Source organism: Centruroides sculpturatus, unplaced genomic scaffold (genome assembly GCF_000671375.1).
Source record: "Centruroides sculpturatus isolate CEXI.00-Female unplaced genomic scaffold, Cexi_2.0 scaffold800, whole genome shotgun sequence".
NCBI lineage: Eukaryota > Metazoa > Arthropoda > Arachnida > Scorpiones > Buthidae > Centruroides > Centruroides sculpturatus.
Genome location: NW_019385047.1, coordinates 115,956 through 260,134, shown reverse-complemented (window position 1 = coordinate 260,134; position 144,179 = coordinate 115,956). Strand labels below are relative to the sequence as shown.

At 29.3% G+C, this 144,179-nt stretch overlaps 5 protein-coding genes across 11 annotated transcripts in view; 3 read left to right on the top strand and 2 right to left on the bottom strand.

Moving 5' to 3' along the window:
* The window catches only part of LOC111633883 (suppressor APC domain-containing protein 2-like), a 24,942-nt gene extending 9,306 nt beyond the window's left edge, over positions 1–15,636 (top strand). The window contains exons 3-6 of the mRNA XM_023378526.1: positions 7,560–7,706; positions 10,407–10,508; positions 12,702–12,821; positions 15,148–15,636. Coding sequence (XP_023234294.1) covers positions 7,560–7,706; positions 10,407–10,508; positions 12,702–12,821; positions 15,148–15,270 — 492 coding nt within the window. The 3' untranslated portion in view covers positions 15,271–15,636. The remainder of the gene's footprint in view (positions 1–7,559; positions 7,707–10,406; positions 10,509–12,701; positions 12,822–15,147) is intronic.
* Positions 15,637–49,842: 34,206 nt separating this feature from the next.
* Positions 49,843–51,210, bottom strand: LOC111633878. Its single transcript, XM_023378518.1, has one exon. It carries the CDS (start codon positions 50,950–50,952, stop codon positions 49,924–49,926), a length of 1,029 nt encoding a protein of 342 aa, XP_023234286.1. The 5' UTR covers positions 50,953–51,210; the 3' UTR covers positions 49,843–49,923.
* Positions 51,211–58,313: 7,103 nt separating this feature from the next.
* LOC111633877 (neuroglian-like) lies at positions 58,314–132,972 on the top strand. 5 transcript variants are annotated; one of them, XM_023378517.1, is made up of 23 exons: positions 58,314–58,450; positions 82,884–83,092; positions 87,167–87,354; positions 94,383–94,536; positions 96,233–96,393; positions 97,569–97,674; positions 97,738–97,925; positions 99,099–99,230; positions 102,466–102,609; positions 103,014–103,165; positions 103,350–103,470; positions 104,518–104,799; positions 105,240–105,427; positions 107,053–107,232; positions 111,733–111,970; positions 113,166–113,284; positions 115,275–115,461; positions 118,631–118,753; positions 119,840–120,028; positions 122,049–122,180; positions 129,423–129,581; positions 129,656–129,869; positions 129,987–132,972. In XM_023378517.1, the coding sequence occupies exons 2-23, from the start codon at positions 82,890–82,892 to the stop codon at positions 130,192–130,194; spliced, it is 3,768 nt and encodes a 1,255-aa protein (XP_023234285.1). In that variant the 5' UTR covers positions 58,314–58,450; positions 82,884–82,889; the 3' UTR covers positions 130,195–132,972. The 5 variants fall into 5 exon arrangements, with proteins under 5 accessions (XP_023234285.1, XP_023234282.1, XP_023234283.1 ...); XM_023378514.1 differs by having other exon boundaries at positions 58,315–58,450; positions 129,984–132,972; XM_023378515.1 differs by lacking the exon at positions 58,314–58,450 and adding an exon at positions 58,592–58,798 and having other exon boundaries at positions 129,984–132,972.
* Positions 132,973–135,875: 2,903 nt separating this feature from the next.
* On the bottom strand, positions 135,876–138,230 carry LOC111633879 (calmodulin-alpha-like). 3 transcript variants are annotated; one of them, XM_023378519.1, is made up of 2 exons: positions 138,129–138,230; positions 135,876–136,425 (listed from the first exon to the last, which is right to left on the bottom strand). In XM_023378519.1, exons 1-2 carry the CDS (start codon positions 138,206–138,208, stop codon positions 135,960–135,962), a joined length of 546 nt encoding a protein of 181 aa, XP_023234287.1. In that variant the 5' UTR covers positions 138,209–138,230; the 3' UTR covers positions 135,876–135,959. The 3 variants fall into 3 exon arrangements, with proteins under 3 accessions (XP_023234287.1, XP_023234289.1, XP_023234290.1); XM_023378521.1 differs by having other exon boundaries at positions 135,876–136,429; positions 138,129–138,201; XM_023378522.1 differs by lacking the exon at positions 138,129–138,230 and adding an exon at positions 136,497–136,706.
* Positions 138,231–141,232: 3,002 nt separating this feature from the next.
* The window catches only part of LOC111633881, a 5,056-nt gene continuing 2,109 nt past the window's right edge, over positions 141,233–144,179 (top strand). Inside the window, exons 1-7 of the mRNA XM_023378523.1 lie at positions 141,233–141,258; positions 142,183–142,202; positions 142,343–142,411; positions 143,353–143,418; positions 143,779–143,836; positions 143,918–144,051; positions 144,126–144,179. The exon at positions 144,126–144,179 is cut by the window's right edge and continues 19 nt beyond it. Coding sequence (XP_023234291.1) covers positions 141,233–141,258; positions 142,183–142,202; positions 142,343–142,411; positions 143,353–143,418; positions 143,779–143,836; positions 143,918–144,051; positions 144,126–144,179 — 427 coding nt within the window. The remainder of the gene's footprint in view (positions 141,259–142,182; positions 142,203–142,342; positions 142,412–143,352; positions 143,419–143,778; positions 143,837–143,917; positions 144,052–144,125) is intronic.

Here is a 144,179-nt window from a genome sequence, read left to right as displayed (position 1 = left end):
GCAAGAAATACAAAAGAAATTGGGGGTTTTTTCTGAATGTATCGATGTTAGTGTGTATGGGAAAGACATGATTTTGTTCACCCACTTTGAAGCTTAATAACTCCTGTGTTTTTGTTGAAAATTTTGTAAATTTTGCTGGGAGGTTTGTATATTTAGGGTACTGATGCTGTTAAATTTTGGGTGGTTAATGTTTGAGGGAGTGGGGAGATAGGGAGTCACATGTTATATATCAAGTAGGTGAGACTTAGAGTTTACTTGTTATTAGCATTTATAATTTTTTATAAAACTCATCTCTACTCTTAAAATTAAGCTTTTTGCCATTTTATAATAATTATATAAAAAGTTGTTAAATAAAATATCATAACAGATGGTGCCACATGCAGTTTTAAATGTTGCTGGGAAAGTTACACAACTCTTTTCTGGATTTTTATAAAATTAAACACAATGCAGAATATGGTTATTATTATCTAAAAAAATTTATACTTTTGTTTCTTTAGGAGACAATATATGGAAGAATTAACTAATGATTTTACAGATTGCTATTTTTACTTAAGATTTCTGTGTATTTTTTGGAAAAATGTTAATCTGTTTATATATCATAACCTTTTTTCTTAGAGTTTAATCAAAAGATGGCACCAACACCTCTAGTGCCAAATTACTTAGCATTTAATTAATAATAGTAGTAGTAATATAGTCCAATATAATTCAGAATTATTTGGCTTTAATATATAACTATTGGTTTGGATGTTTATATTAGAGTATAATCAATGCAAACAAAATATATTGGGAAAGTGTGAATGAAAAAAACATATAAAAATTTCTTCACTGTAGAAAACTTTTATTTAAGGTGACTAACTGAAAGATCTTGAAATTATATGTATGTGACAGTTGCACACTAATACAAACCAATCAATCGTACAGGGCATCCAAAAACTCTGGAAACTTAGGCAAATAAACATAAGTGGTTTATTGATATTACAGTCGACCTCCTATAACACTGTTGATACTGTAATTCCATTTTATATGACTTCCATGTTGTGTGAGTCACTTAGCTTTTACAAATATGTGTGCCGGACTGTGAACGGCTTGCATATTTGTAAAATCTAAGTGACTCGTACAACATGGAATTTATATAAAACGGAATTATCAACAGTGTTATAGGGGGGGTCGACTGTACTGTACATTACATGTGATTGATGTGTTGCGCCTCATTAACAATGCAAGAAATGTATGATGTGCTATGCTGTACTTTAATACCACAATTTCATTAATCAAGACTATATTTCTAGACTTTTATGGTTATCCTGTTTTATTGATAGATAATAACATAAATAGTAATATACTCATATATTGAAATAGTACTCTGTAAGAATATTAAATGTAATTTTAAGTATTATTTAATGGGTACTGTTAATTTGTGTAATTCATAGAGCTCAATAATTTTTTCAGAGTATAAATTATTATAACAATAACTCTTCAGTTCCAGAACTGGACAATTAGATAAGGAAACATCTTTTTGATTTCCAACAGGTATTAAACCTACTAATGGAAATCAAAAATGTGTATTTCCTTATCTAATTGTCTTACATCCAATTTGACTTAAGAATATTTGAATTGGACAATAAAACACAGATATTAATATATCAACAAATCTTATTCTAAGGGCTCTTTTTAAGAACAAGAGAATTCTAAAACAGAATGCTTTACGAATCATGAATTACGCACTTTAAAACTTGATTGTGTCAAATTCAAAATTTAAAAGCATTTACATTGTCAGAAGTACAAATGCTTATTGAATGCTTGTTGCCTAACAGAGAAGCATCACAACGGGCTTGCCATTCCCTGAAAACTTTTTTATTTGTAATTGATATAGTTACCCTTCAAAGTCACCTTAAAAATTTCTAGGTCATCTATATCTATAATATGTTATGATCCTATGGCTCCCATTAAACATGTGGAGAAAACCCAGAAAACTCCACACAGCCAACCTGTTGGTCAGGTGTGAAAATAACCAACTGCATATTGTTGTTTGATACTTTTCTCCCTCCATTGGGTGCAGTGAAAGAAGAAAAGTATCAAACAACAATATGCAGTAAAATTTTATGTGAAATTGAGAAAAAGTGTAACTGAAACTTATAAAAGAACATCATACACAGTTTTTAATGTGTCATATGCTCAGGTTTGTTTTTTCCATAAATGTTTTAGAAGGGTGAGAATTGGTAAAGTATGGATTGCCATTCTTTAAGATTGAAGAATGACAATTAAATTGATATGTGATGTTAATTTATCATATTTATGGAAAGGAAAATTTTGAGTGAAAATCTCAACATGAAGAAGCTATGCATAAAAATGATGCTGAAAAATTTGATTGATGAACATGAAGTAGCAACAGAAATGCTAGAATGCCTTGGTATTGAACCAGATTTCCTGAAGAGAGTGATAACTGATGATTAAAACTGGTTCTTTGAGTATAACTCTGATATGAAATGCCAAAGTGAAGAATGACACACACCGAATTCAGTGAGGCAGAAGGTGGCTTAAATGATCAAATCAAAAACAATGGTTGTTATTTTTTTTATGCCCGTGGAATTGTTTATAAATAATTTGTACCTGAAAAAACTGTGTATCAAACTTTTCATAAATAAGTTCTAAAATAGCTTTGAAAATAAGTGTTAAGAGTGTGTCACAAAAAATGGTAGAATATCTACACCGGAGTACTGTAAAAAATGCACTTATCTATTAGCCTTTTACCGGAATGCATTTCATTACACTATACAACAAAGTTACAAACGTTTTTGAACTGTTACGGTTCTTCTTCAGGTAACGATTCCCTAATAGAATGCACTTTGATTCAAAGTTGTTAAGAAATACGATCTGGAACGTTGTCTCGACCTGATGACGTCAATATGGACCTGTGTGCTATGCATACTGTGTTCTATCTTAGAGTTTTATCTAGCAGGGCCTGCCAGGCCGTCAATAGAGCAATTTCCTCCTTGTAGTTAATGCAATTACTCTTTTTATTGTGTTTAGGCATATGTAGATCGCCTCCAGCCATCTTAGATGGTTCATGCAGTGGGTGGTGTGAATGACCTTTGCTTGAGAGAATATGGGTTCTGTGTCTGGGTCCGAAGAGTATACAGCCAGAGCTGTTGGTTCTTTTATGGTTAATATCTGCTTTATGTTCTTTGAGGGGACATTTGGTTGATCCTATGTAGACCATGCCTCTATCACACCCGTCATCAATGATAGGGATGATGTAGATGCTGGGAAGTTTATTTTCATCTGGGGTATCTTTTCCATTTCATAACAAATCAAAAATCGTAGTGCGTCTTCTAAAAGTAATACGGATATTCTTTTTCCTAGCAATCTCAGTGTATATGGATTTTAGTACCAGATTATATGATAGGGATGTTGTTACTAGGAGTATCATTGGTGAGTTGGTTACAATTTGCTTTCTGCTGTTGTATTTTTTTGTTCAGTTTACTTATGAGTCTGTGGTAACTGTGTTGTTTGGCTATATCTTCTATGTGTTTAATTTTGGACTGGATTGCTGTTTGGGAAGAGGAGTGTGTATATGCTCTCCTAATCAAGGCCTTGAAAGCTGCAACTTTGTATTGTGGAGGGTCACATGATCCTGCTGGTATGTATAAACAATCTGAACTTGGTTTGTGATAAACTGCTGTGTGGACGATTGTTTGCTCAATCTTAATGTTAAAGTCCAGGAAGTGAGCCTCTGTAGGGTGTGCCTGGTCTATTTCTATAGTTAAGCCATAAGGGTTGTCATTGATATCATCAGCTAGTGCAGAAATGTTCGGCTTGTCTTTCCATAGGATTAGAATATCATCAATATACTGCTTATATAATAGGATGTTGGGGAGATATTTTGGGATAAATTCCGATTCCAGTTTCCTCACTACTATTTCACACAGGTCTCCTGTGATGGGGCTGCCCCTTGGGACTCCTCTTTGTTGCTCATACGTTATTCCTTTGAACCAGAAGAAGGAGTTGTGACAAAGCAGATGTGCCATTTCAAGGATGTGTTGGTGCAATGCATTATCTTTTACGATGTTAAACAGGATATCCCTGATTGTGCAAAATACTGGTGAAAGTTTAATAGATGGGTATAATGATTTAAAGTCTAAGACCGTGATGAAACTAGGCGACATAGGTAATTCTTTAATCATAGAAATAAGGTCTACCGGAGTGGTGAGGGAGTATGGGTATCCTTCTAGGAGGGGTGTCAGCATCCTGTGTGTGGCTTTCTCCGGTTTAATAGTAGGTGCCCTGGCTTTATCAACCACTGGTCTTAGTTCGCATTCCTGTTTGTGGGTTTTAGGAGTGTCTGGTGCATCAGTAAAAATATTTTTTAGCTCCAGCCGTTTCACTAGTTTCATATTGGTGAAGCATTTAACTCTCGTTTGTAAATTGGGTCTGTATTGACGTCATCAGGTTGGGACAATATTCCGGATTGTATTTCTTAACAACTTTGAATTGAAGTGCATTCTGTTAGGTTAGGGGATCATTACCTGAAGAAGAACCATGACAGTTCGAAAACGTTTGTAACTTTGTTGTATAGTATGATGAAACGCGCACCAGTAAAAGGCTTATAGTATGTCACAAATTTCCAAAATTCTGCACCACTATAAAACTCCATCACATTCCTTGCTATTGATTCATCAATTTTTAGCCTCCAGATTGATTTCTATACTTTCCCAACTTCCATATTCTTCCCAGTGACTTTTTCTTATTCTCTAATGTAAAATCCAAAGTCAAAAGTCATCATTTTGAAACCATTTAGAAAATCCAAAAGCCTGTAATCAATGTTGTGTAATAACTCAATTAAAATGACTTCCAAGGATCCTATGAGGTATAAAAAAAGACTGAATAAGTTTATTACATCAGGAGAAACTTACTTAAAAGAGTATTAGCATTAAAATGTGAGAATTTTGAATAATTGATATGTAATAAAAATTAGTGTCATTACTTTTCAATCAGATCTCATATGTGCTGTATTAAAATCTCTTTTTAATAAACAATATTTTGTCATTGTTACTAATTAGAGAAATTTAAAATAATGTAAATCTAAATGAACTGGAACTGAACCACACCTTTAAAGATTTTTCCAGCAGAGATTTTTCTTTTGACAAATGATTTTTGGCTTACTTGATGAACCTGAGGCATGCTTATCAAGTGAGCCGAAAACATTTGTCAAAAGAGAAAACTCTGCTGGTTATTCAACAAATCAATTTTCCGAATAATTCCAGTTTTTAATTGATTTGGATAATCGACACACTACTGTATATGCAATGAAATTGAGGTCCATGCAAATAATAATCAGTCTCGTGAACTATATGATAAAGTTAGATATCTATCAAGAGAGTTCAAACCACGCACACAAATAATTAAAAATGATAAAGATGAAATCATAACTGATGCGGAAGGGATTGTGGATGTCTTGAGGAAGTATTGTGAGAAATTTTATAAAGACACTGTTCAATGAACAGAAAATGTACTCAGCAAATTAATAATCAAAACAATCAACACCTAATCTGTTGCCGAGGGAGTTTATTTAAAATATGAACATTTTCTATCTACTCCATATATCATCTTCAAGTTGAAAAAATGATCAACTTGAAGATGATCTATGGAGTAGATCGAAAACATTCGTATTTTAAATAAACTCCCTCGGCAACAGATTAAGTGTTGATTATTTTGACACTGGATAAACAAATGATAATAATCAACTTCAGAATAGATGGACAGGGGAAGTTGATCCATTTATTCTTAAATCAGAGGTAGAAAAAGCCATAAATACATTAAGAAATCACAAAGCTTCGGAATCTGACAACAAAACCTCTGAAATTTTAAAAAGCAATGGGAGAACTGGGTGTTGATATATTTCATAAAATTTGCTCCTTAATTTGGAAATCTGAGAGATGGCCAGAGGAATGGTGTAAATCAATATTTATTCCAATTTATAAAAAAAGGTGCACCAACAGATTGTAGTAACTACAGAACTATCAGCCTAATTAACCATGCCAGTAATGTAATGCTTCAAATAATTAATAACTCTTTGAAACCCTTCCTACTATCTTAAATAGCTGAAGAACAGTCGGGATTTATCCCTAATAAAGGAACTCTCGTGAACAAATCTTGAACGCTCGACAAATCATTGAAAAAGCCTGTGAATTTTATGTCAAAGCTTACCTTTGTTTCATAGACTACACCAAAACCTTTGATTGTGTAAAATGGCACAAATTGTGGCCTGCTCTCCAGAACATGGGAGTCCCGCACCATCTTATTTTGATGATCAGAAATTTATATGAGAACAACTGTGCAAGAGTAAGAGTTAGCAAAACTATGTCTAATACATGTACATCTGAAGCTGGTGTAAGACAGGGATGTCTTCTTTCCCCTTTACTCTTTAATGCTTATTCTGAAATAATTATGAGAAGGGTATTAGATAACTGAGATGGGGCCATAAAGTTAACAACCTGAGATACGCTGACAATACACTTATTATAGCATCCAGTGAATCAGAACTTGAATATGTTATGAAAATACTTGAAACTGAGAGCAGAGAATATGGATTGCTAATTATTGGAAGTAAAATAAAAGTTATGATAATTGACCATTCCTTAACACAGACTAAGGAAATTGCAGACTATAAGGTGGTGAATGAATTTCCTTGGATCACTTCTTACAAATAAAGGAGGATGCAATAATGAAATTAAATGCAGAATTTGCCTTGCTCACAATACAACCTCTAAATTATTTAGAATTTGGAAAGATTCTGCAATCACTATTTTTAATAAACTAAAGCTCATAAGAATGCTTATTTTTCCAATTGCCACTTATGCCTTGGAAACCTGGACCATAAATGCCACTTCTCGGAAGAAACTTGATTCCTTTGAAATATGGACATATAGAAGAATGCTGAGAATGTCTTGGATGGAGCACCGAACAAATTGCTCCATCCTAAATCAACTAAAATCACAACACGCCTTACCACTAAAATATACCAATCCTACCTTCGCTTCTTGGGACATATTTCCAGACACCATAAAAGTGGATTTGAGAAACAAATTCTAGAAAGCAAGATTAATGGTAAACGCCCTACAGGCAGATGTCGGATTAGGTGGGTAGACCAAGTAATGATGATTACAGGACATACAATGTATGAAGCCATCCAAATGGCACAACACCATGAGCAGTGGAAAGATACAATTAAAGCCATCAATTCGTAATATCACCAAGCCCTCTGAAGGGCATAGAACTAAGAAGTAGTAGTAACATACTTCTTGAATCTAATAAATTATCATACAGATCTTTAATTACTGCAAAAAACTGGATGTAATGCTTACAATTAACTCAAAACACACTTAAATCCAGTAACAAAATAATTGCTTGCACATGGTTGAATATATAAATTGGTTAATATTTAACATAAAATTAATGTTTGTAAATCTTATATAATAATATTTTTAATAGAAAGATGATAAAAATATTTAAAAATTCTCTCCTGTAAATATATTTAATTTATAATTTTGGTATTTTAGCTAAAAAGAATGAAACAGTTGGAACAAGAAAGAGATGTTTTGCTTCAAGGCTTAGAAGCTGTGGAAAGAGCTAGAGATTGGTATCTTCACCAAATTAGTGTTGTGAAAGATAAAATGCAATATATAGGAAAAAGTGGACTTCATTCGGTAATAATCTTAACTGCTGCTATTACTATTAATATAAGAAGAAAACAATTTTTTAAAATTTAATTAATGTTAGAATTGTTTATTAAATTTAAATTATATTTTCAAATTATCAAACATCTGAATGTGGAAGTGAAAGGAAAGGTAAATGGGATCTTTACAGAATGTTTGATTGCTGTATGTTTGCTGTATTTATGCAGTTATGTAATTAACTACATAAACAACTTTATTACTTTTTAATATACAGTATATAATTTATGTACTAAAACTAGGACACTAAACTAAATGCTTAATAATATATTATTATTACAGTAATATGTAATTGACACTCTAGAATCTAAAGGAGGTTAATGTATAGGGTGATTCAAAAGGTCTCAGGCAAACTGTAAAGGTAGGTCAGGAATACAAAATCAAACCATTTTTATCTAGGAACATATAGCCTGGATATGCAAGGAGTTTCTCCACAGCACCTTTCCTACATGATGGATCAGTCAGGGTGAACCCATTGCTTGACCACTCAGATTGTCCAACTTGTTCTCTGTTGATTTCTTTCTCTCGGGTTACCTCAAAGGCCTTGTCTAAGAGACTCCTCTAGCCTTTGATGTTGACCTTGTCACAAGGGAATTATGGTAGCTGCATGTGTCCACAAAAGGGGTTTTATTTTTTAACACATTCACTAATCCATGTACTGACACTACAAGGCATGTATTGCTGCTAGTGGAAAGAACTTTGAGCACCTCTTCTGAACTTGTAAACATATTGTATGTCTAATAAACATGTTTTACACCTTACTGTATATTCCTTTCTTCATGATTCTATCTGAACATCTAGTACCTCCAGGTGGCATTTGTGGCTATATATTTTTAGATAAAAATGGTTTGTTTTTGTATTCCTGACCTACTTTTAAAGTTTGTCTAAGAGCTTACAAATCACCCTGTTATTAAAGGTCCAAAAACCTTCAATAACTATTTTTCAAATAATTTTTATGTAGTGTTTTAATGTTGTTTGCTAAAATGAGTATACTAATATATACATTTAATTGATCTTGATAAGTTTTAGGGAGTCTGGATTTATTTATGATTAAATATTTTTAGAGATATTTTATCTCATTTCAGACTATCATTAATATAAGTAATAAGAAGACTGTTTTTCTGAAAAAATTGTTGTTTATTACAGTTGGTGATCGGTTAACGAACATAATCTGTTCCAAGACTTTGTTCACTATCCGAATTGTTTGTTAACTGATTATTGATTTACCATAAGTTTTTATGGGAATTTGATTAATTTATTCTGGAGACCTCCAAAAATAAATATATATACTTTCTTACTATATTTATTTATATGTAATAATAAAAATACATATATACACAGACTAATTTTTATTAGTCACGTTTTTTCCATTTGTAGGGGTTAAAGAATCTGTGTAATGTTGATTGCTTTTCTCTCTTCAGGATTTTTCAGAAGTAATTAATAGCAATATAATTGTAGAGATCCCAAAACCTATTAACCTCAACCTGGTTTGGATGCAATTCTAAGACCGTTGATCTGACATCCTCCCACTTCAAAAGATCTTTAATAGCAGATATCAGCATTAATCCTCTTTTTCAGAAGAAAACATATCTCATAAGTTTCTTGGTGTTCTTCATTCAAGAGTTCTTGGCATTCTTCTATCATCAGGTTCCATTATGAGCTCTTCAATGTTCCTTATTTCTCAGATATGATTTTTGTTACTTCTTTAGCTTCTTGAGTTTACTTGATTATACAGTATCTTTCTTAGATAAAATTAAACTGCGGCCTACTGTAGACCTGTTTAAGCCATACTGTTCAGCAACATCAGACATCTTGTTGCTGGACAATATGCCCACTCTCTACCTTTGCTATTATACTCTCACCTTTCAAAAATAAAAACCAACACAAAACTTAACGAGTGCCTGCCTGACAGTCTTGTGAATACTATAAAAGAATTGTTTCTGTCAGAAAAATAAAAGGCTGGAATTACAAGGGAGAGTTTCAAAGTTTGGAGGAATAATATCCGATCAGTATATACTGGGTTGAGCGTCGATGTTGACATCTCTTGCATTCCGGAAAGTTTTGAATTGTTGCCTGAAGACAAGAGGAGACCAATCGTTATTTATTATTTTACGTTGCTTCTTGTGTTTGTTCTGTGAGGTGTTCATTATCTGAGCATAAAAATCTTTCGCAAAAGTGTTCGTTGTCCAATTTGTTTGTTAATTGATCACCCACTGTACTTTAAATAGCAACCTTCGAATGTGTTATTAAAAACTGCATTAGCCCAAGTTGCTGTTTAACTAATTTTTTTAACTTGAACTATATATAAGAGAATTTTGTGTTTAAATATTTTACATAAATTACATTTTGCAATAAAAAGACTTCATTGTTCAATATCATTTTTTATTAGTTTTGTATTACTTTTGCCATTAAGTTTTATAAATATAAAACTAATTACCTTGTTTTTTCCTTTTTAAAAATAAGATTTCATTATAAGTATCTGATTAAAATATGATTAATCATTAAAAAAATATAAAGATTTGTCTAAAATCACTAATCTTCTACCAATTTCATTAAAGATGACTGAAGCTGACAAAATATTCCTTAGTGTTGTCAGAATCAAGTAGTTTAGTGTGTATTCATTCGTTTTTGAGTAATGTTATTACATACCAATAGTTTTTTCAAAAATTTTAGGAATATTCAAGTGATATGCACCAAGAACGATTAAATTTTCAAGCTGCTAGAGTGTATGAAGTCAATCAACATCTCGCTGCCTTGATGGATAGTTCAGAAAAGGTATATTTTTTTACTTTTATGAAATTTTTATAACAATCAGTTTTTAATTTTATTACCATTTTACTTACATTTACATTATATTGTAATGTTAATAAAGTAACTTTTAATGTAAATTAAATAATAAAAAAAATTTCTAATATTTGTTATTATATTATAACACATATTAGAAATTTTATGTTTTTAGAAAACAAAACATACACATTAAACAAAATAATAAGATAATAAAACTGAGCAAAAATAACTGGATTAATTTTTTATGCAGAAGTTAAAAAATGTTATTAAAATTATTTAAAATAACTATTTGCATAAATTTATAACTTATATGAAAGTAATAGCAGACCTATGTAGAATCTTTGATTAAAAAAGTAAATAAAAATAGAAGACTTAACCAGAGATTAAAACATTTTGCATCAAGCCACTTAAACAAGAATAATAGAATCAAACATCACCAAACAATCACCTAAATAATCAAACTATAATTCCACTAATTTTAAATAGTTAATACAAAGTAATTTGCTACTAGAGGTAGACATTTGTCACCATACTCTTAATTAATTACTTTGTATTATTTATTTAAAATTAGTCCTATTATTTAGGCGATTGTTTGGTGATGTTTCTGTATACTTGTTGGGTTTTGCAATGTTTGTTATACTAATAGAATCAAAGACCTTATGATACTTTTAGTAATTTATTTTCCTTTTAAAGATTGCTATGATTTTGTACAAAATTTGGGGTTACTCTTCAATATTTTGGTTTACATTAATCTAATTAATACTTGTATTTTAAATAATCTGGTAATGAATAATTTACAATAATAACTAAATGTACAATTGTAATATAAAATAGTAAAATGAAGAGAAAACTATTCAGGAAGTTTCTAACATTTTCAAATCAATTGAAAACTTTCTTAGTTTTGAACAGTAATTTTATAAACAACTAGCTGCAAGGACCCGCTTCGCTTGGTTTTTATTTGTACGTAATATAGTTTTTTTTATATATATAAAAGACTGTTTTTCTGAGTAATCTAGAATCTAGCTGCAAGGACCTGCTTCGCTGGGCAAAAAGTAACGATAGTGAAGATTAAGATAATTACATTATAGGTAATCTTACCCATTTTCACAGAATGCAAGAATTAGGTCCCCCGTTTCCAGAGTAATTAGAGAATTTTTACGTTTAGTCAAACAAACTATTTTCAACGTTTCTGGAACNATAGTGATGTATACTGTACAATAATGACAGTATGAATGATTAGTTGTGTAAGAGAAGCCAAAAATCAAAAATATAAGTACAGTACATATTTGACATTATTATTATTAACAGTACATACAAAAGATATGAAAATCAGTTGCAGAATGCATAGCTTGAAATTTTCATTTTCAGTGTTCAACTAAATTTGATTTTACAATTAAACATTTAGGTTGTAGGAAAAATTCAACCATTAATCATATTAACACAGTTAATTGACGGCTCTATTTTATATGCATTATTTTATATTCAATAATATTTATGTAGATCAATATGCATTCTTTCATGATATTTTGACTTTTGATAATTAAATATTTACTTAGTATACTTAAAATACTTATAAATTTTTATAGTTGTAACAGATCGGTAAATACTGCATAAAATTAATATAAAATTAATTTGATATGGATTTCTTGTCAAAATAGTTATTTATGTTAATCAATTTATATAAATACTAAATGCTATACCTCAATGCTTAAAATGCTTAAAATGATATTTAAAATAATGAAGTGCAAATTAAAAATAGGCAGGTGACACTTAAAAAATTATACGTTGTGGTGTTTTATGAGACATTGAGAAATAATTTTGATGTGTCATAGGGCGTAAAGTACTTTATAAAAGTATATAAAAATATATCTTAACAAATACCAAATAGAACAATAAGGTATTGAACACATTTAAATATAAAATTTGAATCATGCACATATGCATTGGTATGATGTTTGTTACCAATGTTAAATGTGTTTGATTGCTTAACATTGTTCTGTTTGGTATTTGTTAAGATATATCTGATAATACTCATTAGAAACAGGCAAAAACATTTGTATCATTAAATAATTTTATTCCTTTTACTGGTTTTGGGTATATGTGTGTGTGTTTTTATTACTCAATACATACAATCAATTTTTGAAGAAGTAAATAATATTNTGAAATTTTAATATTTTTTAGGGTTTTCTTCTTCATATGAATCTTGCTGTTAGACCTCCTGTAATGTATAATAAATTGCAGCAAGATTCAGCGCAAACAATTATTCAACGTCTTCGAGAGCAAAATCAAATGCTAACAGAAGTAAGTTTTAGTTATAAATTTCATTCTTGTCATTATCTATATTTATTTTTAAATAGTTTAAAAGTAAGAAAAATGTAGTAACTCTAAAACTTTGTATGAATTTTTTTTTCCTATTATATTATATTCATAATAATTCTGTTTATAAAGTAATACATTATCAAGATTTGATCAAATTTGTTGTTTAATATCAGAAATTTGTAAGATAAAAATAGTAAATAACTAATTATTTTTATTCAAGTGATACTGCATGAGTTGTATTAGCTGATTTAATTAACATTTATGTTAATTAAATCAGCTAATACAACTCATGAAGTATCACTTGAAATCCAAAATTATTAAAGAAAGTTCAAAAGAAGTTTACTTAAATTCAAAAAGAAAAATTTGGTTTTAATACAGTATAGTGTATATATTTAGATGTTCTACTGTATGTATAAACATAAAAGTAATAGTTAGGAGAATTAGCTATTATCACATTTGAGAAATATGGTGATATATTAATTTTGAATGATCTAATTTTATATGAAATAATTGCAGTAATTATGGGGAAATAAGGACTTTTTTATTAATTATTAACTCAACACTATCTCAGATACATAATTATTATTTTGTTGTAGTATGTTACATTAAATAATTAGTATATTCTATTTAATTAATAATAATAGCAGTATAAATATACAAAAATAATAGAGCTAAAACTTGCCTAAAAGTAATATTTATTTCATAATCAATGTTAAACATAAAAATTACTTGAATTGTTTGTAATATTATTTATCTAAATCAATCCACATAAATAATTTTACTAATTTATTGAAAGTGTTTTAAAGGCATGTTTAAATTTTATTACAGTACTAGTACAGTAGAGCATCGATTATCCGACTCAATTGGGGACTGGGGTTGGTCGGATAACTGAAAAACATGAAAAAATACATTATTAGTATAGTATATTAGTATATCTCATGTAATTAGTATATAAGTATATCGCTATTAACCTACTTTACATTGAATTTTCATCAATGTTAAGCCTAACAAAAATTTTTTAAAAATAATAATTGTCGCTATTGTATCATTAAAAATTAGAAAATTAAGCCTCATTTAAATACTGGCTCCTTTTCATGGTCGAGCTAGTGTTCCCAGCTAAAACACGTAAAAGTACTATTAAAGTAGCCAAGACATAGCCAAATATTGTAGCACCACATCACTAGCGGACATATGAATTTGCCGACTAGAACGGTTGGTTAACTGATGTGACGGTTAATCGATGCTCTACTGTATTTTATTTTGTATTAGGACTTTTGAATGATTAAACATTAATCATGATCAATCTTATAATTAAAAAATTAATCTTGAGTCAGTCTTGTTTTTAATCTTAAATTTCAATTTACAAATAATCCTGGTATACAAAGAAAACTAAGCACTAAATAGAAATTTCATTAGAAACTTTAAACGTACTTTTTATCAAGCACAAATCCAATGAGATAGACAGTCTTTCACATGACACAATACTTGTGGAAATTTTTTTAACATAAGCCATTCAACAGTTGGATGAAATATGCCATCTGTGAATTTAGTGAATAAGCTTGCTGCTCAACATTAGGCTCAGATTTATAATATTCAGTTGCAATTTGCACATTAAATTCTGCTGCTTCAAGCTTATTAAATGAAAATCAAAAATAAATTTGATTTTTTTTTTCTTAGAATATCATTATGTATAAGGTAACTATTTGAATTTGAGCAGGTTAAATGCTTAAGTTTATTTTCAATAGTTGACTGCATATTTCTCTTGATTTTGTAACCATTTTTCTTGTTGTTATTCATGACAGTTTAAAATATAAAGAATAAAAAAAATATAATAAAAATGATCTCTTCATATTTATGTTGTGTTTCAAGTTAAAATATCAATCACTTTTTGATAGTGATGTATACTGTACAATAATGACAGTATGAATGATTAGTTGTGTAAGAGAAGCCAAAAATCAAAAATATAAGTACAGTACATATTTGACATTATTATTATTAACAGTACATACAAAAGATATGAAAATCAGTTGCAGAATGCATAGCTTGAAATTTTCATTTTCAGTGTTCAACTAAATTTGATTTTACAATTAAACATTTAGGTTGTAGGAAAAATTCAACCATTAATCATATTAACACAGTTAATTGACGGCTCTATTTTATATGCATTATTTTATATTCAATAATATTTATGTAGATCAATATGCATTCTTTCATGATATTTTGACTTTTGATAATTAAATATTTACTTATAATGATAGTGGATTCTCTAAAATATTAAATTATATACCTGTTTTTATTTTATTATTAGGAAGTTGGAAAGAAAAGTGAGTTGATAACACAATTAGAAAGAGAAAAATGTTTGTTAATTCGGGAATTGTTTCAAGCACGTTCGCAATATCACAGAGATCCTGAAGATATCACATTGATGTAGTAAATAATAAGTATTAACATCCATTTTATAGTAGCTAAATTGATGTATTGATAAGAAAAATTAATCATAATTGTTAAATTTATATTTATTAAGTTATTTTTACAATGATGATAGTGATACATTAAAAATGTATATAATTTGATACAATGTAATGAAAGTTTTAATTACTTTATATTTTTATAATGAAAATAGTTAATATTTTTAGCAAAAATATCAATCGTTATCCAATCACTTTGAATAACCTTTAAAAATGGTTAATGTTACTGATATAGGGACTTAAAATAGTGTAATATAAGCATTAACTCCCACTTTAAAGAATTTTTAATATGTATTTTGATAGTTTTTTGTAAATTATCCAACTTCTGATTTAACAATAAACATTTTCTAACTGCATCTATTGTTTAAAATAATATAAATATTATATAATATATGTTTAGATGTACAGTAGAGTCCTGATTGTCCATCCTTTCATGTTATATAGTTACAAATAATTATTTTTATTTTTTGTTAAGAATGTTTTTCAAATATAAAAAATTTTAAAGTAATTTTTTTTAATAAAATAATTGAACGTGCATTAATTGATCATAAGTCTAAATTGTTAGATTTTCAGGCTATATTCAAATTCAGGCTTAATTAAATTATAGAATTTGGTCTAACCACCTATCTTTAGGCTAAATTCTATAATTTAATTAAAATAGGCATAAATATAGTCCAAATATTCAGTAATTTTGATTTACAGGTTAGCAAATATTTTAAGAATTAACTGTATTTAAAATTAGTTTCTTTATTATAAATCTTTAACTTTTTAAAAATTTAATAACTAATTTAATTCTATATTGCCTTAGGCTTTATTTTAAAAACATTGAGATAAAAAAATACTATCTAAAGCTGAAAGTGAATGAATGAAAGCCTTTATTTCATTATTTGAGTCCAAATAAAGCTTACATATTACATAGAATGTATATTGCCCAGATTTTTTTTTATCTGGTCCACTACTGTTCCCATTTTGACCAGATAATCAAGATTCTACTATATTATAATAAAAACGTTTTATGCATTTTAATATAACAAGTTTTACTAGAATATAGCATAGTGGAAGCATTGCTGTTTATATAGAATAGAGGAATGTTTGCAATACAGTGAATAAATTAAGCATTTAAATTTTATTGATCAAATTATGGTGCATGCTCACTAATCCAAACTAATTATTGTATATCAGTTGTCCAGATTATTGAAATTTTCAGGTTTGTTGGGTTAAATATATAAAGGAAAAAGTAAAAAATGAAACAAAAAGTAACAAAATATACTGTTTAAAGGTAAAACATGTTTTAATTTTCAACTTATAAGTGTTGTGTTGAGATATTAGTCTCAACAGAGCATTTACGTTTACCATTAGGAAATGGTTTTTATTTTTTTAAAATCTATTGTTTCATTAATTAAAAACTATAAATCTAATAAAAACATAAGTATAATTTTTTTTAAGAAATTTCTATTATTCTACTTAACATATGATACTGCATATTTTACTGTTATTAATTTACTCATAATTAAACATAATTCAGAATGATAAATGATTTACCATTAGCTTGGTACATATACTAAAAATAAGCAAACAAAATTGGTTCAGATGAAGTAGAAATCAGTTTGCACAGTTTGTATTAGAGAAAGTGCATTATGCTTATAGAATAGAATATAGAAAATAAAATGTATAAAAATTTATTTTGTCAATATATATGATAGTAAAGAATACTGAAGTTATCAGATTATTAATTTAAAAAAAGTGAAATCAGAAGTTGGAGAATCCTATCAACAATGTGTAACAAAATTTACTTAAAATTAATTCATATTTAGTGCCAAATTCATCAAATTTTGCAATGAAGTAAAAAGTTCTTGTTGTTTCCTAATTCCATGAAATGTTTTGAAAAATTAACAGTGTAAATAATCTGTTTATATATATAAACTGATAAATTAATATTACCTGAATATTTTTAAAATGTGTATGAGATTTAATGTTTTTATCAGATATTTTTAGAATGAAATATAGAAAATAGTATTATAAATTTAAAATTATTTGATATTAAACCCTTGTGATTATGTTGTTAATATTTACTAGTATTTTACTGACAATTTCATAATAAAATGGATATTTATTATTATATAAAACTTTCCAAAAATTATCTTACTGTAGAGTGATGAAAAAATGCTCAGTGATATACCTAATATGTAATAAACAACGAATTTTAAAATTTTATTAAGCAGTGAATTTACAGATTGGTTTTCAAATAATAAGATTTTATATGTGATTATTATGCTTGCTTTCAATAACAACTGTGATTTTAAATTGACCAATAATAAATTTAACTTTTTTATAAACTTTATATACACTATATATAAGAAAACACTAGACACATCTTACACACTTTTCTAGCATCAAAATTGAATCAAAACCAATGTTTTCAGTTTGATAAGTGTACAGAATGGAATTTAAATAGAGATTTTATTTTGGAATAAAATATTCTTTGATGCAATTATGTCTTTTGAAATCCTAACAGGTTTTGTTTTCCAAAGTTATAACATAAAAAATACAATTAAAATTAAAAATAAATAAAATGTAATTACAAATGAAAATAAAATATCCCTATTGGTTATGTAGATGCTGTTGTTTTTACAACGTGTTTTGTCGATGTTGTCCCTTTGCATGGTTGTGAAATAAAGATTGCCACACAAAGGACATCATCACAAGTCTCTATTTTTAATGCTGTTAATGCATTGTTTTTTAAATGCAGATTTTAATTAGAGATTAAAATCTCTAATCCTTTGCCATACATAATTTGATTTATGTATATAAAGCTAAATAAAAAATTTTTTTTTCATACAAAATTATTCTGGTATAGAAAATTTGTATAACGTGTATTGATCAAGAAACATCACATTAAAAGAAATAAGTTTTTCAGCTACTTTCTTTACAATTACTTTTATAGGTGTTTTCTGTAACTTACTCTGTTACAAAGAATTTTGTTAATAATAAGGGATTAAAAATTTAAAGTTAATTAAGATATTGGCATTAATAATTACTTGAAATTATTCAAATCTCACAAATGATAACTATTAAATTATTTGTAGCCAGTTAGAAGGCAACTATATGAAAATATGGTGATAACACCAACTGATCACATATGAGGAGTAAAGAGCAGTAGACATAGGACCCATGATTAAGGGTTACTGCTGTTGAGTGAGTGAAAACAATAGTGTTTTCAAGAAGCTTGGCTGTAATTGAGCTTATCAAAAGAATGCACATACAGAACAACACCACAGACATAATGATTCTACAACAAGTGTGTTTTGGCCATTTGAACCCAAACATAAGAGTTGCTGATTATTTTGTAATAGACTGATTTCTAATAAATTTCTTCGAGTACAATTTGAATAAGTGTAAAAATGTTTTATCTTTTCTCATTAATTTTTTAGTTATTAATTTAATTAATTCATGGTGTAAAAAATAACTTAGAGATGACTACATTAATAAGCAAAATAATAATCAAAGAAAATAGTGAAAAAAGATAAAATAATTTTACATTTGTTGACATAGTATTTAATAAAAAATTAAAAAAAAATAATAAGAAATTACTTTATGACAGCAGTCAACAGTTAACTTCTCTGTTCATGATCAATTGGTTAACATTTTTTGGTAGGTATAATTATGGCCACAAATTTTTAACTTTATTCTTTTTGCTAATACTTTTCACTTTTTTATTTTAGGTATTTTTAAATCTTTTATATGATGCTTTTGTTTTCTTTTAATGCTTATTTGTTTAGACATTTTAATGATTAAAGACAAAACACTTTCTTCATAAGTCAGAAAGTATTTTGTCTGTGATCAAAGTTCAAAGCAACCTCATGATCATTAAACATGACTTTTTGCAGATATGTACAACTTGGCAACTCCAATGTCACGATGAAGCCAGAAATTTCACCTATGGGCTGAGATATTCCAGGTCATATTTTTCCATGTAAACTGTATGGACAGGTTGCCAGTTGTAAGCTCATTGCACTCTACATTTCAATCGAGTTTATGATTGCTGTTAATTTANAAACATAAAAATTACTTGAATTGTTTGTAATATTATTTATCTAAATCAATCCACATAAATAAGTTTACTAATTTATTGAAAGTGTTTTAAAGGCATGTTTAAATTTTATTACAGTACTAGTACAGTAGAGCATCGATTATCCGACTCAATTGGGGACTGGGGTTGGTCGGATAACTGAAAAACATGAAAAAATACATTATTAGTATAGTATATTAGTATATCTCATGTAATTAGTATATAAGTATATCGCTATTAACCTACTTTACGTTGAATTTTCATCAATGTTAAGCCTAACAAAAATTTTTTAAAAATAATAATTGTCGCTATTGTATCATTAAAAATTAGAAAATTAAGCCTCATTTAAATACTGGCTCCTTTTCATGGTCGAGCTAGTGTTCCCAGCTAAAACACGTAAAAGTACTATTAAAGTAGCCAAGACATAGCCAAATATTGTAGCACCACATCACTAGTGGACATATGAATTTGCCGACTAGAATGGTTGGTTAACTGATGTGACGGTTAATCGATGCTCTACTGTATTTTATTTTGTATTAGGACTTTTGAATGATTAAACATTAATCATGATCAATCTTATAATTAAAAAATTAATCTTGAGTCAGTCTTGTTTTTAATCTTAAATTTCAATTTACAAATAATCCTGGTATACAAAGAAAACTAAGCACTAAATAGAAATTTCATTAGAAACTTTAAACGTACTTTTTATCAAGCACAAATCCAATGAGATAGACAGTCTTTCACATGACACAATACTTGTGGAAATTTTTTTAACATAAGCCATTCAACAGTTGGATGAAATATGCCATCTGTGAATTTAGTGAATAAGCTTGCTGCTCAACATTAGGCTCAGATTTATAATATTCAGTTGCAATTTGCACATTAAATTCTGCTGCTTCAAGCTTATTAAATGAAAATCAAAAATAAATTTGATTTTTTTTTTCTTAGAATATCATTATGTATAAGGTAACTATTTGAATTTGAGCAGGTTAAATGCTTAAGTTTATTTTCAATAGTTGACTGCATATTTCTCTTGATTTTGTAACCATTTTTCTTGTTGTTATTCATGACAGTTTAAAATATAAAGAATAAAAAAAATATAATAAAAATGATCTCTTCATATTTATGTTGTGTTTCAAGTTAAAATATCAATCACTTTTTGATAGTGATGTATACTGTACAATAATGACAGTATGAATGATTAGTTGTGTAAGAGAAGCCAAAAATCAAAAATATAAGTACAGTACATATTTGACATTATTATTATTAACAGTACATACAAAAGATATGAAAATCAGTTGCAGAATGCATAGCTTGAAATTTTCATTTTCAGTGTTCAACTAAATTTGATTTTACAATTAAAAATTTAGGTTGTAGGAAAAATTCAACCATTAATCATATTAACACAGTTAATTGACGGCTCTATTTTATATGCATTATTTTATATTCAATAATATTTATGTAGATCAATATGCATTCTTTCATGATATTTTGACTTTTGATTTTTGATAATTAAATATTTACTTATAATGATAGTGGATTCTCTAAAATATTAAATTATATACCTGTTTTTATTTTATTATTAGGAAGTTGGAAAGAAAAGTGAGTTGATAACACAATTAGAAAGAGAAAAATGTTTGTTAATTCGGGAATTGTTTCAAGCACGTTCGCAATATCACAGAGATCCTGAAGATATCACATTGATGTAGTAAATAATAAGTATTAACATCCATTTTATAGTAGCTAAATTGATGTATTGATAAGAAAAATTAATCATAATTGTTAAATTTATATTTATTAAGTTATTTTTACAATGATGATAGTGATACATTAAAAATGTATATAATTTGATACAATGTAATGAAAGTTTTAATTACTTTATATTTTTATAATGAAAATAGTTAATATTTTTAGCAAAAATATCAATCGTTATCCAATCACTTTGAATAACCTTTAAAAATGGTTAATGTTACTGATATAGGGACTTAAAATAGTGTAATATAAGCATTAACTCCCACTTTAAAGAATTTTTAATATGTATTTTGATAGTTTTTTGTAAATTATCCAACTTCTGATTTAACAAAAAACATTTTCTAACTGCATCTATTGTTTAAAATAATAGAAATATTATATAATATATGTTTAGATGTACAGTAGAGTCCTGATTGTCCATCCTTTCATGTTATATAGTTACAAATAATTATTTTTATTTTTTGTTAAGAATGTTTTTCAAATATAAAAAATTTTAAAGTAATTTTTTTTAATAAAATAATTGAACGTGCATTAATTGATCATAAGTCTAAATTGTTAGATTTTCAGGCTATATTCAAATTCAGGCTTAATTAAATTATAGAATTTGGTCTAACCACCTATCTTTAGGCTAAATTCTATAATTTAATTAAAATAGGCATAAATATAGTCCAAATATTCAGTAATTTTGATTTACAGGTTAGCAAATATTTTAAGAATTAACTGTATTTAAAATTAGTTTCTTTATTATAAATCNACATTTTTTGGTAGGTATAATTATGGCCACAAATTTTTAACTTTATTCTTTTTGCTAATACTTTTCACTTTTTTATTTTAGGTATTTTTAAATCTTTTATATGATGCTTTTGTTTTCTTTTAATGCTTATTTGTTTAGACATTTTAATGATTAAAGACAAAACACTTTCTTCATAAGTCAGAAAGTATTTTGTCTGTGATCAAAGTTCAAAGCAACCTCATGATCATTAAACATGACTTTTTGCAGATATGTACAACTTGGCAACTCCAATGTCACGATGAAGCCAGAAATTTCACCTATGGGCTGAGATATTCCAGGTCATATTTTTCCATGTAAACTGTATGGACAGGTTGCCAGTTGTAAGCTCATTGCACTCTACATTTCAATCGAGTTTATGATTGCTGTTAATTCACATTGCTCTCTACAACATCTTTTTATTTTGATCTTTACAATGGGCATTTAATATGCATAATATTGTGACAAAATTAACTTGTGTCACATGTGTCCTGTGGCTGCACATGTGCATGTTTTAACCAGTTGCTAGAGTTGGTAGGTTACTGGCTGCACATTTGGATATTTTAAATGTTTCTTGATGTTTTTATTGACAACGACAATGGACATGCATGTTCCATGTCCCTGTAGGTTTTAAACTGCTTTAGATAGAACATTAAAAGTGTATTATCACATTTGTGTTTTTGTGTCAAGTGGAAACAAAAATTCTACACACCATCTCCTTTTCCTATAAAATACCTAGTGATATTAAAACACAGTTTAATCTTAACTTGAAAGAATCTAATTATCTCACAAACAAAAATGTCTAATGATGGAACAGACTGAAGACAGTGGGTCTGCAATTTTCAAATTGCAGCCCAATAATTTAAAGTACTGCATTTATTATTATTGCAAAATTTTAAAATACAAACACATTCAAATGCATAAAATGTAATCATTATCATCATAGTAATAAGTCAAAATACAAGTAATTACTTTGAATTATCACCAAAATCTGAAGCATACTAATTCTAATCAAAACACAGAACCATTAAATTTGCATAAAAATAAAAAAGTAGATTAATGTGTAAGCTAACTTTGATAGATCATCAGTCCTGTAAATTTCATGCAAAAAATTATGTTTAATGGTCATGAACTTGTTTTAAACTTTGATCATAGACAAAACACTTCCTGACTTAGAAGAGCTCAGCTAAACAAGTAAAAAATTGGATGGAATTGCATTGAAATTGACTGAAAAATTCAGTGAAATTGTTTGTATTAAAAAAACAAATTGTTTTCTTATAATATTTATCCAGTTGTTTTTTATTTAAACTATATTTATTACTTTTACATAGTTTGTAAAACTTATTATAAGATGATGAAAAAATGCTCAGTGATATACCTAATATGTAATAAACAACGAATTTTAAAATTTTATTAAGCAGTGAATTTACAGATTGGTTTTCAAATAATAAGATTTTATATGTGATTATTATGCTTGCTTTCAATAACAACTGTGATTTTAAATTGACCAATAATAAATTTAACTTTTTTATAAACTTTATATACACTATATATAAGAAAACACTAGACACATCTTACACACTTTTCTAGCATCAAAATTGAATCAAAACCAATGTTTTCAGTTTGATAAGTGTACAGAATGGAATTTAAATAGAGATTTTATTTTGGAATAAAATATTCTTTGATGCAATTATGTCTTTTGAAATCCTAACAGGTTTTGTTTTCCAAAGTTATAACATAAAAAATACAATTAAAATTAAAAATAAATAAAATGTAATTACAAATGAAAATAAAATATCCCTATTGGTTATGTAGATGCTGTTGTTTTTACAACGTGTTTTGTCGATGTTGTCCCTTTGCATGGTTGTGAAATAAAGATTGCCACACAAAGGACATCATCACAAGTCTCTATTTTTAATGCTGTTAATGCATTGTTTTTTAAATGCAGATTTTAATTAGAGATTAAAATCTCTAATCCTTTGCCATACATAATTTGATTTATGTATATAAAGCTAAATAAAAAATTTTTTTTTCATACAAAATTATTCTGGTATAGAAAATTTGTATAACGTGTATTGATCAAGAAACATCACATTAAAAGAAATAAGTTTTTCAGCTACTTTCTTTACAATTACTTTTATAGGTGTTTTCTGTAACTTACTCTGTTACAAAGAATTTTGTTAATAATAAGGGATTAAAAATTTAAAGTTAATTAAGATATTGGCATTAATAATTACTTGAAATTATTCAAATCTCACAAATGATAACTATTAAATTATTTGTAGCCAGTTAGAAGGCAACTATATGAAAATATGGTGATAACACCAACTGATCACATATGAGGAGTAAAGAGCAGTAGACATAGGACCCATGATTAAGGGTTACTGCTGTTGAGTGAGTGAAAACAATAGTGTTTTCAAGAAGCTTGGCTGTAATTGAGCTTATCAAAAGAATGCACATACAGAACAACACCACAGACATAATGATTCTACAACAAGTGTGTTTTGGCCATTTGAACCCAAACATAAGAGTTGCTGATTATTTTGTAATAGACTGATTTCTAATAAATTTCTTCGAGTACAATTTGAATAAGTGTAAAAATGTTTTATCTTTTCTCATTAATTTTTTAGTTATTAATTTAATTAATTCATGGTGTAAAAAATAACTTAGAGATGACTACATTAATAAGCAAAATAATAATCAAAGAAAATAGTGAAAAAAGATAAAATAATTTTACATTTGTTGACATAGTATTTAATAAAAAATTAAAAAAAAATAATAAGAAATTACTTTATGACAGCAGTCAACAGTTAACTTCTCTGTTCATGACCAATTGGTTAACATTTTTTGGTAGGTATAATTATGGCCACAAATTTTTAACTTTATTCTTTTTGCTAATACTTTTCACTTTTTTATTTTAGGTATTTTTAAATCTTTTATATGATGCTTTTGTTTTCTTTTAATGCTTATTTGTTTAGACATTTTAATGATTAAAGACAAAACACTTTCTTCATAAGTCAGAAAGTATTTTGTCTGTGATCAAAGTTCAAAGCAACCTCATGATCATTAAACATGACTTTTTGCAGATATGTACAACTTGGCAACTCCAATGTCACGATGAAGCCAGAAATTTCACCTATGGGCTGAGATATTCCAGGTCATATTTTTCCATGTAAACTGTATGGACAGGTTGCCAGTTGTAAGCTCATTGCACTCTACATTTCAATCGAGTTTATGATTGCTGTTAATTCACATTGCTCTCTACAACATCTTTTTATTTTGATCTTTACAATGGGCATTTAATATGCATAATATTGTGACAAAATTAACTTGTGTCACATGTGTCCTGTGGCTGCACATGTGCATGTTTTAACCAGTTGCTAGAGTTGGTAGGTTAGTGGCTGCACATTTGGATATTTTAAATGTTTCTTGATGTTTTTATTGACAACGACAATGGACATGCATGTTCCATGTCCCTGTAGGTTTTAAACTGCTTTAGATAGAACATTAAAAGTGTATTATCACATTTGTGTTTTTGTGTCAAGTGGAAACAAAAATTCTACACACCATCTCCTTTTCCTATAAAATACCTAGTGATATTAAAACACAGTTTAATCTTAACTTGAAAGAATCTAATTATCTCACAAACAAAAATGTCTAATGATGGAACAGACTGAAGACAGTGGGTCTGCAATTTTCAAATTGCAGCCCAATAATTTAAAGTACTGCATTTATTATTATTGCAAAATTTTAAAATACAAACACATTCAAATGCATAAAATGTAATCATTATCATCATAGTAATAAGTCAAAATACAAGTAATTACTTTGAATTATCACCAAAATCTGAAGCATACTAATTCTAATCAAAACACAGAACCATTAAATTTGCATAAAAATAAAAAAGTAGATTAATGTGTAAGCTAACTTTGATAGATCATCAGTCCTGTAAATTTCATGCAAAAAATTATGTTTAATGGTCATGAACTTGTTTTAAACTTTGATCATAGACAAAACACTTCCTGACTTAGAAGAGCTCAGCTAAACAAGTAAAAAATTGGATGGAATTGCATTGAAATTGACTGAAAAATTCAGTGAAATTGTTTGTATTAAAAAAACAAATTGTTTTCTTATAATATTTATCCAGTTGTTTTTTATTTAAACTATATTTATTACTTTTACATAGTTTGTAAAACTTATTATAAGATAAATGAATATAAATTATTAAAATATTAGTAATACATTCTAAAAATAAAAATTTAGCACATTCATTATGCAATAATTATTTTCTTGGTTAAAATGATTTTTTAGACACAATAAATCAGTTAGACCATCTGTTTCTCTTTCTTTCTTATATTATTTATTCATTCCATATGATATAAAAGCCTATCTTATATATCATTAGAAAAATTCAGGGCTGTGGAGTCGGAGTTGTGAAGTTTGTGTTTTAGCTGGAGTTGGGAGTCGTCAAAAAATCTGGCGACTCCAACCCCTTTTTACTTCCCAATTTGTTATGTATATAAAATGGAAAAGTATTGGAATTGTGTCAAATTTGACCCTCCAAGTTTTTTTTTCAAATCTACATGTTTGGAGACCTCTCGAACCTCCCAAAAAAGTCAATAAAAGGGGGAAAATTTGTGCGTGCATGTGTGTGTTGGCATCTAATTTGTTTAATTTCTATACTTTTTGTTCTGAGATATTAAACAATATTTCAGAATGGGTAAAATTTAAGAAACGAAATGTGGCACTGTAACTTGCATTTAAAGGGGCATTAATACTATTAAATTTTGATTCTTAATTAAGGGTTGACAAGGTGAAGACATAAAAGGGGTCATGTGTCATATCTCTTAATGAATATTTTACTTGTTATTAGCATTCAAAATTTAAAAAAAAAAAAAATACTCATCGCTACCCTCAAAGTAATCTTTTTGTCATTTTATAATAGTACAGTAAAACCCATTAAGATGTTCTCGCCTAAAATGTTAGAATGTGTATGGGGACACGATTTAGTTCAACCACTTTGATGCTTAGTAACTAACTCCTGTGTTAACCATCTGACTCCAATTTAAAAACCACAGAAATTATTAATATTAGGCTTCAAACAGGGTGAACAAAATCATGCCCCACACACACAGTCTAACATCTACACATATGGAAAAAAACCTCAAATCTTTTGCATATCTCAAAATTTCAAGGTGTCCTGAGTCCAAAAATGTAAAAATTTGGGTGGAGTAATTTTTTGACCGAGCACTACACTTTTCCTCTGTTATATATAACAGCCGGAAAAATAAAAGTTATCGAATACATATTTATATATTGACTGTGTCATTAGTTAGAGGAGTCTTAGCTTTGGAATTAAAAGTTTCTATGTTCTATCTTTATTAGAACTCTATTTATTGAATCTTTTATTCTGAGGTCACGTGATGATATTAGAATTTCCGGGTCTCTTTCGGTAACAAGTCCGCCCCTGGTTGGAGTCGGTAAATTTTTACGCGACTCCACAGCCCTGGAAAAATCTAAATGAAAAAATCTCTCTCAACATGTTATGTTTTGAAATTGAATCATTTTGCTTTGATGTTTACTGTTGTTTTTGAACAATTCTATATAAAATATATATACATATATTGATGATAAATATATTTTTTAAATTAAAAAACCTTCAAAAGTTCTTGTTTGATGATCAAATTTAAATTTATATCTGTGTAATATAGTTTTTTCCATTTAACTATTTGAATTGTTGAACATGAATACTATGAAAATATATTAAGAGCATTACCACTTGTTAACAAAAATCAATGTGATATTTTACATGATTAGACAATGCATAAATATAAAATAGAACTATTTTTATTTTCATAGGATGACTATGTTATTGATATGTAAAAAAAGTAAATATTTTAGTAATACAATAAGCAATAATTTTGATATAATATAAAAATTTTTATATTTAGTGTTAATTACATTACAAAAATACCAAATATTCATTCCATACTAAAAAATAGCTTTAATAACTGTCAAAGTATACATATTATTCATTAAATTGATATACCATAGAACTTATTTTATACAGGGATTGTGTATCAACAGATACTGTGTAAAATGAAATTCCATATAAATTTGTGATCTACTTTTAGTAGTTCTAGATGATTGCTTAGACACTTGTACAATCATTTACTATAGCAAATATCATTCATAGTATACAGAGCAAAATTTTATGATATGATATTGAATATACTGCTTGAGAAAAATACAAAGCAATCTAGGGTGTTCACCATGCTGATTAGCATTTGTTAAATCTCTGTATTCAAAATGTAAAAAGCTAGAGAAGCATGGTTGTTGACAAAAGTCAGATTCTGTGGCACTAGGAATAGGTTAACCCACCATTTGCCATCTGTGAAAACATAAATGTGCATGTATCGATCCTACATTAAAAAAAAAACATTTCATATATAATTTTCAGAAACTGGTATAAAATTCTATTCAAAATAAATATTTAAAACATTAATTTTTAGGTTGTTTCAAACAATTACTTTTAAGTAAAGATGAATGAAAATAAAAATATTATTGGAGATTTTCTTGTATAAAACTATCTTTAGGAATAACAAATGCAGTCAAACTTTGATATAATGCTTGCCTGTATAGTAGCGCCCTCAAAAATTTGATGAATATTTATGAATGAATGTTCCTGTAAATGGTAGAGAATCTTTCAGTACTTGTGAATTACTAAATGTATGACTTTGCACTGCAAATTGACATTATTTGCACCAAATCACAACTCAAATTCTTAAATCTCAAATATGTTTTTATATCTCATCATTCTTAATAATAATTATTGTTTAAATTACTTCAGGTTAGATTTAGTACCAAATTCAGAGAGAGAAAGTTTAGGGCTAAATCAGAGTTTGACTGTATTTAAAGCTGGAGGATGGCTGTAGACTTGATTTGCTATGTTAGGACTTCAGGTTTGAATCAAAATTTATTATTTTTTTATTTAGAAATTGTAGCAGTCCAAAAGTAATATGTTTATAAAATCCTATATTTTTCAGAGAAATTACTGTTAAATTCAATTACAAAATAATAATTATGCATTTTTTGAGTATTTTAGAATGTGATGTCAAAATTTTATAGACAGTTGAATTGGCCACTCAAATCTACATTACGCAGCATGAACTGATAGGTGCAGTTCGTAGATGTGATATCATTTTGCCCAGCATTTACTGCATGCTCCAAAATACTTGAGTATTTTATTTGCTAAATCTTTGCTAGCAAATTTCATTCTTTTAAATTTGTTAAACATTTTATGGACAATGCATTCATAAGACTTGGCTTATGATATTTTCCTTCAAACTTTCTAATTTTGTTCTAAATGTATCTTTTCTTGAATATGCAATGCTATCATTATCACATATTCTTGCATATTCATTCATTTTTATAAGATTCTGCAATAAAACATTCTTTAACAAAGATAGACTTTATAAACACATTGTGTATTAGTGCTCTTCCATTCACCCACTGATACAATTTACTGTTGTGTTGATATATATTTTATTGCAATTAATAGTAATCTTGTATTATTAATTAATCTGAGAATAATCTCATCTTAAAGCAGTTTGAGAATTCAAAATAAAATTTTGAATTCTCAAACTGCTTTGAGATGAGATTATTCTCAGATTAATAAAATTTTGAATTCAAAATAAAATTTCAAATTCAAAATTCAAAATAAAATTTTGAATTCTACATATTATTGTAAGAAATTTAAGATTTATAATAAAAAATTTAATAAGTAATAAATTTTATAAATGAAATTTTATTGCAGATAGTTTTAAAGTACAATTTTTCCTTATAATTACATGGTAAATGCTGATTTTCTACATCAATTTTTCTTAAATTTGACTGCCTACTAATTTACATTTTAGTTTTTATAAATATTTTACTATTGATTACACGTTATCATATATTATTTTGTTTATAATATTATCTCTTTTGATTCGTTATTTGAAAAAATTGTCCCATTCAAATTCATTTTTCTTAGAGTGAAAACTTCATAGAAAATTTACACTATACATCAATCATATCTCTTTTTCTAATATTATTAAACTGATTTTCTGTGGAATTATGTTTTATTGATTTGACTTCATTGCTTGGAATGCTTTTGTTGTGGCCAACCATCCCACTTAATCTGAATTTAATACCATCTAAAGCCACTAGCCTCTAGTTACATAATAACAACAGCACCAGCAATACTGTATCAGTTTCGAGAAGAGAAGTGTCTGAGTAACTTGCTGCTTAATTTTCATCCCATAGAAACTAGTGCATTTAGCAAAGACTGGTGAGTACATTACTTTGGTTCTTGTCAAATGGTAATGGCTGCTGATGTCCCTATAGCCTAAAGCATTGGTTTTCCATGACGTTTTCACTCCAGGAAAAGCAATGTAAATTAGATTTATGTTCAAGAAACTTCCTTAGCATAAAAGCACTAATAATCAAATATTTAGTATTGTGGATCTCTTGAAGTTTCTGATGATAATCAAATATAGCACAATTTGCTCATTAAGGATATATATTAGGGATGCCACGAATAGTGATTTTGCCGAATACCGAATATTTGGCTATGCTCTCGGCTGAAGCGCCGAATATTCAGCAAAATATGTGTACATTTCGCGGGTGACAGGTTACGACCTGTCTCATCTTTTGGGAGCATTGGTTTTATTTGCAAGTAGATTGTGGCACGACATGCATTATTTGTTCATTGTTACATCAAATTGTGTTACTAATAGTCGTAATTACTAAAAAATATCACTGTTTGTATCACTTTATATGAAAACTGTTCACCTACATCAGACGGCAGACCTTTACAAGTGGTGGTCAGCAAACACAAAAGTACCCAAGCTTGACAGAATTCGCTAAGATTTATCTATTGTCTCCCAGCAGTAGTGTATATAGTGAGAGGCTATTTTCAGAAGCAGGTATAGTTTATGAGGAAAAGTGCAATCGTTTGTTATCAACAAATGCTGAAAAAATTGTTTTCATTCATCACAACTTACCACTGATAGATTTTAAGTATTAAATTTAATAATTTGCGATTAAAATAAATACGTTTTTGAGTAATATGTACTTTTTTTTTTTTCTTTTTTCATGATTTGGTGTTCGGTATTCGGCCGAATAGTATGCAACATTCGGCCGAATACTGAATATTAAAAAAAGTAGCCGAATATTCATGGCATCTCTAATATATATACACATACACCCTATTTTTGTGCATATAAACTACAGGTTATCTGCATTTAAAAGAAAATTTGAAAGAAGTGCAGATTCTGTAATGGGATGGGTTGTTAAACTTTAATTAAAAACTCTGGCCTGTAGAACAATGGCTGCTTGATAGGCATGACTTAGGCTAAAGTTTTACTTGATTTCATTCTAGCAATTTTCTACAGATTATAAGTATAAAAATATGATGATAATGTTTTTACAAATAATCATTGGAATTACACTACTATTGAGACTTCTAGTTTATAATTATCTTAAATTGTATAGTAGAAAAGTAATTATAAAGAAATCTCTGTATGATGATGGTTTTTTTTAAGTAGGTTTACCTAAGAGCAGAAATGTATTTTTGTTTGAAGTTAATTATTCCTATATAGAGTAATGGTTAATTGTAAAAATCATATACTTAATAATAAATACAGGATGATCAAACAAAAAATTTACTTTAAGTAGACTTTGACATCTGACTAACTCATCATATGTCCTTGATTTATTTATTCAGTCTTTTATATTTTATTTCTCAAATTTTGATAAATAAATTTTTGGAGATTTAAGTGTTTCTTGCAACACTATTGGCTCATGGCATTGCCATTCGTAAGTAAATTTTTTGTTTTATCACTGACAAATTTATATGATATTTAAAAAGTAATCATAAAATATTTCAATTTTGATAAAACAAATCAAAATTTTTATAGTGTAATATCTTGAACTTAAATTTGTATAATTTGTATTAATCTATTTGAACAAAGTTTTTAATGTCTTACGAAAAAACTTGTGTATAAGTTATATGTTATGAATATAATATGTATACATATGTATTATTTTAATTTTTAAACTGTTAAAATTAAACAAATAGACTTTAATGGGAGTTAATGCCATTCCATTTTATAACTGTTAAGTAGGTTTATAGATTGAATCAAAAGTTTCCATACATAGGCAAAAGACTATTATTATTGTGCAGTCACTTGAAAGCCATAAGATATACTCTTTACTATTCAACATAATGCACATTCCTCCATTTGTGGAAAATGAGTATTAATGCATTTAGTGTTTTATGTATAATGTGTGTTTGTCTATACATATACATGCACATGCACATTATGGATGTGTTTACAGGTATATGCTTTGTAATTTCATCTTGGTTTCAACATGGTTTTCAAATGCCCCACAAATAAAATAGGTGAAGTGATATTTTGAGACTGCAGAAGTGCAATGGTCAATTTCATTATATAGCAATAGCTAATCCAGTCGTGGGTACATGTAGAAACTATGTAAGAAAACTTTTGACTTACTCTGTAGTACAGTATTATCTGATTAAATTTCAGTATTTTGTAATTCAGTTTAACGAGTTTTTATTAAGAAATTAATTATAAGAAGTAAATTTTTTACTCTGTAAATAAAATTCAATGTGAATATATGTATTTATAAAATCATCATATTTTTTTCATTGCTTATTTTTGTAATAATTTATGCATTTAACATTTGAATTTTTTTTCTATTATCTTTTGTTTGATCTCAGTATTTGAGACCAAAGAAAAATTTTGATGTTTCTGTATGCAAAAAATAAATTTTCATTTTTGATAATATTTGAATTTTATAAGTCTTTAATTTTAAAAAATCAACAGGGTATTGAAACATGTGAAAAAGAATTATTCATAAAATGTCAGTTTAAAAAATGTCATAAAATTAGAATTTCTAACACTGGATTACTTTGAACTTTTCAAATGTAATTTGGGTCTTTACAGGGTGTCCCAGAATAACTTTTACAGTTGTTGATACGTTACACTCTTCTCAAGATTAGAAGCGAGTTTGTTGATGCCGAACTGTAGTGGGAATTGAACGTAGTAACGTGTATATGTGGAGATCTTTTCTTGTTATGATACACTACTCTAAAGTTATTCTGGGACACCCTGTATATAATTTATATTTATGCACATAAGATTAAAAACAAAGACTAACTTTTAACAATTTAACTTTTAAAGAATTACTTTGACAATTCTAGAATATTAATACACATACAATGTGTGAGTAAATGAAAAATCTGAGAAAATAATTTATATACACACAACAAACAAACAAACAAACAAAATTCTAAAAAATGAAGCAAAGTAAATTACTAAGAAAACAAATTCAAAACTTTTTAAATATTATTTTTCTCTTAGTAATACCAGTACATACGAGGTGTGTTCAAAAAGTATTGGACCTTTGGTCGGCAAAAATAAATTTGTTGATTTTGATGTACAAAACCCTAATCCCCTTCAAAGTAGTCTCCTTGGTAATGTATACACTTCTCCCAGCGTTCCTGCCATTGCTGGAAACACTGCTGGAACGCATCTTTTGGAATGACCATCAGCCGGTCCGTCGGATTTTGCACGATGTCTTCTCTCGACTAAATTCGGGTTCCTTTTAGCGGCATTTTCAGCTTGGGAAATAGCCAAAGGTCACACGGAGCCATGTGGGGAGAGTACGGAGCGTGACGAACCACAGGAGTATTGTGTTTGGCGACGAAAGCCCGAATCAGATGCGCAGAATGGGCGGATGCGTTATCACGATGGAGCTGCCAAGTTTTGATCGACCACAGATCCGGTCGTTTGCGTCGCACTGTATCGGAAAGACGACGAAGGACCTCCTGGTAGTACTCCTTTGCGATGGTTTGGCCTTGTGGTGCGTACTCACGACACACCACCCCACGAGAGTCGAAAAAACTGTCAACATGACCTTTGATATTGCTGCGGACCTGCCGCGCTTTTTTTGGCCTCGAGGATCGTCCCCGAAAGCCTGCTGAATCTTGCGAATGGTTTACACTCGGGTATCGCCAAGGTTTTTGGCAAAATTTGATGTAATATCGCTGCTCACGTTGTTCAGTCATTTTCCAGCTTAGTGGAATCCGACGAGAGCGCACTACATGACCTCACTCATAGGCCGATTGCCAACGACTGACGCTTCCTGCAGGCGGGAAAAAATTCAGGGCTGTGCATGACTGTCCCCTCCACAACTCCACCGAAGGAGGCCTCTTGCGCATCATTGGTTTACGCGGAAAAAAAAAGGTCCGATACTTTTTGAACAGACCTTGTATTTTTCCCCCAACCTTAAATGCTAGGTGTAACTTTTAATGTGACCATAAGTTTCTGCAGGACTTAAAGACAGTTGGATGGTGATAGTCATAGCTTGACAATCTATGCTAGATGTTTATGAAAAATTTTGGGGCTGATTTTGACTTGAATTTGAATCCATCAGAGTAGTAGATTTATACTTTAGTCATCCCTTGTTATGTAAACACAAAAAAATTCATTGTTGGTTGCTGCATTGAGAGTCAAAGTTAATTTAACTAATCAAGACTTAAACTAGAATTTACGTTAACAGTCTGATGAGATTCAGTCTTTTGGCCAGGAATAAATCTTTGAGGGGGATAAATTTATAAACAAGGAACAAGCTGAAAAAATTGTGACTCATATTTTTTTCTCTTTTCCAGCCAGCACTAGTCTATTAGCTATAGTCAATGTGTAGAAAAAAAACATTAACAGTAGTCTAAGTTTACATAATGAAAGCCAAAGCATGTATTATATAATATGGACACTGTTGACTAAGCTGAGGGGGCTTAGCCACCTCATAGCCTTCCATAGCTATAGATTTGGTGAGATAGAAGTATGTAATGGTTCTGCAAGTAGATTCAAAGTCATTTTTCACTTTAAACAAATTCATATAGAATGGAGAATTATTAAGTAGAGGTGATCAGAAGCTTTTAATGTTATATCCAATAAGGGTTACTAAGCTGTCGACAGTTGTGATGTGATCAGGGATTATCACATTAGGTAAATTAATTGTAGCCAGTTACATAATGTCCCAAAAAGACCCTGGAAACCTCATACGAGGGCTGTTCGGAAAGTTCGCGGCCTCACATAGAAAAACAAACAAAATAATGTTAAAACTTTTTTTATTTTTCAACGTAATCTCCTCTGTTAGCAATGCACTTATTCCAGCAATGTTCTAGCTTTTTTATGCCATCACAATAGGTCGATTTGTCAAGGTGTGCAAAATACTCGTTCACTTCAGAGATGACTTCGTCATTTGAGTGGAATCTCTTTCCAGCCAAGAATTTTTTTAGGTTTGGAAAAAGGTGGAAGTCACTGGGGGCCAAATCAGGTGAGTACGGTGGATGTGAAACTAATTGGAAGCGAAGTTCGTTTATCTTTTGTTCAGTGATTCTGGCGGAATGTGCAGGTGCATTATCGTGGTGGAACAGAACCCTTTTCTTCTTCAAGTGTGGCCTCTTTTCTTCGATTTCTTTCTTCAGTTTTTCCAAAAGTTCACAGTAATAGACAGCATTAATTGTCTTTCCTCTTTCTAGGTATTCAATAAAGATGATGCCTTTAGCATCCCAAAAAACCGAGGCCATCACTTTACCCGCTGATGGAACTGTCTTTGCCTTGTTTGGTGGTGGCGAACTGTGGTGTTTCCATTGCTTCGACTGTTCTTTTATTTCAGGAGTGTAGTAATGGATCCACGTTTCGTCAGTAGTCACAAACCGACGCAAGAAATCCTGTGGTTTTTCTGGTAGAAGTCCAAACACTCCTTTGACATCAAAGTGCGAACACGTTTTCGCTCGATGGTCAGCAGATGCGGCACCCACCTTGCTGAGACCTTCGTCATACCCAAATCTTCGGTTAGGATGTGGTGCACTCGGTCGACAGAGATGCCTGTTGTCTCAGCTATCTCACGCGTTTTCAAACGGCGATCTGCTAATACCAAATCGTGAACTTTGTCGATGTTTTCTTCAGTGACAGCAGTTGATGGCCGTCCGCTGCGAGGGTCATCTTCCACACTTTCTCTGCCAGATTTAAAAAGGGCTGTCCATTTTTTCACAGTGGTGTACGAAGGAGCAGACTCTCCTAAAACTTCATCCATGTCAGCTTTGATTTGAGATGCGGTCAACCCTTTTTTCGTCAGGTATTTTATGGCCGCACGAGTCTCCGTCTTCTCCATTTTTGACAAAGCATGTGCACACTGACTATCTGCTAAGCTGTCGTGGCAAAACTTTTTGACAAATCAAGCGGAAATTGGTATCGTATCTTTAGCAAAGATGGCTGAATTATTCCCGCCAAAAATTAAATTGATCGCAGCGCCGCATATAGGCAAGGCCGCGAACTTTCCGAACAGCCCTCGTATTCTTCCAGGGCCTTCCTGGAACACTGTATGTAATTGGCTTCATATAGAAATATGAGGCTTCTGTTCTAATAGATAAAGAAGTTTGGCACTTTAAGTATATTAATTTAATTGAACCAAAACACTGAATTTTTTATGCTATTGTGATAATTTAACCTTGGGACTTTAAAGATCAAAACCATTGTAATTTTAAAATTTCAAATGGTAATCTATATCTTATAGCGCAAAGTTTAATTAATGGAATTTTTAATGATGAATCTAATGGCATAATAGATTTGAAATCAAACAAAATATTTAGAAATTATCTGAAAATCTTATCTAATTAAAAGTGAATGTTTACAATGAAAAACCATAGCTCATTTTAACTTATATTTAGAAACAGCTGTGTATTCAATGAAAAAACTCCTAAAACAATGTTTTCATTTAATCCAGGGCTCCCAACCTTTTTGTGGCACGGGCACATTCGAAATTGCAAAAATTAGGGACGGGTGCAAATCGTATTTTAAAAAAAATTAAAAATTAAATATTATGTCCTTTATTACAACATGCATTTTGTAACATATATTTACTATAACATATTATATTTATTATAAAAGCCAAATTAATGTGATCTTTGACACTGCCCTTCATTTGCTAATTTCTCACAGTTGGGAGTGTAAGATGATAATCCAAATTGTAAACAATCTTCAAGGTTGGCATTAGTAAGTTGAGATCTGACTTTTGATCTTATAATATTCATGTTAGAAAATAAATATTCACACAAATAGGTGGAACCGAACAGAATATGATTTTGAAGGCTTCTTTTTTCAAAAGATTATACTTTTTATGATCAACTAAATTCCAAAAGTTTTATTCGTATTGTGAGATTTTAATATGATGTAATTTTGGAAATCTAAAATCTTTTCTTCAATTTTTGATATTTCTTCTTGAAGAAGTTTTGCTATAGATTTAGCAGTTTCAGTAATGTCTACTTGTGTAGTAAAAGGATTTACAAAAAATGTACCTGTGGCTACATATTTCGATAATGTTAAATTACTGGAATCTACTTTCAAACTGTTTCAAAAGTTTTTTTAAAATGAATAATAAATAACGTTAGATCAAAATTATTTTCACCAGTCACTTTTTTTCATCCTTAGAAAGTGTACAAGAGAATTTTATTAAATTATTTATCCAAAATCGTATTTTGGCTTTGAATGCTTTTCTAGAGCTAACCATTTCAGCTAAATGTTTATTTTTTCTCTGCAAACCCAGGTTTAAACTGTTCAATTTTTCACATATGTCATTTAAAAAGCCAAGTCCATCAACCATTGTAGGTTATTTAATTGATCAAATGTTTGACCTTTTGAAATAAGGAATTTTTTTTTTAATCTCTTACAAAAGATAAAAAAAAAAAATCGGCAAGTGCTTTGCCTTTACTTAACCATCTTATATCTGCATGTAAGATAGGTCAGCTTGGGAAGATTTGTACTTTTTACAAGGGCTTTAAACAGTCTGTGTGATAAAGCATTAACAAAGTAGTACCATAGTACCATACTTCTAATACAATAGAGACACCGTTGGAGACATGATGGATTAGATAGCGGTCAATGTAGCCAATTTAGTGAATTTCTCACTATATCTAGCAAGATTTTAAAAACTAAAGTAACTTTTTATTTTCTTCTTTTTTAAGATTAAATTTTGTTCATTATTTCAACGCTTTGCCGTGGGCACAAGGTTGGGAACCCCTGCTCTAGATTCTCGAATCAATCGATCTTTCCATTCCGATGACGTCAAAGAGTTTTCGGGAGAAAAACTTCTGAACCTAAAATATGTCAAAAAAGGAAACAATTTCGTGGATATGTTGTTCTATTTCGTTCAATATCTCAGAATAAACGAAATTTAACCTGGTAAGTTATAAGAAGCACTGACGCTATTAAATTTTGATGGTTAAAAGCCAAGGAGTAGAGAGATAGAAGGGTCACGTCGTATCTCGAATGGGGGTCGAACTTAATGACGATTTTACTCGTTATTAGCATTTACAATTTTAGTTTTATAAAACTCGTCTCTATCTTCAAAAGTAAGCTTTTTACGGGTTCAAAATAATAATAATAATAAAACTTTGAAATAAAATGTCATAACAGATGACGCCATACAATTTTATTTATTATAGTTAATAATATAAAAGTTATTTTCTTAATTAAAAATCTCACGCGAGCCAGGAAAGATACGTATCTGGCTGGATTTTTTTTATTACTAATACTAATACTTCTTGCATATAAAATTTACTGTGTTGTTTCAAAAAAGGAAACGATTCGAATTTGTATATCAAACTATTATTATCCAGAATGCAGTGCTATAAAATATAGCCTTATTTACTATAAAAAAAAGTCAGTCATTCAGTTCATCCAACAAGTCAATCACGGGTTCTGAGATTTCTCTTCAGTTCTGTGGATCCTCTCTTTCGAATTTAGAACCTTCTTTTGAATTTCCCTTCTTTCAATATCGTTTGCTCCATCCATGTAGCAGATGGCTCATTGTAAGACAGTCTCTTACTTGAGTTACTTACTCTCATTTCTCTGCCTTCCAATAACCTAAAATGTTCTAATGTTATTCTTCAGCTATACAGATTAGAAAGATTTAATCTGTATATTAACATTTAAAATATATTCTTTCACTTTCTTTCCTTTTGTCTATTTTCTGCAGTATACGATGCTCTTGACTGTATGCATGTTTTCGAAATATGCTTTTTTTAATTGAAATAACATACTTAGAAGATCTTTGATTTATTGTATTGATATTTGATTCTTTGCCACGGTTTGTTAAGACAGCGCTGTCCAACTGGCGGCCCGCGGGCCGTATACGGCCCGTCAAATAATTTTTACGGCCCGCGAGTACATTTTACTATGAATAAATTTATGTTACTAAATTATTATTATTAGAGGAGAAGTTGGTATTATGGAACACTGCGGGTATTATGGAACCATTCCATTTCGAACTGATAATAAAGGCGAACTGTAGCGGAATGTGGCCGAACTGAACTAGGCAGACATCCATAGCAAGGACAAATTCTGTTTTACTTCAGTTAAACAGTTGTCCGTATTTAATCAGCAAATTTGTTTTTTTCAAAATTCGCAANTGTCGCCTTTTTATAGCATCAACATCGGACTCGCTGACCAATTAGTGCTTACTGAACCGTAGCACTATGCAAATGTCATGTGGTTTATCAACCTTCTTGGCCCCCGAAATGTTTGGTGAAGAAAATATGGCCCGCGGGCTATGATAAGTTGGACAGCGCTGTTCTAAGACAAAAAACTTCCGTGGATATATGTGTATGTGTGTGTTGGCGTGTATTTCGCTTAGTATCTCACGACGGGGTAAAGATTATGAAACGACATTTGGCATGATGGCTTGTATATGAAGGACATTGATGCTATTAAATTTTGGTGGTTGAAGGTGGAGAGGGTGAGAAGATAAAAGAGTGTCATGTGTCATTTCTCGAAAGGGGTTGGACTTAATGAAGATTTTACTCGTTATTAACATTTATACTTTTTTTTTTAATAAAACTCACCCTCAAAATTAAGATTTTTGCCATTGTATAGGAATTAAAAATATATGATGGCGGTATACACAATTTTATTTTGCTTATTAATAATAGTTATTTTTTTTTAAATAGAAACTCATGACAGCCGGGAAAGTTACACAACTCTCGTTTTTGGATTTTGTATCTGATAATCACACAATTTATTCATAATTATTCAATATGGTATTTCAATCGAAATCCGAACCACAAGATAACTAATTATCGTTCAAAAAATTACTGCTGGTTCCTTTACTAGAACAACTATTAGAGCCAGTCAAATGAAAGTGGGCCAACTTTGTTTATTCCCAAACTGTTACCCATGGGTTAAAAGTAATGTACACCTAGCATTGAGATATTTGTGCCATTGAATAACGAGTTTGGTGATTTCATGCTCATAGATGTCCTTTGGTTTCTGTTTCAGAAAGTCTGTGACCATCTCCCGCACCTCTGCATCCGAAGTAAACCTGCGATTTTTCGAGTGCCTCTTCAATTCACCGACCATATAAAAGTCGCATGGTGAAAGGTCCAGACTGTAGAACTGCAATCGAGAATAAGCGTAGTCTTTGATGTCCTCTTGCATGACAATGCGAGACTTCTCATTGCCAATATTACGACAAGCTTCAGAACTTCAAATGAGAAATTCTGTAGCATCAGCATTACTTTCATGTACTCAGTGAATTGAAGAAGTACCTGAAGAATCGCAATTTGGACAGTTGATGACGGCCGGATGGCCGAGCGTTTAAGGTGATAGCTGCTTTGAAGGACCCATGATTGAATCCGAAAAAACCTCAGATGAAATTTTCGAAGGGTGGTCCGTCCGTACATGTGACCATCCGGCCGCCTCATTGTAGTCTTGGTGGAACCCATAATGGACTTGCTTAAAAGACTTCTCTTAGTGCCCACAGAGCGAAAAGATTTTTTTTTTATTAAAAAACCTATCTATAATATTTTCTGACAGTTTAAAATTTCGTTAAAATTCTTATACCTTCGGAGCGGCTAGGTCCTAATGGGGGGGTCCTTTGCCACATTTTGCTTAAGGGATTAAAACTTTGGTATCCACACAGAGCTTCCATATCAAAAATTGTTTTCAACCATCTTTATTAAGTTATATTGAATTAGTATAAAAGAGTAATAAATTTAAAATGTATGGATTTGTATGTTGTGAAATACTTATTTTAGAAGAATTTACGATTTCACAAACTTCCTGTATAATTAATTACATCTAAATATACTTTATAACAAGCGGTGAATCATAGAAGGCGAATTTCCGCAACTGTTCAATTTTTAAACACACGTGAGTCAGATATAACCGTTAACAAATATACAACAGAAATATAATAAACAGAAAACGTCCGAAGATCAGTAACCTAAAGTGAGAATGAGTCAATTATTTACATAAATATTAACTAGGAAGTAGAATAGAATTTATATAATCACGTTTAATAAATGTATTTTTTTTTTGGCAACATTGTCATATCTGTAACAAAAGCTAAGTTCTTTGTCTTTGCACTTTTTCAGTCGATAATTGGATGCTTCTAAATAGTGAGCAGTTAAGAAAACCAGTGAAACACTATGCAATTGGTTTGTTTATTCACTTGGAAGCATCCTTTTGTTTGCTGGCATGCTCCTCTGCATCTGTTTCTTTATTTAGAATTTTAAAATCTCTGCATGAAAGCATATATTTTAAATTTAATAAGCATTGCATTATAGGGCTGCAATTTGAAAAAAAAAATTGTAGACCTATAAATTTCTACTGTCGTTCGTCTGTCTTTCTTTAATCCCGAGAACGGAGTTAGATAGATGAAAGACGAGACGATATATGGGCAGGAGGTCTCGATTAACTGTATAGGCCTACAAACTTCCAGTGCAAAACGGAAGTCACGTTACTTCAATTTAAAAATATTTCAACAGCCTTCTTCATTCGAATAATGTATCTATCCCTGTACCAGTTTATTCCCTTTTAATATATGGTGTGTTTTTCTACATACATTGCCAGTCCAGCAGTAGACTGACCGAACTCCAGTGAGAAACGAGATCCGATTTATCCGGAACAAACCACCCACGAAAATTTCTGAGGTTTCAAGACCCGGACTCGAACCCGAATCTTCCAGAGCGGAATGACTCATCTATTTGCATACTATTTAATAGGAGAATGGCTGATGCATTTTTGAGCCATGAAGAAGTTTTGAAAAACGATCCTATCATAGCATCATAAATTCTTAGATGTAAAATTGATTGAAATTTATTTTCACGTTACTAAATTGTTACTGAAATCTCTTTCAAATTTTAATTATGGAATTGTTAGAAAAGAGAGAGTCTCAGATTAAAACAATAGATAAATCTAAGTCCTAAGATCGAACATCTTCGATAGGGATCGAATTGTCAGTCCGTGTTGACTCATCTCGCGATCTAGGTTCTGATCTTGTTACGTTTCGTAACGAGTGAAGACCCAATCAGAAAGCGGAGGTGAGTCGGCATCAACCTATCGGAATGTTCGGTCTGGGACCCAAAAAAAAAACTTATAAAACGGGCATTTTCAAGGACACGGAAAGCTTCTTCCCGTTTTCCTATTGTGCAGCACCATCCNAACATCTTCGATAGGGATCGAATTGTCAGTTGGTGTTGACTCATCTCGCGATCTGGGTTCTGATTCGTAACGAGTGAAGACCAATCGGAAAGTGGGGGTAAATCGGCATCGACCGATCGGAATGTTCGGTCTGGGATCCGAAAAAAACTTATAAAACGGGCATTTTCAAGGACACGGAAAGCTTCTTCCCGTTTTCCTATTGTGCAGCACCATCCTCAGTTAAAAATCTCCTCTGCATCCCGACATCGAACCGGATTCCACTCGTCTTCTCTACGGACTTTCTCCAATCAACGCCTCGGGATCGTCGACTTCCCAAAAGGGACCCGAAAGAATCCAGTAGTTCCAGTAGGACATTCGCCTAAAAGAAAACAAATCGGAAAACTTGATTTCGCCTATGAATTGTCAACTGTTGTAGCTGTTACTTTTAGTTATAATAAACCAGGTAACTATTTGTAACTGTGGAGTTTGTCTCTGTGCAAAACGCTCCCACTCACGCTTCGGAGTGACTCGGACATGTCACACGCGGTTCGGCAACATCACACAAGAATATATGAATGAAAGTAATAAAACATATAAAAATTTTCACCAATTATGGAAAGAAATTTTCTCATTTTCGCAATTTTTAATATAATAAAACTGCACTAGAAAACTCATAACGCTAGGACGGTGGAGTTTTCCGGGTTTTCTCCACTCTGTAATAATATTATGACAACCTTCAGAACTTCAAATGAGAAATTCTGTAGCATCAGCATTACTTTCATGTACTCAGTGAATTGAAGAAGTACCTGAAGAATCGCAATTTGGACAGTTGATGACGGCCGGATGGCCGAGCGTTTAAGGTGATAGCTGCTTTGAAGGACCCATGATTGAATCCGAAAAAACCTCAGATGAAATTTTCGAAGGGTGGTCCGTCCGTACATGTGACCATCCGGCCGCCTCATTGTAGTCTTGGTGGAACCCATAATGGACTTGCTTAAAAGACCCTCTTAGTGCCCACAGAGCGAAAAGATTTTTTTTTTATTAAAAAACCTATCTATAATATTTTCTGACAGTTTAAAATTTCGTTAAAATTCTTATACCTTCGGAGCGGCTAGGTCCTAATGGGGGGGTCCTTTGCCACATTTTGCTTAAGGGATTAAAACTTTGGTATCCACACAGAGCTTCCATATCAAAAATTGTTTTCAACCATCTTTATTAAGTTATATTGAATTAGTATAAAAGAGTAATAAATTTAAAATGTATGGATTTGTATGTTGTGAAATACTTATTTTAGAAGAATTTACGATTTCACAAACTTCCTGTATAATTAATTACATCTAAATATACTTTATAACAAGCGGTGAATCATAGAAGGCGAATTTCCGCAACTGTTCAATTTTTAAACACACGTGAGTCAGATATAACCGTTAACAAATATACAACAGAAATATAATAAACAGAAAACGTCCGAAGATCAGTAACCTAAAGTGAGAATGAGTCAATTATTTACATAAATATTAACTAGGAAGTAGAATAGAATTTATATAATCACGTTTAATAAATGTATTTTTTTTTGGCAACATTGTCATATCTGTAACAAAAGCTAAGTTCTTTGTCTTTGCACTTTTTCAGTCGATAATTGGATGCTTCTAAATAGTGAGCAGTTAAGAAAACCAGTGAAACACTATGCAATTGGTTTGTTTATTCACTTGGAAGCATCCTTTTGTTTGCTGGCATGCTCCTCTGCATCTGTTTCTTTATTTAGAATTTTAAAATCTCTGCATGAAAGCATATATTTTAAATTTAATAAGCATTGCATTATAGGGCTGCAATTTGAAAAAAAAAATTGTAGACCTATAAATTTCTACTGTCGTTCGTCTGTCTTTCTTTAATCCCGAGAACGGAGTTAGATAGATGAAAGACGAGACGATATATGGGCAGGAGGTCTCGATTAACTGTATAGGCCTACAAACTTCCAGTGCAAAACGGAAGTCACGTTACTTCAATTTAAAAATATTTCAACAGCCTTCTTCATTCGAATAATGTATCTATCCCTGTACCAGTTTATTCCCTTTTAATATATGGTGTGTTTTTCTACATACATTGCCAGTCCAGCAGTAGACTGACCGAACTCCAGTGAGAAACGAGATCCGATTTATCCGGAACAAACCACCCACGAAAATTTCTGAGGTTTCAAGACCCGGACTCGAACCCGAATCTTCCAGAGCGGAATGACTCATCTATTTGCATACTATTTAATAGGAGAATGGCTGATGCATTTTTGAGCCATGAAGAAGTTTTGAAAAACGATCCTATCATAGCATCATAAATTCTTAGATGTAAAATTGATTGAAATTTATTTTCACGTTACTAAATTGTTACTGAAATCTCTTTCAAATTTTAATTATGGAATTGTTAGAAAAGAGAGAGTCTCAGATTAAAACAATAGATAAATCTAAGTCCTAAGATCGAACATCTTCGATAGGGATCGAATTGTCAGTCCGTGTTGACTCATCTCGCGATCTAGGTTCTGATCTTGTTACGTTTCGTAACGAGTGAAGACCCAATCAGAAAGCGGAGGTGAGTCGGCATCAACCTATCGGAATGTTCGGTCTGGGACCCAAAAAAAAAACTTATAAAACGGGCATTTTCAAGGACACGGAAAGCTTCTTCCCGTTTTCCTATTGTGCAGCACCATCCTCAGTTAAAAATCTCCTCTGCATCCCGACATCGAACCGGATTCCACTCGTCTTCTCTACGGACTTTCTCCAATCAACGCCTCGGGATCGTCGACTTCCCAAAAGGGACCCGAAAGAATCCAGTAGTTCCAGTAGGACATTCGCCTAAAAGAAAACAAATCGGAAAACTTGATTTCGCCTATGAATTGTCAACTGTTGTAGCTGTTACTTTTAGTTATAATAAACCAGGTAACTATTTGTAACTGTGGAGTTTGTCTCTGTGCAAAACGCTCCCACTCACGCTTCGGAGTGACTCGGACATGTCACACGCGGTTCGGCAACATCACACAAGAATATATGAATGAAAGTAATAAAACATATAAAAATTTTCACCAATTATGGAAAGAAATTTTCTCATTTTCGCAATTTTTAATATAATAAAACTGCACTAGAAAACTCATAACGCTAGGACGGTGGAGTTTTCCGGGTTTTCTCCACTCTGTAATGCCTGAATGGGGGCCAGTTACCCTTAAAAAAAACCTCCCGGAAGGCATCCCCGTAGGCAAATGCCCCAAGTGTTGCGTTACCGTAACTTAATAAACAAACAAACTGAACGTATAAATAAATATCAATTGTTATATTTGTGTTAATTACTTTGNGAATGTCTTATTTTTTCCAGGAAGAAGAATTCACATTTATTATTGAACAAAAAAATTTCCAAGTCGAACTTAGACGAGAGTGACGTATATCCGGTGTGTCGAACTGTCGCCTTTTTATAGCATCAACATCGGACTCGCTGACCAATTAGTGCTTACTGAACCGTAGCACTATGCAAATGTCATGTGGTTTATCAACCTTCTTGGCCCCCGAAATGTTTGGTGAAGAAAATATGGCCCGCGGGCTATGATAAGTTGGACAGCGCTGTTCTAAGACAAAAAACTTCCGTGGATATATGTGTATGTGTGTGTTGGCGTGTATTTCGCTTAGTATCTCACGACGGGGTAAAGATTATGAAACGACATTTGGCATGATGGCTTGTATATGAAGGACATTGATGCTATTAAATTTTGGTGGTTGAAGGTGGAGAGGGTGAGAAGATAAAAGAGTGTCATGTGTCATTTCTCGAAAGGGGTTGGACTTAATGAAGATTTTACTCGTTATTAACATTTATACTTTTTTTTTTAATAAAACTCACCCTCAAAATTAAGATTTTTGCCATTGTATAGGAATTAAAAATATATGATGGCGGTATACACAATTTTATTTTGCTTATTAATAATAGTTATTTTTTTTTAAATAGAAACTCATGACAGCCGGGAAAGTTACACAACTCTCGTTTTTGGATTTTGTATCTGATAATCACACAATTTATTCATAATTATTCAATATGGTATTTCAATCGAAATCCGAACCACAAGATAACTAATTATCGTTCAAAAAATTACTGCTGGTTCCTTTACTAGAACAACTATTAGAGCCAGTCAAATGAAAGTGGGCCAACTTTGTTTATTCCCAAACTGTTACCCATGGGTTAAAAGTAATGTACACCTAGCATTGAGATATTTGTGCCATTGAATAACGAGTTTGGTGATTTCATGCTCATAGATGTCCTTTGGTTTCTGTTTCAGAAAGTCTGTGACCATCTCCCGCACCTCTGCATCCGAAGTAAACCTGCGATTTTTCGAGTGCCTCTTCAATTCACCGACCATATAAAAGTCGCATGGTGAAAGGTCCAGACTGTAGAACTGCAATCGAGAATAAGCGTAGTCTTTGATGTCCTCTTGCATGACAATGCGAGACTTCTCATTGCCAATATTATGACAAGCTTCAGAACTTCAAATGAGAAATTCTGTAGCATCAGCATTACTTTCATGTACTCAGTGAATTGAAGAAGTACCTGAAGAATCGCAATTTGGACAGTTGATGACGGCCGGATGGCCGAGCGTTTAAGGTGATAGCTGCTTTGAAGGACCCATGATTGAATCCGAAAAAACCTCAGATGAAATTTTCGAAGGGTGGTCCGTCCGTACATGTGACCATCCGGCCGCCTCATTGTAGTCTTGGTGGAACCCATAATGGACTTGCTTAAAAGACCCTCTTAGTGCCCACAGAGCGAAAAGATTTTTTTTTTATTAAAAAACCTATCTATAATATTTTCTGACAGTTTAAAATTTCGTTAAAATTCTTATACCTTCGGAGCGGCTAGGTCCTAATGGGGGGGTCCTTTGCCACATTTTGCTTAAGGGATTAAAACTTTGGTATCCACACAGAGCTTCCATATCAAAAATTGTTTTCAACCATCTTTATTAAGTTATATTGAATTAGTATAAAAGAGTAATAAATTTAAAATGTATGGATTTGTATGTTGTGAAATACTTATTTTAGAAGAATTTACGATTTCACAAACTTCCTGTATAATTAATTACATCTAAATATACTTTATAACAAGCGGTGAATCATAGAAGGCGAATTTCCGCAACTGTTCAATTTTTAAACACACGTGAGTCAGATATAACCGTTAACAAATATACAACAGAAATATAATAAACAGAAAACGTCCGAAGATCAGTAACCTAAAGTGAGAATGAGTCAATTATTTACATAAATATTAACTAGGAAGTAGAATAGAATTTATATAATCACGTTTAATAAATGTATTTTTTTTTGGCAACATTGTCATATCTGTAACAAAAGCTAAGTTCTTTGTCTTTGCACTTTTTCAGTCGATAATTGGATGCTTCTAAATAGTGAGCAGTTAAGAAAACCAGTGAAACACTATGCAATTGGTTTGTTTATTCACTTGGAAGCATCCTTTTGTTTGCTGGCATGCTCCTCTGCATCTGTTTCTTTATTTAGAATTTTAAAATCTCTGCATGAAAGCATATATTTTAAATTTAATAAGCATTGCATTATAGGGCTGCAATTTGAAAAAAAAAATTGTAGACCTATAAATTTCTACTGTCGTTCGTCTGTCTTTCTTTAATCCCGAGAACGGAGTTAGATAGATGAAAGACGAGACGATATATGGGCAGGAGGTCTCGATTAACTGTATAGGCCTACAAACTTCCAGTGCAAAACGGAAGTCACGTTACTTCAATTTAAAAATATTTCAACAGCCTTCTTCATTCGAATAATGTATCTATCCCTGTACCAGTTTATTCCCTTTTAATATATGGTGTGTTTTTCTACATACATTGCCAGTCCAGCAGTAGACTGACCGAACTCCAGTGAGAAACGAGATCCGATTTATCCGGAACAAACCACCCACGAAAATTTCTGAGGTTTCAAGACCCGGACTCGAACCCGAATCTTCCAGAGCGGAATGACTCATCTATTTGCATACTATTTAATAGGAGAATGGCTGATGCATTTTTGAGCCATGAAGAAGTTTTGAAAAACGATCCTATCATAGCATCATAAATTCTTAGATGTAAAATTGATTGAAATTTATTTTCACGTTACTAAATTGTTACTGAAATCTCTTTCAAATTTTAATTATGGAATTGTTAGAAAAGAGAGAGTCTCAGATTAAAACAATAGATAAATCTAAGTCCTAAGATCGAACATCTTCGATAGGGATCGAATTGTCAGTCCGTGTTGACTCATCTCGCGATCTAGGTTCTGATCTTGTTACGTTTCGTAACGAGTGAAGACCCAATCAGAAAGCGGAGGTGAGTCGGCATCAACCTATCGGAATGTTCGGTCTGGGACCCAAAAAAAAAACTTATAAAACGGGCATTTTCAAGGACACGGAAAGCTTCTTCCCGTTTTCCTATTGTGCAGCACCATCCTCAGTTAAAAATCTCCTCTGCATCCCGACATCGAACCGGATTCCACTCGTCTTCTCTACGGACTTTCTCCAATCAACGCCTCGGGATCGTCGACTTCCCAAAAGGGACCCGAAAGAATCCAGTAGTTCCAGTAGGACATTCGCCTAAAAGAAAACAAATCGGAAAACTTGATTTCGCCTATGAATTGTCAACTGTTGTAGCTGTTACTTTTAGTTATAATAAACCAGGTAACTATTTGTAACTGTGGAGTTTGTCTCTGTGCAAAACGCTCCCACTCACGCTTCGGAGTGACTCGGACATGTCACACGCGGTTCGGCAACATCACACAAGAATATATGAATGAAAGTAATAAAACATATAAAAATTTTCACCAATTATGGAAAGAAATTTTCTCATTTTCGCAATTTTTAATATAATAAAACTGCACTAGAAAACTCATAACGCTAGGACGGTGGAGTTTTCCGGGTTTTCTCCACTCTGTAATGCCTGAATGGGGGCCAGTTACCCTTAAAAAAAACCTCCCGGAAGGCATCCCCGTAGGCAAATGCCCCAAGTGTTGCGTTACCGTAACTTAATAAACAAACAAACTGAACGTATAAATAAATATCAATTGTTATATTTGTGTTAATTACTTTGTGATAGACAAGGAAACTATATCGCTTCCTATCTATATTAATGTACTTGATAAGTTAATTTATATAGAAAATTGAAAGACTAATAAAAAAAATATAACAGTATATTTTTCTTATAAATACAAATCAATTAAAATGCAAATATTTATACTTTTGTTGACATTTTATTTATTTTTAAATTGTTGGATTTAATAATTTTTACACACTTTTCACGTGTTACTAATTTAAATAATAATATTATAAACATTAATAAATTAAATATTTAGCCTAAAAACAATACAGTTTTTGGACACAAAAAAATTTATTAAATTCGAATTTAAACAATTTTTAAATGGTGCTATATTTTTATCATTATTTTTTTTATCTTTGATAATTAATCTTCGAGAAGATTTAAATATTTCTGAATAAATAAAGGCAAAGGAAGCTTTGGTATTCCATGAGGAAGTTGCCAATTTTCATTGAGAACGTTTCTTATCGTACATCTCGCTAAATGTTTCAACGGGCACGGCTCTAAATAACGATGGCGTAACGACTCCAGAATACCCGTATCCATCAATTTGTACATAAAATTTCTATTTCTTTCGTTATCGGCCTGATAAATAATCAACTCGATCGAACGTTTTTGCAATTGACCCGAAGCTCTCAATAGGAACTTCAAGCAACTCAATATTTTGAGAGAATTATCGTTTTCCAAAGCCGCATCGATATCGTCGTCTACTGTTTCTCTCAGCCTAGATATAAGTTTTAACAACACAATATATAAATCCGCGGCTTCGAAATTATCCAAGAAACTTCTCAGTTCTTCGTATTTTGGGACGAGTCTTGCACCGTATTGTAATAATAGTAATAGTAATTGGGGTTTGACGAGAATTGCAGCCAGATAGCACGGAGCCAATCGAGACGGATATTCGATACAGCGATCGACAAAACGGGTGCCACAAAACGTCATCCTGACTTTGTTGGCGTGGTAAAGAAAAAAAGAAACTGTGTGATGTTCTACGAGATACGCGTCGTGTTGTTCGGGAGTCAACAGCCACTGTCCCACAGACAACGCGTTGTTGGAGTATATACCGGCGTGATTGAATATCATAGAGAAATGTCCTTCGGAGTGAAATATGCAATTGAGCACTTCGGCTACCAAAGACGAATCCTTGACATTCCAATAAGTGCACACTTTGGCCATGTGATAAACGACGAGCCTTTCGAAATTTTTATCGGCCGAGATATTGCCGTGGATTCTCTTCCAAGAATAATACAAAGTGAGAATCTCTAGAAGAAGTTTTTCTCCCGAAAACTCTTTGACGTCGTCGGAATGGAAAGATTGATTGATTCGAGAATCTAGAGCCATAGAAATGTGGCGATTTTCGATTGTGTCTTCACCTCTTCTTCTTTGGTTTTGCATATTCTCAATTCTTTGTTGTTTTTGTTAAAAAATTTTCCCTTGTTGAGTTCTCTTTATTAATTCTTATTGTTTAATCAATTGTAAATAAAATGTGGATATAATCTATTACGATCAGCTCTTACGAAAGTTTTATTGAGCTTAAGTAGTATATACTACTGGATTTATTATTACAGGAAATAAGGTTATAAAATTTTATGACAGTAATGTACAGTCTTTAGTAACTTGCCTACTACAGTTATATAATGTACAGTATTGCAAAGTCTTCCGGATATCGAAAATATTCGTTAGTTATCATTTTTCTATTGTCAAGAAATTTTTAATTACTTTTTCGAGACATTTTTTTTTCTAATTAGTGAGGGTTTTCTGTATTTTATTAAAATGTTTTCATGTACAGTACAGCATCACTGAAAGTAGGAGAGGTTCGCTCGTTTACAAATGTACATTCTCATTGCCCTCGAAATCCATAAAATTGTATCAATAAAATCAATGAAAACAGATTTTTTACAATTCATCATTATAAATTTACATAAAAGACAAAATTTCGAGGCCCCACTGTGTCAATAGCCTGGACTAAAAGGCTCTTTTGACACTCCTTTTTAAGCCTGAGTGTTAAACACGATTATAAAATATTTTATTGGGCTGCAATTTGAAAAAAAAAATGGTAGACCTATAAATTCCCACTGTCGACCTTTTGTCTGTCTTTCCTTAATCTATATAACAGAATTATATGGATGAAATCCGAGACTAGATATGAAAACTGTAGGGGCAGGAGGCCCCGATTGACTATATATGAACTTCCGATATTTACAGGAAACGACGTTATTTTAATTCAAAAATTCTTCCCCCNCATTAAAAAAATAGGTTTTATTTCTCTTAGTACACAAGAAATGTAATGAATAGTTTGTAGAAGTCAGGCACTGATAGGGTCTGTTCTCTATGCACTTATTCTTCAATAAACTTAAGATATTTCTTTTGATTTTCTTTTATATTACGTTAGCACACGTGTTTATTATTGTTTTTCTTAATCAAAATTACAAAATATGGATGAAGATTTATGTAGACGTACATTAATAGACATAAAAATAGTTGACAAAACTCGTGCAATATCATTTATTATTTGAATTATTCAGATTCTAGTGATATTGATATCAGTTTTATGGCCATTTCCTTGTATGAATTATATAAATTACTAATATACATACGTAGTTGATTCAGCTTTCTTCCGATTTAAGTCAGTAAAAAAACTGAAAAAAGAGGATAAAAAAAAACCTTTGAATCATCAGTGCAATATCCATAATTCTGCATATTTTATATTTTTAAATAATTTAATTAATTATATGAAATTGTGATGTGCAGCCAATTAACTAGCACATACTGACGAGTTAACAGAGGTAAAGAACTGCCTCTCTGGAGGATCCGGGTTCGAATTTAGGTCGGAAATTCGGAAATTTTCCTATATAGTTTGATCTGGATGCAAGCTTGGCTTTAGCAAATGTTGAGCCCGGTTGTGATCATTAAAAAAAGAACAATAATTAAATTAAGCAATAAGATTGCTAGTAAATTTGTGCAGTGCAACAATGTTGCTAACTCGGGGGTTTTTTTTGAGGACCTCCTTTCCTTCGTTATTCGGCTACTAGATTCTGGGCCTGGCTGAAACTACAGTGAGGATGTAAAAAAAGGCCCTGTTAGTATCCTAATCTATCTTTTAAAATCTGTAAAATATATGAAATTATGTAACTTGTTCATATTAATAAGTAGACAAATTCAATTCGCATTTAATTTAATAACAACGAATACAATGGCGGAGCCTTAGGTAAAACGAAGTTTAGAGCTCATCCCCTCCCACATCCTATACTTATAATAATAAAAAAAATTAAATTTTATAAGGTCAAATGACGTTAATTGGTCTTAACAATTTGTGTCAAATATGCTCAGGGGAATAAGGCAAGAGTAAGAGATAAAATAAACACCCGGGGCCCCCTTAGAATTGAAGGCCCTAAGCAAATACCCTTTTTTACCTATGGTTTCAACGAAGATTAAAATCACTTGAAGTAAACAATAACAATTTTTTTTAATAGTTTGTTCGTTTAAAAACTAACCAATAATTTACTTCATTAAATAATGATTATATTTTTCTCTCTCGATGTTACGTTAGTTTTTATTGGCGAATAAGGATAAAAACATCCCGCTTCTTATCTTACACTCATCCATCATGTAATGTGTTGGCCATTCTCAAGACCGCATACCGAGATTTAACTACTAAAGTAGTTAAATCTTGATTCAAAAAGACCTCCGCATCGTAAGTTCTTATCTTACATTATATTTTTCGTTAGAAAAAAAAAGATTTAAAACGAAGATTATAATCTAAAAATTGATTTGACGTTCTAATTAAACTTTCTTAAAAAAATTAGGTTTCTTTTATGACTCATCAAATGTGTTCTGAATACACGATCGAGTCTTGTTTTCTTATATGACCTTGTTTATATTCTTATTCTAGAGCATAGATATAGAGAATCCGGATTTATTCGGGCCTCGAGCTCGGATCAAATACAGAGGGCCTAAAAAATTTAATCGTTTATATAATAACAATGATATAAATCAAAGTTTCTTTTATTTATTCTATTCTTTTATGGCTTTCGTGGGGCCTCACATCTATTACCTTACCTTACTTTAACCTTAACTTATCTATATCTTGTTCTATACAAACATCCTCTTTCTTTCAAATTTGATGTCGCTATTCCCAATTATTTTACAATTTATCACGTTAAAATTAAAATTTATATTATATTTTTCTTAAAATTGAAAAACAATTTAATTAAATTTTATATAGAAATTAATAAAACTCTTCTTCTTCTTCTTCTTCACACTAATTTCTAACAGATTTAAAGGGGAGTCGAGTTATGGTATTTTTTAACGCTCTTAATTCGTAAACTCCAATATTTTTTTTTTCTTTAGAGATTTTAATCATGATTATGAAATTAAATGAATGCCATACAACAAAACGCCTTTTGTACGTTATCACTTTTTAAATTCTATGTTTATGGTAGTCATAACAGATGTACATTACAGTACAGTTGACAAATAACAGAACAGAAATGAACACGTAGCTTCATTTCATTAAGCTGAGCTGACATCTTTTATTTATATAATAAGCCGATAGAGAAATACAGGGCCTTTTTGAGACCCAAATATTTTAGAAAATATAAAAAATAGCATTAAAAATGGCTTTATACATTTAAAAAAATAGGTTTTATTTCTCTTAGTACACAAGAAATGTAATGAATAGTTTGTAGAAGTCAGGCACTGATAGGGTCTGTTCTCTATGCACTTATTCTTCAATAAACTTAAGATATTTCTTTTGATTTTCTTTTATATTACGTTAGCACACGTGTTTATTATTGTTTTTCTTAATCAAAATTACAAAATATGGATGAAGATTTATGTAGACGTACATTAATAGACATAAAAATAGTTGACAAAACTCGTGCAATATCATTTATTATTTGAATTATTCAGATTCTAGTGATATTGATATCAGTTTTATGGCCATTTCCTTGTATGAATTATATAAATTACTAATATACATACGTAGTTGATTCAGCTTTCTTCCGATTTAAGTCAGTAAAAAAACTGAAAAAAGAGGATAAAAAAAACCTTTGAATCATCAGTGCAATATCCATAATTCTGCATATTTTATATTTTTAAATAATTTAATTAATTATATGAAATTGTGATGTGCAGCCAATTAACTAGCACATACTGACGAGTTAACAGAGGTAAAGAACTGCCTCTCTGGAGGATCCGGGTTCGAATTTAGGTCGGAAATTCGGAAATTTTCCTATATAGTTTGATCTGGATGCAAGCTTGGCTTTAGCAAATGTTGAGCCCGGTTGTGATCATTAAAAAAAGAACAATAATTAAATTAAGCAATAAGATTGCTAGTAAATTTGTGCAGTGCAACAATGTTGCTAACTCGGGGTTTTTTTTGAGGACCTCCTTTCCTTCGTTATTCGGCTACTAGATTCTGGGCCTGGCTGAAACTACAGTGAGGATGTAAAAAAAGGCCCTGTTAGTATCCTAATCTATCTTTTAAAATCTGTAAAATATATGAAATTATGTAACTTGTTCATATTAATAAGTAGACAAAATTCAACTCACATTTAATTTAATAACAACGAATACAATGGCGGAGCCTTAGGTAAAACGAAGTTTAGAGCTCATCCCCTCCCACATCCTATACTTATAATAATAAAAAAAATTAAATTTTATAAGGTCAAATGACGTTAATTGGTCTTAACAATTTGTGTCAAATATGCTCAGGGGAATAAGGCAAGAGTAAGAGATAAAATAAACACCCGGGGCCCCCTTAGAATTGAAGGCCCTAAGCAAATACCCTTTTTTACCTATGGTTTCAACGAAGATTAAAATCACTTGAAGTAAACAATAACAATTTTTTTTAATAGTTTGTTCGTTTAAAAACTAACCAATAATTTACTTCATTAAATAATGATTATATTTTTCTCTCTCGATGTTACGTTAGTTTTTATTGGCGAATAAGGATAAAAACATCCCGCTTCTTATCTTACACTCATCCATCATGTAATGTGTTGGCCATTCTCAAGACCGCATACCGAGATTTAACTACTAAAGTAGTTAAATCTTGATTCAAAAAGACCTCCGCATCGTAAGTTCTTATCTTACATTATATTTTTCGTTAGAAAAAAAAAGATTTAAAACGAAGATTATAATCTAAAAATTGATTTGACGTTCTAATTAAACTTTCTTAAAAAAATTAGGTTTCTTTTATGACTCATCAAATGTGTTCTGAATACACGATCGAGTCTTGTTTTCTTATATGACCTTGTTTATATTCTTATTCTAGAGCATAGATATAGAGAATCCGGATTTATTCGGGCCTCGAGCTCGGATCAAATACAGAGGGCCTAAAAAATTTAATCGTTTATATAATAACAATGATATAAATCAAAGTTTCTTTTATTTATTCTATTCTTTTATGGCTTTCGTGGGGCCTCACATCTATTACCTTACCTTACTTTAACCTTAACTTATCTATATCTTGTTCTATACAAACATCCTCTTTCTTTCAAATTTGATGTCGCTATTCCCAATTATTTTACAATTTATCACGTTAAAATTAAAATTTATATTATATTTTTCTTAAAATTGAAAAACAATTTAATTAAATTTTATATAGAAATTAATAAAACTCTTCTTCTTCTTCTTCTTCACACTAATTTCTAACAGATTTAAAGGGGAGTCGAGTTATGGTATTTTTTAACGCTCTTAATTCGTAAACTCCAATATATTTTTTTTCTTTAGAGATTTTAATCATGATTATGAAATTAAATGAATGCCATACAACAAAACGCCTTTTGTACGTTATCACTTTTTAAATTCTATGTTTATGGTAGTCATAACAGATGTACATTACAGTACAGTTGACAAATAACAGAACAGAAATGAACACGTAGCTTCATTTCATTAAGCTGAGCTGACATCTTTTATTTATATATATATAAATATTCATTTAGTTCAGCCAAATGAAGTGATACAATTATTATTATTATTTTTTTTTTAAATTTTTTTTAAGGAAGCTCAAGCTATTTATTCTCATTAACTCCACTGTTGAAGGAATTATATTTGTCCTATCTTTTCTTCACGTTTCTAAAACTAGACCCTTACTTTTAACATAAATAAATTCCTAGTGCGTGTCACCTTTCAATTAACAGTTCCATAAAACAAAAGAATATGTTTATTTTGTCCTTTTATATATAGAAAATAATATTTATACAATATTGAAAATGTTAATTGAGAATCTGGACAATGTCTTAACTGACTAGACTTTGAAGGAATGGATTATTTGTAGCGTTAAATCGAATTTAAAACGACGTTGTAACGAATATTTCATGATAGATGATGATTAAACTATGCTACTTTTTTACTATAAAAATTCTAATTTATATAAACGAAATTTTTAATTAAATAAGTAAATTTTTTTATTTATTTATCTAATACACTAGGCGCCTACAATTTACAAATATTGACAATACATAATGAACCATATCCTGTTTCTGAACAGTGATGCCTTTTTAACTAATAAATACTTTAACATTGTCTTGAATATATTACAATGGTTTCTATGTTAAAAAAAATTATAAAATTCTTTATAAGAAACCGCATTTAAATTCTAGAAAAGTACCAAAAAAAAAAAAACTTTTTCCTGAGGGATTCGATACGCTAGAACAAATACACGTTACACTCATTTTAAAGCCAATTTAATGAGATTATATTCGAAGTATAATAATATTTAAGCGTTAAATGACAAGATAATTATAATTAAAACAGATTTTATAACTTATGATATCTGTTGAAAATCAATTTAAGTTATAATCTACACGTGTAAGAACTTTTTTCCCCCCTTCCTAACAATAAGCTTAAAGCTAGGAGCTACGAACATTAGTAATTTAAACCACTTGCTACTTTTTTTTTTCTTCAGTTAAACAGGAGCATTCCTTGATAGATAACTACCGAAATGTCTTCAAATTACATATTTAAACTGGTTAATAACAAGGTTATAATATTACAAGGCTCGTAATCGGCGTAAAAATACGAGTTACACTTTTAATAATTATTTATTTTTTTTTTCGGTAATTATTTGCTCGTAGTTAATGTAAATATTTAGAATTAAAAGTCTTCTGGACGTCTAGAATTATTTCCTGTTACCATAAAAGGGTTGATATGTGTGGTTATTATGTGTTCAATTGTCGAAATCGTTTAACACACGCTCTTTGTTCTATTGTTTGACAGTCGTGACTTAAAAACATCGGAATTATAATAATAATAATAATAATATTAATCGTAAAAAATCATTTTTTCTTAAGATTATCGAGTTTTATAGAAGGTCAGCTTTTATTTTAAATATGTTTCTGCAGTAATTTCGTATGCAACTTAACTGTACAGGATGTGATGACCTCTTTGACTCTATATATATATATATATATATATATATATTAAGAGTTATTCGAGCGGAAATTTGTACGTACTAAGCGCTCCACAGTATAAAAAGTATACTGTATTCGTTTATTATATAAATATTATGATATTGACCGTACACGCCGTACATAAACGAGCGTGTATAATAATCTATACCAGCGATAAGGTATCGTTAAATTAATATTTAACGAAATAAAATGTTTACTTAATATATTATTATCGTTATCGAAAAAGTTTACACATTCCGATTATTTATAATATTTATAGAAATCGTTTTGTTTTATTCTATTTTATTTTTTTCTTATCGATTAGAGAATACAATAAGCTACTGTATTATATACACGTTAAAGCTCAAGTAGTAATGACATTTTTTCCCGCTAGAGTTCTATCCAATCGCAAAGTTCAGAAGTTGGCCGTACCTGAAGTTCAGTCGAGGTTGATTCGGGGTTTGATGTTTAAGGTGTGAGAAAAAGGAAGATAACAGGTAAAACATCGATTTTATTAATTATTAAAATGTATTAATTAATATAAAAATAAATCGAACTTATAGTTTATTTTTAATAATTTATTTATCTACGTTTTATATAATGCCGGTTAAATATCGATGAAGATTGAACAGGTATAGAGGGTGCGGTCGTGGGTCAAGATGGCGACGTTTTGAAAACAAAATTTAAGCTCGCCTTAGTGTTTACGCTTCCGTTTTCGTTTCTGCTCGATTATCGTATTGAATATTTCCGAACGGAAGTAGCTTTATCGCTTTTTTAAAGGTGTGACCGCTTCTTCCGATCGTTTTAATCACATAGGAAGTCATTCGATACGAAGATAGAAACAGGTCAGTGGACTTGGTCTAATTCACTATATCAAACTTTAAATTAGATTCCTTATAAGGAGGTTTTTCGGCGTTGTAACGGTTTATTTTCGCGTATTTTTACGTACGCCGACACTTTAATAACGTAATACATGCTTTAACGTTACGAACCGTTAATTTCCCTGTCGTGGATACTTGACGAATTCTTTCCACAAATTAAACTTACAGTAATTATCTAATGATAATTTATTAGATAATTGATATAAGGAAATCCAAATAGGCTAAGGCTGAAATTATAAAGCAGACATTCAAAATAAAAAAAAATAAAAAAGTGTTGAAGGAAATGATCTGTTTCATTTACAAATATTTCAATTCTTGTCTGGAAAGAACATTTTAAAATATCTCTACAGATTTTTTTTGCTCTGTGAATTAGTTTTATTTAATTCCAAAGATTAACCTTAATAGAGCGCGATTATTCTGTTTCGGTGTAGTGTCATCTTTGTCTCCAGTTTTTTTTATAATGCCGAATGAACTATTAATCAAATTTAATGTCTAATGAGGCTATATACGGAGAATTTTTAATGTAGGTCTTATATAATTCTTATAAAATGAAAGTTTCCTCAATTTTCCTGTCAATATATAATTCATAAAGTAATTAAGAGGTAATAGGTGTGTAAGTAGATGATAAATAAACAAATTTTTTATTCGGATCGTTCCCCGTGCCGAAATTTCGTCTGTTGTCGACGATGATGTTAATTTTATAAATCGGTTTGTTACTTTAATATATATTACCCTAATTTAAAGCAATTAGTAAAAGAAGTTAATGATTTTAATATCTGTTTTTCAAAAATTCTAACTCTATATTCTAACTTTGAAAAATTTCGAACTCTAATGGTGGTTCTCGACCTTTCAGAGGCCGTGGAATATCATTCATACACTTTTTATTATATGAAGCATTAGCATCAGTATATTCAAAAATTTTTAAGTGATTCCTTGTTTAATATTCTCAGGAAACAATGAAGCAATAAACTAATAAGCTTTAATGTATTGAATAAAATAGAAACATGGAGTTGTCTACGAATATGGTAATATGTTGTACATTGGAATAAATTTTCATTAAAAGCTTTAAAATCTTTTTCTTTTTTGTGGAACACTTGAGATAGATTTGCAGAACACTGGTTAAGTGGTCATTTTAAATTTAGAAATATTTTTGTTTTTAATAAAGAATGAATTCATTATTAATAAACTGAATGAAATTTCTTCCAGAATAAACTATTTTAAAATGGTAGGGCTTAATATGAGTATTTGATACTGAAGATCATTAATTTGACAATTGAGAAGAAAACAGATTTAAGTGAAAAAATTTCAGTAATTGTTTTGATAATATCCAGATATAATGGATAAATAAAATTAGGTTTCTTTAGTAATTAATTATACATGTGAAAATAATTGAGGTAATTTAATTCTGTCATTTATCACATATCCAATTTTTTTGTTGAAAAAATCCATTATTTATTTGTTATATTTTTATTTCATTCTGTTGAATTTGATAAAATTATGGATGGAACTTTTTTCTCAATATATTTTTCAAGTTATGTTATCACCACAAAGTTATTTTAAAAATGCAATTGATAAGATGATTTGCTTTTAAGATATACATCCATAAGCATTAAGAATACACATTATAAAAATATATTAGCAGTTTAAATTTACTATTTTATTATTATTAGCATACTGTAATTCTTGATTTTCTAAAGAATATTGTACATTACATGTTGTGATAGAAACAGGATCACTTACAGGGAGAGGCTAGGAGGTACAATTAGTCCTCCGACTTGTGAGATTTGTTTCAATCTTTGTTTTCTATCAATACTTCTTTTCTAATAACAATTAATTTTATAAAGTAACAGCATTTTCATAAGAGTAAAATTATTTTAATAATAGTTATAATGAAGTAACTACAATAGCACATGAAGAGATATCCCCTCTAGTTTGCTTCTAAGCCATGTGTAAGAAATATATTATTTAGAAGACTCCGTGATTTTTAGGTTGTTGGAGGAGTTTTTAGTTGGTTTTCATATTTGTTTATTATTTATTTTCATGAAAATAATCAGTATAAGTAGAAACAAACATGTTTAAAGAACATGATTTTAATGAAGCAATTGATTGGTTAATTGATTTAAATCATATTTTTCCTCTCAGATAAAATCCTGCAGACACCTTTGGATTGAAATTACATTGTATACTGATTTACTATAGTAGAATGTCTATTGGAATGATTATTTTGTTATATACAGAAGAGATTATCTATAAAAAGAAAATTGTATTTATTATATAATAAATTGTCATATTTATTAGTAACTAATATAATAAAATATGATTTATTTTATAAACATATATTATATAAGAAAAGATGATAAAGATTTTGACAAACAGGTTATTAAAGATAATAATCTGCTTAAATGCTAATTTTGACAGTTATAAGTGAATGATTTGATTTTTTGAATAAATATGACTAAATACTATAATAATAATTTTTATCAGTTTCTTTTAAAGTTTAGATATTTATTTTGTAAATTTACTGTTCATCAAAATTTCTCCAAATTGTAATGTAGTAAATTATAAATAATTCCTTAAACGAATATTAAAATATAGGATGTTGGTTTATTATGCCTTTAATGATTTCAGGTAATTTATAAGTTAATATATTCAATTAACTCATTAAGAATTTATAATGTAAATTTAAAGTTTTACTTAAAAATGTTATGTTGTATGTTAATTAATAATAAATGAATTTTGAATTGAAAAAAATTATCCAGAAACATTTAACTTTTTTATGATTGGAAATTTTTTTCAATTACTCAGTTCTGTTTTTAAACATTACAAGAATTAACTTATGAAATTTTATTTTGAAAATATAATGATGAAATACTTTAAACTTTAAAACTCTAAACAGTTGAATTTTTGTATATTTCAAAATAAAAATTCTTATATATAGTATAAATAAATTCATATTCATTACATTTCTAAATTTTTCACTACATTGTCCAGTGAAACTATTCACTTTAATATATTTATATGAAAAGTTATCAATTATATTTCTTAAATATAACTTAAGGTAAATGATAAACTTTGTTAAAATATGAATAACCTTATATGTTATATTAAGATTAATATCTTAAATGAAAATAATCATAAGTTATTTTCAATTATTAATTAAATTTTAAATAACTAAAATAACATTTTAAAAATTCCATTAAAAATAAGACTGCTTTCATTATATTAGTGATATTTTCTATTTTGTTTAGAATTTTTAAATTTTTATTTAGATCAAATTGTACTCACTAACATATAGCACTCTTTTCTTAATGAACGCATAAATGCCATTGATATGTAGTTTAATGGGTTGGGTTGGGAGGTCAGTCTTAGTTCTTATAAGGACAAAAGTGAGTCATGAGTTACTCCTCTTTGAAGAGTTGATCTTACACATTTTACTGTTGATATTCAGTTCCTATTTCACATTTTGTAAAGATTCTATTGAATTAATATGTAAGTAAAATTTCTTTTGATAAAATTAACATGTTAGAATTTCATTTGACTGTTTGTTATAGGAGATGATGTAAGAATTATTTCAATACAATATAAAGTTTCTATTATGATAATTTAAATATTAAAATGATTTTTGCTATGCTAGAAGTAAGAAAATTAATAACAACAAAAAAAAATTGTATTGCTTGATATGATACAGCCTTAATTTTTCCTTTTCCTTTAGAATAATTTATTAATTATATTAATCACATAGACATAGAAATATTTGATATTCTCATTAGCTGAAATTAAGAATATAATTGTTAGAATGAAATAAAATTAATAATTGCATGATTACTATAGTTGATTAATGCATCCTTTGTGAAAAATATTATACTTTATTAGGAAAATTAGTTTTATTTTATAGATTCATATTCAGAGTTAAACATTTTAACAATATGAATAAACCTGTAAAATCAGTTTAATTAATTAAGGATTATATATATATTAGTAACTGTTCATATTTTTCAATATACTTTTATTATTCATTTGACCAAGTTCAAAATATCTTTTTACATTATAAGCAAATAATGTATTCTTTTTTAAGTTTTATTTATGTTTATATTTTAATATTTTCATACAATATATAGTTTATATTGTAGAATATTCTATAATTATGAGAATCTATCTTTAATTATATTGTAACTAACTATTAGAAGTTAGTAAGGAAAATTCAAAACTTTGAATTAAATAATGTTCAAGTACTTTAAGTTGTCTAACACACTCTTTTTTATTGAAGTAGCTTATAGTGATTTATTTTAATATAACAATTAATTATATTATATAAAATAATTTACATACTGTACATATTACATAAATAAAAATGAAGAACTATTTTTATATCTTCATATCATCTAAAAACAGTTTTTTCTTTTAATGATTTATGATTCAACACAACAAAATATTTGAAACCATAAAAAAACAAAGTGTATTTTGAATGAATGGAGCCAATTTTCCTTGTAATGAAGGTATTTAAAACTATTATTTTATAGAATCTAATTATTCCTAATTAACAGATTCCACATGTAACTTGATAATGAATACGTAATAACTCTAGAAATTAATGTATGTTTTCGTAAACATTAAATTAAAAATCTAATTTTTTTTATTTTGTAGTTGGAGACTAATTTTGATTAATACACTGAGCTGTATAAACAAATGATATATTTTTATTCTTTAATATATTATCATTTTTATTTCAGATGACACACAAAAATATCAATTCAAATTATCAAAACATTTAAATACTGAATGCTTAGAATTTAAATAAGCTGTGATTTACTATTAGAAAATAATGATTACAGTTATGAGTATTTGAAATATTATTAAAATGTGATTTTTATTTAAAAAATTCAGACATTATCAAACAGGTTAATGTGCTAATAATCGTGTAATATATTCTGTAATAATGATGAAATTATCACTTAGTTCAACAAGTCTTGAAACATCTTTCTGCTTATCAAATTGAATGTAATTATGAAATTATTTATTTTTGAAAGCTTAATTTTTTATCATTACTTATTTACTTAGAAATATTTAAATGATTACATTTATGAAAAAAATAAAACTGTATTTTAGAGCTGTGCTATTTAGAGCAGCACAAGTTGGCAGAGTGACCATGTGCCAATTTGTGCTGGTACACAGAGTATACAGGAAAGAATATGTATTAAGTAATACCATATTTTTAGAAGAAAATATTATAATATTGCTACAGTGTATATGTACTTAAATATGAATATACTATTAAGCACATACTTGGAAATCAAATGCAATAATAGAGTTATGAGTAATGTAAAAACTCAATGCTGGTCTCCGATACAGCAAGAAAAAACATTGCCAGTTCATCATGTCAAATAGTCTGAAAAGCATTGTCTTAAAGGACATATTTTTTATTTTAGTATTTAAATGTATCAAATTCAAAACTAAATGTAATAATATATATTTTATACACATTATATAGAACTATATTTTCGTACAAGTACAGTAGGCTACATATAGCAAATTTTATTCAATTTATATATATAAATTAATGTTAAAATTAATTTTCAGATAATAGAAACAAGTTTATACAGTATCTCTCTGCTGCTAAATCTTAATTTTTCAAGCATACAGAAAACATTTTTAAATTCCAATAAAGAAAAGTGTTATGAAATTTTATAGTGGCTCTCTTTTTATATTTTAGTTAAACTGTAACATCTGTTATAAAGCTATTAGTTTTTCTGCTTCAGTACAATATGGTTTACAGATGTACCAAGATAGTGTCATCTAAATATTACGCATTGTCAAGGACGTAACAAGATCTCTGAAGGTTGCTAACTTGCTGAGAGTGAATTTAAATTAAGGTATTTAATTATGTAAGAGAAAAGTTTAATGTTGAAGATGATGATTATTTTTTTGGAGGATATCCTTGAATCCTTTGCTATAGCTTAAAAACCATATATTTTTTTCTTTATTAATATTATAATTTTTCTGTTGCTACTCTTACCAAATTTGTAAATATTTTAAGTTAACTTCAATATGCTATTTTGTTTCTGTAACAATAGTAATAAAAGTATCAATAAGTTTTATTAAAGGTTAGTTTTACTAAAATTTTGTTTTTGATGCTTTATGAATCAAAAATTAGTGAGAATTAAACATATTATATTGTTAATCAGCTGTTTAAATTTTTACATAGTTATAAGTTTATTCATATCTTACGTGATTCTGTTATTAGATGCTTGTTCAATAGACTTTGTAAACATTGAAGAATCATATCACTGTTCCAGAAAAACAATGACAAAAATACTAAATTAATAAAAAGTTATTAATTCAGTATTTGTCATTGCCCTGGAACAGCAATATAGAAGTGGCTAAATTTCATATTATGATAACTAGTGTTTAGAGGCTGAAAGTTTATGAGAAATTATTATTATTTCACATTTAGATTTGTTAGAAATCCATGAAAATTCTTTGCATAAACTTGAATAAACATTATGATTTTTATAAGTGGAGATTGTTTTTCAATGCTGAAATTCTATTCTGTTTTTACTAATTGTCCATGAAGTGTGGATGAAAAGGCTATTAAATTAATAGACGTAGAAATCTTGTTATGTAATTAAATACTCTGATATAGTTCATGGCTAGTGAAATTTACCACGTATTTTCAATTGATTTTGTTTCAGTTTTTTTTTAAATTGCTTTTAAATACAGGTATTGATTTATCAAAGATTTATTATGATTTATGAAAATATCTATAACAATATATCATCAATGATTAAAATTGATGGTATCAGTTAAATATTCAATTTTGTGGGATGTTAATACTAGAATAGTTAAAATTAATAATTGAATTGTACATAAACAATATGCCTAGGTAAAAGTATAAAATATAAAAAATAAAATTTAAATACATAAATATTTTTGGATATTATGAGAGCTCAGTTATCAAGGCTATAGTATTGCATCATTATCTTCAAATATTCACCTAAGGGATTATTAATAACTACTCACTGAGAAAAAAACTTGAGTAATTCTAGAATTGGATATGGTTACACATTGAAGAAAAACCTAATTACTCAGTGAGATGTAAAATTCATGTTTATGTTGCAAAATTATTAGATGTACTGTCCAATTCTCCTCCATATACTCTATATAGAAATAATTATTAATTTATATTTTGTTATTATTATTCCTTTATTTAATAAGCTAAAGTTATCACCTGCTCCAAAATTCCCACCTGGATGTGAGCAGGCTTGCATGCCTTCTAGTACCTGTGAGCTATTCAACAGCAGCTTTGCTACTAACAGATATACTCATGCTGAACAGATCAGAGGATAGGAGGCCAGACTAAGGCAGGATCATTGATTAGTCTTTCATGTTGGGCTTGTGTGTGGAGATAACACACCCAAGTAAAAATTTTATCTTGTTACAAGAAGGCAAAAGGAAAAATTATCTGATATAATTCTATTTTTGAAAGTAACAAAATGTAAACATTTTTTTAAACAAAATAATTTATTAAATATTTGTAATTAAAGACTGATGAAAGTTAGTTTAATTTTTACTATTATCATCTCATGTTTCCACTTTATTTTGAGTAATTACATTATTTTGATATTTATTCAAAATATTTTCACTGATGTGTTATGTTAATTGTGTAGGTAGATTCAGATTGAGATTTTCAGCTATACATATAACGAATGGGATATATCCTATATATCATTTTCACAGAAAGTTATAATCCAGTTAGAATTAGATCTAAAAGTCTGTGTTTATTATATTTTGTAATAATATTTTATATATTAGTACAGTACTTTGTTTCTACTGTTTAAATGTAAAAGTGCAGCTCCCACATTTCAACATTAATCCTCTGCTCTCAACTTGATCAGTTATGAGGTTCTCACTTAACATCGGGAATAGAACATTAATTTCAGTAAAGATTTAAATTTGATAATACATTGAAGAGAAATAAAATTTTATTATTAAGAATAGATTAGCATGTGTATTTGAATTTTGAGAATTCTTGGAGGAGGTCAAGAAATGTTAAATGAAGAAAAATCAATGAAGAAAATCTTGTGAAAGATTTTTTTAGTCAAAGTTTTATTCTTTTATTCTGAATGTATTAAGAAATTTAATTTACTCGAATTAATTATATTATCCTTGATAATGAATGGGAAAACTTTAAGGCATTAAGGTTTGAAGTCTAAATTTTTATTAAAAGCTCCAATAAAGCAGAAAGTTGTTCATTAATAGCCTCTTTTTTCAAGTAATTAATTTGTTTGTAAAAACTTTATTTCAATATGTATAATTGTTACTTGTTCCAATATGTTGCTAAGGGTAAATTATAATTTTAAAACTATTTTCATTTGAATAAATGATGACATAATTATCAATAAATGTTTTTAGATTTCTGAATTTTAGCAAGCCATTACTCTGATAGGAAGGATTACAGGGTATTTTCTTCTCCTTGTTCAAATTTATTGTTTAAGGAAAAGTAACATTTTTATTGCTAATAAAATATATACTTGAAAACATTTATCATCAGCAAATATGAAAAGTACTGCATATAAATTGTTATAAATCTACATTTAAGATTTGATATATTCTGAATTTCAGTTAAATCCAAACAAACTATAATTAAAATTAGTTTCATAATCTGGTAAAATAATTTGACTAGAAGTAGGCCGTAAGGCTGTCATCTCTTGATAAATTTAATAATTATAAATAGATTAAAAACTAAAATTAATTTAGAAAGTTTTGGAAGAAAATTGGCCCAAAATAGGACTTGAACCTGCAACGATATTGCCTGATAATCCAGTAGTTCCTTTGGCTTTAATTAAAAATTGGATTATGGATTGAATGTTTATTTGTGCTGGATTTTGTTGATATTTCTGTTTCGTTTAATGATTTTTGTGTATTAAGCCTTCGTCAGTAAATTTATTCTTCAAAAATTTATCAATTAAAATACTTAGCAAAGAATACTGCTGGCATCAGAACTGGCTTATCAAAAATCAGTTTTGTTGCCAGCAGTATTCTTTACTAAGAATTTAATTGATAAATTTTGGAAGAATAAATTTACTGGCTACGTATAACCTATTTACTTCTATTCTTGGGTCTTTCATATAACATTTCATATAACTTCTACAAGACAATTTTTATTTGTAATTTAATATATAGATCAGGTGAACAAATGAATAATGTCATTTTTGAAATATGAATAAAAATGCTTGTGTTTTTTGTTTAAAATAATTTTATTCATCAAAATATTTACCTTCACATCCAATTACACTTTCTCAACGGGAGGGCAGTTTGAAAATACCATTTCTATAAATGATTTGAATGACTCTGGAAAGAAAATGTTTGTCATGAGTAACATGATTCACAACAGATTTGTACAGTAAGCAACTACAAAGAGTACATGACAAATTAAGGCTAAAATGGCAGTCTTTGGCAAATTATCAAGGTGTTTTTGTTTTTAAAAGATAATGCTCACCCATAACATTGCAGCAATTACAGGAAACAAAATGATGCAATTGGGATGGCAACTTTTACCTCAGCCTTCCTATTCTGTTGGATTACCACATTTTTTTGTCTTTGGTTAATCATATGCATGAAAAACAATTTACAAATCACACAACTGTAAAAGAGGATTTTTAATGCTAAAAGTGGTACAGTATTTTTAAACTGTCATCCAATTGGGAAAGTGTAATTGAATGTGAAGGTGAATATTTTGATGAATAAAATTATTTTAAACAAAAAAAATCAAGCTTTTTTTTCACATTTCAAAAAACGACATTATTTATTTAGTTATCTGATATACTGTGTGCTTTAGGGGATGCTAGCAAAAGTCATCTGAAGTGTAGTCTCATTATTGATGTACAGGTACCTTAATAATAATAAGAGTAAGGGGGTTATTGTGTTCTATATTATATTAATATAATACTCCTGGAATGATATTGATAATTATTAATATTTTAATAGTGTATTTATAAAATATATATTAATAGTAAATGGCAGTCTAAGATATGCAAATTAATGAAAATTATAAAATTCAAATGAGATAAAATACTGCTGGAATTTCTTGACTGATTACTGATGTATTTATTTATTAAATTTAACTTGATTCATTTTCGAATAAAAAGCTATTTTTTTTCTGTCAAAATATTTTATATTTGTATCAAATTTGTTTTATGATTTGAAATCTAATGAGAAGAATAGGATTTCAAAGAAAAAATTATCAAAAAGCTGTTCTCTCCACAATTTATCCAACAAAATAAAGTTTTTGTTCATTTCTCATTGTTATATAATATGTATAAGTATGATTTTTTGTTATAATAAAATTATGGAAAAGTAAGCAAGCCAATGACTAATCTGGTTCATTTGAAAAAGGCTGTATCATTGGCTTGCTTACTTAGCTGTTTGTCACATAAATATACCTATATCATTGTTATAATTACTCAAAACTTGATACTTTCGTTAATCGAAAGTTTGAATATTTTTCTCGAATTATATTTCCTCATTAGCCGTGAAATATTACATAAATTTCACGCAATCGTTACTTACATAATAGTTTTTTTTTTTTAAATAATAATCAACTCTAGTAACTGAAATAATGTAAAAGTTTAAAGACGTCGAAAAATTAGCCCGTGAAAACGTACGGACATATTCAAAATACGGGAAATNGATTGGTTAATTGATTTAAATCATATTTTTCCTCTCAGATAAAATCCTGCAGACACCTTTGGATTGAAATTACATTGTATACTGATTTACTATAGTAGAATGTCTATTGGAATGATTATTTTGTTATATACAGAAGAGATTATCTATAAAAAGAAAATATGATTTATTTTATAAACATATATTATATAAGAAAAGATGATAAAGATTTTGACAAACAGGTTATTAAAGATAATAATCTGCTTAAATGCTAATTTTGACAGTTATAAGTGAATGATTTGATTTTTTGAATAAATATGACTAAATACTATAATAATAATTTTTATCAGTTTCTTTTAAAGTTTAGATATTTATTTTGTAAATTTACTGTTCATCAAAATTTCTCCAAATTGTAATGTAGTAAATTATAAATAATTCCTTAAACGAATATTAAAATATAGGATGTTGGTTTATTATGCCTTTAATGATTTCAGGTAATTTATAAGTTAATATATTCAATTAACTCATTAAGAATTTATAATGTAAATTTAAAGTTTTACTTAAAAANGTATGATTTTTTGTTATAATAAAATTATGGAAAAGTAAGCAAGCCAATGACTAATCTGGTTCATTTGAAAAAGGCTGTATCATTGGCTTGCTTACTTAGCTGTTTGTCACATAAATATACCTATATCATTGTTATAATTACTCAAAACTTGATACTTTCGTTAATCGAAAGTTTGAATATTTTTCTCGAATTATATTTCCTCATTAGCCGTGAAATATTACATAAATTTCACGCAATCGTTACTTACATAATAGTTTTTTTTTTTTTAAATAATAATCAACTCTAGTAACTGAAATAATGTAAAAGTTTAAAGACGTCGAAAAATTAGCCCGTGAAAACGTACGGACATATTCAAAATACGGGAAATCGCCGCTAATTAGATGAAAAATTTTACTTTAAATAAAAACTGCGTAATTGGTAACAGAAAATACCAAATTTTAAGTTCGTTTAATCGAGGAAATTAAAAATGGAGTGTCCGACGAGTTTGTATAGTGCCAGTTTTAGATCTATGCCAATTTATGAGATTGTGTATGCTAACAAAAAGAAACTTAATCATGGGATGATCGTTTCACGAGTAATCTTCGGCGATTTACGAGAACATCACTATATCGAGGTTTCCGATTATCCGGCTACAGAATATCGTTTTTCTTTCTATGCCTGACAAAACATTGAATTAAGATAATCAAGTACTATATCAGCAGACTAAAAAAAATTTGATTTCTTTAAAATAAACTTTTCAGATATTGAAACTATCATTACATCCTAGGATTTTAAACGAATAAAAATATTTTTATTTAATTACTGAGCGCTATTAGCCTGTTTCCAAATACAGCTCATGATTTCGTATTCGTTGTAATACAGTTCTCCTTTAGGCCGGATAATCGAGAGACTATTGAAAATATTGTATAATTTTATAGTAATAATTGCAAATCACTGAAATATATATATATATTTTTAAACAAATGCTTTAAAAACAAAGAAATATTCGAGAAATCATTCCTTGGTCTTATTGATTCTTTGTTTACTCAGTGACTCTCATGTCAGCAGCAGGAGTTTAATCTCTTTCAGATTACATTCGATCGATTGTAATTCGAATATTTTTAATGAATTTGTCTAAGCAAACACTTTAGATTATTCAGGCCGGAAATCACTCGACAGTTACATTGGTGTGGTTAGATTAAGTTAAAGGTACTGTACCACACACACACACACACACACAAGGTAGCAATTTATAAATTAAGATGATGAATGTAGTTTTCAAGATTTATCGACGAATAAACTCATTAAACGTAATCGTAGGGTAATTCAAACGTCATTTTAGTGTAAAATTACTTTCTTGAATGTACAAAAATGGTAAGGAACGACTTCTGATTTACCCAAGTCGATGTAATTTACACGAATGTCATTTTGATGAGGAAGTGTTAATAATCGTAAATTTTCTCAAAGTCGGGGTTTAAATAATTCAATGCAAAGATAATTTGTGTAGAAATATATAAAATTGAAGTCTGAATAGAATGTACGAGTAAGAAATATCTGCTTATAAATATTTGTAGCGATATATACGTAATTTTTGTATTCATAGCAATGAAATTTAACGTATTAGAGTACATTTAAGCAACTTTTTAAATTAAATTTTTCACTTTCACAATCACTTTTATCAAATTAACATATTAGCCGTATGTTTTAATTAGGCTGCAATTTTCAAATTGATGATTCCCACTGTCGTCCGTCCGTGTGTCTGTCCGTTATTCATTAATCTCGTGAAGGGATTGGATAGATGAAAATCGAGACCACCAGATAACAGAAAGCTTGTTTTTAAGTTAAAATATGATTAAAAATTGTAGCTCTGCATTGTGACGTTGCCACAATAAGTAAATAGCTCGTTAAACATGTTTTCGTTTAGGGAAAAATATGTTACATGCAAATTAGCATTTAACGGTTAATGGTTTAACCCGTATTTAATATTTTTTCCCCCTAATATATATATATTTTTTTATAGAAAATTATTCATAAGGAAGAACGACACATACTTTAAAAATGAGTAAATTGTAAAGTAGTATATATGTTTCTAAGGTAACGTTTTTAATATAAAGTTACATATTAATTTTTTTTTTTAAATTTACATTTGAAGTGGACTTTGCTTAAGTTTTGTGAAGAAAAATAAAAGAATTTGTAACCGTTTTTCCCCTTCTCTATAGTGAAAAGTTTGCCACGTTTCCATGTGTACAGTTATTTAACTGTTCAAAGGAGTAAAATAATTGTAAATCCGTTTGAACTTTGTAAACAGCCAATTGTCAAGAGAGTGAGAAACAACTGCAACATAGTTCTATCGAGATTTAGCAAGAGTTCGCGGTATTCAGCCGGGTATTGTAGCTGTATAACGACGCATTTTTCTGAAATAACCTTTAGACTCGCTCTGTTTAGTCGACTAGAAGACCGTTATTTAAATTAGTTTTTACTTTGTATTATTAGAAATAAATTTAATTATAATTAAGAGCAATAAATTAATAATTTCGACGTTTTATAATTATTTCCTTATGAATTTATTACTTTTGTAGTGTCATTAAGCGCTCGGATTTCTGCTTAATATCAGTTCGTTTTTAATTAGATTTAAATCGTTTTGGTTAATCTAACGGTAAAGCATTTATTAAAACCCCAGAATAGCGTTGAAAATACTGTAAATGTACACGAAAAGTTCTTGCTTTTTAAATTTAGTGCAGACATTTTCTTTTAAGGACTTGGCGTTAGTATTTTCCTTGTCATGTGGCTATCATCCGGTCGTCCCGCTTAAATTCACCTGTTTTATATTATTGATAATTAGCTCCATCCTGGTCATAGACGATTTTTCGTGCGGCCATACAGAATTTTTAATTCTTTTATAAATTAATACGCTATTTGTATTTGATTTGTTTAAGTAGAATTCTGTATTATCAAATTTTATTTCTGTAAAATACTTTATTTACATATTCGATTTTATTACATAATATACAAATTAGAGATTATATACTGTATGAGGAATATAATCAGTGTGTTTTAAAATAATTGGTATTTTCATACTACAGAAAACAATGAGATCACAATCTATATCATTGAGTTAAACCTTCAAATTTTTGAATGTTGTTACGTGACTCAACCTTAAATTATCAGTTCAATATAAATATCGAAATATACAGTCAAACTTGTATATAATTAAGTCGCAAAATCCTGGAAAAAAATCGCTGTAGGGAAATTTTGTTATACATTAATTACATTTTTTGATGAATAACGTAATTTTAAGTAAGTGTTAAAATACAAGTTAGTTTAACTACATTTTCTTTAAAAAAATCTTTAAAAAATCGAATTGTTTGTTGCACAAAACAATTAAAAAATGATCTCTGTTCGTAACATACTGCACATTTATTTAAGAGCATTATGGTTGAAAAATTACTCACAGGAGTACCTAACTGATCTGCAATTTCTTTTTATGGTTGGTAAACTATTCAGAATTCTAAACTTTGCTACAATGTTTTTCTTTTTTTAGCCTTTATCAACTTCCCACAGCACATTGTTTTAGTAATGTTTAAATGTTTAAGTACTATATTAATTAACAGTTTTTCAAATTTCAACTGGACAACTTATTAAATAAAATAAAATTTCGCTAACATCAGAAATTAGTCCAGAAGTTGTCAAACTTGTCACCTTTCTAACGTTTTTTGACATTTGTTGCTTTATAATTAATAAATATCAACTAATTTTTGAGGTTAGTGAGATTTTATGTTATTTAATAAGCATTTGTTAATTGTAAATTGTTTTTATCTTTCAATGAGGGCAATTTGGACCTAAGACAGATTTCTCTCCCTTCTTTGTAACTGGTTAGCCAGGTGGGGGCAGGTTACATGATGGTTTCAAAAGCTAATGACCAGTATTTCTCACACCTGGGCCACGGTTTTACAAAGAGTTTACAGATTGATACCTGAAACTGAACCCAAATTTGAACTCAACCCAGAGGGAGTAATCGACTTTAATGTTTGATGGCCCTTACAAATCAAAAAAGAATTGTATTATAGAAACTTTGTTATTTAGAAGCAATTTTATATATATTTTTGGCTGAAAGAGCAACGATGCAAAAATTTGTTATAGGGAGAAATTCACTAAATAGAAGTTCGTAATATGGAAGTTTGACTATATTAAGGTGTGCTCTTTTTTTTATGCTTGAAAAATGGAATTTGTAATATATAGATCAGTTTAATCAGTTATTTTTATATACATTTGTACATTCCGTTTAATATTCCGTTGATATTATCCGTTTAATATGTTTATATTTGAAGCAGTATTTTTATTTTGAAGACTTTAGAAGTAGCTTCATATTGTTTGCAGACTGATGCAGATGATATTTTTAATTTAGTATTTTGAATAAATATATTAAATAGCCATATTAACTGCAGAGAAAATTTTGTTTTCGAAATGGTTTAGAAGATAAACTGTCCTTTATGATGATAATGACTAAAATATTTCAATTGTTAAATAGTTTGAAATTAGCATAATTATGTGAAAATCTAATATTTTGTGGGGTTTTTAAAGTGTTAAGTACTTATCTGAAATAGAGGTACATCTTAGAATCAAATAAATGATGCAATAGCAATTAAAACAGCAAAATGTCTGAGAAATCAGCAATGACAAACATTTTTTGAATGGAATTTATTAGTTTTTTCAATATATACTTTGATTTATATTTTTTTTTACTATTATATTTGTTCTAATGAAGACATTATTTTTATGATGCTCTATTCAGCTTTAACAATTGGATATAATGAGATTGTTTGAATTAAGAGTGCAGTTAGTTAAAAATAAAATAGCATGGATTATTTGCTACATATCTTCAATGCATGAGAATTAAATTATGTAATTTCATTTCTTATAATACATACAAACAAATTATTTATTATTATTTAAAGGTATAAATATAACTATAAATGAAATGAATGGTGACATCTTTTCATGTCAGATTGTTATGTAAATTTTAGTAAAATCTCATATCACTATTAATACAAATGTAAAACAGCATAAGGTTAACGTTAGGAATTAGCACAGATAGTCCTACACACAGAATTGTACAAATGTGTTAAATTTTTAATGATATCATGTATATCTTTGTATTGTTGAAATCATTCTATATACTGTAAGTCATAAGAATATACTGCAGTAATTTTATTAATATTAATGGTATGCATTTAATAATACAGTAGTTTAAACTTGATTTAATAATTATAATTTATATTTAATAGTATAACAATACGATAATGTATTCATTGGTATATTAATATGTATAAATTGCTATCACGTAAACAAAAATGGTTAATTTTATGATGATGAAAACAATCTTTGCATTATATGTAAAGTTTAAAGTTTTCATTGTATTTCTGAATAATTTTTGTAAATAAATAAAACTTTATGAAAGTTTAACTTATGTTATTGTAGGAAAAAAATTTTTTTAACTGATGAAATTAATTTATATTTAATGAATTAGTATTTCTAATAAATTCATTTTTTGTCTTTATATAGTATGTATGTATGTATACTTAATTATTATACAAAGACAAAAATGAACTCGATAATATATATAATGAAAGGAAGTGTTGACCTCATATTTCACATACATTTTTGAATTTTTTCCTTCGTTTTTCCAGATTAGTTAAAAATGTATAAAATGCTTTGAAGTTTTATTTTATAAAGATATGTTTTCATTGTCATGGTTCATTATTTAATACTAAATTCATTTAACAAACTGTTATTGTAGAACAATATTGTTATTTAATAACTACTAAAAAAAATCATGTCAAGATAATTTTATAATTATATTACCATCATGATTATCTGAATTAGTTTTTTTTCCCCCCTCTTCTTCTTTCTGAAACATGTTCTATTTAAAGCTTAATATTTTTTTTTTTTTTTTGGATGAACTATATATGAATAAATATAATTACAATGTAAGAGAGAATATTCTGACGAAACTTCTTTGTATTATTTTGTTATTCAAATTTTTTATTTTATTTTGTTTATTAAAATATTGCAAGTTTATGAAATAAATATTTATCTTAAAAAATAAACTCCAAATTGCTAATTACTAGAGAAACATGTATTTTGTGGATTACAGAAAAAGACTTAGAAGAGTCTTCTGGTTTCATGGAAATGGTTTGTATATACAGTATACAGGTCTTGTTCCACTAGCATTAATTGATCCAGAACCTGAAGGGGGGATTAAAAATATATGAATAATTAATAAGTACTTTTTATCGAAATGTGCATGGCAGTTGTATTGCAGATGGTCCTATAAACCATATTTGCCAACATAAATGTTTAAAAATGTTTGAAGTTGAGTTAATGAACTGGATGCATCTATATACAACAAATTTTTTGCACTTTAGCTCACAAGGATTAGCTCATATTTATTACGACATTTATATAAAAATATACAAAATATAAGAATTCTTACTATAAAAGTATGAGCTGTTTATTTTGAAAGTGGGACACGTCCATTATTCCTTGTTCTGAGATATTTAAGGGTTTGCATTTCAATAGGTTTTAAAAAATTAATAAGCACTAATAGACAACTTTATGTATTTTATGATGTTATATAAAGTAAATTTATTATCCAATAGTGTTTATTCGTGTTAAGTGAAGAAATTGAAGATTTTGTGATATTCAAATGGATTTACCTCACTTTCAAAATTAATGAATTATTATAAATGTTAATTAAATTATATATTTATTGCTTCATATTTTTAGTTTGTTTAGTGTTTAGCATTTTAAAGTTTTTACGACAAACAGGAGAAATAATAAAATCATTATGCCTGTTATATTTTTTTGGTGTAATTGGTCTAGTTTTTTATACAAAGACAATGATTTTATATTTCAAAAATTACTCGATCTTCCTTGTTGTGATGATAAATCAATTTTAAGTGAATTACACTCCTGTGTGTATGCTACTTAAATCAAATGCAGAAGTACCTGAATATTACACAATTTTTAGGTTTCTACAGTGTTGCCAGTATTACTAAATTTTACCTGAGCTAAATTATACAGTAAAATATTTGGATATCATAATTTTGATCTGAGATGGACTTTCACCACTTCCAAAACAAACGTGTTTGAAAGACTTAATCATTAAAACTTCCATTGTCAAAATATTAAGAATGTTGAATTATTTTGACTGTAGATTGTTTACAGATAAAAAAGATCATATTAAATTTTATCTATTGTTATCTTAACCTTCATTTTTTTCAAAGATGGACTTGCCCCACTTTCAAAATGCATAGTTCATATAAGACTCCAAAGAATTCATACTATAAAAATATATTCAGTTTTTGTATTTTTTCAAAAATAATTTTAACATAAATAAATTTTTGTAATCTTATATTGTTAGCAGTATTCTAATGCTTTGATGACATAATTGTCTATAATACTATCTTGTTTCCATGAAAACAAAGTGTCTCAATTGAGTTCCCGAAGAGGAGCATTACATTTAGAAAGCTATAGAATACTCAGATTTGTTAATTTACCACTATTATTTATATTCCATTTCTACTTTTATTTTATTACTCCATACATTGCGTTTTCACTTCTTATTTATGACGTTTTGCAAAAAGTACTGCTCAAATGCAGGTGACATTAGTTTCTTTGAAGATGATCCAAAGCAACTCAATGAGTTGTTTGTATTAAAATAAAGAAAAATCAGAAAATAAACGGAATACAAAATCCTATAACAGAAGTCATTTTGGTTAAACAAAAAGCACACCTAACGTTTAAATATTGAAGCAAATGTATATAATACAAACCTTATATATATTAATAATCAAATAATACATCTGGATTCATATGGCTATGGAATTGTTTAATAATTTATCTTAATAATTAACTGTTTTATAGCCCAGTAAGAATCTGACTTTACCATTTGTTTATTAAGCCTAATGCATATATATTTCTCTGCATTTTTTAATCATAACAAAGAAATTCTACTTAAATCCTAATAATTTTAGGATTTCCAGTATAACTTTAGCAGTATCAAAACTATTGTTTTTTTAAAAAGTGTATGCCAAAAGAATCTTGTTAGCCAGGATACTATCAAAGTTTTAAGGCAACAATTTTGGCACCATGAAGAATAGACAGAAAAGCCTGAAAGTACTAGAATTTAAGTGGATTTTTTTCATTTTGATCTTCAAAAATCAGGAGAATAGTATATTTTAAGGATATTGGAGAAATAAAAATAGTTGAAGTTTAGGAATTTTAATTTAGTTTTGCAGTTCTACTAATTTAATTATTAAAAATAATGTATGTTCTTGCTTTCGTTAGTTTTCAGCTCACTTTAACAGCCACTATAAATCAGTTACATAAATTAAAATATAAGACTATGTTTATAAACATCTCAAAGCCTGATATTTTATAATGAAACCAAACAATTGCTGTATTTAAATCGGGTTACTTTACTGATATTATTAATAATTTGATACTAGAGGCAGGCATTAGGTTCCATCTCTAGTATCAATAATACCATATCTCATTATTAAATATAATAAGAGATGATGCCTAACATCTACCTCTAGTACAAAATTACTCAGTATTTAATTATTAATAATACTGTTATTTTTAAGAAGCTTAAATGTTTCAAAAACATTTATATAAATGTTAAGTTATGACTTTTTCAGTTTAATTATAAGCATTTTATTTGTTTTTGAGAGACATTGTATATGTCTGGGAATCAAAATCTGTCACTTTTCTTTTAGCATATGTTTATTGTCAGTTGTAAAACTTGTTTATAATTAAGATTTAAATATATTTTTTAATAATAATTCAAAATAATAATCTGTAAAGAGCTTATGAAATAGATTTAAATATTTCATAAGTTCCACATAATTTCCTCATAATTAAATATACATATGTATAGTTGTTAATTGTATGACAGTATTAATAAAAATATATGTGTAATTATTTTTATACAATATTAATTTGCATGGCAGCAAAAGGTGTCAATGCATTGAGTATATTTGTAAAAATTTGAATCATTCTGTTTGTAATTTGAATTTTTGGCAATTCAATTAGTTAATATAGCTTATATTAGTTTTATTATTAAATAAGAAAATTAAATTGAAGTATTAATGAGAATATGTCATTTGATGATAACAATAATGAATATATTATAAATTTTTTGGCAATGCCAATCACTTATAATTAAAAAACACATAATTCATGAGATAATCTTCTTTCATAAAAACATATATATTAATGTTTTTTTAGTAGGTGTACTCTTCTTACATTAAAAAAATAATATAGTAACAGTTGAAATATAGATACAGTTGCCTGGTAATTGTGCAACTGTATAATTACTGGGCTATAAATAAATAAATTTGTTTGTATTTTGATAATTTAGCATATTTAACTTCATTACTTACTATGAACCTAATAGCTATTAATGTGCAGTAAAGTCTCATATGTGAATTCATGTTTTCGTGGAAGGTGACTAGTTAGGTTAATTCACTCCCAACACTGCTAAATCCAACTCATAAATAAGTAAACCAGGCTTCTCCAGCTTTTGACATTCTGAATACATGAAATGCTAGTCAATATAATGAACATCCTAGTTCGTATGTATTTTTCTCTTGTAGTGCACTTGATATATTCTAATTCGTAAACTTTTAACAGCATGACTTCCCTGTTGACCAACTGATCGGAATGTTCAGCATGTATCTTTTTAGCACATTATTTGTTTCTTTCCAAAATAAAAAATACTTGTTTTCTCTCATTTCCTGTATACAGTATAATAAAATTTTGTTCTGTTTATTCGGAAACAACAGAATAAGATGTTTATTATTGTAAAAACCTAAGATAAAGTTTTAAACACATTGTAGCATTATAAATTGTTGCATAAATGTCTGCAACTATTTACATAGAGAACAAATTTACATGGAATATTGTTTTAGATTATATTGTTTTATGTAGCACTTGGTGATATGTAACTGCTGCATAAAACAAGACTATACTGTATATATCTACATATTAATAGGTGTCATGTTAAAAAATAATTATAATTTAAAATATAAATTTGTATTATCCATTACTTAATGATGATGGGTAAACTTGGGAAATTGAGGTTCAGATTTTCTTTAAAAAAGTACTAAAACAAGTGCTGCTAAAAATGTGTAAAAGTAAAATCATTTTATTGCACATAAGAATACACATAGAGCACAAAAAACTCAAGAAAATTATACAAAATTTAAATCAGTTAATCACTTCTGGAATCTGATCCATCAGTTTTATAGTTTACACTTGTGTGTTTCCAAGTACATAGTATTGTACTTGCAAACAGTCTTTCTACATTCTCCATGGTCAGCCGTGGATGGCATGAGGAAAGTAAATCTTTAAACAGATGTGTTGAGAGAAAAAATTTCTCAACATCAATAGATGCAAGAGGAGCATATTTGGTTTTTGCTAAAAACTCTAGATTTTGTGACTGAAGAGAATTTGGAATTATGTTTTGAATATCTAGACTTTTGCTTGGAGTATTCCAGTTTCTTTAATGCAAGTCCATTCAACTGGTTTTTGACATGTTTAAAAATCTCCTGCTGCTTCTTGGTAGAAAGGCTACTTTCCCAAGCGTAGAAATTTTTAAGAAATTTGTATGAATGAACAGTGTAGAGTTTCTTTCACAAGGCTTCTTGTTTCAACAGACTCTTGAGTTTCATTGCAGCCACTGAAAGCCCAGCTTCATTTCAACCCTTTCAGTCCAGTTTATCAATGAATGGTTCCATGAGTAAGAAATTTTTGCAATAGAAACAGGCCACTTGAATCCACATGCCCCCACATGTTTAATAGAGTGTTTTGGGAATAACCAGCCAGTTATCTTTTACTTTTCCAGCCGTTATAACAGAGGGAAAGTATGGCAATCCGGCAAAAATATCCCCCCTTAAATGTTAACATTTTTGGACTCAGGACACCTTGAAATGTTAAGAAATGGGAAAAAAATTGGGAAGTGTTTTCTGTATGTATTGATGCTAGTGTTGTGTGTGTGTGTGTGTCTGGGGTATGATTTTGTTCACCCTCTTTGAAGCTTAATAACTTTTGTGCTTTTTATCAAAAATTTCTGAAATTTGGTAGGGAGGTTTGTTTATTAGGTAGATTCATGCTATTAAATTTTTGTAGTTAAAAGTCGAGTGGGTGAGGAGATAAAGGGAGTTGTGTGTATCTCCAGTAGGATCAGACTTAATAACTATTTTACTCATTATTAGCATTTACAGTTTTTTTATAAAACCCATCCCTACCCTCAAAATTAAGTTTTTTGTCATTTTATAATAATTAAAAATATAAAAAGTTTTTAATAATAAAATCTCATAACAGATGGCATCACACTCGGTTTTAAATGTTGCCGGAAAGTTAAGCAACTTGTTGCTGGAGTATTTTAAATAGGTGTGCATTCACAGGACATTTAATCAAAGCCTATTTCACTTTCAAAATGAAATCATTGGCCTAAGAAAATTTGCCCTAATTAATTCACATAGACAAGTAACATATCTCAGATTTAGATACTTTATATTTGAGCATGCACTTTGCATTTATGTTGCCTGGTTTGGTACAAGTAATCAAACTTTTTCATACAGAATGGCAAAGTTTCACAATTTGATACATGCATCATTGAATGCCTGTGTAATAGCTATAGAATTTGCTTTTCTAATTCATAAACTCTTAACAGCATGACTCCCCTGTTAATGGACTGACAAGAATGTTTAGCATGTACCTTTTTAGTATGTCTATTGTTTCATACAAAATTAAAAATGGGTTGTTTCATACTATCTTCTGTATTTTTTTTTTTTTTTTTTTGAAATTTGCTTCATATACAGCCTGTATGTAGATTCTCCTTAGCAGATTTGGTCAGGGATTGAGTGCTTGGTATAATTTTCTAGAAAGTTTTGAATAAAGCAATCCCTGATTGTATTAAAGCTGTGGCTTATTCACATGGAAATTCATTCTTGCTTGTGTTGTCTTTTGTAGAATTTAATGATGCCAAAATAAAATTGGCTTTTCTTAATGTTCTTCTTTCTTTCCCTGTTGGAAATATGTTTTGCATATTTAATGTGCTGCTTAATTTGTGTAGAATTTATGGTAACATTATACAGTTTGTGTCTCAAAATACTATCATGGATTATAATTCTTTTATCTTTAAAGCTATATGCTAACTTTTTCAGTTTTGGTTTTGGTATCTTTGGCATTTTTAAAACTGGTAAGCTATCATGTCACAACCACACTCCTACCTCACTGTCATACACAATGGAATTGTCCTTGTTATTTTACAACAGAAGACTGTATTTAAAATATATATAAAAAAAATATATTAATGATTACAAATTTAATTTTAAATTTATAAACAAAAAGAAAAAAATTCACAAAATATTCAATTTAAGTATAAAATGGGAGAAAAATGATCAAAAATTGCTCAGCATTGAAAAAGTGGGAACTAATATACCTCCAAACAACTGTAAACTTAATAAAGAACAATTCTATGAAATAGTCCCTATACAGGTAATGAAAAGAGGAAGCATCTGAACTTCCCAACTTTAATGATGGGCTTTAATTCAAGTGCAACTGCTTTGATATCATATATACATAAAGAAGACTCTTTATATACGTAAAGAAGACACTACATATATATTAAAAGAAAAATTATGGTTTCAAAAACATTCAAATGTAGAAAAATATTTATTATATTTAGTTTCATTGTAAAAAAAGACTAGATTTAAAATTTTTTTTGGCTATTTGACAATTAATAAACAATTTATCTTTGAATTATTATAGGAAATTATGACGACTTTAAGGATATGGCTGCTTCTTACAATATATATCCCCGTGCTGCATGTGACTTTGGTAATAGCGGCAGTTCAGTATCCTCCTACCATGATCAAACAGCCACCTTATGAACAGTTGTATCAAGTTGTACAGAATCAGGACGAACGTGATAAGCCATTTACTTTAGAATGTGAAGCTGATGGAAATCCCGAACCTGTGTAAGATTTTTATTTTCATTTCTGATTAACTAATTGATAATTATATTTGCAATTTTTATAATCATTTCATTGAAAAAGATCAATACCTATTCTACAAGTAACAATAGTAGGTTCTAATAAAAATACTATTTTAAGTTTAAAAATTTAAAATTACATATATGATTATATATACAATCAAATCATGATTTACAGTTATCATCTGTCTCGTGTTGACAGTAAACTGAATTATTCCAAATATTAAGAATTGCTGTATATGCAGTAATAAGGTCTTTACTCAAGTGGTGGTGATGAAACTAATGAACTAAAAAATGAAATATAGATTTTATCTTAATATATTAGTTTTAAAAATAAATAAATCTAATATTTGAAAAATAAGATATTTAAGGCATTTTAATTATTATTATTTTTGAAATTAAACATTAAAAAGCTGAATATTATATGCTTTAAAAACTATTCTGCTCTACATGCATCCATGTAAACAAATTTTTTGAACATATTTAAAAATATACTGTATATATATAATATATACAAGGTGATTCAAAAGATGTTAGACAAACTTTAAAGATAAGTTAGGAGTACAAAAACAAACCATTTTTACCTTGGAAAATGTAGCTACAAATACCATCCAAGTGTTCTAATAAACATGTTGTAAACCTTATATTCCTTTCTGCATGATTCTTCCTGTACTTCTAGTATTCTGGGTGGTATTTGTGGTTAAGTTCCTTGGTAAAAATGGTTTTTGTATTCCTGGCCTACGTTTAAAGTTTGTCTAAGATCTTTTGAATCATCTTGTATATACTGTATATCAAAATACTTGAATAAAAGTAAATTAGTGTATCCTTGTTGGGCCCACAGAACAGAAAAACTGACAAGGATACTAGCTATCTTATTTGAATTTTATTTAATCATTATTAATGGTGCAATATTCTTGTACTTTTATTTCAACTTTTATTCATAGTATTTTTATCAATTTCAGTAACAGTGAAATGTAATGGTTAAAGTTTCAAAATTTGATTAATCTAATTACTTTCTAACTTTGTTGACCATTATGAAGATCTTATCTGTATCAGAAAGATTACTCATAGCAAAGGAATGCCAAGCATCTCAAGTTACATTATATCTGAGATGTATATTTTATCAATGAATTCTTTACAGATTATAAATAATACAGTGAAAATTAATTTCCTTTATCATTTATTAGCAAGTATTTAAAATTTTTTTTGGCTATTTGACAATTAATAAACAATTTATCTTTGAATTATTATAGGAAATTATGACGACTTTAAGGATATGGCTGCTTCTTACAATATATATCCCCGTGCTGCATGTGACTTTGGTAATAGCGGCAGTTCAGTATCCTCCTACCATGATCAAACAGCCACCTTATGAACAGTTGTATCAAGTTGTACAGAATCAGGACGAACGTGATAAGCCATTTACTTTAGAATGTGAAGCTGATGGAAATCCCGAACCTGTGTAAGATTTTTATTTTCATTTCTGATTAACTAATTGATAATTATATTTGCAATTTTTATAATCATTTCATTGAAAAAGATCAATACCTATTCTACAAGTAACAATAGTAGGTTCTAATAAAAATACTATTTTAAGTTTAAAAATTTAAAATTACATATATGATTATATATACAATCAAATCATGATTTACAGTTATCATCTGTCTCGTGTTGACAGTAAACTGAATTATTCCAAATATTAAGAATTGCTGTATATGCAGTAATAAGGTCTTTACTCAAGTGGTGGTGATGAAACTAATGAACTAAAAAATGAAATATAGATTTTATCTTAATATATTAGTTTTAAAAATAAATAAATCTAATATTTGAAAAATAAGATATTTAAGGCATTTTAATTATTATTATTTTTGAAATTAAACATTAAAAAGCTGAATATTATATGCTTTAAAAACTATTCTGCTCTACATGCATCCATGTAAACAAATTTTTTGAACATATTTAAAAATATACTGTATATATATAATATATACAAGGTGATTCAAAAGATGTTAGACAAACTTTAAAGATAAGTTAGGAGTACAAAAACAAACCATTTTTACCTTGGAAAATGTAGCTACAAATACCATCCAAGTGTTCTAATAAACATGTTGTAAACCTTATATTCCTTTCTGCATGATTCTTCCTGTACTTCTAGTATTCTGGGTGGTATTTGTGGTTAAGTTCCTTGGTAAAAATGGTTTTTGTATTCCTGGCCTACGTTTAAAGTTTGTCTAAGATCTTTTGAATCATCTTGTATATACTGTATATCAAAATACTTGAATAAAAGTAAATTAGTGTATCCTTGTTGGGCCCACAGAACAGAAAAACTGACAAGGATACTAGCTATCTTATTTGAATTTTATTTAATCATTATTAATGGTGCAATATTCTTGTACTTTTATTTCAACTTTTATTCATAGTATTTTTATCAATTTCAGTAACAGTGAAATGTAATGGTTAAAGTTTCAAAATTTGATTAATCTAATTACTTTCTAACTTTGTTGACCATTATGAAGATCTTATCTGTATCAGAAAGATTACTCATAGCAAAGGAATGCCAAGCATCTCAAGTTACATTATATCTGAGATGTATATTTTATCAATGAATTCTTTACAGATTATAAATAATACAGTGAAAATTAATTTCCTTTATCATTTATTAGCAAGTATTTAAAATTTTTTTAAATACTTGCTAAAATTCTTTTTATTTATAAATCTAAAATTAAATTTGTAATCATTAATATATTTTTTTATATATATATATATTTTAAATACAGTCTTCTGTTGTAAAATAACAAGGACAATTCCATTGTGTATGACAGTGAGGTAGGAGTGTGGCAGTGACATGATGGCTTACCAGTTTTAAAAATGCCAAAGTTTTAAAAAAAAGTTAAAATTCTGCAAGTTATATAGACAAAGCATTTCAGTTTACTGATAGAAAATTCAACATTAATTCTTGATGAAAAATTTTAATATTTACATTTTCAATATAAACATGTATTATATAATTACATTGACTATTCTAATTTAATGTTTAGTGAATTAAAATGTTATTAAAACAAAATTTGTATAAAAAATTTTTTTAATCTATGATTCTTAAAGATTTATTGAAATTTCTTTTAAAAAAATTTATATTATAAACATGACATCATTTAAAATAAATTAATTTAAAATATAAGGTCACAATATTTTAACATTAATACATTGATGACATAATGAAGAGATTGAATCAAATTGAATAAGAGTGTATAGACCTTGACTCTATCCATTAAAACAATTTAGAACAAAATCATGAGTCAGTCTAATTATATTTAATATGAAAGTCACATAAAAAAAATCGGCTGTAATTATACAATTAAAAATTTTTTAGAGAAAATTTTAAAAAATGAAAAAAAAGGTAATTTTTATTTATTTTGTATTTTAAAAAAGTTCCTTAATTTATTTAACAAAAATATAAAAGTAAATTAATTTTGTATTCTATTTACTGAATATGAAAATAATTAATATTATGAAAGTCGGAAAGAATTTTTAAAATTCTTTTCGATTAAATATAAATTATGTATTAAGTCAATCTCCATATTTAAATCTTAATAGTAAGGAATGAATTTTCACTTGTCATTGGAACCGTCAAGAAGTGAAAATTCATAAAGCATTCGACTATGAACATTAATAAAAAATTGTGAAGACAAAAATTCTTTATTATTTAGTTTAACCACTTTTTAATGTTCTTGAATAATTTTATAATTTTGTTTTTGGATTTTTAAAATGTTTATAGCAATACTTTATATATAAACAACTCGACAATTCCAATTTTCAATTAAAACCAGACTTTTCTTCAAATTTTTTATTGGTCTATGATAACTATGCTAAAATTATCACCAGATGGCCTATCTCTAGACAAATTATTTTGTATTTAATTATTAAATTAGCCTAATTGTAGCCCGATTATTTGGCAGATCATTCGGCTTTAGCGATACTTTATTAGCTTATTTTTTTGGAGTTAAATTATCAGAAAAAATGCAAAGTTTTTAGAAGCTTTTTTTTAAATATTAATATTTAGGTACCGATGGAATAAAAATGGGTTGGAATTTGATTACGTATCCTATGATAAGCGAATCAGTCAACAGCCCAGACGAGGGACACTAGTATTTACAAAACCTGAAAGTATCGATGAAGGTCTTTATCAGTGTTTTGCCGAAAATATTCACGGTACATCAGTTTCAAATTCAGTTTTCTTAAGAAAATCTGGTAAGTCTTTTTCATAACTTTTTTTTAATATTATTACTATAAACTACAGATTAAATTCCACACTATTACACAAGATTCTATTCTATAAGTTAAAAATTTCTGCTTAACTAGCAACATTTTTTGTTCTAAATGCTGTTTAAGACAAATTTTACATAATTTTAAAAATTGTAAATATCAGTTTTTAAGTTCAGAATCTGGAATAAAAATTTAAAATAATAATTTTTGTGTAAAACAAAGATTAAAACATTTAGGATGAAATATATTTGTACAACATTAAAGACAAAATACAAAAAGAAAATATTTTTGAAGTTGTCTAAGGTCCACTCACAATCACTAGATCATACTTAACACTAGCAGTAAACACTATCCTTTATAGTCTCTTCTATGCCTATACATATGCAAATTGTTTAAAATGTTTTAAGGCCCTTCTCTGATCTGTACTTTTTAATCTGTATTTTACCAAGAAATGTTTATGAATAGTCTGATGTCACAAACTTTTAAATAATTTGCATACATATAGGCAGAGAAGAGTCTATAGAGAAAAGTTGATTCTGCTAGCATTGTGTTCTGGTGATTGTGAATGGAGGGTCAGAAAACTTCAAATGTTTTTTTTATTTGTCTTCAATATTGTATGATAATTTCTATATTACTCATAGTTTCAGAATAATAATATTTATTATTAAATGGTGGTCCCACTAGCATGTCATACAAGTCTCCTCTCATATACATTATACAGGAAGAGTGACTAATTATATAACAGTTTTTAGTGTATTACCCAATAGATATTTCAATATAACACCCACTGAGTACTCTATATTTATTGTTTTTTCCAGGAAATTTTTATGATTTATCAAATAGTTTTTTTAAATACTACTGTATATGCCTATAAAGATCTAAAACTATTAGATTTTCATTGCCAAATTTTATAAGGAATTAAAGAAGAAATATTAATCTTTATGTAAAGTTGTGATAAAACATATCATAATATTTTATATTTCTTAATAATATATTTATTGTTAATATATAAACATTTTAGTAATTGAATATTTAATTTGCTAAATGTTTTTGCAACAAATGGAAATTGAACTTCTGATTTGAATACATTGTATATGTATTTAATCTTTAAATAGTCAGCACTTATTTCATCTAGGAATTATTTTAATTATATCATTTATATATGAAATAACTGCTAATTATGTCATTTTATCTTTTAAGATTCACAATTATTGATTGTATAAAATGTTAAGGATCTTACATCTAATATTAATTCTACAATTTAATGTAATATAATGTAATGTAACAAAAAGCTTCATCAATACATGAATTACAAGTTTTGACCTATTACAATGCTCTTTGAATAATCTTTTTCTATACTTATTTTTAATGAGAACAATTTGAATTATTTTTAAATGTAATTGTCATGCACAATAACTGAATTTTCTGATAGTTACATTTTCCATACCATTTTTCTTATCATTTTTGTAAACTGAATACATTTGTTTTATTCAAAATAAATATTTCAGATTCTAAATGTTTATTTTTGTGATAATTTTTTAAAAATTTAAAAACTGGAAAATTAGTAAAAATCAATGTATTAAAAAATTGTTTCAATTTTCACAATAATTAGAAATAAATTGGTTTTTCTGTGTTCAAATTTTCTGCATATTATTTACTTCATATTATTGTTATGTAAAATAATGGTTTAATTAATCTGTATTTATTAGATATATTTGCTGTGTAACAGACTGACAAGGGAACTGTCAGAATGTCTTTTAATAAGTATTATTAAAATTTAGTTAATAATTACGTTAAAAATATACAAACTCTATATTAAATTTGTAATATTCACTAAAAGTGTTAATCAGGGTTAATAGCAATCAAATGTCATACTAATTTATATTAGTTTAACACAAATATTCAAATTTTTAGTAGTGAAAGGGTCACGGAGGAAGATGACAATATTACATTTAGAGAGTAGAATAAGGAATAAACTCAAATAAATGTTATATGAAAGATTAGATTGCGGCAGTTGGCAACATGGCATTTGACCATCATTTCCAACCTATGTAATGTCAGACCATGGCTAACTCCACTTTTTGGGTGGACATGCTTCTGTCCGGTCTCTCGCCTCACTGCGCACTCCGACCACTGTTTCCACGGTTGATTTAATTGTAACTCTTGTATATAGTTCTGTAAAATAAACTCGTGACAATGACCATTGAACTCCATCGTCTGTCCTGGAATCATTCACTTGACATGATGACGACACTATTTGTAGATATAATTGGATTGATCGACATAACTGATCTTCTCAAGAGATATGTCTTAGTGGCCTCCAGAACATAGTAATCTGGACTAGTTGATCCCAGCAATGCCGAACATTTCAAAACCTGGTCTCTTCATGCCAGTCAAACAGCAGAATAGTTTGGCTGCTTGACCAGCATGGAGAGTAAAAAGGAGGTCTACCTGGATTCCTGTCAATGAAGTCTGGGATTCAGGTTTTGAAATGGTTGGTGTCGCTGGGACCACCTAGTCCAGATTACTAAGTCGTGGAGGCCACTTAAGCATACCTCCTGAGAAAGAAATCAGTTATATTGATCAATCCGATTACATCTATGAATAGTGTCATCATTGTGTCGAATGAATGATTCCAGGACAGACGATGGAGTTCAATAGTCATTGTCACGAGTTTATTTTACAGAACTATGTACAAGAGTTACAATTACATCAACCGTGGAAACAGTGGTCGGAGTGCACAGTGAGGCGAGAGCCCGTACAGAAGCATGTCCACCCAAAAAGTGGAGTTAGCCATGGTCTGACATTACATAGGTTGGAAATGATGGTCAAATGCCATGTTGCCAACTGCCGCAATCTAATCTTTCATATAACATTTATTTGAGTTTATTCCTTATTCTACTCTCTAAATGTAATATTGTCATCTTCCTCCGCGACCCTTTCACTACTAAAAATTTGCATATTTGTGTTAAACTAATATAAAATAGTATGACATTTGATTGCTATTAACCCTGATTAACACTTTTAGTGAATATTACAAATTTAATATAGAGTTTGTATACTTTTAACATAATTATTAACTAAATTTTATTAATATTTATTAATAGACACTCCAACAGTTCCCTTGTGAGTAATGTTATTGAATAATAATTGATTAACTAGTTATTAATTTTTGTCTAAAACTTCCTGTTAGTTTGTTTATAATAAATTTTTTGTTGAAATACAAGGAAAGGTAGCGAGCCATTCACAATTGTTTTAATTTATATTATAATGAAAATTTGTTTTAAGTTCTATCAAAAAAAAAATTAATTTACTTGCAACTATTATTACCCACATAAGATCCTTATATGCATAAAATAATAGAAATCGTGACCTAATTTAAATAAAAGACAAACATGAAAGCTTTATAAATTACAAAGAAAATTTTAACCTGCAATAACAACATGTACTTTTTTTAAACATATGTAATGTGGTGATTTTTTTCACATGTAATTTTTATTCCTTGAAATTGATGATTTGATAAATCATTTGTGTGTCAAATTTTATTATCATACATTGTTTAGTTTATGAGATATTTTGTTTACAGAACAATACCATTTTAATGAGTTCTTATTGGACCACTTAAACTTTGTGATAGAACGAGCTAATATGAAATGAGTTCAATTAGAAATAAATGTTGGGAGGTTGAGGTGTTTTTCAGAAGGACCAAAAATGATTTTTCTGTATTTTTCAGGCACAAAATAAAGCCATGAAAACATAAAAATTGTTGAAGGTTACAGCATTCCAGGTTATTTTACTGAGACAAACATTCAAGGTCATAGCAACTTGCTGGCTGCCATGTCATTACAGAATATATAGCTGACAAACATTTGTGATGCCAGACTACCTCTTGCAGCAATCATGAGAGACTTCCACATTGTCATTGTTGATGACATTAGGTCATCAGAAATGATGTCAGAGTGGAGTATATTTGTAATCATGTGGAAAAAAAATGGTACACAGTTACATGTGCAAGACAGCAAATTTCGACACCAGTTTTTTTGAGGTCTTGTGATAAGCAAACAAAATTTTTTCAATTTAATTTTACTCAGTTACATGGATAACATGTAGCATGAGAATATCATGGAAGTACAGCTAAACAATTCAATTTGATAAAAACATCCATGATAAAACTAGCAGGTATGGAAAATTGCCACTATTGCATATGATTGCAGATTAATAAATAGTAATTTTACAGATTAAAACAGCAGATTTTTATCATAAGTGTAAATGCCATGATAAGTATGATTGCTAATACATTCGATGTTTTTTTTTTCTTTTCTTTTAATAAGTATAAAGAAAATAAAATTGTTACTAAAAGAAATATGTAAGATTTTTGGTTTTGAAAGGATTGTTACCATTCCATGAATTTGAGCAGAATAATTATTATAAATAAATTAACAACAGGCTTTAGACAAAACTTGATAGCTACTTAGCAATTCTTATGTGACAATGCCAGAGCACCCCCTATGCTTCGGCACCACAGGACCGAAGGGTTGACATCGCGCTGGCAAAGTCAACCCTTTGGTCTGCTCTGTGTCTACCCAAAAGACACAGTGATGTCTTTTGGGTAGAAACAGAGACTGTGATGCTCATTATTTTATTTGTTGCACGCAAGCGGTCGCGTTTGTAGGCATCCGGATTCAGGATAGAGATGCCTGAGAGATGACTGGAAGAAGTGCATGCTACTATGAAGTTAACAATTAGCAATCCCTGTTTATTTTTCTAGACTAGTTTCAAGCTGTATACAGATGCTTAGTGGATGCTAATAATATGATATATAGAAGGGTGAACCTTATCATTATACAGATGTTTAGTGGATACTATTATTATGATCACGATTCTGACTGCGAGAGAGAAAGAGCTTGCAATCGTGCATGCATTGATAAATACCTTAAGAGTTTGTAGAAATTGAAGATCCATTTGGAATTTTCACATGTAGAGAGTCATTTTTGTCTCTGGAGTGGCGACAATTTCTCTTGAGTGGCGACGGGTAAGATTGGCAGGCAGCTGGACACACACAGTTCAAGAAAAACTAGTTGACAACAACAACTCATCGACTCCTCCTTTTTATTAGGGAGTTTGTCCTAGGTTAGGAGTTTTTTGTTTCAACTGTCCAATATTTGAATTTTGATCATAGATTCTGGGTGACACATTAGGAAGCTGTGTCACCCTTGAAAGGAAGTGAATCCAGAGAAAGATACGATCGCATCCTTCTAGTTTTTTATTATTAAGTGTTGGGGAAAAATAGAATTTTTTTTCCCATGAGTTTAAACATTATTTCATTTCATTTTAAAGTGAGCATGAACATTTATAAAAAGGTTTATAAAAGTTTATTAAATTCAGGCACTTACACTTATCCAGAAATATTGATAAATTATTTTTAGTTTAAAACGGAGTTAATTCTTTGTTTCAAGTATAAATATAATGACATAGTTACTAGTGAACCATGGATTTGATATATTTGGGTTGGTATACTTGTTATAAAAGAAGTGATTTAATGCAGGATTTTAAAAATAGTTAAAACTTAGAAGGAAATAAAAATGTATAGAAAAGCCTTACTGATTTTGGAGCCAATAAATGAAGCAGATTATCAAGCAAAACTATAGTAAATGCAAAAACCATAATGAATCTGGTGATAAAATAACATTTTTAGATTGTACAATCTTAATTTACAGGTATAAGCCCATTAAAATTAAAAGCAACTTCTAGAGTTGCATATCAATTCACTTTATCTTTAAGCAAATTTCAATACTTATAATTCAGATAATTTTTAATAATTATTAAAAATCATAAATTTAATTAAAAAAATAATATGAACAGGAATTGTTTTATTTATAGATGTTAAAATAACATGTAAGTCAGACAACTCTTATTCAATGCTTATAATTTTTTTAATGTATTGGGAATTCTTAAAGTTATTTTAAGTCATTAAATATTTTTTTATATTAGTTGACAAGTTCTAAATATAAAATTTATTTTATGATTCTTCATTTTTGAAATATCTAACTGAAAGAGAAATTAAAACTGTCTAATCCACTTCAGTGTATTATAATAATGATGATAATTTGACTTTCAGTCTATTTGCTCTTTTGTACATTGCTGTAAATCATTTTTAATTGCCAAATTAACTCTTGTACACTTTTACCCGACAAACACAAATTTTAAGCTAGCATGTGGTGATGCTTTTTGTTTGCTTTTATTTCACTAATGTCCAAATTATATGCAAAAATTAATTTTTATTATTATTTTTTTGTTTACTTTTATAGTTTTAACATGTTAAATTAGGTATATTTACTGAAAATAATTAAAACTTTTCCACTTTATAACACAGTTGTGTGTTATGAAGGGAGATTCATTTCTAGAGAGCAAAAAGAATTGTAATAATATCTCTTAATAAAGTAAGAGATATTATTACAATTCTTTTTGCTCTCTAGAAATGAATCTCTCTTTATAACACACAACTGTGTTATATGACTTTTGTACACATTTTTAGGAACACATTCAAAATCAAAAGTTGTGGCAGTTTGTATTATAAAACTAAAACGATAATTATGAAGGATGACATTCACTGCATTTCACATTAGTAGGTTCTGTAATCTTAATTTAGTTTTAATTAATGTAAACAAACATTACCACTAATATTGCTGTATTTACTCACATATAAGATGATGTTTTTATTCATTTTTCACTGCTTCAAAAACCTAGGTCGTCCTATACGTGTGCGCGAAGGATTTTTTGCATTTTTGCAAATAATTTTTGTGAACCGTGCATTCGCATTTTTTACTGGTTGCTCACCCTCTGGTGTTTAAAAAAACAAAAGTATTTTATCTGGTTTGAATAGCTTTCACTTTTACAACAAAAATGTAAAATTATTGCATAAAATATAAATATAGTGTATAATAAAAGATGAATAATTATATGTATAAAATTTTGTTAAAAATCGAATATTTAAAGTCACTTGTTTATTTCAGAACTGAATTCATTTCCTGATACAGAAAGAAAAGTACAAGAAGTAAAAGAAGGTCAACCATTAACTTTATACTGTAGTCCACCAACTGGATATCCAAAACCAAGTATATTTTGGTTAATGGTATCTAATAGTGGAGCTTTACATACTATTAATAGGTTAGTATTATTTATAATATTTTTTAAAATCAGTTTTAAAAAATTTAAATAAACTTTTAATGATTTGTTACACAATTTGATGATACAACTATGTTGTTATGTTAATATTGTATAAAGTTATCACTTAGTACATAATTTTAAAAAAATGTGAAGTTGCTCTTCTATAATAGTATTGTAACTGAGCAAAGAATTGTTGAAATAGCTTACAAGGATAAACAATAGCATATTAATTTAATAATCTTCACAAGTTATTGAAATGACATAGAAATTTCTATAAGTGATGATGAAACAAATTTCATACTGCATCATATATATCACAGGATTTTAAAGCATATGTGATATTATTTATAGTACAATTGCTTTAAAATGCTACAAAATATATCTAACTGTACAAAATTTTTTACGTAGTACTACGAAAAATTGGAAAATATTCAAACTATAAGTTAATTGTTTTGCTTACAGTAAAAATAATTATAAAATGAGACATTTTTCTTGAAGATTCATTGAGTCATTGTTTGTAATGCTCTAAATCAGTTTCTCAATGAATGCATTGTAGGATTATTTTAGGTATTCATCAAAGACCATTTGTAATTGCATACATCAGTTGTTACAAGTTCTAAATAAACTCCTTTCAGCTTTTGGAATATAAATGTCATTCTAACTGGATACCATAAACCAGTGCTTTTGAATTGGCCGTGGTTTATGGTTTAGCATGTCATGGTAATGTGCACTTGGATAGGTCAGACACGTGCCAGAGATCCTTAGAAGTGAAATTTCTGAAATTGATGTATTTTAAAGTCAAAATGGTGGTTTGATTTATAATTGGAAGAAATTAGAAATTATTAGACTGATAAATATACTGAAAAGAACATTTATCAATGTTTTTCCCTGTGTTTCCTTAAATAAAATTAGAGGATTATGTTTATTAGAATTTACTAGTTATTTATTGTTTAAATAACTGTCTATTAATTACAGTTAAGTATAATTTACCTTAACTGTAATTACAGTTGGCCACCCTATAACACTGTTGATAATTCCGTTTTATATGAATTCCATGTTGTACGAGTCACTTAGATTTTACAAATGTGTGAGCCGTTCACAGTCCGGCAGACATATTTGTAAAATCTAAGTGACTCATACAACATGGAATTCATATAAAACGGAATAATCAACAGTGTTATAGGGGGTTGACTTTACTAGATCACCAGATATAAATCTGGTGAAACTTTGTCATATTTTTTGGTGAATTTTAAAATTTTCATATAGCAATAAGCTACATTACAGGAAATGACTGTATTTTTTAATAAAATCATAATAATAAATTAAAGGTTTGTGCTTTCTATTTTCATGTTAAAATCCAAATAAAATTTTGGTTAACTCAATATATGGAATTTTGAATTGTCTTGAAAGTCAGTAGTTAAAACATATTTTAAAACTTAGTTTTAAACATTTTATTAAATAATACTTAATGCATATTTGATGATTTAATAAAAAATAACTTTATGATGATGAATATGAAATTATGGTTATTCTTAAATTGTAATTTTTTCATTGTTATATTTCATATATTCATCACAGTAAAGTCACTATTTATTAAATAACTTAATATAAATTTTTATTTGTATTATTAAATTATTCTTAAAATATATTTAGAATTTATTAAGATGAATTTAAATTCTAATCTTTCAATTTTTAGTTCAAGACTTACTGTTGATCCAGAAGGAAATTTACATTTTTCAAATGTAACTCGTGAGGATTCTGTAAAAGACCAATATTATGCATGTAGTGCAACGTCATTTTTTCGAAATGAATACAAATTAGGTAATAAAATTTCACTGAATGTCCAAGATACTGGAGGTAAGCAAAAATGTTTTTAGTGATGTGTTTGAAAATCATGTCTTGTCTGATTTTCTGAAAAAAATTAACAATAAATTTCAAATTTAGAAATTTTTGGCAATGCATGCAATTAAAAGCTTTGTAGAAGAATATTTATATATCTCTTTTAATGCTTTGAAAAAAGCAAATCTAAAGAAGTGATGAAATTTATAGCATATGATGCCAAAATGAATAGATACTATTAATTTAAAGCATTATAGATATGTGAATTTGAAAAATTTATTTAGTTAAATGCAACAAGAAATTAATTTTTGAGGTGTCATATTTTTAGAGAATTGAATATTTTTTTTTGACAAAACTTAGTAAGTTTCTAAAAATAAATGAAAAAAAACAATAGCAAAATTATTTGTTTACAATTAAAATAATGAGTAATATTTGTTAAACTTAATTTCAAATTTGTTGTTTTATTTAGATCATTAAATTTGTTTTATTACATAATGATTCTTCTAATTAGCAATTTAACTTATTTCTTAATGTTTATTATGTTTATTTAATTAATATAAACATTAATTTTTATTAGTATATTAGTGCAGTTATATAAAGCATAGTACTGATATTTATTATTTATGAAAATGATAAAATTACACAGCATCGTCGGCTTGATAAGTGTAAAATGATGTTGCTATTAATAATAATTTTCATAAAATATTTATGCTAGTTATTCAAATCAATGCTAAAATATTAATCTAGAGTATTATATCATGAATAAATTATAAGAATGTCCATATATAGTGAGATAGATTACGATTGTGTAATATTTCTGATGTTTTTTTTAGAAAACAACAATTAAGATTTTTTACGAATTTCATGCAGTTTTGTTAAGAAAATTATACTGTACATTTAAACTAATTCTCCACTTTATAACCATTTGGAGATAATTTTAATCAGTGGAAATGTTATCATATAATAATTGTTAGAATTAATTTTTTTTAATAATAGTTTCCAATTGATGTAAATTTTGAATTTCTGTTTGTAAAATGTATATTCTCCTTTTGACAGTTGTAATGATTTAGCCCCTGAGTAACAGGGCTTTTACTCTTTATACTAATAAAGATTGATATTGATAATTGTTTCCAATTACATACATTTAAAAATATATGTGACTTTAAGTTATTATTATTACATAAAATTTTTAGGTTCAGGTCAAGCCAGCTATGAACCAACAAAACAGTATGTTTCACCACCAGCAATTATTGCTTTGCGAGGTCAATCAGTGGTACTCAGTTGTATTTTCGGCGGAACGTAAGTTTTAAAACTATAAGATATTTAAATTTAAACTAGTTCTATATGAATTGTCTATTTTAGGCCAATACCACAAATAGATTGGAGGAGAAAAAATGGAAACCTTCATTCGGGTAGATATCAGCATGAACAATATGGAAGAGCTCTGAAGATTTCATCCGTTACGCTTGAAGACGAAGGTATATATGAATGTACAGCCAGTAATGGAAATGGAAAACCTCAAAGTCATGCAATGAATGTGACTGTTCAAGGTAATTATTTATCTTGTATAGAATGATATTAAAAATAAATAGATGATGCAGAAAAGCAAAAGTTTTCTAGAAATTTTTAATTTAAAACATCATTAACTTCTGTATAATTTAATTGTTAAAATATGTTACTATGAGAAAATCTATATTGTTAATCCAAATGAAAAATATATAGATTTGATATGCTAATTACAGACATATAATATTGTTTCATGTAGTTTGCTCATTATCTCTATTTTCAGAACTTATTTAATTATTACACATGAAAATAATACTGATAAAGGATCTGAAGATTCCTGAATAAGACAGAAAATGCTTTATTGTTGTTATTTATCATTCTTTTTGTATTCAGACATAAAATATAGTGACTAATTTTACAAGAAAAATCAGGCATTTATATTTATATAAACCTATTTTTAATTAAGTTAGGCTCCTTAGTTTGACTCCTTAATAATAATTATGCACAAAACATTCATTAGCATTCATTCTTTTTGTCAGTCCATTCTTAAAATTTTAGAGATGCTTTCTGAAGCTGAAGCAGACTTTGCTTAAAAATGTTTATTCTTATTATTTATGTACTGACTTCTCTATTTTTAAACCAATTTTATTAGTTTGTAATTATAACTAAAATGTCAAACTGTCTGTTCTATTAATCACAATTACAATGATTTAAAAATAATGATACAGTGATAATTTGATATAATGCAGTCCTTGGAGGTTCAAAAAATTATACCATCTATGTATGGAGGAACCCTTTCTGTCAGGTATACAAACAACCCATGTCATGTTTTTCAACTTACCATTCACTCTACATAGAACCTCACACTATTTGTTTTGCTCTGGCTTTGATAAATTTAATCTGGACAATAAATTGGAGTTGACAGACTGCTGGTATTATGTCAAAGCACATTATATCAAGTTATCAATGTAGCTATTTACAACATTATGTATATTGATAACTAACTATTTTTCTGTCCATTTTTATTAATGAAAGGAAGCATAATATTCCTATAAAATAAAACAATCTTATCAGTTTTTTAAAGTTATTGAATTCACTTAAATAGCCATTTCATTATTCATTTAACTGATTTGTATTGGCAGTTATAGTATTATGAAACTTTAAAAGTTATCTTGCGCAAATTAATATGAATTTTGCTTGTTTAAAAATTTATCCAGCTGCACCTTATTGGATTGAAGCGCCAAATAATACAAATGAAGCAGAAGGTGAATCTGTAAAATTTGTATGTCATGCAGAAGGAATTCCTGAACCAAAACTTCAATGGTTTATAAATGGAGAACCAATAGAGAGTAAGTTGTTATATTTTTAATTGTATGAATCATTTTTTAAATTATTTAACATGCAAATTATTATTGTTATAGTAAGCTGTATTTATGTCCAATTTGATCTGCAGAAAAAAATTTCTCATGAACATATCATTTCATACTGTTCTATTTAATTACTTTATTTCAAATTTTCATAAAGTGTGTAACAAAAAAAAATTAATAATTTTTTAATAATCCATCAATGAAGTGAAAAATTTATTTAAATGAAGAAAAATTTATAGTAAAAATAATTAAATGACATACAAACACAAAAATATGTAATTTAAATTTCTGTATTTGTGTAAATTCATTTTGCCCAGTATTTTATTGTCTTTAAAATTAATATATGTATATTTTGTTTGTTTGTTTTTTATCAATTTATTATAATTAAAATTATTAATTATTTATTTTCTAAACATTTCCACTAACTTGTAAAGAATGTAAAGAGTTGCAAAAATTGATAGCATTATGAACAATTGGAAGAAATTTTAATGTGCATCTTACCAAAGATTATCAAAAGTGGATTTTTTACAAATTATTGAAACTTTTATTTGTTCAAATTGTAATTAGAGTTACAAAAATTTAATTTTTCTAACACAATTCACTTAACTTATTTTTCTAAATAAATATTTTACATAGTAATTTTTATATATAATCATTTAAAATAAGAAATCAAAATTTTTGTAATTCTATTTATTCAGTTTTTTTTTAATAAAAAAATTTACTTCTGTCTTATCATTTTAATACTTTAAGCAACAACTCTTACATCAACGAACTTTAACTTGTATTTTTCTTCAAATAATTTATTTATAAGTCTGAAAATATGTAAATTTTCAAAAGTTAGTAAATGGCTTTACCAAATGATTTGGAATCCTTAAAAATGTTTTTTCTGGTTATATTTATGAAATTTGTGTGATAGAATGATATTCCTGAGTTTTAGTTTTCATCCAAACAATGTAAATTACTAAACATTAATGTGAGTAGCCGGGGGGTACTCTAATCCTCTAATGATTGTTCGTACCACTTAATCGGCACAGATTATCCGAAATCTGTCTCCAAAGTTTCGGATTGAGAGATTCGATCTTAAAAGTTCTCATAGGAGAGCGATCAGATCTACCGCTAGTAGATCTGAACGGTGAAGTCCAGATGCTTGTCAGGGCTGACACCAGTTTGTCAATTTATCGATCCGCGGACAAACACGTGTGCGACTACTTAATTCGAGTCTGAATCAGATCTATAAAGAGACATATCTTATATAAAACAAACAAGAGTAAGTTTAATGATTCCATATAAGTAAAACTAATACAGATATCAAGGAACGAGGGATATAAATATGACAATTAAGATACATGATATAGGCAAGGACTTATACTATACCCGCTTCGCGATCGAGAGAGAGAGAGCTCACAAAATCGTTATAAAACATACAACCTGTTCTAGTTGTCGTTCGTCTTCTTCTCTGTAGGCAAGGGACACTTTGGAGAATAAAGTTCATTTACTTCTTATCATGGGAGATCGATATGTGCACAAAATCAAAGTATAACTTCTAAGTGCTAACTCTGGAATTCTTCTATGTGACTCGTCTAAGGGCGTTGGTCATCAGGAGGAAAATATGTGTGGAGTTTGGACACTTCCAGCTCTATCGCTGAACTCCGCGAATTCTGACAAATTTCCTCTATATGTCACGATCGGTGACCAATCATCATGCAAAGATTCCTCCGTGAGAATGGATGGAAAGGGGGATATGTGAGGGGTAAACATTTCCCATCAAAGCGAGAGTTTTCGCAGATAAGGGAAAAACAGAGGATGCACTAACTTCTGTGAAAGGAAGTAACATCTGTTATCTATTTTTCCCATTCTAAAACGTCATTTTTCTCACCCAAACGAAATAATATTTTATAACAAAATATTAACGTTATTAATAAAATTACTGGTTTAGACCCAGGGGCCTTTCAGGTCTCACATTAAATTTTATCTCGTGTAGAAGACAATGATAAAATTATTTTAGAATTTAAGCAGTAAATGTAAGATATCTAGATGTTGCAAATGTCTGAAACATTAAAAATTAACAGTTAACAAAATTTTAAAATATAGTAATTTATCAAGTGCAAAATATACTTTTCACAAATAAAACTCTTTTTATAATTAATTCTTTGGCACATATTATATACTCTATTTAGTTACATCTGTTTTGCTTTTTGAGATTGGACGATTAATAAACAAAGTACAGTAATACCTTGGTTATTGTCGGTTTCAGTTTTCGTCAATTTTTTTTTACAAAAAATCTGACTTGGTTTTTGTCAACATGCCCACGTGACCTCACTGCTAATTTTGCAAAAACAAAGGGTGAACCACATGTTTTCCTGCTCAGTGTGGCATTGTTTCTTGTTGTGTGAGCATTACCCCGCACATCTAGCCAAACAATTCTATTGCTTTTCTTTCATTTTAGCTCCATCATGGGACCAAAGTTTCCAGAGCCAGCAGCCCTTTGAATGCCATGTTAAATGTTCATTTATTCTTTACATTAGTCTTTTTATATTAATTTCTTATTGTTTTTGGAGTGTCTAGAATGAATTAATTGGATTTACATTGATTCATATGGAAATAATTTCCTCGGTTTTTGTTGGTTTTGGATTTCACCGATTGTTTTTGGACAGATAATCAATGAAAACTGAGGTATCATTGTATAACAAATTAAAAATACAATTAAATTTCCTATATTGAAAGAAATGATAAAAATTATTTTAAATTATTATAATTAATTTTTATTTAAAAGATTATTGTTATTTTACTGTTGAAATTAATGAAATTAATAACTTTTCTCTTCTTTTTCTATTCCTATATTTAAATTGTCAACCATATGATTTAAAAATCTGTTTAGAAAATGAAGAAAGTAGCAAAATTGTTCTTAACTATTACTATCATACAGGATACCTTGTGAAAATTCAGGGAAATTTATAAAATTTAGGATTATTAATTGCTTTATCTTATAATTGATGGATAGACTTTATCTATTTTGTGCTACAGTATATAACGTATCAGTTCGAGTAGTATATATACTAATATAAAAGATTAAAATTTTTGTTTTAAGTTAAACATTGTCATAGTATTATAATTTTGCTAGTTAAAAAAATTACTTTTATGTATTAAATTACAATGATTGTCTCGCAAATAACTTGTATAATATAAGAATATTTAAATAAAATTATTTATTTTTTAGAGGTTAAAACAAATGAAAGAAGAAGTGTTCATGGAAATGTTTTAATTATTGATAATCTAGAAAAAATTGACACTGCTGTGTATCAGTGTAATGCATCAAATATTCATGGTTACGTGTTTCGTGATTTCTATTTAAATGTTTTAGGTAAGTGATTTTTTTTTAAGTTACACAGTTTATAAGTTTATAAAAAGTATAATTCTGCATATTTTAATTACAAATTTAATACTATATTATTCAAATCTAATACATAATGCATAAATTCTTGAATTTTGGCTTTGAATGAATTTAGAATTATGAATGGAAACACAAGCTTTGTGTTTGTATTTTCACGGGAATGGACAATATATGATTAATTGCAGATATGAAGATAATAGTTTAAACAATTATATTTGTTATTATTATAGATAATTGATATATAAAATATTATTTCAAATAAAAATTTATTTTTTTCTAAATTTGCATTATTTAAGACCTTCTTTAAGTTAATATATGATAGCATTTTAAATATATTTAGTTTTAATAAATAAATAAATACATTTTGTTTACAGCATTACCTCCTACCATAACTAATCCCCCAGAAAAGCTAGTAAAAGCAGTAGTTACATCGACAGTAGTGCTACGCTGTAAAGTATTTGGTGCACCTCGACCCGATGTTAAATGGATCAAGAATGGACAGGAATTAACAGGAGGAAGATATCAGGTAGATTGTTTTTAGATATTTGATGCTAAATATCTAAATAGAATTTTACATAAAGTATCAATACCTAATGCTTTGCATTAATTAGAAATTTATTTTTCAAAAGTATATTTAAAATATTTTGCATAATATTTAGTTTTTGGCCAATTTTTATTTATATTTGAGTTTCAATTTTGCTATTTTATAGGTTATTGAAGATGGGAATCTTGAAATTAAAAATGTGTTAGTTACAGATCAGGGAGATTATACTTGTTATGCAAGAAATAAATTTGGTGAAGCCGAAGAACATGGACGATTAGAAGTAAAAAGTATGTAATGTCAAGTAATGGTAAAACAGTTTGGTAAAATTCATTTTGACTGAAATAAACTTAATAAACTTGATATAGTGTTTGTAATCTGAGCATATATTAATTTGAGGTTTTCAAGTTGAAAATTTTATATGTATGTTAAGAATAGTTTGATGATTTTCTCAAAAAGCATTTTGAGTGTGCAGTTAGAACTCATAAGTTTCTATGAGAGATTGCTTTATTACAAATTCAAAATAAAAAGAAAGATTCAAATTTCATTCATAAATTTATACCAATTAAATTATTCAGTTGTTGCATAATTTATGTAAAAATGACCTTCAGTTTAAATTTGCTTTTTAAAAAACTATCTGTCTAAATTATAACCAGAGTTATAAACAAGACAGTTGACTTTTATAACCACTTAAAAGGGGTTTTTTTTTAGATGAGTAAATCAATGTTATGTCCTTCAAATCCAACATTCACCAGAGTTCAAAAATTACTCAGAATAAAATTATCTTCTGAGGCAAATATTGCTCAATTGTCTTAGTACAAAGCAAAGTTTCAGCTTTGTACTAAGACAATTTGAGTTAATATGATACTTTTTTTAATTATAATAACCATAATAAGTATTATTTATTCCATTATTTTCTTTCTCTGTATTCAACACATACATAAGTAAAACAGGATCAAGAACAAGTCCTAAAAAAAAGAACACTTTTAAATAAACTGTTTTAGTAGATATATTCAAAAATTGCTTTATGCATTAAAGAAAGTTGCATATTCAAGACTAAAATGAATCATGTAATATATTTAACCTTGTCAATGGCAAGTTTGGTTCTTGTTTGGTAGACCAATTGGCAGGCTTTGCCAGGAAAGTTAATCATTTTAAGATAATCAGGTACAAGAAATTCTTCGGGGAGCCTATATTACTGAAGCATAAAAAATTGTTTTGCAGAGAGAGACATTTTTATATTATCATTTAATTTTTAAAATAAATGTATAATATTGTAAATTGTCAGTAATATATATATATATTATAATAATAATAATAATCAAATAATTTTCTAGGTAAAACAAAAATAATTCAACCTCCAGAAAATTTTGAAGTTGCAGCAGGCAAATCTGCAACATTCAGATGTAATGCAGAAGCTGATCCTACTTTAGAATTAAGGATAATATGGCTCTTTAATGAACAACCAATAGATTTTGATCAAGATCCTCGCATGGTCCAGGCATCTGATAATTCATTAACAATAACAAAAACAATTGAATTAGATTCTGGTATATACACATGCTTAGCACAGACCGATTTAGACCAAGACAAGTCTTCGGCAACTCTTACTGTTCAAGGTAAATATTTTGAGAGCAAATTTATTATATATTGCAAATATTTAATATAAGAATTGGCTGTTGAATTGAAAGGCAAGTGCTTTTGCAAACATGCCAATAATATAATTGGCACATTTGCAAAGGCACTTTGCATGTGTTGTTGTTGTTATTTTGTTAGAGTAATGGAAAGGGTAATAAACTTTTACAGTATTTATAATCATTATTTATACATATATTGAATTTAACATTCAATTACTTATTAGCTTAAATTATCATGTTTTCTTATTTCATTAAAAATTATATGTATGTATAATAATTTTTAAATTATTATATATTCACTCATTATATTCAATTCATTTATATTAAAGTCTGTTTTATTATATTAAATTAAACATATGTGTTATAATTAAATATTATAAATAAAAAATGTCTAAAAACACTCTTTAATTGTAAACTTTTAGATGTGCCTAATCCACCAAAAGTAACAAAAGTGACATGTGCTGGATTATCAGCTACTCTTGAATGGCAGCCAATGGGAGATAGAAGAGCTCCAATTTTGAGCTATACAATACAGTATAATACTAGTTTTCAACAAGACAGCTGGACAAATTCTTTCACAGATGTTCCTGCATCTGACAAACTACTGAGAGTAAGTGATTTATATAATGCATAATTATTTGTATGAGATTTTGGAGAGATACTCTTCTGTGGGTCTCTAATGTTGTTAAGTGTGTGTAAGACTCTTGTATAAGTACTGCAACTTATTTTCTAAAACTTAGGTTAAAAATCAAAATCCATATTTATTTTGTTAAGAATATTGTTAATTTTATTTAAATGCTTGCATTTTATTTTTTGAATGTAAAGAACAGAGCTCTGTGTTAATTTACAATGTGCATGTTGTACATTTCCTTCAATAAGAAACTTTTGCAAAAAAAGAGAGAAGTATGATATAATTACTAACTAAACATTTTTCCTAGTGAAAAAATAAAGAATTCCCTCCAAAAAAATGTATAAACATCTCTAATATCTCTGCTAATCACTCATGCTAATCCTAATAAAACACAAAAATGTCTTAAGTTCAGACCTGTAGGGTTTTGGAAGAATTCACAAATAGATCAAAGTTTATGACTATACAAAAATATATACATTTTCAAATCTATCTTTTATCCATTTAACACTAAGAAATCCAGAGTTATCACGTAATCATATGCAAATGAAATTGGAGAACTCGAAACTACCACTAGAGGGTCAGACCAGTTATAAATAAACTAAGGACTTGATAGTATGGTGAGAAAATTGTACTTTTGTTTTTAATGTGAAAACGTCAGATTTTCCAGTAAAAGGCTGATGTTTGATATCATTTTTAACTTTGTGAATTTTTATTTACTGTCATTGGGCTTTTTAATGAAGTTTTTCTTCAAGCTGTTGTAACTGTTACTTCTGTGGTTAGTGTTAAATGAATAAAAAGATAGACTTGAAAATGTATATATTTTTGTATAGTCATAAACTTCAATATAGAAGCTATCCAGAGTTATCACATAATCACAAATAGATATAATGTCCTATTTATTTTAACATTTTATCTTAGTTCCTGGTGGTCATTCTTCGATAAATTAAATCCAAGCTAGTTTAAGCATACATTTTGGTTAGTTTAGCCTTACTTTTGATTCTCTGCAATGTGTGAAAATCAAGGTGTTCACAGTTTCATCTGTCATATTGAAATGAGTCATATTATCTAAAATGTTCAGTTTGGAAATGTGTTGCCCATTTCTTTACCATTAAGAAGGGAAACAGCCTGTTCTAGAGTCACCAACTTCTCATCGTTCCCAAATTCTGGTCTTGCTGCAACAATCGTGAAATCAAATTGTTGAAGTAAGAAAACTAACAATTATAATGAACTCTTAGTAGTGTGGCTCTTGCTCTGTTGCATTCTGGTAAAGTTGTGAACTTTCCGAATCTCTTTGTATTTGCTGCACAAATAAAAACTACATTGTAGAAATGTTGCCTAAGAAAAGGAAAAAAGAAGAAACACCCTTCTTCCTATTATTGTCTATTTTAATTGCACTTAGCTACTTGTTTATTATTAATTTATTTTTTGATTTAAATGTATTTAAATAAAATTAATAAAGAAGTAGCAGAATTATACAGCTATCAAACATAAGAAAAACATTTTTAGTTTATTTAGACATTTTTAATTATTTATTTATTAATACTAATAATAACAATTTTAATAATTTGTAAAGTATTAAATAGGTTTATTAATTTCTTTTATAGTTACCAATGTCACCATGGGCTAATTATACATTTCGTGTAATAGCACGAAACAAAATTGGGCCCAGTTTGCCAAGTGCCCCTTCCGATAGATGTGAAACACCAACAGATGTGCCATATAAAAACCCAGACAAAGTAGAAGGTTATGGAACAGAACCTGACAACTTGATCATATCATGGACTGTAAGCAACTTTTTTTTTCTATATTTTAATAAATTATATTAACTATTTTATTATACATTATTAAATGATTTAAAAATAAATGCTGTTTATAAATAACATATGTCAATACTTATAAATTTGATCTATTACTTTTCCAATAAATATGAACAAGTTAATTATAATAATTTATTACAGTAAAGAAATTTGAGAGTTTTAATGTATTTCTGATATTTTTTTGACTCTTAAATTTTTGGTTTTATTGAATCTCTGTGTTATGCATCTACCAAATTCTTTGTGTCTTCTGTTTTGATTTTTATTCTTTGTTTGGTTAATATTCAGTCTTCTTTTGTTTTAAGAATTTATTTTTCTTTTATTTAATTTTTAATTTCATTATTATTATTATTTTTACAAAATATTTCTTTATATGCTTTCTCAATTGAATATATGAGGGAGTTATTCCAAAAATCAGCTTAGATGACACACATTATGGATTGTTTATTTCTTATTCTAAAACAAAACAATATAAATTAAATTTTATGACAGTTAACTTATTTTTCAATACAGTATCTATCTCATTTTACATATTTATGTGAGATTAAAGTTTCACTCTTTGTTACAGAAAGCCATAATCTGCAATTCTTCAATTCCAACTGCCATCTTATAACTACCTTATCACTTTAAAATTCACGACTTCTGAGATTTTTATAACGGGGGAAAGAGGTGGTAGTCACTCGATACCAGATCAGGGCTATATGCAGAGTTGCCATTGCTAATGCATTTGTACTTTTCGAGTACATTTTGCCCTTTCAAGTATATTGAAAGTACACTTAGATTTTTAGTACATTTTGAGTACAAAATAATATTTCATGCCTTAACAAAAAAATGCCAAAAAATTAGTTTAATAAAGTTTCAATAGTGTCACTGCTTGCTAATTTGATTTACCCAATCACAACATACACATGGTGTATGTTGGTCGACATCAACAACATGCAGATAGTTGCATGTGCAAATGTTATGACTCGGTCCTCTTTCACATGTGTCACATTCTCACGAGGACCTTGACAAAATTTTTCACGCCACGTGGTCCAAACAATCCAACTCTGTCAAACAGAAATATCGGACAGATAAGGAAATCAATGATTTTAAACTTTTGTCATCAATAATATCAAAATATCCATTAAGTCAGAGTCGAATTAATACACAAAATAGTTTTGAAATTGTACAGTACAAATAATATAAATACTTTTATATTATTTTCTACCACAATAATTTAATTATTAATTATGAACTTCAATTTTAATAATCTTGGTAAAAGAAATAACTTTTTTTAATTTGAATCTGTCCACACATGTTTAATTTGATTTTTTTTTATCCATCACTATAATATTTTTAAAAAGTCAACTTTTAATGCTGTATTTAACAAAAAACCATAGAAACTATTTTCATAAAATCTTTTTATGAAATATTAAATATGAATACTTTAAAATTAAATAAAGTATTCATGAATATGAATTTGAAATAAGCACAAAAATTGAGTATGATGGTATATTAATATTAAAAGTAACCAACCATAGAAATAGTACATTTTGAAGGAAAATAGTACATTTTTTGAAGGAGCTTCAATACGTTTTGAAATTTCGTTGTGGCAACGCTGGCTATATGCCAGGTATTTCAAGTTTCTTTCACTGGAAGTAGATAATACCATTTAGTCAAGTGTTATCATGCAAAAATAAAACATCTTTCAACAGCTCATTTCAATTTTGCACAGTGTGCAGTTGTATTTATTATTTTTCGTTGCATGTATTCTACAAATGGGATGTAGCATTTAAAGAATGAAAATTTAATCCTGCATTGTGACAATGTCTTAATCAAAAGAAAGATTGTGTGAAATAGAAGTCATAAATTTGAGTGTGTATCATTTTCTTTAGCATAAGAAATACATAAATCACAATATATCTTGAAAATTTACTTTTGGACCAATTCTCATACAAAATGCTTCCTAAAATATTTTCTATTGTGCATTTAAATTATTGTTTTTTTGCCATTGAAAGTTTACAGTAATTGTTTTGCTTCTCAATTACTGTAATGTAATTAATGGCCAGTTTTAAATTATCTGTATAGTCTTATATATTTTACCAATTGATAATCTTCCTCTTAGTATTATAGAATTAATCTAATTCTTTTTACTAAGTTCTTTTCTATAATATATGGAATTAAGTCATATTACATTCAAAAATATTTTTAATTGTTAAAATATTTCCAATAAAAAAATTAATCATACGATGTCATTATTCTAATCTTATTCAAGGATATTTTTTTATTTTAACTTATTTTAATTGCTTTTAATTTTGGTATTTTTGAGACCATGCCAGTAATTTTTAGTAATTCAAACACAAATTATTTATTGTATTTATTCAGACACTTAGCAAATTTCATCACTAAATTTTATTTAGTTGATACATGTTCATCCCATTTGTACATGTTTTGGGCATTCCTTGCCCCTCTTCAGCCAACTTTTAGATTACAGATTATTGAAAGTTAAAACCATAAAATTCCTTTGCCCATTTTACTTGTCATCCATTAAATTACAAATTTTTTGTATGGTTCGAACCTTTAAAACACTCGACTTCTTATTATCTAGTTATTCATTTTGAATTGTTATAAAATTTAAACAATTTTAAAATTTCTCCCATACATTTATTATCACATTTAAATCGATTTAACGACAATACTAGAATTTACATACTCGTCTTTCATCAAAATCAAAGTAGTCCTTCCATGAAGTGAGATGAACATGTATCAACTGAATAAAATTTAGTGATGAAATTGGCCAAGTGTCTGAATAAATACAATAAATAATTTGTGTTTGAATTACTGCTTTTAATTTGTTATTTTTCTTTCTCTCTACTGTTGTTTGTTGTTGTTTTAATTATTACTATATACTTTTAGGATATTGTGAAATTTATAAAATGTTACGTTGTAATTTATCATTCTTAATTTATCCCAAAATAATTATTTGAATCTGTTTTTTTTATATACTCTTCATCTGTGTTTTTATTTTTCTCATTTTGTTTTCATTGATTTCAATAATTGATTTTTTCCATTTAGTTGTTAATTAATTAATTAAGAACTATAGAATTCACAAAGTAAGATAAAAATTAATTTAAATTAAAAAGTTTATACAACAATTTAATAATATAAATCTAAAAACAGTTTATATTTCCTTTTTTTTTTTTTTAAATTGGGGATGAAGTTTTAGAGTTATGGCTATTAAATATGTTTGTTTATGAAAATTTATTTAACTTGTTATTTATTATATTGTGATTATTGTAAATTAATTACTAAATAATTTTTTGACTGTTGAACATAAGATTGTGTTATTAATTAAACACTTGGCTTTTTTTTATCTTTATTCAGTTGACTTTATTCATCTTTTATTTAAAAGTGAAAATTTAACATTTAAACTTTTTAATTGAAGTTAATTCCATATATTCTCATGTTTAAATATATCTGGAAGAGGAGTTTGGACTGGAGGCTCAAATAGCGTATCCACACAGTAAGCAGCAGTTATGGGTTCGAGTCCCAGTCTGGGCTGATTCTTTTCTTCCAGAATTTTCTAAATTATTTAATTTAATTATAATTATTAAATGTAATAAGAGATGATGCCTAATGCCTTCCTCTAGTGGCAAATTATTTAGTAATTAATTTACAATAATCACAGTATAATATAATTATAATATAATATAGCCCAATATAATTTAGTAGTTGCTGGCATATTACATATGAACTTCAGGTTTGTAGAGTTTGGTTTATGAACACACACACACACACACACACATGTCTGTGTGTGTGTGTGTGTGATATATATATATCATGTGATATAGCATTTTAAATGTGTAATATTTCTCATGTTATTTTTAGTTTTACAATGATGTATAGTATAGATTTATAGTTCAGTGGAATAAAATTTTTTAAATGAAATTGTTTTAAAAACTGTCGATAGATGAAATCAATTCGGTAGTTTAAATTAAATACATTTACTTTAATACAAAACTACATTTAATACAGTTTATTAATTAAGATTAAAATAGATAACGCATTCCTGCTAATACTATGGCAAGTAGTGTATATTTTAATACAGATCTTAACTTCTTAACTGATACATTAGTTTATATTTATTCAAAATTGGTGTAAAAAAAACAAGGTTTCTTCTGCTAAGCAGCACTGTATGTCACTAAGATGATCACATCATTGTTTTTGATTTATTCTCTTTTCTTCCCATTAGATAGTGTATGAATGAAATGCAAATCACGTGGAAGTTGCATAATTATGTGCTGACTTGATACAGTAAAATTGTTTATGTGGAATAATTCATTTAGCTTGTAATGAATAACAGTATGGAGTACTAAAACATAACATTTGGATGACATTAAATTTGTTACACTCCTATAAAATTGCTTAGTTTAACCACAACTATATATATAAAATTCTAATATAAAAACATCCTTCATTTATTTTCAGCCAATGCCACTAATTGATCAGAATGCTCCGGGATTTTTTTACAAAGTATTTTGGAAACGTGAAGATATCAAACATGCTGCGTGGGAATATGAAAAAATAACTGATTGGAAACAAAATCAGTTTATTGTATATAATCAACCAACATTTAAACCGTATCGAATTAAAGTTGAAGCACACAATCAAAGAGGACAAGCAAATGTTATACCAACTGAAATAATTGGATATTCTGGAGAAGATGGTAAAATAATTTGCACTAATTTTTTACTATACAGTGGTACCTCGGTATACGTCCAATTCGGAATACGTCCTGTTTGGACAAAACAAATTTTGCTCGGTATACGACTTAATTCAATTATACGCGCCATCTATGAACAAGTAGCACCATCGGTGTACTAGGCCAGACTAGACGTTCGCAGTGCCACAGTTTATAACTTTGTTAAATTTCTTCTGATTTTAATTTATAAGTAAAATTTTATTATTTTTATTAATCATGAATTGCAAAAAGGCAAATGAAAAGCAACAGTAAACTAAAAAAATGACTAGAATCACAATGGAACTGAAAAAAGAAAACTGTTGAGAAATATGAAGGTGGCATGCATGTTCGAGATTTTATCTGTTGCATACCGTATTCCGAGAACGAAGATGTCGACAATCGCGAAAAATAAAGACATTATTAAATCTGCTAACGTTGCGAAATGAGTTAAATCAATTTCTAAACAGAGATCGAAAACATTAGATCATGTTAAGAAATTGTTTTTGCTTTGGATAACTGAAAAACAGTGCGCTAGAGACAGCATATCAGAAGCAATTATTTGCGAGAAAGCTAAAAAGATACACGCTGATCTCATGAAAAAGTCAAGCAGGAAAGCGAGGTGTTTAAAGCCAGCCATTTTTCTTTTCATGAGAACAGATTAATCATTTTTACATTACTTCTTATGGGAACGGTTGGTTCGGTATACGTCCTATTCGGTATAAGTCTAAACATCAGGAACAGATTAAGGTCGTATACCAAGGTTCCACTGTATAAGTAAAATATTTTAAAATGTATAAAATATTCAATTACATTTGCTTGTTATAAGAAAATTTTACAGTCCATTTTAAAAAAAAATATTAATTCTTGATGTAAACTATTATGATAGATAAGTTATTTTGATTTATAAAAAACTTCAGGAATTTATAGTTTGTATTTAATGAAAAAATAACTTTATTGTAAAAATTATTTGATTTTTATGTGTTTTTTTTTTCATACAAATATAATTATAAATATTTTGAATATAGATTAATTTCAGAATTTATAAAAAAATTTCCAACCTAGCATTTTAGCATAAAATTACTTTTTTATATTAGGATACTGCATAGTATCAATTACTTTTGAATATTATATTATTTAGTAGATGTATTTATATTGTGTTTCTTTACTGTTTCATTTACAGTACCAGAAGAAGCACCAAAAAATTTTCACGTGGTGGACGTAAAGGATGCTCGATCTGCTTTGATGGCTTGGAATCATGTGCCTAAACACACAGTTCGTGGACATTTTAAAGGCTACAAGGTATATTGAAACATTGATTGTATGAATTCTTTATACGTTCGGTATTTTATAAAATGAGTTTAAATTAAAATATTCATGTTAATGTTCAGAGCATTTTCAAAGAAAATGCATATTGTTATGAATATTAATTTAAATAATTATATGTTTCCAGTTTACTTTTACCCATTTGTTTAATATATATTAAAGTATGAATTAAAGATAATTATATGAATTTTAAAAATGATCACTATCAAAAACATTCTTACAAATTTAACATGTTTAATATGCATAAACTGTAATATGTGTATATGTATATATTGTTAAATATGAGTAATTAAAGCTTGATTAATTTGAATTAGGGAATAATTCAAACCTACTATTAGTCCTCTTAAAATTTGTATTTAAATCAGTGTTAATTTTAGTTGTTTTAGTATAAATTTAAATAATTTGAAGCTAATATATATTGCATTTATTGCAAATGATTCTTAGAAATAGCTTTTAGTCAACCTCTGTGAGTTTTGGGTATTTTCTAAAATACATCTGTTCTATAAATTTCTAAGGTATGAGCAAAATTGTCTCAAGTTTCACACTTTTAATGACATTTTTATCCCTCTTATGCATTGTACAAACTAAACAACTATGGAATTGTTTAGTTTGTACAGTGTATAAACATAGAATGTATAAAAGTTTAACTTAAAAAAAGAAGTGATGAAAGGTATGGAATAGAGAGTAAAGAGAAAATATGATAGTGGCAAAGAATATGGAACAGTTCCAAACACTATAAACTTACAGAAAATAAGTTTAATTTTCAAAAAAAATTAATAATTCATCTTTGATTATTTGAACTTTTTTCTTTTCATTCAAATTCAAAAGTTTTGACTGCTTATATATGTTTGTTTGTTTAGTTAAGTTACAGCAATATGACACTTGGGCAATCTGCCTAGGGGGAATGCCTTCCAGGAGGTCTTTTTAAGGTTTAACTAGCCCCCATCCAGGCATTACAGACATGGAGAAAACCTGGAAAACGCCATGCGGCCAGCCCATCCTGGTGAGGCGCAAACTCCCAGTGTTCATGGAACAGAACCGCTTGGCCACTGGTGGGCCATTTATATACACATGAAAGGAAAATAGATATTACAAAAATACAGGTCTTAAGCTTAGTTCACACTGAGCGAATAGCAAAAGCGAATGCAAAAAGCTATTTTTATTCACTTAGCGAAATTGATCCATACAACCAAAAGCAATTGCGAATTTTAAGCAGCCAATCATTGCAAGCAAGCAAAAATGTCATCTTGAAAAACAAAATGGCTGCTTCCACTATTCTGTCATTAACCACATTTGTTTATTTGAGAAAGAGTGATAAGACAAAAAGAAAATGATGATGGGTGAGAGAAATATTAAAAATCTGTAATTACAGCATTTACTCTATTGCGTGAGAAAGTTTCTGTAGCCATCTTGAAAACAACAAGAACCACATGACAACTAGTGGGAGTATGATTGGTAGTGAAATTTTTTTGCTAGCGAAAAAGCTTGACAATTCCAAACTTCAAAGTGATTTGCGAAATGATAAAATTCGCTGAAAATGACATAATTTCTGACGTGTTATTCGCACTGTTTTTCGCTTTCACCAGTGAATCACACTCAGTGTGAACTAACCTTTACTCATAAAAAAAAATTATTTTGAGCATCAGTGTAGATGTCCATCTTATCGATAAAGACTTACTCTAATGGTTCCATTAGGGAAAAGAGCACTGCATAAATGAATAATGTGGTTATATAAAATATTTTAGATGAAAATTATTTTTAAAAATGTATTGTGTAATAGATATCATATAAACTGAAAGTATAGTTTTTAAGGAGGATTAATAATGTGTAAATATATTTGATTTTAATATATTATAAAACAAAATTTTCAATGGCCTGCTATCTGAAATTAACAATATTTAAGGATAAGTTGCTTTAAAAATTTTATATAAATTTTTTTATAAAAGAAATATTTATTGTATCTTAGATTCAAGCTTGGACTCCTGAAGAAGGAGAAGAACACGTGAGGGAAGAAATAGTTGGTCCCGAAAAAAATGAATCTCTTGTTAGTATCCTTCGTCCAAATGCAGAAAATAAAGTTGCTATATTTGTTTTTAATGAGAGATATACTGGACCACGATCAGAAGTAATTCAATTTCGTACACCAGAAGGAAGTAAGTTTCAGTTATAAATGACATTTTTTAATATAATTTCATATTAAGATTTCTGAAATGTTTTTAATAGTATGACTAAAGTTTCAAGTCAAATAATTACATTTTTTTATGTAATAATTACTCATTTGTTGTGACTTAAAAAAGGATATGAACAAATAATTTATTTTTTTATAAATATTAAAATTGTTGGGTATCACATGGCAGTGCATTTTAAAAATGACTTCGCTTGTGCTATACATTAATAAAAACAAAAAGATATATAATAATGTTACTAAATCATATTTTAACATATTAAAAACTGTACAAAGTAAACTATCGGTAAAATAATTGGCATGATCTTTCTGCTTTTTACAAAAAGGATATATAAGAACCAATTCCAAATTATCTGGAAGTATTTTGGGATTCTACTGCTGGTATATAAATAACTTTCCAGTGATTTCATTTTGATGTTTTAATTGAACTGCTATCTACGAGACAAACCTTTTCTAACCAGAAAAAGAAACTGCTTGTAGATAGAGTTGAGATATATAAGGCCATAAAGGAGTTCCATCTCCTAGGTAAAAAGTCATCTAAAAAAAGCAGAATAGACCATCTGAGGATATCACATGTTATCTTAGAAAATTCCGTATTGTATACAAAACAGGTTTTATGATAGCCTGCCACAATCTCCGGTGGAAAAATTTTCAATCAGAGAATGGTTTCATCCCTTAGATGGCGAATGCTTAAATGTAAAGCCATTACAGAGTTAGTATATTTACCAACAATGTGACATCCAGGACTCTGGATAAAGTAGAAAATAACTCCTACTTTTCAAGATTCAGCATTAGGCAGGATGGGTTTTTCTGTCTAAAAAGAGATTTACTTTACTAAATATGATGTAAAACAAAATTAAACCATTAAAATGTACTTTGAGAACAAAAACTGATTCGAGAATATTTCATCTTAATTTCATCAATTAGTCTCATCTTCACTGGAATTGAGCAATGAGGTTTTAAGTTATAAATAAACTAGTCCCTTTGTTAGTGAATGTTGCTCCAAGCTAGTATTGAAATTTCACAACTTTACCAGACTGAAGCCAAAGACATTTGACCACATTTTGAAGTAAGTTGGGAAAAACTTCAAAAAATTTGGAAAGACTTTTAATAACTCTCAGATAAGGCAAGAATTATTTATTGTAATTTTTTTACATTTTAACGTTATAAATTTCTTTTCATAGATTTTATTTTAATTTTTAAAAATTTGTTACATGAAAAGCAGAAATAATGAATTATGAACAATATCTGAAAAAATTGCTTTTATCACTACTTTTGCACTTACTCTGGTTGGTTTGTGATGGTCTGAGCATGCACACAACAGTCTGTCTGATACACATATCAGACATGATGAAGCACAAGCTACCATCATCTTTTTAACTAATAATCACTAATTGTGATTAAAACTGTCTTGGACAAGATGATTGATCCAGTGTGCAGTGTCCTCTTCCTCTTTGATATAATGGAAACACCATTGTTTTACTATGTTTTGAGCAGTTTTCTCTTGTCTCAACATGACTAAGACTGTCGTGTCTGATCCAGTGTGATGCCGGCTTAAATGATTCTGATGTATGTGGGGCTTCAAAAAGTTTGTGGAAAAAATCCATAACTAAAAATTGTTTAGTAGGATTTTAATTTCAATGCACCTGAACATTCTTGTATCAATGTGTTATAACATGTTCAAACATAAACCTTAAATGCAAGTAAGAACACAGCACCACCAGTTGAAAGTCGGGCACCATTCAAGCAACGTGGAATCCACGAAAATTGAGACCAGAACAAACATAAAGTTTATGGTGAAACTTGGTTGGGAGAATAGGCAAATCATTGATGCTCTGGAACAAGTTTACAGTCGACCCCCGTATAAGATCATTGATTATTCCGTTTTATACGAATTCCATGTTGTACGAGTCACTTAGATTTTACAAATGCGTGTACCGGGCTGTAAACGGCTCACGTATTTGTAAAATTTAAGTGACTTGTACAACGTGGAATTCATATAAAACGGAATAATCAATGATCTTATACGGGGGTCGACTGTATTGTGATAATGCTCCAAAGAAGTCAACAACCTATAAATGGGTAAGTTGCTTCAGAAGTGGAAAAATCAAGGTTGAAGATGAGCCCCACAGTGGCAGGCCAACAGTGTCAGTTTGTGAGGAAAACATTGATGCTGTTTGTGACTTGATTGAAAAGGATAGACAAATAACCACTGAATCGGTAGCAGATACACTCAACATCTCTGTGGGTTCTGCACATACAATTCTTGTGGAGTTTGGAACTAAGTAAACTTTTTTCTAGGTGGGTCCTTAGGCTGTTGTGCCCACATCAGCAGCAAATGAGGGCAGATCTTTCAATGGAAATTTTGGACAAGTGGGATGGGGACTCTGAAGCTTTTCTTTGAAGAATTGTGACAGGGGATGAAACATGGCTCTACTAGTATGATCCCAAAGACAAAATTCAATCAAAGCAGCAGCTGCCCTGGGATGAAAGTGAACTATTCAAAGTAAAATCTAAGCATTCAAGAGGAAAGGTCATGGCCACTGTCTTCTGGGATGCAGAGGGGATTTTGCTAGTTGACTTCCTTGAGAACAAGAAGACAATTACATCTGCTTATTGTGGAAGCATTTTGAGAAAACTGTCCAATAGAATCTTGGAAAAACACCATGAAAAGCTTCATCAATGTGTCCTCTTCCACCATGACAATGCACCCACTCATGGTTCTTGGCAAATAAGAGCTGTGCTACGTGAATTTTGATGGAAAATCATCCGACATCCCCCTTGCAGCCCTGATTTAGCCCCATCAGACTTCTTTTTGTTTCCAAAGTTGAAAAAATCATTGAAAGGTACCAAAAAAAGAGCTTCTCTGACACGGTTCAGATCACAATACCCTCAGTTCTACTCAGACGAACTTAAAGGCTGGTATCAACGTTTGCAGAAGTGTATCAACCTTAATGGAGCGCATGTTGAAAAATAAACATCATAACTGAAATCGTTTTTTCATACTATCTTTTTTCCATGAACTTTTTGAAGCCCCCTCGTATTAGTTCTGTATCTTTATATTAAGAAATGCAGAATTTGTATTATTTAGCAAACAATTTAATGTGCAGTACCTAACTTTTTTATTATTATTTTAGCTCCCGGCCCAGTTGCTAGTTTTGATGCCGTGCCACTGGGTGCAAGCGCATTTTATCTGATATGGAAAAGACCATTAGAACCAAATGGAAATTTAACTGGCTATAGGATATATTATGAAGAAGGTATGTTTTAGATAATTGAAAATATCATATATTACTTTAGTATTATATGGTTTAAATTACACAGTTCAGTTCTTAAATTTTTGAAAATTTTATTTAAACCATTATAAAGCTGTATTTTTGCTAATTCCAAGTATAGTAAAAGTTCAAATATTTTTCATTTTATCTTGAAAATTATAAAATTGGGTCATTTCTTGGCAAGACTATTAACTGTCAGTTTAGAAATACTAGTGGTATGCTAAAACAATAATGTGTTCATTAACATTTTAAAGGTTTTTTAACCAATCTTAACATCATACAGTTATGCATCCAATCATCATCAGAGTGATTAGAGAGTGAGAGGTGGAAGCTTATGGCTGCATGCATTGGTACAAAATGTATAGCAATGTCTGCAATGTTCAGATCTCGTATCTCTTATTGAACTTTGCAAAAGCAAAAAAGATATGATAGTCCTGCACCACTCTGGTTTCATAGATGCCACATTAACAAATTTATACTGAAATTAAATGTTTATTCAGAGAAAGTAAATAGTTATACTGTTTAAATATATTTTAAAACATTTCTTTCACTGCAGTGATTAATTTTTAATGCTGTAAAATATTTTTAGGTTCACAATTGATCTTCTATAATCATTATATATACTTTGCAGAAGAGTTTAAAACAAAAATATAACAGAATGTTTACCTTATAAATAATAATTTTAAAGAATTTTAGTAAAATTTTTGAAATATTAATTAATTGTTAAGCTTTTAGTAGTGCATTCTGCACTTTATAATAATAATTTATGAGAATTTCATTAGTTTTAAAAATATTATTTAAGAAAAATTTATTGTAAGACAAAAGGAAAATGTAATTTAAATTTAAAATAATGTAAAGCAAATTAATACTTTTTAGAAACAGACTTGTTTAAGTTAATTGACTGTAAAGATGTCTTGATTTTCTATAAGGCATTGAGGACTGAACTTTGACGTGTCATAGGGCTCAATATATTTGACCTTTTGAGATTTTGACTTTTTCTGTTAATATACTTAATTTGAAATTAAATATTCTGGTAAATGAAAATATTAAACAAATTTCTATATTTTTCAGTACATGGAACTGCTCTAGGTCCAAAAATAGAGCGAAAACCTCCTATCACTATGCCAATAGAAACGAGAGCGAAATTAGCTGGGCTCAAACCAAATACAAAATACAGAATAACTATCTATGCAACTACAAAAGTAGGACAAGGAATGCCTTATTTCATTGAACTTAAAACAAATAAAGAATCGGATATCCGTAAGTAAATTATGTATAGTCATTTATTTTAACCATAATCAGTATGTCTAAAAATAAGCCATAAAATACCATATATATAATGAAAGTAAGTTTATGTTTGATAAGACCAATTTATTATTATTATTGAATAGATAAAAGAAAAAGTACAAGTAAATGGCATACAATAAAGTATACATTGTATTCTTTTATGTGAAGTTGGTGTTATCAAATATGTCAGTAAACTTTTATTCAATCTAATTGTCATAAGAAAATTTTTTTACTTCGAATATCTCAAGATGATAAAACCAATATTTTTATTCACTTTTTCATAATATTAGTCATCTTGGAATAGTAAAAATTTACTAATTTACTAAATAAATAAGTAATTACCTAAAACCAGCAATAATTCTTTTCAAAATGAAAGTTTTCTTCTGTTTTTAACGGTCATCATCAGGTTTCCATGCATTGGAATGCTTGTAAGAGAACACCCATTCCAAAAATGTAAAAATTGCACATCTTGAAGATATGCGCATGCTCAATGTAGTGCTTTAAAAAATTAGTCTTCAAATTGGCCGCCTTTACTAATTTACATCAGTGTATAGACCAGTGATTCTTTTTTCAACCTTTTTTTTTCATCACGGTACACTTTTAATAATTAAAATTTGAGGCACTTTGATAAGTATTGCAGGACAACTGGTGATGTCAACAGTAATTTTTAAATGCGGTTGGTTATTTAGGTCACATTTTCTAAATGCCTTGGTAACTATCACCAGTTGCCAAGGTTACAATTTCCAAACGTGCCCTAGGAAAGTAGAACTGATTGAACTACTTGTCTAGCATCACTTATGTATGGGTATGGGCAGTGGTTGAGAATCACTGGTATAGACTATTAACTTGACATAAGATTAATTATTACTAAATTTATTATTTTTCTTATGCTGAAACACTTTAGTAAAGAACCAAAATCTTCTTTTAAATAATTTAGTCTTATAAATACTTTTTCTTTCATAATTAATACTGAAGTTAAAACTTTTGAAAGTAAAATTAAATTCTTGAATATAGTAGAGCATCGATTATCCGAATACCGATCAACCAAAACATCAGTTAACTGAAAGTGTTCCAGTCGGCAAATTTGAATTTGCATTAGTGCTGTGGCACTGCAATATTGGCTATGTCTTGTGCTACTCGAATATTATTTTTGTTGGCTTGCGTGTTTTAGCTGGCAGCACTTGCATGACCATGAGAGGGTACTTAAGGACATGCCAGTATTTGAACGAGGCTTTTTTTCCCATCGTGAGGGCGAGTTTTGCTTGTTATGTGTGGTGTTTTTCTGAGGACTGTGTGTTGTGCTGAATCGGAATGTTTTTGATACTAGATTAACTTCCAAAATATAATTTTCTCTGTTTTTATTTTTTCAATATATTTATTTTGTTTGTGCAAAATAAAGAAATGATTTATAAAGATACATTAGCCATGATTATTATTTTAAAAAAAAATTTCATTAGGCTTAACATAGACAAAAATTCAACGCAAAACAACATTTAACAGAGAAAAATTTCAACATGGGATAGGTTAATATATTTCTTCGTACATGATCAGTTATCCAAATAACCCAGTCCTGAATTGTTTCAGATAATCGATGCTCTACTGTACTTAGATGTTTAATATGTATTTTGAAAACATTATATATATTACAGTATGTCTGAAAGTTTGCTGTGCAGTGAGAAATTCATAATGAAATTAAAGTGATATGTATTGTTTTGCGTATGAGACCTGTAATTTGTCATTACAGCATTGCATACAATTTGCAGGTTTTGTACGAAATATTGTACACACGGTTTTAATGTTATTACAAATTTTTCACTGCACAATAACTTATCAGACACCTTGTATAAATTTTAATGCTGCTAATTATATAATGCTTTGCATGAATATTGTTCAGCCAATAAAACACAATTTCAGAGCAGCTAAGCTCATAATATAAGTGACTGGGTGATGAGAGAGATAGTTGGAATTAAAAAATGACATTCAATACTTTTAGCTCCTGATGCACCAAATTTTAAGTGGTATAATTTACCAGATGAAGAAGGTAAAGCAGGTGTTCTTGTCACTTGGATGCCAGCAGTAGAAGGAAGGCCTGGAAGCCATTTTTATGTACAATATAGAAGAAAAGGTAAGCTTTAATCATTATTCTAAAGTAGTAACTGTTTGTTTAATGTGTTTAGACAATATTCAAAAGTAAGTATTGATTAAATCTTTAACTTCTGAGATGTTTATAATTACAATATTAGTAAATTGCATTTCAAGAATAAAAACTATTAGTTACTGAATCCATAAAAATACATGAAGGAACACTCATCTCTCCTGGTTTCTGACATAAATTTTATGAATTATTTATTCATCAGATTTACTAAAATTTTAACAAATCTTTGGCTTAATGGAACTTACTTGGCAATAAACTTCATTGCTTTATTGTCAAATTGTATTGGTAGTGTGATTTATAGTTGTTTTAATATTTCATCTATTTTAATTTATAGCTTTCTGATGATCATTTATTAGATAGGTGTGTATTCTTTATATTAAAATTAAATCTAACAACTAAACTTGGAATGTAGATAGACTAGCAAATTATCTTGGCAGACACTTGATAAATGTTAGACAAATTCTCCATTTTATCTAGCATTAGGGATTTTTCTCTGTTTATGTGAAAATTGGGATTTATTAGGTTAATCAGTATAAGAAAATATATTATTTCTCTACATATTGTTTACAAAAAGGGAAGTTACATTCATCGTTTTTGGAGAAAAGGAAAATCAACTTCTTTTTCCTACACAGCCTTATCTGTAATTCAGATGACCATATGTCTGTTTACCCTCTTTGCACTCATCAAACATCCCGTAGAAACAGCGATTCCCTTTTATGCTATTGGTCAAATTGTACTATAGAAAGGGCGATTTTCCTGCCATTCAGGGCAGTCCTCCATAATACAAATGTATCAATACCACAGAAGGCAGTTGATAGAAATCCGACATTGCCACATAGACAGCAGACAGTCCTTGAAAATTACGACTTGCCATACAAGATGCATAACTTCATTCAAAATGGTCTCCTTTGACATATTTTAACTTTGTGTGCCTACATAAAGAAGACAGTACTCCTCCTGCTACAGAAGAAGATTACTGACCAATTTACATTGTAAGATAGTACGATTTATATTATACTTGTAAACACTCTCTCTCATGAGGATAGGATAGAAATTGTTACTTTCTCATTTAAGATTAGCTATATACGCTCGGCATAATAATACATCTAAGAATAGAGGCGTATTAGAGTTAAGTTCAATTATGCTAACTTGTATTTGATTTGGAGCAATATATATAGTATATTGTATCTATTAAATGTTAATTGTTATGTTTACTTATGATTCCATTTATTTACTAAGTTCAGACCATTCACTCGCTATGAGTTGGACTTACCCGTGACTCTCTCCACTTGCTATCGAATGGCCTCCTATTTTTTAAACTTCACATAAATGTGTGATAGGGCACAAGTATTTTTCCTATCTGGTGTCAGGAGCCTGACAGGAGATGACGGTTATACGATCATTTTGTCTCCACACCTTCTCTAACTTTCAACCCTGTGGGAAAGTCCTACAGACTTGATTGCAGATTAAGCAATAAAGAGTTTAGTTATAACTCTTTACCCCCGGTTATCCTCATACTTATATTTCATGTCCCATGAACACATTGCTGAAAAATGTAGGAAAATGTTTAATGTTTTTCTATTAATTCATGTCAGTATCAAATTGTGTTTGATGATTAAGATATGAGAAATAGTCTCTTTGGAGTAAAGAACAAAGCTACTTTATTACAAGAGCTATGTTTATCTCTTCACTTTAACAAGAACAGCTTATTTACAGAATGACATTGATCTTAATTGGATCACAAATATGAGGAAAACTACTCAGAAAGAAATATAAAACAGTTTATATTAAAAGTAATTTCAGAAAAATATAATCTTTTTTAATATCAATATATTTTGTCCATTGGGAGAAACATTTATCATACAGGCGTTAAATTACAAATAAATGTCGCTAGACTGACAAGTGCTTTCAACGATAATTATTTTTGTCTTCATCAGGTCATTAAAAACGGTTAAATTCCTTTTTTATTACAAATAACTGGCCATTCCAAGCGTATTAATGTTTTGGAATGGAAGCAACAGTAGAACATAAGATAATTTTTAAATAAAAATACGCGCGGTTATAATGCGCATGTGCTATGCGCCTCCAAATTGTGGAGCTGGATACGTTGTTTTAGATAGTTATACAAATTGATCCACAAAGGGGGCAAATTAAGTGTGGGGGTGTTGCAGGGATTTAATATGTTGGTAAGGAGGGCCTCCCAAACATATACAATATTTCTGTTATTGCAATGTCTTATTACGGCCACCTCGTCCCACAACGGGGTATGTTGGTGCTGTAACATCATTCTAGCAAGCTCAGTTTCATTCTTGCTTTCCCTGATAGAATACTGATGTTCTGAAATACGACATGACAACATTCTAGTTGTTGCGCCAATATAATGGGTGCAACCTCCCGACATATTTTCTAATGGGATAGAATAAACCCCCGATCTTTCAAGAATGGAAGTAGGATCCCTGTCATTGGACAGCAACCTCCTAAGATTTGGTTGTGAGGAAACCACATAAGTGAAGATTTCCTTGCCTTCAAAGATTGTCTCGCGACCACTTATCCCACAATTAATTTTACCTGGGAAAAAGGCAAAGAAAATGAGATTGCATTCTTGGATCTAAAAACTGTTAAATCTCGGATACCATAATGTATTCCATATTCCACAAGTTCAGCGGTGTACCTCCCTTGATCCCTGCAACAGCATACCAGCCACAACATTTCATCAATGCAGTAATCGCAGCTTTAATTAGAAGCACCTTTCTTTTATCTTCCAGTCAAGCTGCTATCGATACTGAACTTAATATCATTTGCTGTGCAGTAAATGAGGCAGGCTACAATAATGCCAAATTTATCTACATCTTAAATAATGTAAAAAGATTGCTTTTTCCTGCTACTACACTGCATCTCCCAAAAGAATCCACAATAGTCCTTCCCGCGATACTATTTTGTGGTCATGTCACTCTCCGTATTTGCTGTATTTTTAGGTGACATGCGTTTTTTTCTGCCAGTTTTTCCACGACCAAATCTCAGGAGGTTGCTGTCCAATGACAGGGATCCTACTTCCATTCTTGAAAGATCGGGGGTTTATTCTATCCCATTAGAAAATATGTCGGGAGGTTGCACCCATTATATTGGCGCAACAACTAGAATGTTGTCATGTCGTATTTCAGAACATCAGTATTCTATCAGGGAAAGCAAGAATGAAACTGAGCTTGCTAGAATGATGTTACAGCACCAACATACCCCGTTGTGGGACGAGGTGGCCGTAATAAGACATTGCAATAACAGAAATATTGTATATGTTTGGGAGGCCCTCCTTACCAACATATTAAATCCCTGCAACACCCCCACACTTAATTTGCCCCCTTTGTGGATCAATTTGTATAACTATCTAAAACAACGTATCCAGCTCCACAATTTGGAGGCGCATAGCACATGCGCATTATAACCGCGCGTATTTTTATTTAAAAATTATCTTATGTTCTACTGTTGCTTCCATTCCAAAACATTAATACGCTTGGAACGGCCAGTTATTTGTAATAAAAAAAGGAATTTAACCGTTTTTAATGACCTGATGAAGATGAAAATAATTATCGTCGTAAGTACTTGTCAGTCTAACGACATTTATTTGTAATTTAACGCCTGTATGATAAAAGTTTCTCCTATTAAATGGTCGGTGTGCTGTCCACTTCTGTATTTTGTCCAATGGTGGTCCAAAGCCATTATGTCATCTCTGAAGTTTGAATCTTGCAAAATAACAGTCTATTACTATCGCTGCTTCATTTTATGGAAATTTCTTTCCGGAAATAAATTTTTTCAGGTTTGACAATAAATAGAAATTGGATGAAGTTAAATGAGATGAATAAGTTGCATTGTCTGCAAATTGTATGTCTTCATTGATTTTTCTGATTGCAAAGACATTTCTGTGAGCAGGTACATTGTCTTGATGAAAGATATCTTATGTCTTTTTCTCTGCTAATTCAAGTCTCGTTTCTCAAACAGATTTTTATAATTGATCAAAAAGGTTAGACTAGTACTCTCCTGTTATTGCTTTATGCTTTGGAAGGTAATCTATTAATGTAATTTCTTTAGCATCCCAGAAAACCATTGGAATAACCAATGAAAATGGAACTGTCTTTTTCTTCTTTGGTGCTAAACATCCAGGTTATGTTTTGACTCTGCCTTTGTTTCTAATGTGTAGTGGTGGATCAAAGTTTTATCTGTGACAATAAGTCTGTACACAAAATCATTGTATTTTTCTTAACTGTCCTGACACTCTTGTGAAATTTACACAAAGTGGAATTTTTATTTTGTAAAAAGCACAAACTGCAACTTATTTAACCTTTGTAAAGAGGGTTAGTCAGATATGGCACTATCATGATGTAGTGGAGAATAAACGTGGGAAATTTTTAAAGAATTTTCCCATGCGTTTTTCTCATTTCCATTTCGGAAAAAAATTTTAAACGGTTACAACTAGTAAAGAAAAAATCTTTCTTTATTGTCACATAATTCCTTTTTATGTGAATTTTTTTTTCTGGTGGTAATTTTTGGCTAAAATTTTTTGCGGATATCGACGACGTTCTCCAGTGCCACGTGATCACCCTTGACAGGTATATTTATCAATCACTGCAGAGTGATTAAACAGATGTCAACAAAAAAAGTAATTTTACAAGTGTTTATACGACAGATGAAGCACTCTGCTGTCCTTAAAATTTCAGTTATACATCATTCCAAAAACTAAATCTGTGAGAAGATTGTCATTAAAGTGTGATTTTGATATTGCTGACCTGCAAGATTTATGTAAAAAGAATTAATGAATGGATCCTTAATTATTTTTACATAAATTTGAAATGTATTATAATGAACAATAGATCTCCATTGCTAGTTGACTCCATTTGACAAAATAAACAAACTGTCAAATGTGCTAAAAAGTTTAAGGAGTCTAATTGATTTATTAAATTAAATGCTTTATTATTATGATTTATGGCAGTGGTTCCCAAACTTTTCTGATTCTTAGTGTGCCCTTGCTAAATTCAGATTTTCGCAAGGTCATGCACCCTATGTCAAATTCTAACAAGTACAATTTGCGAAATAGCCAATATCTTTTTAATTAAAGAGTTAGGATGTTAAGTAAAAAATAAATAAAACACATATTTAAGGTAACAAAAAATGTAATTGAACAAATTCAATTAATTATAATTAGTGGGATGGATGAGCCTGTTGATCACTGCACATTTTCTCAAACCTTAGAATCAAAGTGGACACAGCCACACCCTCATTTCCTTCTCCATATTGATTTTCGTGCAGTGCTTAGTTTTTATCACAGCGACAAACTCAGCTTTGCACAAATAAGAATTTGCGAATGAAAGTAAGATTCTCTGGCTATACCACTGAGAAGGGATATTCATCTTTTACTGATATGCAAAATTCAGTTAATTTCATGCTGCTAAATTTTGTTTTTAACATATTGTCACAAAACAACTCAATAAGATTCTATTCTTCCTGATGAAGCACTGGCATTAAATGGATCTTGAATCCATGCAAATTTTATTGATATTATCATTTTGAAAATATTTTTCAAACCAGGTGATAAGCTGTTTTTGGCATACTTGTGGTCTTCCTCTTTAAGAAAAATATAAATTTCCTGTCGCAGTTCAAACATATGAGACAAAACATTAGTTTGAGAGAGCCATTGCTCTCTCATGATAATGTTTTGTACTTTCTTGAATAAAGATGTGTGCTTAGATCTTATATCTTACCATAGTTTTTTGAAAAATTTTGTTTTTAATGGTTGAGTTTTTATAAAGTTTACTACATATTCTAAGGCCTGGTTCAATGTAGGACTCAGATATTTTGCTTCCTTGTGAATAACACAATGGGTCCACAGTGCATCAGGATCTTTGCTTAAAAAATGTGCTTGCAATCCTCCATAACAGCCGGACATAGAACAAGCACCATCAGTACAGATACCAATGAATTTGATCCACTCCAAATTATTTTCAGATATAAAAATATCAAGGATCTTAAACATGTTGTGAGCCTTAGCACCAGCAGTGATACTTTTACAAAAGAGAAAGTCTTTTACAATGTTATTACTATCTATAAACTGTACATAGCAAATCAAGTGAGCATCATCATTATTATTATCTATGTCCTCATCCAGCTGCAACCCAAATTTCTTCCCTTTTATTTTTTCAATTAACCGAACATTGGAGGTTCTTCACTATGTGCTGTATTCTGCGACTGATGGTGTTATTGGACAAATGCACTTTTGAAAGCTGTTTCCCAGCAAACTCGCCAATCATAATGTTTACCATATCTACAGCAGCCAGTAGAATGAGTTATTTTGTGATTCTATGTGCCATCTTTATTACCAAATTAATGATTTGCAGCAGCTCTGCTAGATGTTGCATCTTATCGTATTGAATTGAAAGTAGAAGTAAAATTATGAAAACTTTATATTTTGTGGCACCCGTATGAGGGAGCCACTTTGGAAACTGCTGATTTATGGGAATTAGCATTTTAGATAATCTAAAATGCTAAATTCAATATTAGATTGAACAGAGAACAACAAATTGTTCTCTGTTTGACTATAGTCTAAAAAATGTTTAATATATCCATTAGACCCATTAAACTTTCTAGCCTATCAGATAGTAGCAAATTGTTTTTTTTCTTGTGTTATGTTATCATAAACAATATAAGTACTATATCTCATTGAGGACACAATGAACATATCAATGTTTTACCATTATACGTTTGTTTTACTTTGATAAATAATTGTATACTTGCTTACTGGAGAATTCAATAAAATTTAAAAATAAAAACCATTCAACTATCCAGCATAATTCTTTAATAACATAAAAACGTTTTCAAACTCATTAAGCGTTCATCATTAGTTATTTCTCTAATTCAAAACGGGAATTCGAAAAATTACGCAATCGAATTTCAAATAAACGGTTATGTAAAAAATTAAAATGTAACATGCTATAAACGAAATTGACGTATACAAATTTCTGTGTATTTAATAAATAATAATAAAAAAAAAATAAATATTTACCAAAGATCATCCTAAGTGCGATTATGCCTTTTATATAGATTTATGCTATTTTGAGTGGTTTTTATTTTTAAATTTTATTGTCTTACTTTGTTTTTATAGAAATGTTTTATGTTTTAGGCTTTAAAGCATGCTTAAATAAATTACAAAAATGTATTTCATTTTAGGAGAAAATCAATGGGAAAGCACACCACCCGAAGAAATTAAGGATACTACTGTTGTTAGAGGTCTAGAGTTAGGCACTTTGTATGAAATGAGGGTGGTGTCTGTCGACGGTACCTATCACGTACCTAGTAAAATAGAGGAAATTGATACGGGTGACTTAAGTAAGTATAAAAGTTGTCCAAAAAGATGTAGGTTACTAAATTAATAACTACACCATGTGACTTTTTTCATTTAGCTATTGCAGCTCCCGATTCTGCTGATAATGTGGCAACCGCTGCATGGTTTATCGGAATGATGTGTGCCATTGCTTTGTTACTATTACTCTTAATTATTGTGTGTCTCATAAAAAGAAACAGAGGAGGAAAGTATTCTGTTCACGAAAAGGAAGCTGCTCAAGGACACGATCTTGATTATCCAGACGATGGAGGTTTTAATGAATACACTAAACCGTAAGTAGACAAAATAAGTACAAAACAATCTTTTAGATTTTTAGGTAAAGAGTAAATTTTGCAAATTAGTTTCTTTAAAATTTAATTTTAATGATAAATTTTTTTATATTTCAGAAGGATAGACAACCAAAATATTCCTAGGGGAAGTAGAATGTCGTTAAGCAGTAGTTTAAAAGGTGCGGAAAGTGATACGGATAGTATGGCAGACTACGGCGAGGGAGAAACAGGACAGTTTGGAGAAGACGGTTCTTTCATAGGTCAATACGGTGCAAAAAAGAAGAAAGAAGAACCGACATCTCCATCAGCCTTAGCTACTTTTGTATGATTTCTAGTTGTCCACTAATGACAGTTTAGACATTTCATTCGTATTGATCATTTTCAGTCGGTTCTCGTTGTCATAAGGTCTTAATTAATTTTTGGTTCCATAGATTAATATGTTTAAAAGTCGACTGCCAAAGAAATTGAACTAGTAACATGACATGCTCATTAATATGTTTAAACTTTGCCTACGTTCACATTCCGTATTTTGTTATGTTATTTTTAAATCCTCCTCCTATTTTCAATTACATTTGCGCAGTATCTACGAACGGTGGTAAGATACTGAGACAAATGTTTAAAAGAAAAATTTATATAAAAAATATATATATATTTACATATACATATATATATTATATATTAAAACGATAAAAATATGAATAATTTATTTTAGATTTTCCATGAGAATGCGTAAGAAATTGCTAAGTTTGGCATAAATCTCATTCCATTTTTCTTTTATTTTTAAACATTAATCTGTTAATGGAAATTTTCAAAAAACTTACCATTAAAATAGCTGCACATTTTTTCATTCCTTGTAACTAATTTTAATGGCAGCTATGGTAATATCACAGATTGATCATCTTAATTAAGCATCCTGATGGAAAAACTAAGAAATTTTTGTTTGTACTAATATTATTTAAGTATGGTGATTCTTTGAAGTAGACTCTTTTAAATATTTTTAAAGCATACTTTAAGCATTTAGAATGTAAAAGGATCGGCATTTGGACCACTGACATTAAAAGTACAATTTCACAGACTAGACCCACACACACACACACTATACATGCCCGTACCTTCTGACGATACAAAGTACAAAGCAAAGTGAAATTTAATCACAAATTTCTAACGAGGAAAAAAACTTTTATACGAGACTTTCTATTTATCATCTTAAATTATATCTTTTTTATTATAAAAAATCATTTTGTACGTATCGAAACTTTCATGCAGTTGCGGTACGACGAACACACAGTATGACGACTACTAATAAAAAAACATTTGTTACGACAGGCAAAGGTTGATCCTGCGTGTACTGTGATTATAATTATTATTAATTTTCAATTTAAATGGTGCAGATAAATAATTGCTTAAGTGATGATTTGAATCGCCGATGATCAAAATGAATTCCGATGAAGTCGGAGTTGACTTTCGAATGCATTAAAGCGGGGTCCTCTTTCTCCAATAGTTGAAACGCTACATTAATTATAGCAATGCTAATTGTTGATATAGATAAATGTGTTGATCACATTATTTAGGTCTACTTTATTTAGAATTCACTATTATAAAATGAAAAAAAAAGTTGTATTTTTATAAATTTGTTCATTTAGATGTTTGTTTTTTATACATATTTTTATATTGGACAATTGATAAAATAGCAACAGAGAAAATATTTTAAGTTTTTAATGCTATGAGGTTGCTTATTTCATAAATATTTTTGCTATTCACTGTATATCTTCGACGTAAAGACAGTCGTAAAGTATTGTGGTTGTGTTGTTTTATTATTCCTTTATATGTACTAGAAGCACACACCTTTTTCTCTTTACTTAAACCATTGGCAAGCGTTTAGTGTCACAAAGTTTACACAGTGGCAATTGCATAAGTTTTTGTGATGCTTTAATTTATCAGTTTTGTTTTTTTGTTATACGTCCCGTTTGTCTTTGGTACGTTTCTGTGCATTGTTTACACTTCTGTGTTATGGCAAAAAAAAAACAATTGCTGTAGCTCTTTCTGAAGCACAATCGTCTCCATTTACGTAGGATAGGTTGCAAGTATATGTCTCGTCTGCAGAATGATGTGTCTCAGGTAGGCACCGTGTCCCATTGATTTCGCAAGTAAGTCTGTGTTACACGCCATTTTAGTGCTTTAAGACCAATTTGTTGTGCCGACGTTACGTTGCACGTGACCGGTACCAAAAAAAAAAAAATTATATATATATATATATACTGGCAGGACGTGGAGAAATGTTGCCTTAATTATTATTTATAAGAACTATTTTGCTACATACGATTTTAAGAAGTAAAGAGGGACGTTAAATTTTTCATTCGTTGCGTGTAATTCTCTGTATGGCATGTCTCGAACTATGCATTTTTAACATTACGTTTTGCCGTTATTTTGTACATGACTTTGAAAGTTGTATCACGAAAGGATCCACACGGTATTTTTGATGTTAGAAATTAGGTGTATACATAAAAAACGGGGGAAAACGCTATTTTATTTACATACTTTGTTGAAGATCTGAGCAATTTAGTGTGATTTTTTTTCTTATTCTTTGTATGCGATTTCAATCAGGACAATGCAAATCGAAGGAATAACAAAAGCCACTGTTGTCTTCCCAGTCGATGGTTCCTTAATTTTCATGTAAATCAAACTTTGTAATGCAAAATATGTATAAACCGATCATCTCGTAGAATATCGACCGAAAACAATTTGGTATTTGGGAGAATCAAGCTACCGGAAAATATCAATTGTACAGCATTTATACGAACAGTATTGTGTTATTTTGTATAAAATGATAAGCGATCGTTTTATCATACGAAATTTAATTAACCGTTAGAATTTCTTTGTTAAATATTGTAATTTTTTATTTTGTATTATTTTATAAGACGATTCGATGTGGTAAAAAAAAGTTTAATCTCTCATCTATTGTTTTCTTTATCGAATCGAATAAATAAATCAGCAGGGACCCAGTACGAGAGTACATCATATTTTGCTACTTGCCATGACAATGTACACTGCCAGTGTACCCTGTTGATAACAAAAGCTCCCAATAAATATTTGTCTTGGTATTTAACGAATGGACTTTTATTAATTACGGTGCCTAATGTTTGTTTTACGAGTTTCGTTGAGAAAACGTGAAAGACACAAAAAATCAAATCCAACTCTGAATATATTTGGAGAAGCTGTACATAGTTGCACATAGCTATGTACTGGTACCTGTACAGCACTTTTTATTGTTTCGCTATGTTCTGTACATAGTTAGACAATAAAGCTCTTTACTCTTCGGATTACGTTGCCGTGTATTTGCACCTACGTTTTTGGCTCAAACTTTCAGGAAAAAAATTTTACTTACAAAAAATCAACTATCTAAATGTATTACTGTATAAAGGAATTTTAGTACCGTATTTATGTTTTGACTTTTGGTACATGAAATTTTCTGTAACGGTAAGAAATTTACGATATTTACTCCTCATAGAAGGCCAAGAACTTTCTTCGATACTAGAGTTACTTTTTAAACTCGTGAGCATAAATAAAAGAATTAAAAACATAGATACGGAATTCTACCCACGTATAATGCGCCTCCTTATTTCTCCCTCACAAGTTTGGGTTAAAACGTGAGCATTACACGCGGCAAAATACGGTGATTCGTTTTACATAAAGTGCAAAATTAAAAAATAATGCTGAACTGCAATTTTTAATTTTGTAATTTAAACTAAGCCTTCCACATCTGGTCTCGATTTTAGTAGTGTCTTGTCCCTATACATCATGCTTCTCCCGATAACAATAGAGTTATACAAATTATCTAAACCCTTTCTCGAGATTACCGAAGGACGACAGTGGGAAGGTACAGGTCTGCAATTTGAAAATTATGGGTAATACCTACTGTAAGTCTACAAGCATACAAAGTATGGTTGTAGATTTCTTGAACAGTACAAATACAAGTTGTAGATTTGCTAAATACAGTACAGTATTTCAAAAATTCTCTTAAATATTTAGTGCAGAAATTAATATGCCCAGTGTTTGGTTTTAGGCGTACGCAAAATAGGCTTTTGTCTAGGACCCTGTGCTTTTAGAGATTTCAGATACACAAATACAGTATCTGTCAGTATTCGGTTTTAATTCAGTAGGGGTTCCGTATCCTACACTGTGTCGAGTATTAAATACAGTCGACCCCCCTATAACGGAAATTCCTATAACGTAGCGAAAAAATTGTAGCAACTTTCGCATAACGTACCTCCTATAACGTCGTTTCGCGACAAGATTGATAGAGTCTGGACCAATAGTGGATGAGCAGCCGAACTACTTTCCTCCGACCCTGCGCCACGCTTCGGAGCGGCTAAATTGAGTTTGCTATCGTCTGTTTAGTATTATATATAAATTATATATAAATTAGGTACTGTACATATAATTATATATTAATTATATATAAATTAGCTACTGTATATATAATTATATATTAACTTAATTTATTGTAAGTTTATTATAATTATATATATGCTTTCTGCCGCCTGGCAACACGCTACGGAGATTTTAGGCTAGTAAGTTGAGTTTATTATCGTCTGCACAGTATGTAAATTAGGTACCGTAAGTCTAATACAGCACTAATTTTATACATTTCTTGTGAAAGAAACACTTCTTATTCAACGGCCATAAAAATTATTTATATTAATGATGTCTCCAAAGGTCAAGTTATTTTTCTGCGAAAAATTCGTTATCAGAAATCGCGGCCGCCGTTTCGTGTGCTGTTCCGCGACGAAGACAAGCTTTGAACAACGGGCGTAGTCGAACGGTACACACTCGGTAAGTAATCCTATAATTTTTTGTTTATAGCATAGTTTATACGGATTATTCCCAAAAAATTATACGTGTTTTGGAAATGTTGAGTGGAATTAGTCTAGAATCGGTTAATTTTATAGAAGAAAACTTTTCGAACAGCCTTAGTCCGTAAAGTTCCCACCTATCGGGCTGCGATTGGCTCATGTATTTAATCATTCCTACAACGTAATTTTCGGTTAGCGTGGAACGTATCTAAGCGTTATAGGGGGGTCTACTGTATATGCAATACTCAAAAGTTTACGTTATATAAAGGGGATCTTGCAAATTCACACGCTTGTCTGTGTTCTCGCATAACCATTAAAACCATCACTGAACATACTATAAAAAAATCATCCAAATTTGAGAAATTGTTTGAAAATTGCACAAAATGAATTTAGAACTTGTGCGTGCAATTCATGTTCCTTTTTTTCCTGCTAAGATTTGCATTTCTAACAAATTTCTTTAAAGAACAATTTAAAAATGAAAATATCCAGCAATGAATTACGTAACGTTCCTGGCTATTTTGAGATCTTATTTGGAAAATAACTTTTATAATTCTAATTACAATATAATATAATTGTGTGTGGTGCCATCTATTATGAAATTTTGTTATAAAAAGTTTTGATATTTTTAATTACTATAAAATGGTAAAAAGCTTAATTTTGAGGGTAGGGATGAGTTTTATTTTTAAAAAAGTAAAGTTTAAATCTTAATAATGAGTAAAGTCCGACCATACTGTTGATACACACGATCGCCTTTATCTCCCTTCGACCTTTAACCATCAAGACAATAAAACCAATGCCCCTCATATGCAAGCCACCATGCCAAATTTCGTTTTTTAATCTTTACTCCATCCTAAGATATTAAGCGAAGTAGATGCCAACACACATTACGGAATTTTTTTATTATTATTTGACTTTTTGGAATCATATCAAAACGTGGAGATTTGCAAAAGAAAACTAAATTGTGTCAAATTTGACCCTCATACTATCCCTTGTTATGTATACATAACAGCCGGGAAAGTAAGTGTTCACCAACAAACTAATTTTCTTGGACTCGATCCTCTTCCCGAGTTCCCGGGTATTCTTTGCTAGTAGTTTATAAAAATGTAAACCAAAAACAGTCCCTCGTAAGATCTAAAGAAAATAACCACGCGTGAAATAATTGAAAATTACAATTTTATTCAAATTTAGAAGGATAAGTAAATATCCCGTCCAAAAGAAATTGTATTTTTGTATTTGGATTTCATTTTTTGGACATCATCCTAGCAAATTCGGCGTAATTAATCAATCCATCGTCATTGATGTCGGCGTGGCGAATCATTTCTTCGGTTTCTTCGGCCGTCAGCTTTTCGCCCAGACTCTTCATGGCGGAGCGAAGTTCGTTTGCATCGATGTAACCGTCGCCATTTTTGTCGAAGAGCCTGAAGGCTTCCATGATCTCGTCTTCGTCGACAGCTTCCTTCATCTTCTTGGCCATCAAAGTCAGGAACTCTGGAAAGTCGATGCTGCCACTTCCGTCGATGTCCACCTCTTTGATCATGTCGTGCAATTCGGCATCTGTGGGATTTTGGCCCAGAGATCTCATGACGGTGCCAAGCTCTTCGGTGGTGACGTATCCGTCGCCGTCTTTGTCGAACACAGAAAACGCCTCTCTTAATTCGGCGATCTGCTCCTCAGTTAATTCGTTGGCCATCGTTTTATATGGAAATCTAGCTAATTCGAAAAATAGGAATTTATTCATTATTACTCGATATAACGCAAATTGTTGCGAGTTACGTACTTGTTGCCTTGCGCGCACTCGTTTCAAGAGATCAGAATCCTTTTTTACAATGGCGCCAGTTGTACTTCCCATACAAATTTCTCCCATAAATATACGGCAACGAAGGCACGCATTATATTATATACACGGTAATTACGACAAAATTCGTATCTAGGATGTCAATTTTACGTGTGATTTAAAAGAAACGAAGAAAAAAATAATACATCAACTTTGCTTAACTTTCCTGGAGACATTTAAAACTGCGCATGTGGCGCCATCTGTTGTCATATTTTATTAACAAAAACGGAAGAATGACGGGGCAATTTCGGCACGACAAGAATAAGTTAAATTTTGTGTAACGAATATTGCTGTAAACTGAAAAAAGGCGTTGTTTATTGTCTACTAGAATATTACCTTACTATAGAACTGGTTAAAATCAGTTTGGAAATAAAAATTATCATAATAATAACCTGATAATAACCTTATAAAAGATAGCAATTGCCGAAGTTGCCCCCATAACAGGGGCAACATCGGCAACAGTAATGAGGCAAGATAGGCAGGTATATAAATTTGTGTTGTTGACAATGTATAAGTTAAAATTCGCTATTAAAACAAAGAAATACAAGTTCAAAGACATATATAAGTATAGAAAATGTAAACAAAAATTAATTACAAAAAAAATCAAACAGATAAAAATGAAAACATCCTAAAGCAAGTTAAAAGCAATATAAATGAATTAGTGAACTCAAATAAACAGTAGAAATGAAATATGCTTAATATCAAATTGTTTCTGCCATACACATATTGAACCAACTCATTTTCCACATCAGTACAGTCCACGTGAGCCCACAGCTCACACTTGCAGCACATAATCCACTTTCCTGAGTAGTTCCATATTGTTCATTGCAATTTAAGTATTTTCATCGTCATTTTCCGGTTCTTTAGAACTTTTCTACCCTTTTCCTTTAGTGAACTTCGAATCCGATTTCTCCAAATCCATTGCCCTTCTGAAGGTTCCTGATTTTTTTTAACATTAGCCTTGGCTTCTAGTGTGCCTTTGTATGAGGATCCAGTTATTTCTTCTGCTTGTTGTTATTTGCGGCCAAATCAAACCATAGCAAAACAGGAACAAGATCGGCAACTCTGCCGAAGATGCCGCAATAGTCACGACTCAGAAACATTAAGTAGAACACTGAGAATAAAGTACCAAACTATGATCTGGTCACGTGAATATGTTAATGTTTTATCCTTCTAACAGGAAAAATAACTTTCGTTATTATGGAATTATAAACAAACATGCCAATTCTATATAAATGGAAGCAAAATTTAAGAAATTGAATGAAACAGACAACTTATTTGATATTTCAACTACGCTTGTCGGAAAGAACAACACATCAACAAGCCTTCATTAAAACTCAACTGTCTAGCCTCTAAAGAGAATCTCCTTTTATTTTGTTTCAAAGAAAATGTAATTGACGAACTCGCCCCGTCCTCCCCTATATATTTTATTTGAAATTTTCAAGTTGCCCCACCACCTCACCCAAGTATACTTTTAACAAAGCGGGGCCTTATTTTACTATTATTTTTAATTTCGATGATAGTTTAAAAATTGGCAAGATTCTATTTACGTATTAAAAATATAAAATAACTTACCGGCGCCAAATATATCGGAAGCAGACGATAAAATGACTTGTTACCTCAGTTGCTATGGAAACGAAAGTTCGTCTGTTCATTTTAAAACTTTTTTTTTATTTAAGATTTTAACTCAATTATTATCGTGTATTAATTAAATAATTTTAAAAATATAAATGTTTATATTATTTAAATAAATTAATTTAAAAAATTGAATTTACGGGAATAAATTTTTTTATATTAAAATGTCGTTGTACGTCGCGCGTTGCCGTGATGACATTGTCAGATTGTACGAATTTTGACATTCCAACCCGTTCCCATTAATGTTATTTTTATAAACGAAAAAATTAAAATTAAGACTGTCTTTAATTAAATTAATAAAGAAACATTCTACATATTTCGTTTCTTCAAAAAAGCTGACAGAAGAGGTCCCCTAAGTCGAGGGACCCTCTGAGTAGCTCTGATTACATATCTATATACAGTCGACCCCCTATAACGCGGTAGATACGTTCCGCTTTATAAGAATTTCGCGTTGCAGGAATCTTCAAATACATGAGCCAATCACAGCCCGGCACGTGTGTAGTTTAGGGACTACGGCTGTTTGAAAGGTTTTCTTCCATAAAATTAATCGATTCTAGACTAATTTGACTCAACAGTTCTAAAACACGTATAATTTTTTGGGAATAATCCGTATAAACTATGCTATAAACAAAAAGTCGTAGGATTACTTACCGAGTGTGCACCGTTCGACGTCGCCGCCACTGCTTAAGTTTGTTTTCATCGCGGAGCAGCACACCAAATGGCGGATGCATTTTCTGATAAGTTATTTTTCTGCGAAAAATTCGTTGAACTTTGGAGACATCATTAATAGAAATAATTTTTATGGCTGTTGAATAAGAAATGTTTCTTTCAAAAGAAATGTATAAAATTACAGTACTGTATTAGACTTACAGTATCTAATTTAGGCCTGTATATTGTACAGACGATAGTAAACTCAACTTATCCGCCTAAACTCTCCATAGCGTGTAAGTAGTTCGGCTGCTCGTCCACTATTGATCCAGATTCGACCAATCCTGTTGCGTCACGAGTCGGCGATGACGTTTTACTGCATTTTACGAGTCTCTTTTAGCGTCTTTATACGAATACGGTCGCAATTTTTTCGCCGCAATATGCGAATCTGCATTATATGAATGCTATAACGCATTCATATAATGCATTATTAATTATATTTTATATGCGTTATAGGGGTCTACTGTATATAATCGAGACGAGTTGATAATAATAATCAGCGCAGAGCCCAAACAGTTAGAAGTTGAAAGTTGAAATTTAGTACACAGTTAGAATACGTCACGAGAACGCACACTAAGAAGGAATTTTTCGAAATCCCCCCGGGGGAGAGGGACAGGATTAAGGTTTCGACAATGGAAGTTTAAACTTGCAGCCCGCATTGTGACGGCTGTGTATGGCTATACTGTATCATCATCAGTCTGATTAATTGTATCCTACTGTATTGAAAAACCTACAAAATCGTTAAGCACGGTTAAGGCGCGCCTAAGCACGTTATTGCCCGGAGTCTTTAGAGCTCCTCTAGTCCAAACAAATCTGTATTCGTGGAACACTGCCAATCCGAATTGTCGGATAATTATCTGCTACTGTTAATATCAAATAATCACAGTATACCCGTTTTTTTTTTAACTCTCTCCTCCCTGTGGGCACTAAGAGGGCCTCTTTTGCAAGCCCATTATGGGTTCGGCCAGGCCCACAATGGAGCTGCCGGGTGGTGAGGGACGGGGCCCGACATATCCGAACGGACCACCCCCCGAAAAATCCCTGGGAATTTTTCGGCTCGTTCGGATTCGTGCCCGGGTACAAGAGAACGGTAGGCTGCCGCCTTGACTTCTCGGACATCCAGCCGCCGAGTAGACCCCCTATAACACTATAGCTGATTCCGTGTTATATGAATTCCATGTTGTACGAGTGACTTAAATTTTACAAATACGTGTACCGGGCTGTGAACGGCTCACGTATTTGTAAAATCTAAGTGACTCCCTGGCAAAACGTCGCGCGTTGCCGTGATGACATTGTCAGATTGTACGAATTTTGACATTCCAACCCGTTCCCATTAATGTTATTTTTATAAACGAAAAAATTAAAATTAAGACTGTCTTTAATTAAATTAATAAAGAAACATTCTACATATTTCGTTTCTTCAAAAAAGCTGACAGAAGAGGTCCCCTAAGTCGAGGGACCCTCTGAGTAGCTCTGATTACATATCTATATACAGTCGACCCCCTATAACACTATAGCTGATTCCGTGTTATATGAATTCCATGTTGTACGAGTGACTTAAATTTTACAAATACGTGTACCGGGCTGTGAACGGCTCACGTATTTGTAAAATCTAAGTGACTCCCTGGCAAATCGTCCACGCGACACATGGACGATCTGCCAGGGAAGAGTGCTTCACGGGAGGTCTTTTATGGTAAACTGGCCCATATTTCGGTGTTTCTAACTCAAAAAAATCCAGAAAACTCCATGTGGCCAGCCTGTTGGCCAAGCGCAAACCCTCGATCAACTACGAATGTTCAAAGCATCGAGTGCCGTGACGATGCCAAAGGCCTCAAAACAAAATCCAAATATTCTTGTCCATCAGTGGTCGAATGGACAAGGATATTCGGCTTTTGCATCGAGGCCTTTGACGGCGTCACGGCACTCGATGCTTTTATCTGTGTCTTTCCTTCAACACTTTTCGATTTAAAAAACTTTTTTACATATAATTATACAGAACTATATAATTGACCAAGGTGCCACTGTTTTATGAACACGCAAAATAAAACTTAGGAAAATGGGCTGTCAAGAAGTACGAAGTCAAAAAAGATTGGAACCACGGATTTAGATAATGGCATGTATTTGAAAGTTTCTTCAATAAGTAAAACTATTTCAAACAGTAATTTGGAGAGTTTTACATGTTATTCTACCTGCTCAAAATTATATTTTGAAGGCAATCAGATTGCATTAAAAATAATTCAAAAAACACATTGTATTCAATGAAGTATACTTTACTAAAAGGAGTTCATCTTCACTCGCCTCTAGTTTAGAATTTTTGAAAAAGAAATTGTTTGAGAATGGGTCATAAATTCGTTTGGAAAAGGTAAACCAATTTTCTGTGAGAATTTTTCAAATACGTTGTCAGAATGCATGTGTCAAGTAAAATAAAGTTCAATGAAGTGGGATGAAAAATCAACAAAAACAATTCAGATCTCTTAAGAATATATTTAAATAATATAACTCGGCAAGAATTATTAAATCTGATTACAGCTTTAATGAATATATTAACCGAAAAAAAGGAAATAAAAAAGTTCATGAAGTCAAACATGCAGTTTCGAATGAAGGAAAGACAAATAATAAAAATAATATAATTAAAGTAATTAAAGAAAACTAAAAAAATTAATAAAGCCAAAGAATATTTAGAAGTTAGAGAAAACGAATGGGGTGATTCATTTGTAAATGATTTGAACGAAATTAATGATAAAAAAAACCTAGCAACGAATTGCATAACGTTCCTTGCTGTTATTAAATTTCATTTTAAAAATAACTTTTATATTATTAATCATAATAAATAAATAAAAACTAGTAGAACCAGGTTAAAGCGTAAAGTTCAGCTAAAATATTTAAATATTGATTTTAATATACAGTTAAACTTTGCAATTGAATTTTCTATATATTATGATGTTTTAATACAATTTCTAAAATATTGTTTATCACACCCTTCCGTGTTGTAGATAAGTTATCGTTTTTGAAAACTCTAATGAAGGAAATGTTTCTTTCTAGTTTCAAATGCATTTCCTTTAACCATTATTTATCAGATAATTTGTTTTAATTCTTAATAACTCTCTAAGGATTATTGTTCAGTACAATTAAACGATGTTTAACATTAAACCTTTAGGATTTTTTACTTTTATGTTATTGTTTATTTTTTCTCTGTCTGATGATTTTTACAAAAGGTAAAATTAAATATTCATAAACATCATTCTAAAAATATATTAATAAATTTTCTTGAATTCAATTTTAACAGATTGGAAGATTCTGAATCAGGTAATTTCATTTGTAATTTTTCAAATGAATGTTTCTTTTTATTTAATTAATAATCACCTCTTGTGCCAGGTGCAACAAGAGCAACGTGTAAACTATAGAATTTATTACATATATAATATTATTATAATACAAAATTTTAGATTATCAAAGTGTGACTGAGATAGTTAGAGAAGAATCCGTAGATCAAGACGGAAATAAACATAATAGAGGTAATTTAGTGTTTAGTGGTTCATTAAAATTATTTCTTACATTCGTTGATTAATAACAATCAAATTTAAATCATATAGAATAATAGCATAGTTTTATAAACTAATTTTTTGGTTTTAAATTAATGCTAAAAAGACTTGGAATTCGAGTTCGAATTCTGGTCGAAACCTCAAAAATAGTGTATTTTCTTTACTAATCGACCGTCCAGTAGCGCGTTATAGATTCATGGGGCACAGGAAAATTTGAATTATGGGGCCCCAAGTACAGTGTTGAGGACTTAAGACATTTTTCTTCGGGGGAATATTTTGTTTTAAAAGACTGTTTTGTGGCCCCAGGCAATTGCCCTTTCTGCCCGTAGGATAGCATGACAGAATTCATAACAGGTCTGGGGAAAACCCTCTTCAAAGCTCGCAGAACGGAAAATATTGAGAATTAAGGCGTTAAAAATAGATCTAGATTTAGAAAAATGTTAATTCTATGTAGTCTTTCTACATACAATTATATCGATAGACTACTTAGAGTAATACAGTCGACTCTCTCTATAACACTGTTGATAATTCAGTTTTTATATGAATTCCATGTTGTACGAGTCACTTAGATTTTACAAATATGTGTGCCGGGCTGTGAACGGCTCACGTATTTGTAAAATCTAAGTGACTCGTACAACATGGATTTTATATAAAACGGAATAATCAACAGTGTTATAGGGGGTCGACTGTATACTATATTACCTGCAAAGCATATGCGAAGCAGGGTTAATTAAAAGAGGAGTACCTCAAGCCAGTAGCATTTAATGCTACAGGTCAGAGGGAGTGCTCCACTAAATGTAAAAAAAAAAATGTAAATGTAATGTATACTATATTTTATGTAATTAAGTTGTAAAAAGAAATTTCGCTAAGTTATTTACTATAGCAGCTACATAACTTTGTAAATTAATTTCTAGAATTTGAAATTAAGAAAACCGATGTTACAAATGAAAGAAAGAAAAGAGATAGTGACAATCTAATTGGTAATTTTTTATTTCTTAATTAAAAATAATATCTATTTCATATTAACTTTTATAATAAAATCAATCGAGATTTTATCGTCAATTTTAAAATATTTTTTTAGAAAAGTTTTCACTTATATTTATATTTTTGAAATACATTTTAAAATTAAAGAAAAATTAATGATAAGACTCGGTAGAGGCTAGCCACCAAGTAAGCGAGAGAACGGACGAACAAACGGCTTAACAAAGCAAACCTTACTATACTGCAATTAGAAACACGTGACGAAAAATTGCAGTTCGGCATTTAATTAATATTTTAAATATTTCTTAATTCTTAATTTATATTAATTCACATTTCTCAGACTTATTTTAATTACTCAGCATGTAACCTTGCCAGTCCACCTCTTCATGGGACATTATGGTGTAGCCGTTATCAACGGTAAGTTTTCCTGTATCTATTTACAGTTTATTTTAAAATTAATTAATTTAAGATTTAAAATAATTTCACAATAAATTTTAGTTATAGATTCTGTAGAGCAATATGTATTGAAAATTATAAATTTCCGGACGGTTCAACCATTAAAACTTATAATTGCTCAAAGAATGGATTTAAGTATAATAAAATCGAGAAAATTCCCGATTGCCAACCTATAGGTAAGGAAATTAATATATTAAGTGATTAAACATTACTTTATACTTTAAATATAATTAAAACATTTGACTTTTAGATCCTAGTCTCGTTTGTGAAATCGTTAAAGGAAAAGATCAGCTTTCTCTATGTG

What these genes read in the sequence shown, in the direction of transcription:
- LOC111633878 (XM_023378518.1), bottom strand. Translation starts at nt 50,952, where the DNA reads ATGCAAAACCAAAGAAGAAGAGGTGAAGACACAATCGAAAATCGCCAC.
- LOC111633877 (XM_023378514.1), top strand. Translation starts at nt 82,890, where the DNA reads ATGACGACTTTAAGGATATGGCTGCTTCTTACAATATATATCCCCGTG. An exon ending in GAATGTCCAAGATACTGGAG is followed by an intron (nt 96,394 to 97,568) that starts GTAAGCAAAAAT and finishes TAAAATTTTTAG; the next exon opens with GTTCAGGTCAAGCCAGCTAT. An exon ending in TGGATATTCTGGAGAAGATG is followed by an intron (nt 111,971 to 113,165) that starts GTAAAATAATTT and finishes TTTCATTTACAG; the next exon opens with TACCAGAAGAAGCACCAAAA.
- LOC111633879 (XM_023378519.1), bottom strand. Translation starts at nt 138,208, where the DNA reads ATGAACAGACGAACTTTCGTTTCCATAGCAACTGAGGTAACAAGTCAT. An exon ending in TTCCGATATATTTGGCGCCG is followed by an intron (nt 136,426 to 138,128) that starts GTAAGTTATTTT and finishes CGAATTAGCTAG; the next exon opens with ATTTCCATATAAAACGATGG.